General features: G+C 43.5%; 6 protein-coding genes across 10 annotated transcripts; 2 read left to right on the top strand and 4 right to left on the bottom strand.

Moving 5' to 3' along the window:
• Positions 1 to 15,610: 15,610 nt before the first annotated feature.
• On the bottom strand, positions 15,611 to 20,395 carry pvalb8 (parvalbumin 8). The gene is made up of 5 exons (XM_042319230.1): positions 20,108 to 20,395; positions 19,420 to 19,487; positions 18,010 to 18,142; positions 16,487 to 16,596; positions 15,611 to 15,895 (listed from the first exon to the last, which is right to left on the bottom strand). Exons 2-5 carry the CDS (start codon positions 19,478 to 19,480, stop codon positions 15,870 to 15,872), a joined length of 330 nt encoding a protein of 109 aa, XP_042175164.1. The 5' UTR covers positions 19,481 to 19,487; positions 20,108 to 20,395; the 3' UTR covers positions 15,611 to 15,869.
• Positions 20,396 to 25,480: 5,085 nt separating this feature from the next.
• LOC112226255 (parvalbumin beta 1) lies at positions 25,481 to 28,059 on the bottom strand. The gene is made up of 5 exons (XM_042319202.1): positions 27,950 to 28,059; positions 27,159 to 27,225; positions 26,846 to 26,978; positions 26,557 to 26,666; positions 25,481 to 25,776 (listed from the first exon to the last, which is right to left on the bottom strand). Exons 2-5 carry the CDS (start codon positions 27,217 to 27,219, stop codon positions 25,751 to 25,753), a joined length of 330 nt encoding a protein of 109 aa, XP_042175136.1. The 5' UTR covers positions 27,220 to 27,225; positions 27,950 to 28,059; the 3' UTR covers positions 25,481 to 25,750.
• A 15,730-nt stretch (positions 28,060 to 43,789) lies between these two features.
• pvalb5 (parvalbumin 5) lies at positions 43,790 to 51,707 on the bottom strand. Of its 3 annotated transcripts, none has more exons than XM_042319201.1 (6): positions 51,567 to 51,707; positions 47,922 to 48,069; positions 47,241 to 47,313; positions 46,266 to 46,398; positions 44,405 to 44,514; positions 43,790 to 44,076 (listed from the first exon to the last, which is right to left on the bottom strand). In XM_042319201.1, exons 3-6 carry the CDS (start codon positions 47,299 to 47,301, stop codon positions 44,054 to 44,056), a joined length of 327 nt encoding a protein of 108 aa, XP_042175135.1. In that variant the 5' UTR covers positions 47,302 to 47,313; positions 47,922 to 48,069; positions 51,567 to 51,707; the 3' UTR covers positions 43,790 to 44,053. The 3 variants fall into 3 exon arrangements, with proteins under 3 accessions (XP_042175135.1, XP_042175133.1, XP_042175134.1); XM_042319199.1 differs by having other exon boundaries at positions 47,241 to 47,327; positions 51,567 to 51,704; XM_042319200.1 differs by lacking the exon at positions 51,567 to 51,707 and having other exon boundaries at positions 47,241 to 47,327; positions 47,922 to 48,989.
• lmtk2 (lemur tyrosine kinase 2) lies at positions 50,642 to 97,686 on the top strand. Its single transcript, XM_042319195.1, is given in 15 exon segments — positions 50,642 to 51,160; positions 69,265 to 69,398; positions 71,290 to 71,443; positions 74,613 to 74,689; positions 75,185 to 75,303; positions 75,731 to 75,818; positions 81,305 to 81,435; positions 85,341 to 85,425; positions 86,199 to 86,320; positions 89,486 to 89,635; positions 89,876 to 90,300; positions 90,303 to 92,935; positions 94,627 to 94,762; positions 95,007 to 95,308; positions 95,401 to 97,686. Coding segments are annotated over 15 exon segments (4,731 nt in total). The 5' UTR covers positions 50,642 to 51,057; the 3' UTR covers positions 95,473 to 97,686.
• Positions 97,687 to 97,825: 139 nt separating this feature from the next.
• On the bottom strand, positions 97,826 to 118,701 carry tecpr1b (tectonin beta-propeller repeat containing 1b). Of its 3 annotated transcripts, XM_042319197.1 has the most exons (26): positions 118,562 to 118,701; positions 117,860 to 117,949; positions 116,797 to 117,029; positions 116,477 to 116,662; positions 116,062 to 116,184; positions 115,651 to 115,773; positions 113,216 to 113,390; positions 112,791 to 112,894; positions 112,553 to 112,657; positions 108,490 to 108,617; positions 107,633 to 108,108; positions 106,198 to 106,301; positions 105,916 to 106,068; positions 105,484 to 105,636; positions 104,874 to 105,031; positions 104,080 to 104,216; positions 103,390 to 103,483; positions 103,178 to 103,274; positions 102,951 to 103,030; positions 102,787 to 102,843; positions 102,315 to 102,489; positions 100,688 to 100,823; positions 99,895 to 99,987; positions 99,508 to 99,614; positions 99,306 to 99,431; positions 97,826 to 99,125 (listed from the first exon to the last, which is right to left on the bottom strand). In XM_042319197.1, exons 3-26 carry the CDS (start codon positions 117,019 to 117,021, stop codon positions 98,985 to 98,987), a joined length of 3,456 nt encoding a protein of 1,151 aa, XP_042175131.1. In that variant the 5' UTR covers positions 117,022 to 117,029; positions 117,860 to 117,949; positions 118,562 to 118,701; the 3' UTR covers positions 97,826 to 98,984. The 3 variants fall into 3 exon arrangements, with proteins under 3 accessions (XP_042175131.1, XP_042175132.1, XP_042175130.1); XM_042319198.1 differs by lacking the exon at positions 117,860 to 117,949; XM_042319196.1 differs by lacking the exons at positions 117,860 to 117,949; positions 118,562 to 118,701 and adding an exon at positions 117,714 to 117,794.
• Positions 118,702 to 121,736: 3,035 nt separating this feature from the next.
• bri3 (brain protein I3) lies at positions 121,737 to 127,356 on the top strand. Its single transcript, XM_024390504.2, has 3 exons — positions 121,737 to 122,327; positions 122,734 to 122,851; positions 126,840 to 127,356. The coding sequence occupies exons 1-3, from the start codon at positions 122,168 to 122,170 to the stop codon at positions 126,970 to 126,972; spliced, it is 411 nt and encodes a 136-aa protein (XP_024246272.1). The 5' UTR covers positions 121,737 to 122,167; the 3' UTR covers positions 126,973 to 127,356.
• The last annotated feature ends 4,046 nt before the right edge of the window (positions 127,357 to 131,402 follow it).

The following is a 131,402-nucleotide window of genomic DNA, read 5'->3' as shown; positions in this document are numbered from 1 at the left end:
CCTGTACTCCCTGTTCACCCATGACTGCATGGCAAAGCATGACTCCTACACCATCATTAAGTTTGCCAACAACACAATAGTGGTAGTCCTCACAGACAACGATGAGACAGCCAATAGGGAGGAGGTCAGGGACCTGGCATTGTGGTGCCAGGTAAACAACATCTCACTAAAGTGATCAAGACAAAGAAGATGATTGTGGACTACAGGAAAAGGAGGACCGAGCACGCCCCCATTCTCATCGACGGGCTATAGTGGAGCAGGTTGAGAGCTTCAAGTTCTTTGTGTCCACATAACCAACAAACTATCATGGACCAAACACACCAAGACAGTTGTGAAGAGGACACGACAACGCCATTTCTCCCCCGGTTGACTGAAAAAATGTGGTCCTCAGATTCTCAAAAAGTTCTACAGCTGCACCATAGAGAAAATCCTGACTGGTTGCATCACCGCCTGGTATGGCAACTGCTCGGCCTCTGACCGCAAGGCACTACAGAGGGTAGTGCGTACGGCCCAGTACATCACTGGGGCCAAGCTTCCTAACATTCGGGACCTCTATACCAGGCGGTGTCAGAGGAAGGCCCTAAACTCCAGCCACCCTTGTCATAGAACGTTCTTTCTGCTACCGCACGGCAAGCTGTTCCGGAGCACCAAGTCTACGTCCAAAAGGCTTCATATCAGCTTCTACCCCCAAGCCATGAGACTCCTGAACAGCTAATCAAATGGCTATCCGGACTATTTGCATTGCATGTTTTTTTTAAAGGCAGTAAATGAGGCTGAATGAACTGTTTCGCTGCCAGACAAGGCTCCGCTGATGTTGTGGTGGTAAGGATTCACTCCAGGGTGCTGAAAACAAAGCTCTGCTGTTGGAACAGCTTTATGTAGGCCCGAATAGTTTGTGTGCACCGTTTGTCACCGTTATAGTGCAATGAATGTATTGTTTAGTGTTGTGTCTTTGCTGGCATGCATAAAAAAATGTTTAGTTTGCCCCACCAAGATTTACATGCTAAAATCACCACTGATTCTCAGGAGGAATCCTGAAATACTGTTCTACTGCACTCCATCATGCCTCCATTAGAGGGCCTCCTACCACCAGGAAGACATCTGGAGAAGTAGGGAAAGGGAAAGGTGTCAGCATACCACATAGAGCTAGATAGAGGACTCATCTTTATATCTGTGCTATTATAGTGTCTGTGACAGCATGGGCAGTTTGATTGAGGCTACAACCCATAGGAAGCCCCACCCAGTTGACTACTTTGACTAATTTAAAATGGCGGAAGCATGGTGGAAGCACTCAATGGCAATGTCCATGCTAAAACGGTTTAAATCCATGATGAGTCCTCAATCTCTATGACACAGCAGCACATCTCTGATAGACTCCTAGACATCTCATCATTAGAGCCCACTAGCCCAGTCCCCCTGAATATGTGACCGGTCCAGGAAACACTCTAGGCCCCAGCTGAATATTTCAAATCAAATCAAATCAAATTTATTTATATAGCCCTTCGTACATCAGCTGATATCTCAAAGTGCTGTACAGAAACCCAGCCTAAAACCCCAAACAGCAAGCAATGCAGGTGTAGAAGCACGGTGGCTAGGAAAAACTCCCTAGAAAGGCCAAAACCTAGGAAGAAACCTAGAGAGGAACCAGGCTATGTGGGGTGGCCAGTCCTCTTCTGGCTGTGCCGGGTGGAGATTATAACAGAACAAGGCCAAGATGTTCAAATGTTCATAAATGACCAGCATGGTCGTATAATAATAAGGCAGAACAGTTGAAACTGGAGCAGCAGCACGGTCAGATGGACTGGGGACAGCAAGGAGTCATCATGTCAGGTAGTCCTGGGGCATGGTCCTAGGGCTCAGGTCCTAGGGCTCAGGTCCTCCGAGAGAGAGAGAAAAAAAGAGAGAATTAGAGAGAGCATATGTGGGGTGGCCAGTCCTCTTCTGGCTGTGCCGGGTGGAGATTATAACAGAACATGGCCAAGATGTTCAAATGTTCATAAATGATCAGCATGTTCGAATAATAAGAAGGCAGAACAGTTGAAACTGGAGCAGCAGCACGGCCAGGTGGACTGGGGACAGCAAGGAGTCATCATGTCAGGTAATCCTGGGGCATGGTCCTAGGGCTCAGGTCCTCCGAGAGAGAGAAGGAGAGAATTAGAGAACGCACACTTAGATTCACACAGGACACCGAATAGGACAGGAGAAGTACTTCAGATATAACAAACTGACCCTAGCCCCCGACACATAACCTACTGCAGCATAAATACTGGAGGCTGAGAATATTTCTGGACATGTGTTCAGCAGAGCCTGGAATCATCCATCCCATTGGTTATTTCATTTGGCATAATTTGTATCTCACAGTAGGCTAAACACAGAGGTAGAAAAATAAGAGGTGTGGGTGTAGGTGTGAGTGTGTGCGTGCGTGTGCATGTGTGTGTATTTGAGACCAAAGGACAGTATCACCTGTCTTCAATGACAAGGTAGTCTGCGTTTATTATTGTTGAGACTAGGTGCAGACAGAACAGGTGTACAGTGAGTTTCTAAGCATGTGTATGTGGTGTGTACACACAAAAGGATGAATGTGTGTCTGTCTGTCTTCCTTTTTCCAGTCAGTCTTCCTGTATACTGTATTTGCTCAGTCCAGCTGTCTACCATAGTAATAATAAGATAGGCATTTAGCAGTTTTTTATCCAATGTGACTTACAGAACTGTTGACATTGACAGTCATACAGCATTCACACAGACGGATGCACTCACACACACACACGGTGACTTGTATGGGTTTTTGTGTATGTGCACGTTCACAGTAAAGGTTGAATGTGTGACTTTCTTTTCTACTGTTTCTAGGCTGTGTGTGTGCGTTTACAGTATGTCACATTTATTCAGTATATGTGGCCCATGCGGGACTCAAACCCTGGTTTTGCCAGCAGCATGCTCTACCCACTGAGCCATTGGAACTACATGTTTAGGGCTATGGGATGGTTTCTAGTGGCAGAACCCAATATAAAAAAACAGAGTGGTTATATTTGAGTAGCTATGCAAATGTCAACGTACTAGAGTCTGGTCTTGTGGCTGCTGCCGGACCACACATACCTGCTGGCAGTGGGGTTACGAATCCTACCTCTGTCTCCCTCCGTTGAATTAGCTTTCTCTTACTTCCACAAACCATTCCAGGATGTATGCAACAAGCATTCCCCTTTCAAACAATGCATAGTTAAGGGCAGAGACAACCCTTGGTTCTCAGGTGAACTAGCTAAAATCATAAGGAAATGGAATACTGTGTGGGCTAAAGCAAGAAGGTCTGATTCGGCTGATGATTGGATGGCTTTTGTCCTACCTGTTTTGAAAGGAGGTGTTCCCATTCTATAGAGTAACTATTGGCCCATATCAAAATGGTCTGTTATGGCAAAAGTAACAGAGTTCCTAGTCAATAAGCAGCTTAAAGACTACCTGCAGGAAAACAATATTTTGAGTGGTTTGTAATCAGGTTTCAGGGCAAGCCACAGCACTGTTACAACAACATGTATGGTTTTGGATGATATTCACTGTGCTCTGCATAAGAAGTTGCATTATGCCATGTTAATAGATTCGTCAAAGGCATTTGACACTGTGGACCATGTGAACTACATGTCAAATAGAACCCAGTTTAATAAGGCAGGTGGTTGTAAGTCTGACATCATAGAGCTGCACTCAGGTGTTCATCAAGGATCAATTGTAAGTCCCCTGTTGTTCATTATCTAGATAAACAACATTGGGAGACATATTGAGACAGTTGATGTAAAATTTTAGTGCGGATGGCAGTGTTCTCAATTCAAGTGGAAGCAGTTTGACTTTGGATTTTGTAAAAGCTCAAACAGCTTTTAACATCATTCAACAGAATCTGTAGGATTGAAGCTTGTTCTGAATTCCTCTAAAACAAAATACAATGGTATTTTCCAATACTAAACTCTCTGAAAACCATGCCATTACTACATTGAAAGGAAATTCAATAGAGCAAGTCAAGACGTACAAATATCTGGGAGTTTGAGTGGGTGAGAAGCTGAGCTTCATTAATCATGTTGAGAACCTGGTAAAGAAGATCAAGTTGAGAATAGGTTTTTATTACCTGCATTAGGCTTGTTTTTCTTTGGAGGCCAAAAAAGAGCTGGTACGGTGTACATTCCTGCCTGTCTTGGACTACAGTGATGTCAGTTATATGCCGACCTCAAACACAACCCTGAAGGCACTTGATTCCGTGTATCATGCAGCTCTTAGGTTAATTACCAACCAAAAGCTTCTGACACACCACTGTGATCTCTATAGTGCTGTTGGCTGGTCTTCGTTGACTCTATGTAGGCTCAAACATTGGTCTACTATGATCTATAAGGCAATTTTGGGAAAACTGTCACTTTCTCTCTGTACTTCTTTGATAAGGTCAGAAAAGCAATACCAATTATGCTCTCACTCCTAGTTACTTTTAACCATTTCTAAAATCAGAATGGCTCATGGCAAAAAGTGTTTTAGCTACTCAGCTCTGTGGTCTTGTAATCCTCTCCAGACCAGCTTGAAATCCCAGGAGCTTGTTTCCCTGGAGGAGTTTAAAAGTTTGGTTGACTCACGTTACCGAGGAATGTGATTGTCATTCGGACTTGATGCGGTGATACATATGATAGATTTTTTAAATCTATGACGCTTGCATGATTTTGTCATTGAAAAAAAAAAGATGGTGTCTGTCAGTTGTTACATATTTGTCGAAAACATTGTTCACCCCTGCTGTTGTCTTGGTTGGACCAGGTATCTCTTGAAAAATAGATTTTTACCTCAATGAGACTAACCTGGATAAATGAAGGTTAAATAAAAATCTGTCTCCCTTTCTACTGTCTCTGTCCTTTGAACAAATAAAATACTTAAAAAGACATTAACAAAAAACAAGGTACTGTCCCGATTATTTAATGAATTAACTGTATGTACTGTAAGTTGCTTGAATAAAATATTTCAATAACAGGAGATAACTTGATTAAATTATTTGGAAACCCAATCGTTCCCCCACTCCAGGAATGACCTGAAAGCAAGCAGCAGAGACAAGAGAGCTGGCACAGCATTAGACCCAACAGCATCTCCTCTAACATGTTACACCTGTTTGGTTCACCTTCCTCCCCTCACTCCCCTGTCAAGGGACCTCTCTGTCTTAGTGGACTGAGTCCTGTTACACCGTACATCATGACACCATCACCCTACATACCATACCTCACGATATGCATGGAATTTCATTTTGTGAAGCCAGCATACAAATACACAAAACGATACAAAACACTATAATACATTCAAACTGGAAAACACTGGAAAGATAATAATTATTCAATTTCTGCAGTCTACTGTCCGACCATGTATTGTGCCTACATCTGTCCTATGTCCCACTGTTCAGCATCCTACATCTGTCCTATGTCCCACTGTTCAGCATCCTACATCTGTCCTATGTCCCACTGTTCAGCATCCTACATCTGTCTTATGTCCCACTGTTCAGCATCCTACATCTGTCCTATGTCCCACTGTTCAGCATCCTACATCTGTCTTATGTCCCACTGTTCAGCATCCTACATCTGTCCTATGTCCCACTGTTCAGCATCCTACATTTGTCTTATGTCCCACTGTTCAGCATTCTACATCTGTCCTATGTCCCACTGTTCAGCATCCTACATCTGTCCTATGTCTCACTGTTCAGCATCCTACATCTGTCCTATGTCCCACTATTCAGCAGCCTGATGGCCATCGGAATGAAACTTGCCTTGCTCCTATTCTTGCTGAACAGTGACAGGACAAAATCTCAAAACATTGGGCAAGATTGTGTGTAGGATCCTCTACGACGTGTTTGGCCTTGTCCCTTGTGGACCCCAGGAAGAGTAGCTGCTGCTTTTTCAACAGCTAATGGGAATCCTAATAAAATACCCCCCAAAAAGACCGTACCTGTCTATTATAGAGGCCCTGAAGCCCCTTGCATTGCAGCCCACAGAGCTTGGACCCCAGGTTCACAGTCCTCTTGAGGATGCCCTTGTTGGCTGCTGACAGCCCAGTCTACCAGCTCAGGAAACAGACAGTCTGCACACTCTCTATATGACAGCTGTGGTAGTTGGAGAGTATCTGGGTGTTGACATTCAGTTGTCTCAGTCTGTGCAGGTGGTGCAGCCATTGTTGAACATTTTTATAGATTTTTATTGAGTGTTGGTATTAACACTTCTTCCTCAAAGCAAAGAACAAGAGAGAGATTTAATTAAAATTAACAATTGAGTTTGGTGTTCCCACAGCTTGTTAGGCTTGAATAATTGACGTGGCTGCTGAGTTCCTGGAGGAGAGAGAGAGAAATGGAGAGAGAGAGAGACTGAGACCAGGGAGCCCATGTGCTTTGGTAATGGTGGGATCTAGTTATACTGGGGCTAGAACCTGAGACTAGCAGTGTGAAACCTGACAGGGTGCTGTAAATCATGTAGGAACAAGGGCGGAGAGGGAAACAGAGCCCAGGAGGTGGCCAGTAGAACTAGAGGCTAATGTGTCAGTTAGCTATCTGCTAGAAGGCCAGTAGAACTAGAGGCTAATGTGTCAGTTAGCTATCTGCTAGAAGGCCAGTAGAACTAGAGGCTAATGTGTCAGTTAGCTATCTGCTAGAAGGCCAGTAGAACTAGAGGCTAATGTGTCAGCTATCTACTAGAAGGCCAGTAGAACTAGAGGCTAATGTGTCAGTTAGCTATCTGCTAGAAGGCCAGTAGAACTAGAGGCTAATGTGTCAGTTAGCTATCTGCTAGAAGGCCAGTAGAACTGGAGGCTAATGTATCAGTTAGCTATCTGCTAGAAGGCCAGTAGAACTAGAGGCTAATGTGTCAGTTAGCTATCTGCTAGAAGGCCAGTAAAACTAGAAGCTAATGTGTCAGTTAGCTATCTGCTACTCACACTTACCGGCACTGGCTCCTCGCTGCCTAGCCAGCACAGCAGGTACTAACACTACTGTATCATTCACTTACTGGGTCACACAGACTTGAAGAAATTATTTGAAAAACTAGAGAAAAAAATAGGCCAAATAGAGTGGACAATGGATACATCTTTGCTTGATATTTTCTAGGCTAGACTAGAGCTAGTTGCGCTGTCAGAGGGACCAGGGGTTGAATTGGGTAAAAATGAGTTAGAAATGGACTTTCACGGTCTCATAGGGAGATAGAGGTTTAGTCATGGAACTCTCATTCAAAAATCATCCTGTAGAGTATGGTACCCATATTAGGGCAGCCTCAGTCTCAGTGGGTTGTCCTACAATGGATACTGTAATGGCCTAGAGCTACATTTTGAGGGAATTTGCAACACTTATAATCAATGTAATCTCTTAATTGTAATAGAGCACTTAAGTCCCAGTCCTTCATCGAACATATAGTAAAAGGAAATGGTTTAATCAGACATATATTGTTGTTGATCGTCAATGTTGGACAACTGCTGCAATTTTGCCTTCTGCAACCAACAAACAGTTAAATGCTGTGGGTGTTCGCCCTATTGCCTCTGACGAGAACATCGGCCATCATTTTCTGTTCATTCATTAACGATTCTACGTGTTGAGTGACACCCAGCATGTGGACACTTTACAAAGAGTCATCCTGCCACTTGTAATCGGACCCTCTAACTTAACTGTTACACTCAAATTGTTACCTATACACACATAATGATTAGGTGCACGTTAGGACACGTCTGCCAACACCTCTTGTAGTTAAACCCAGACAGCACGGGCCTCCTAAAATGGCCTCCATTAACTAACAACTAACCAGTCAAATAGTGGACTGTCTCTCAGTATCTGATGCTGCTCCCTCATTTGGAAAAGTCCACAAAGTGCCAGTCTTCCTGTACACAGCAATACCATTAACTCATTGTCAGGTTGGACCTTTACAGCACCTTTCAGATTGAGGCGTAGTCTCGTCTACAGTACAACCATGCATTATCACTAATGCAATTTGGCTTTAGTCTACTTACTGTAGTCTAGCCTTCTATTACAACCAATCACCTGTTCTCACTATTCTTGATGACTGATCAAGTTTTCTAGCACTGGCCAGTGGAGGCTGGTGGAGGGAGAAATTGGGAGGAGGTGCTCCCTAATGTTCCCCTCCCCCAGCCTCTACTGGAGTAGGAATGGTACAACACTTTTTAAATTTTATTTATTAAAGGTGCAACATGCAGAAATCGCTCCGCCATTTCCTGGTTGCTAAAATTGTAATAGTTTGCTTAATTTGACCATTGAGATCACAAGAGGCTTTTTTTGAAACTTTTATGGCGTTCATCCCTGTATAGACAAGTATCGGGTGACTTCCACAGACTAGATTCGTTCCCAATAGAGACAAAGAGGAACAGCATGAGAACAAGAGAGAACAAAGAAAATCTGTGTTTTTCTGAAAGTTGCACAGCACTGACTGAGTAAACAGCGACTAGGGAATTTGCACAGTGCAGGGGGACTTGAACATCCACCTCCATGGGTATCCATGGGTATTGCCTGTTTTGTTCCCACCAGCCACTGCATCAATTTGTTATCAGCGGTGGAGGATGGGTTGCACATTAAAGTTTCAGATAGACTTAATCAGTAAGGTGAGGTATGACCTTTTTGGTGACAATGAAGCGAAGGCATAAATTATTGAACCATTGCCTGTGAGGCAAGCAAGGACTGTATAGGTTGTGTCAGAGTCAGACCAAGTCTCTTCAGACCTACGTCCAGGCCTAATGCATTGTGTCAAGTCCAGGGCCTGTGTGTGCTCGGTAGACCAACTTATCCCATCTCGTAAATGTATTTTGGTCAACATTAGCCTACACTTACAAGCATCATTGGAGAAGCCAGTCAAATCTCCCTGAAGGGCAGGCTTGAGATTCAACCTACTAACCCTAGACAAGGAATCAGGCACATGAATCGTAGGGGTCAGGACAGATAAAATGCTGTTTGGTTGTGTTGGGTTTTCAGATTCAGAACTTTCAGGTAGAAATAATATAATTTGATATTGTGCCTCATAACCCTACAATAATATAGATTGCGTCACAATATGGGGTGGCAGGTAGGCTAGTGGTTAGAGCGTTGGCCTTGTAACCGAAAGGTTGCTAGATCGAATCCCCTAGCTGACAAGGTAAAAATCTGTCGTTCTGCCCCTGAACAAGGCTGTTAAACTACTGTTCCTAGGCCATCATTGTAAATAAGAATTTGTTCTTAACTGACTTGCCTAGTTAACTAAATGATCCATTTTTGTTAAAGTTCCCCTTTAACTTGAAGCACATAGAAAACTTAAAATCAACTTTTCAGCTGCAAAAGATGCATGTGCAGCAGGCACAATTCAAACTTGGCTGTTTTCAAAAGTTTCAGTCTCTGTTTTATGGGGGAATTGACAGCATCTTTCAGCCTATAAATACACATACAACTCAAGACTTCATTCCCCTTTATAAACCATATTTCTTGGATCTTCACAGAAATTCCCTCAGTACTGCTATGTGATCCAAGGGCCTACAAAAGCGGGGCTGCCGCCAGTTGCCCATCCCTGGCTTAGTTTTAGCCAAAATAACCTTATCTAAGAAACCAATAATAATCTAGTTGCTGTTTTAATACTGTACAACTGAACACATGTAGGATATATGTAGATTACCGTTTCCTTTAATTTGTCTCTGCAAAATATTGTAGGAAAAGCCCAGTGTAAACTGAATACACTGAAGTCCAAATAACATTTCATGTCGTGCTTTTGAATCTAAAGTCAAACAAACATCGTTCAGTGAGCCACATCCATCCACCTTTGTATCAGCAAAGGATTGTGTTTGCTGACTGACATTTTCTCCACATTTGCACTGTCTGTGTCTACGTAGCCCTGGGCATTATCTCACCATCACAGTTGCCTCTCTCTCTCCCTCCCGCTGCCCTTGAGCCATGATAATCGGCAGAGGATGGGGTGCACATTAAAGTTTCAGACAGACTTAATCAGTAAGGTGAGCCTGACACTCTTTTCTTGGTATGAAATTTTGGTGACAATGAAGCGAAGGCATCAATTATTGAACTGTTGCCCGTGAGGCAAGCAAGGACTGTATAGGCTGAGTCAGACACGGACCAGGCCTCTTCATGGTGTCGAGTCCCCGGGACTATATATGCCCTCCCAGTAGACCCACTTATCTCATATCCTAAATGTCTTTTGGTCAACAACGTTAGCCTACATTTCCAAGCATCATTGGAGGAGACAGTCACATCTCCCTGGAGGGCAGACTTTGAGTTTCAACCTACTAACACATGACAGGGGGCTTGTTCAACATTGTAGCTGACAGTGCAGATGACTGCCGACTGACTGATCTACAAATCCCCCATTGCATCATAAATAACTAGTCATTATTATTTGTAGATCAATCAGTTACCATTTACCCACAATGCATTATGGATTTGATGCTCTCGAACATGGCCACTGTCTTTTGGTCAACATTAACCTACATTTCACAGCATCATTGAAGAAGCCAGTCAAATCTCCCTGCAGGGCAGGCTCTAGTTTCAATCTACTAACCCTAGACAGGGAATCAGTCACATAGATCATAGGGGTCAGGACAGATAAAATGCTGTTTGGTTGTGTTGGGTTTTCAGATTCAGAACTTTCAGGTAGAAATGACAGAAGAAGCTGCATGTGCAGCAGACACAATTCAAATTTGGCCTTTTTCAAGCGATTCAGTTCATCTGTGCTTTTATGCAGGAATTGATAGCATCTTTCACAGCCTATAAAGATGAATAAAACTCAAGGGTTCATACCCTTTTGTTAACCATATTGCTTGGACCTTCACAGAAATCCCCTCAGTGATGCTATAAGTGGCTTTAACCTATTGGCCTTTTGGTGCGTTGTATTGAATACTTAAAGGGATACTTCAGGATTTTGGCAATGAGGCCCTTTGTCTACTTCCACAGAGTCAGATACCATGCCAAAATCCAGGAGTATACCTTTAAATCTGTCCTTACAGTGTGTGCACACATACAGACACAAAACCCCCTCTTTAGCCTGTCATAATCACAGGCTACTGACCAAAATGTGTACCTGGAGCAAAAACATGAATGAATCCTAGCTCAGTGTTCAACATAGAGTAACAACAACATTGTTGGCCTCGGACAGTGAGAGAGTCTACAGTCTCCTATAATGTAGGACAGAGGGCTATACTTTTATTGAAGATATTTAAGAATGATTAGCCTAGATTTAGCCACAATTACATTATCTGAGAACAAACAGTAATCTAATTGCTGTGTTAATACAACTAAAGGTGTGTAGGACATGCTCCAACTACATGTGTGGATTAGCCGTTTTTGTCATTTGTCTCCGCAATATATTGTAGAAAATATATTTATTGTCATGCTTTTGAATCTAAAGTCAAACAAACATCGTTCAGTGAGCCACATCCATCCACCTTTGTATCAGCAAAGGATCTTGTTTGCTGACTGACATTTCCCCCACATTTGCACTGTCTGTGTCTACTGGGCATTATCTCACCATCACAGTTGCCTCTCTCTCTCTCTCTCTCTCTCCGCTGCCCTTGAGCCATGATAATCTGCCTGTCACATGATCTTCTTCCCCTGTCCCCATGCAGCAGGCAGAGCGGTTTTAGGTCCTGTTCATTGGGGCATGCAAAGGAAAACATTTTTGCAACGGAAAAGGGAACTAAGCATTTACCATTGGACAGGTTCAGTCTGTTTTCTTCTGTTTGGTGATTAATGACCATGACCCTGTTGTGTTCTATTTCCTTTCTGTTTATCAGTCATGGCTGCTGACCCAACAGGGGTCACCGCTCGGTTCCATTGTGTTCCCCACCCGGCAGCTTGTGTTACCCACTGGCTTCCCCAACCTTGTCCCCCTCCCCCCGACCTGCACTTCCCCAAGCACTTACAGTATAGGGTCGCAGATTGAAAGGCAAGTCACAGAAGATGACTCTAATGCTGTCTCTCTTTCTTTCTTTCACACTGCACGCATGTATGCACACACACACACACACACCATTCTTTTCTTCTCTGTGTGCGTCTCCTGTGGTCCTGGAGAGCAGATTCTGATCAGGTGGTGTGATCCTTTGAAATAAAGAGTACAGCTCACTGTCCTACTGTAAGTGATGTACTGTATGTCATAGACTGTTCTCTCTGTTACTGCACGGCAAGCAGTACCGGAGAGCGCCAAGTCTAGGACCAAAAGGCTTCTTAACAGCTTCTATCCCCAAGCCATAAGACTCATGGACAGCTAATCAAAGCCCCCCTCCTCTCTTTTATGCTGCTGCTACTCTCTGTTTATTATCTATGCATAGTCACTTTAACTCTACCTACTGGTACATATTACCTCAATTACCTCCACTAACCGGTACCCTCACACCTTAACTCTGTACCCCTGTATAAAGCCTCATTATTGTTGTTTTACTGCTGCCGTTTAATCATTTGTTACTTGTTTCTATTTTTCTTCAAACTTCTTAAATCGTTGTTGGTTAAGGGCTTGTAAATAAGTCCCTTTCACTGTAAGGTCTACACCTGTTGTATTCGCCGCATGTGACAAATGAAATGTTATTTGATTCGATTTTTTATTTGATTTTATGTTTGGACTGATTGACATGTATCCAGCTTATATACTGTAGTTATAGTAGTAACTTCCTGGTCAAAACTAGCCTACAACTAGAAACATCTGGCTTGATCCCAATGCTGCACTCTAATTACAGTACAGTGTAGTGGCATGCCCATAATTTCATTAGAGATTAAATACAGTTTGAGAGGGCAGCAGCTGGCGAATGAGTAGCCAGGTGTGGGTTTGTAGGGCTTGGTGTTATGGTGCTCCCGTGTCCTTAGAAGCCAATCTAAACAGACTGCTGGGAACAGATCAGGAATGGGAGGGGCAGAGAACACAGATACTGGCTGTTGGGAACAGGTCAGGAATGGGATGGGTAGAGAACACAGAGACAGACTGTTGGGAACAGGTCAGGAATGGGATGGGTGGAGAACACAGAGACAGACTGTTGGGAACAGGTCAGGAATGGGATGGGCAGAGAACACAGAGACAGACTGTTGGGAACAGGTCAGGAATGGGACGGGTAGAGAACACAGAGACAGACTGTTGGGAACAGGTCAGGAATGGGATGGGCAGAGAATACAGAGACAGACTGTTGGGAACAGGTCAGGAATGGGATGGGCAGAGAACACAGAGACAAACTGTTGGGAACAGGTCAGGAATGGGATGGGCAGAGAACACAGAGACAGACTGTTGGGAACAGGTCAGGAATGGGATGGGCAGAGAACACAGAGACAAACTGTTGGGAACAGGTCAGGAATGGGATGGGCAGAGAACACAGAGACAAACTGTTGGGAACAGGTCAGGAATGGGATGGGCAGAGAACACGTGTGTTATAACATGATATGGGAGTACTCTCTTTTCCTGATGGTGCTTCATTATTTTACTGTACAAGTTATTGTTATTATTATTTTATGCCATTCTACAGTCTGCCAGAACATGATCAGTTATTTTAATATTACTGTATTTGAGATAAGAACCAGAAATGATCCATTATTACCAAATACTGTACTTTTGTATATATCAGGCAAATTACAGGACTGAAAAAGCATTAACTGTGTTTCCTTGACATCTTGTGTCTGCGAATTAGTTATATGTACAGTCACAGGATCTAACAGATACTCCCCGTATAAAGCAGGTCCCCAGCAGGTAATGGGAGCATGGTTGAAATGCCACGGCAAATTGCCAGCAGGAATGAAGTCTGATGAAGCATGGTGCCCAAGCCAGTGTCTATTGTAGCCCACATGCAGAATACCACGGTGTGTCTGGCACTGGGTCTCCAATGGTCTGGTACTCTGGTTGTCTCAATACAAGGGTGTGAACTATGTTCTGTCAATGGCTGCTCTCTATAATGGCTAGGTTCTCTCCTCAATGTTTAGGTTTCTGAGCAAAAACGTGTCATTTAATGGCGAGGCTCTAGTATTTGGGTGTCTACTTTACTGTAATACAGGGTGTTGTTTCTTTGTGGTTACTAGTTCTAATCCAATGTGCCTCTTAAATGTGGAGATTAAGTTAAATGCATGCAGGTGCACAGAGCAGTGACAAGTTCTCACAAGTAATAATTTATCTTTGAGTGTCAACACTGCTTGTAGGTACAAACCTAATCAAAGAGCGTCTCACGCCTACTGTATCTGTTAAGCAAATGATACACAATGACATAGAATTGAACTGTCTCACACCATGTCAATACAATTTTGGGCCAAATCCTAACAATTCAACTCAAATCATGTATTGAGGTCAGGGGGAGATTGACGTGAATCCTGTGCACATAGAGTATCTTCATGGATTCGGTCCTGTGTACATTCCCTCCTATCTGTGGCCCTATAAATCAAATCATATCAAATCACATTTTATTGGTCACATACACCTGTTTAGTAGATGTTATTGCGAGTGTAGCGAAATGCTTGTGCTTCTAGTTCCAACTGTGCAGCAATATCTAACAAGTAATCTAACAATTCCACAACTACCTAATACACACAATCTAAGTAAAGGGATGGAGTAAGAATATATACATGTCAATATATTGATGAGCAATGACCAGCATAGACAAGAAGCGGTAGATGGTATAAAATACAGTATATACATATGAGATGAGTAATACATATATACCATTCTATTACACTAAGTATGTCAGACAGCTTTATTACAAAGCTTAGGTCAGGTGTCACACGATCCTGCCATGGTGACCCTCAGGTGTCTATCAAGGTCACCTCCTCTCCTCAGGTTCCCCCTAATCACACACACACACACTGTCCCACTTCTCCTCACATCTGATACCAACTTGTCTGTCAATCAACGCACTGCTGATTATTTCTGAATTAGATAAGGCAAAGAGAAGCCTAAATGAAATGTTTTAGACAGGTGCCATGACGTTTCCCTGTTGGGTGAGGTTTATGACCCGTCAGACACGACACAGGTGAGGATGTTACTCAGATGGCTTACCGAGAGGAACGATTTGCTGTGTGCAAGAATAAAATCAGTATGTGAATGTACATCTCAAAATGTTCCCACTGAGATTTTAACTTGGGAACACCCATCCTAAGGATTCCTCCCAATTCTAGCGCCAGTCTGTTTGTGCTATCATACCAGCTCCGTGTCACTTACTGTGATGCCAAACCGTTTGGCTTGACAAGGACAGAAATGGAGTAGGCAACAGCACAAACAGATCTGGGACCAGGCTACCATAATTCCACCTGTGATTATACTGTCATTGGCTATTGTTACACTTTCTCACTGAGACCCAATTCAATCTTATCTTTCAAGAGCTTCTGTTAGGCAGGAATTATGTTTTGTATAGATATAATGAAATGCTTTGACTGTGAACTTAAATAAAATAATAAATAATCATTATATTTTATATAAGTTCACAGTCTCGAGGCATTTCATTACATCTGTACAGAACAAGAGACACTGAGGCTGAAACAACTCCTGCTGAGACTGTCCTAATATGGACACTGTACTGTACAATACTGTGCACACTGTCCAATGGGGTTATCACTTTGTACGGCATTTTATAGCAACACTGTGTGGCATTATTTCAGGACAATTCATATTTGAGTAAAAAGTCAATAACCAAGGAGGAGATTTTAGAATGCATTTTATTATTTTATTTTCTCAGTAATTTGGTAAGTGATACATTTTGGGCAATAATATAATGACCTGTCTAAAACGTATGCAAAAAGCAAAAATAAAAATCAGTGAGTTGTAGGTAGTCTGAACCGGAGGCTTGCAAAAAAAGAATAAATGTTTCCAAATAGATTGACAGATGGAAAAGTAAAGTAAATCCTAGCGCTGGAGTGGGGTGAGGAGAAAGAGGTATGGAGGGTGTTGTACAGGTATTCAGGATAGGACCATGGCCTGGAACTCTGTGGGGAGAAAGGAAAGAAAGGAAGATAAATTAGCCAGAATATGAGAGAGAAAAGACACGTTAGGTTTGGCTCTTTGGTTTGGGACATAGTGACATCTCAACTAACTCAATGAATGAATTTGGGACATAGTGACATCTCAACTAACTCAATAAATGAATTTGGGACATAGTGACATCTCAACTAACTCAATGAATGCATTTGGGACATAGTGACATCTCAACCAACTCAAGGAATCATTGCAAGGATGCACATTTGAGAATATTTTACCAAGACACTACACTACATATTGTAATTTAGACTGCAATTGACAGAGGAGGTTCAATGTAGAACTGTAAAAAGTATTTATATTACCCATTGGTTATTACCATTCTGTAATCTGCTTACGATCATAATGCAACCAGATTCAGACCTGTACAATCTCATGGTATCGAATGAGATCACTCCTTCAAACTTCCATCGACATAATCAAACATCACTCTCATCCACCTCTTCATCGCCGTCATCATCAACAACAACAACATCATTGTGATCATCATCATCTTTAAAATTTTCATCATCATCATCACCAAACTAGTGTAAGATACACACCATCTGCTCCAATCATGCCGTCGCTGTCATCATCAGCAGCAGACATGAAGGCCTTGGTCTCTTTTTCAGTCAGGACACGGGCCCCGGGGTTGAACCTCTGGAGGAAGAATCTGAGACGGACACACACACACACCGAGACCACTAACATACCGTGCTTACTTTGATGTGGCTATTCTACACAGTTGTCATGACCGGCAACTCTGCAGCAGAACCCTTCAGATATTGAGGAAGTAGTATTGTCTGGGTAACAAAGAAAAACCAATCAGACATTAATGATGAATGGATATTGTTTAATCCATATATCTTAGACAGACTATGGTGGTCACCCTTTTAAAAGATGATTTTAACCTCAAGGATCTGTCCTGGAAAGAGGAACAAATAAAACAACTTTTGGAGTTGTAGAGGACATGCTTACTGAAAGCAGGCATAACATGCCATCATTACAGTGAAAAGGCACCTATGACCCCCAGGACTTTTGAATGAACAAAATAATGATAATTGACCATCTCTTGATGGGGGCGCACTAGTAAAGATGTGCTAGTTTACAAAGCCTATCTTCAAGAAGTAGCCTACTTTCAAGCAAAGTTAGGTTGACGTTGATTGGGATAAGTCCTTGAGGCAGAACTGAGCAATTTCCGCTAGATGGGCCAGCTGCAAAGTCAAAATGGTTTATATTGTAAAAATGCATAAAAACAAATATTTGCTTTTAGTTTAGGGCCTCCCGAGTGGCGCAGCGGTCTAAGGCCCTGCATCGCAGTGCTAGCTTCATTACTACAGATCCTGGATCGATACCGGGCTGTATCGCAACCGGGAGACCCATGAGGGCAACGCACAATTGGCCCAGCGTCGTCCGGTTAGGGGAAGGTTTGGCCGGCCGGGAGGTCCTTGTCCCATCTCGCTCTAGCGACTCCTGTGGCTCCTGTGGTGGGCCGGGTGCATGCACGCTGACACGGTCGCCAGGTGTACAGTGTTTCCTCCGACACATTGGTGAGGCTGGCTTCTGGGTTAAGCGTGCATTGTGTCAAGAAACAGTGCGGCTTGACAGGGTTGTGTTTCGGATGACGCACAGCTCTTGACCTTTGCCTCTCCCGAGTCCGTATGGGAGTTGCAGCGATCGGACAAGACTTTAACTGCCAATTGAATATGTCGAAATTGGGGAGAAAAAGGGGCAAAAAAAATAATAAATACAAATGATTTAAGGTTAGGGTTAGGTTAGCAGTGTGTTAGGGTAAAGGTTAGAGTTAGGTTTCAAATCCGATTTTATGACTTTGTGGCTGTGCAAGCTAGTGACCACTGCAGAGCTGTCTCCAGAACAAGATTTGTGACAAAAAACACTAACCTGTGCAAAATGACAGGTAGCCTAACACGTTTAGGGCCAACAGAGGATACATTTTGATATAGGCCTATGCGGCATCAATAACAATATATAGGCTATTTTCTTTAGGCCTAAATATTGTAGTAGAAAAAACACAAAGATTGTAGTTTATCACAAACTAAAAGTGCAACAATTGTAGCCGACTCACTTGAGTTCCTCCTCCTCAATGAAGCCGCTGGCGTCGTTGTCCAGGATCCCGAAGACTTTCTTCACCTCCGCGGGACTCTTTTTGGTCAAGCCACACTGCTGGAAGAACTTCTTGCAGTTGAAGGAGTCCGGTGCTGAATGGGGTCAGGATGACATGAGAAAAAATTAACAGGCGTGTTCGGCCTTAGATCTGGTACAGGTCGTTAACGAGGAAGTGGAGGTAGGGCTTGTGGAAGAACGCGAACACGAACCCTAACCTTTACCCTTTTAGCCACCTATCCACCTAGCTAGAATTCATGACATGTCATATGTTTTGCGAATTCCTAACATATTGTACATTTTGCAAGTTCGTAACATACTGCACGTTTTGCAAATTCGTAACATATAACACGAATTGCAATTAATAACATATCATATGAAATAGTTGATGGACATCCGCAAATGAATGCATACAAAACGAAACGTAACACATCACTCTAAATGGAGTCTCAGATTTACACACAGAATAATATGAAATGCTCTGAGACCATGTTGCAGCTGATTCAAATAACCAACTAATCTGTTTAGTCTAGTCTTGTTCACTCATAGTCATATCACATTTTGATTTATTCAAAAACTCCATTTAAATTAAGACAATTGTTTGCATTATAATTCTTCCTGATACATTTAGGGACAAAAACTGACAGAGACAACTGCTATCTATTCTGTCCTAAATGCTTTGAGGGTTTTTATTTTTATTTTTATTTCACCTTTATTTAACCAGGTAGGCTAGTTGAGAACAAGTTCTCATTTGCAACTGCGACCTGGCCAAGATAAAGCATAGCAGTGTGAACAGACAACAACACAGAGTTACACATGGAGTAAACAATTAACAAGTCAATAACACAGTAGAAAAAAAGAAAAAGAGTCTATATACATTGTGTGCAAAAGGCATGAGGAGGTAGGCGAATAATTACAATTTAGCAGATTAACACTGGAGTGATAAATGATCAGATGGTCATGTACAGGTAGAGATACTGGTGTGCAAAAGAGCAGAAAAGTAAATAAATATAAACAGAATGGGGATGAGGTAGGTAATTTGGGTGGGCTATTTACCGTTAGACTATGTACAGCTGCAGCGATCGGTGAGCTGCTCAAATAGCAGATGATTGAAGTTGGTGAGGGAGATAAAAGTCTCCAACTTCAGCGTTTCGTGTGAGTCTACGTAGCCTACATGTGTTCTCTCTAAAATAGGCCTCATTTTGATCCACCTAAGTAGGCCTATACTTCTGTTTTTTGTTTGACAAAAAACAATGGACTACCTTATTTGACTTTATTTAGTATATTGAATCTGCCCATAGCCTAGGCTACCACTAATGCGGTGAAGGAATCTAATGAAGAAAGCAATAATGATATGAGTGGAAGATGATACCTTGGCAGTCCTTCATAGCAGCGTCTATGGCATCAGCGGAAAGGATAGATGAGAGCGACATTTTAATCCTGTCGAATGAACAAAAGTGGTGAATTATTAACACATTTAGTCAGGTAGGCTAAACAGCAATGCATACTTCTTTGAAGACAAGGCGTTGGTTTGACTGGTGCAGAATATTATAATTATTTGGATAGCATCTTTTAAGCACAGTTTCAGAGGCCTATAAAACATAGGCTATATGCGTGTCATAATTATTGGCTAAGGTCTATTGATTCAGCTCATGCACATAACAGTTGTGTTGACATATTTTCTCAGTAATTCCCCAGAGCCTATTGCTTGATCTGAGCTAGGTAGGCCTACTCCAAATACCACTACTGGCAAATTATCTTTAGTCTGCCCTCAGACTCATCTTGGTCGGAATCAATATACTGAAACCCTGTAAAAGTATTTGCTAAAACGGATAGCAAATAATGAATTAGATACTTTCTTAAAAGAAATGTGGCACAATATGGCACAACTTTGTCTAATACGCTGTTACCGCATCCTTTGTCTAAACATTAAAGCCAAGTAAAATTCTAATTATAAACACAAACGAAGCGAATGATAAAAAAAAGACAACAGTCTATATCTCTCAAAGTGGCAGAGAATGACTGCTCTGAGTTAAGTTCAGAGCGCAAAGTCAACTTACCGCGTTGAGATTCTTGCCCGGTCGTTGATCCAAAAGAGACGAGTAAGGCTATGCGGTGACTGGTGTCCGTCAGAGACGATTTATATAGGTCTGATTGAGGTGACAATAGGGAATGCTTGAATTACCTGTCTGAGTATCAAATTTTAACTGCCCGCCCCTGATCAAATTTCTTCCCTAACTAATTAACCTTTACCCTTTATAACGCCCATGGGCAGGAGACTGACTACTGTGGACATCAGTAACGCCCTTGTAAATGGCAAATTAAGTCATCAGTGCATTATTCTATATCCCCTCCTCCCACCCACACCTAACCCAGTCCTCCTCCCCCTCTCCTTCCCTTCTCGAAGTATAATACACTACTATGGTACAATAATGTGCAGTCTCTCTAGCCCTGTTTATACCTGGTGCTAACATGCACCCTTTGTCCTGATCTTGTCCACATTCCGATTTTGCCCACATTTTTACACAGGATGATTAAAAGACAGGCACGCATTGGGTCTGGATATCAATCAAGTATTAACAGATCTGCATGGTCAAATAATTTAATTCAGCATTGTACTGGCCTCTAAAATCATTGACAGGTAGCACCATTGACTTATTGCATCAGTAAATAAATCCATATTATTTTGAAAGAATATCTGTCAAATAATTTGCAAACAGGGAGGCACCAGCTAGTCTGTTCACAATGCAAACACAGTGGAGGGTACACTGGGTAAGGAAGAAGGGATAAGAGACACATTTTATTAAAATGTGTTGACGCAACAAACTTTGATCAGATAGTTATTGGATCATATTGATCAGATCACTAAACTAACATAGCGCAAGGTGTAAACAAGGCTAATCTCTGTCTGTCGTCTCCCCCTCTCTCTCTCTCTCTCTCTCTCTCTCTCTCTCTCTCTCTCTATATATATATATATATATATATATATATATATCTTTCTCTCTCTCTCTCACTCTCGCTCTCTCTCTCTATATATATATCCCCTCTCTCCCTCTCCCCCCCTCTCTCTCTCTCTCTCTCTCTACAAGCAGTCACAGAGCTGGTATTTGTGTCACACATACAGCATATTGTCCTCAGTGAAAAGGGTCATTCAGAGAGAAGTCAAGTTCCAATAAACCAGATTCAATTATAAAGTGTATAACTGGGTATGTGAATATTGGATGTTGAAATCGTTGTGGAGGGATACAGTGTGGCCATTGTGTGGTATAGTAGCCCACATCCCCCTGAGAATGAACCCTCTGGTCCAAATCCCCTGCAAATCTGTCAAAAAATGTGCCCTCATTTGGACTTAAACAGACCAAATTTTTCATTCCCTGCTATTCTGTTGGACCCACCAGATGGGGTTAGATTATCCCCTCCAAATCTAATAATACTCAACTCAACAGATACACACACACAACAGGGGTTGTCTATCACGAAATGTCATCATGACAATTTATTTAACCTTCTCTCACACTATAGGCTGGACAGGGGTAAATATTGAACTATCATGGAACTGTCCAGCGTTCTGATTAAAGGGCACAAGGTCACCCTGTTTTTCAATGTCCCACTTGATTCTGCATGATGATTTACTGTCAATTAGGGTCCATACACACATGCACGCACGCACACATAAACTCACATACACACACATTTGCCTATGGCATCTGTGTTGGAATAGAGTTTTGGGAAATGGAGAGAGAGAGAGAGATTGCATCTTTTCTATTGAGGTCACCCAGGCCATCCCTCAGATATAAATGGTCACACTTCTTCAGTATCATCACTGTAGCTGCTGGCGACCCATAGCGATAGGAGATCTAACAGAGTGATCCATTTAGAACAATGCTTATCTTTGCAATTCTTCACAGTATTATTGAAGCAGTGAAATGAAATACTGCATTTGGGCAGCCTGTAAAATGTGACCAATGGCAGAATGCCTATACCTTCAGAGGACAACCCTGAAACAATGTCACTGTATGTGGAAGTAAACGGAGAGGTCTGCAGAGAGTGCATTAACCCTATCCCTTAGAGGATACCCTGCTTCTGGACTGTGGAGAACAGCTATTATTCATCATTGGACAAGGGGAAAGTTGAAGGTGTGCAACCTGCATGTGGGCTCACTTCTCACTGTAAAGGCGTGCATACATGTGGTAGCGTTAGGGAGAGAGTGCACTGCATAGGATGTCATCAGTGATACAGATGGCATCTGATTTGTGTCCTTTTAAATACAAAATCTGCAGAAAACGAATTATTTATCAAAATCATATTCTGTTATGATTCTCATCGTTAACGTTTTGAAACAAAGTCTGACATTTAGTTTTGACAATTTCCTCTGCTTGTTTAATAACAAGTGGTACCACTCAAGCAGAAATATGACACCTTTTGAGGTAGGGATATCGCTAAATATCCCCTATAGCCGGAGGCAGACAACAATCATAGACCAACTCCAGCTTGCAAGCAGTTCAATTCGGTGAAGAACCGCGGCGCGCGCGCGTGGGGATTTATAGACTACAGCACTTGGCACCTGCCCACCACAGCTTCAGCAGCGGAAGCAGGCAGCGGTCGAGCGCATCAGCTAGCGACCGCGCGAGTCCTACCCAGACCGCAGGCGTTAGTGTGTTGTGCAAAGTAGGTGGGTAAAGGTCGCTCAAGGACAGGTCAAGTGAACCTTATTTAAACGTACCATGCATATATAGCCTGAATATTCCAAGTAAAAGGCACCTTTAGACTGAGTGTTCTAGCCCCACGGTTATTACATTAGTATGTATTGTACTTTTTGTGCACAAATTAATTGCATGACTGCTGAAATGATCGAGTGGGCACGTGCGCTTAAACAGTAGGAGTAGTAGTAGTAGGCTGGGTCACTGATCGTTTAGGACATGTTAGGCTTATATTTTCACTGTTTAATATTGCTGCATATTTGGTGGGAGAGTTGGTGTGGATAGTGTGTAGACTATATTCTGCGCTTCCACTAACGCATGAGGAGAAAACATTTCCCTTGGGACCACTTTATGGCCATTTTAATATAAATGTAGTTAATTGATTCAAGGTTTGTAATTAAAATCATTAGAACTAATCGTGCAGGTCGCTCACTCACAGTCTGACCTTTCAAATCATTTTGTGACTTGGCGCACGAACGAGAAATCGTGCGTCTAACGTCTCCATGTCCAATGTCCGAAACCTCTTTCTAGGATTTGGGGCTCCAGCGGCAGATGCATGAGGGGAAACTCAATAGGTTCTCCCTGTCCCTGGTCGTATGTGAAAGAGAGACTGATGAGGACACCGGATCGAGCGGTGCGCTTTACCGACAGGCGGTGATGTCATGCGCCATTCTGATACCTCATCGCCTATACGGTTACTGGCCAGTAATTTATTCATTTACATTTGCTAATTTTCCTTACAAGCCTACGTACCGACATGGGTTGGCTGCAGGGACAAGCCTTCTCATTGTCCCAGGGCGGGAAAGACGTAATTTGATTTGGCTAATCCGGTGCTAATCCGTTGCCACGGAAGAAACGGTTGTGTGTTGCTTGTTGGGTTTAATCATATAGAAAATTGTGTAGACATATCATATGCAGTTCCAGATAATAGGCTAACTGCATTAATTCTCTGAATTCAGTGTATTATGATTACATTAAATTTTGAACATGGTCCTGCAATTTCTGATCGCAGGGGGTTCCGATAGCCGCTGTCCGTGGTGCTAAGTCATATTTCAACGTTATTAGCGCTATTTTATGTTTGTTTGCACTGGCTTTTCCCTCGTGACAGTGTAACTATATTGCCAAATGCCCAATACCAAAAGTCAAATACTAAATCAGACAGCTCTGCCTGACATGGTTATAGTAGCCTAAATCAATGGCAGTTCGTTTTCCCGTTTTGTGGGTGTATGGTTTAAAAAGCTGCACGAGATGTTGTTTCATGGTTCGTTCTCCGTTTTAATGTGACTCTTCAAACATACATCAGGGGCCTGTGTTATATAATATGCCTACTGATGGTTTCTCGGGACTGATGGTTTCTACGGTTGTGGCTAGATGGAGTACAGCTTCATCTAGTTGTAGCGTCGGGATCACAGTTGTTGACAAGTAGCATTTTAGCTAAGCCTAACCCACACCCTTTAATGACGTTCATTCTCCTATCCTGATGCGTTAGTTATCTTAACCTGCTGCGTTGGTTCTCCTAAACTGCTACGCGAAGTAACTTCTTTCCGTAGTTGGGTTAGGTTTAGCTAAAATGTTACAGTTGTCAATGAATCATCAGTCCCGACAAACCATCAGTATCACAGTACCTGTTCAGGAGAGTGTGACATTACAGATAACGTTCAGATAAAAATGTAATCTATTGAGGGAATCGTATCAGCTTTCATGATGATTATATTCATTATATTATATTTCACTACCCTGAATACACCTCAGTACGCACCTCTGGCTATATTTAGGGGAAACGCTGCCTTGGGAAGATTACTCACTGTCTTTGTGTTTGCCACCATCTAGTGGACTCCTAACGCCAACGCATGGACTATACTCCCATGTGGGGCTGCTAAATTCTGTCAGTAGGTCAACTGTAATACCGCACATCAAGCCATAGAGACGCATTTGATGAGGGCTTTATACATACATTGATTGACTAAAAACATTATAAAACATATTGAAGCATGTGTATGCAGACTCTAAGGCAATGGTTCCTAACCTTTTTCGGTTAATGTACCACCAACCGAATTTAGCTCTGCGGTAGTACCCCTGGAGTACCCCCTCATGTGCATTTTACCAGTAGGTCTATGGTCTCATGAGTCTTCTCAAGTACCCCCTGTAGATAGGCCAAGTACCCCCAGGGTTCCTAGTACCCCCGGTTGGGAACCAATGTTCTACGGTACTGTATCGAACATAATTGGAATCACTTGAACCCCCAATCATTGTCTCTAGTCTAGTATAGAATGTAAATTATGGATGAATATATTGTTTAAGTAGAACATTTATGTTACCTATTTTCATATGAGGGCGGAAAAACTAAATTGGTGCTTGGCCATGCTGTCATTTGTTTTATTGTCTTTTATTGTCCTTCTCTCTCTCTCTTGTCTCTCTCTCTGTATCTCTCTCTCTGTATCTCTCTCTCTGTCTCTCTCTCTCTGTCTCTCTCTCTTTACACCTCGGTTTGTGTGTGCCTGTGCGCCTTTGTGTGTAAACTTGTACTTGCACAATGATCGTCGTGTTTTTTTTAATCAGCAATACATGACAAATAGACTATGTGTCATGAATTATTATGTATAATTATTAGCGAATAAAATGGCAGGCGTTTTCTCAATTACAGTTCATATAAACCGGTTCCATTTATGGGTGTGAAGTTAAACTTATGGTATCTGAACTCAGATAAACACATTTGATTAATTAAATAGGAAATAATACAAAGACCTTTTATTCCAAAAGAATATTGATTATTTTTTTATCTATCGTCCTTTCCTGAAAAGTGCATCATAGATTTTACAGTAAGCAAAATTCATATAAGACATGAACACATCCGCGCTACATTCACAATCATCATTTTGGACAGTGTGCCGCACAGGAGGAAACTTCTTGCAAGCAAATGTATAAAAAGTATGTATATTCAGATGAAATGGGGAGGTCTTGGACAATATTGTTCCTTCAGGTGAGTTCTTGGTCAGTTGTTCTTTATTGCTTAACCAATACAGCGAACTCTGCAAAAGAAAAATACAACCATTAACCCTTTCCAGTGTCTTATAACATTAATTTACTTTCTTAGGCCTTAATATAGATTGACACCAGATCATAAACATCGTTATTAATATTCAAGCAGCGGTGAAAAAAGTACCCAATTGTCATACTTGAGTGAAAGTAAAGATACCTTAATAGAAAGTTACTCAAGTAAAAGTGAAAGTCACCCAGTAAAATACTACTTGAGTGAAAGTCTAAAAGTATTTGGTTCTAAATATACTTAAGTATCAAAAGTAAATGGAATTTGTCAAATATACTTAAGTACCAAAAGTATAAATAATTTCAAATTACTTATATTAAGCAAAGCAGATGGTACCATGTTCTTGTATTTAAAATGTACAGATAGCCAGGGGTACACTCCAACACTCAGACATCAATTTTACAGAATATGAATTTGTGTGTAGTGAGTCAGCCAGATAAGAGGCAGTAGTGATGAACAGGGATGTTCTCTTGATAAGTGCATGAATTGGACCATTTACCTGTCCTGCTAAGCATTCAACATGTAACGAGTACTTTTGGGTGAAGGAAAACGTATGGAGTAAAAAGTACATAATTTTCTTTAGGAATGTAGTGAAGTAAAAGTGAAAGTAGTCTAAAATATTAATAGTAAAGTAAAGTACAGATACCCCCAAAAAACTACTTAAGTAGTACTTTAAAGTAGTTTTACTTAAGTACATTACACCACTGTATGCAAGTGACATTGGTTAACGCATTGATTATCCCATGTATGCTATGTTTCGTACCATCAATTCCAATCATGCCATCACCATCGGCATCACCAGCCTTGAGGAAAGCCTTTGTCTCTGCATCGGTAAGTACCCTGGCATTGGGGCAAAAGTTCTGAAGGAACAGCCTAGAGAAAGAGACACAAATATTAGTTTAGTTTCATTTGAATGTATGCAGACCAATGCACCAATGCACCCTGACTTTTACAATGCATGCGCACGGATACAATTGGATAAAGTGGACAGTCTCCTGCATTGGTTTAATCAATTGTCTGTTATTTGTACTGTAATGGTGCATGGCTCTTACTTCAGCTCCTCCACCTCAATAAAGCCACTTGCATCCTGGTCAATGACCTTGAAAGCCTTCTTGACGTCGTCGGCGGACTTCGAGGCAAAGCCAATCGTATGGAAGAAGGTCTTGAAGTTGAAGGTGTCGGCGGCTGTAACGCAAATATGAAGGATATATGCCTATTGTGTAACCTGCAGGTAAACACACAATGCAACTACAGCCTAGAGAGGTAATCGTGTGTTCATATTGCTAATTTCACATTTATTATACAACATACTTGTGTTGAAAGGGCTTTTTAGGTGGAGGGGGAAGTAAACAAACTAGGGCCTACCTTTGCACGCTTCTAGTGCGGCTTTGATGTCAGCCTCCTTGCACAGATGGGCACAGGCCATTTTGAGCTGAATGTTGAAAAAAGGGAGAAATTGTTACTTTAATACAACTTTGATTTAGCATTTCAACGTTTGGTATTGAGCATTGCATTTAATCTACAACATGTTTGAGAGGTTATTACCAGGAAAGTACTAAACTATTATTATATTGTGCAATACCAGGGCACAACTAATAATGATAAAAAATAGGAACAAATCAACAAACACTCAGACTTTCTACCAAACAAAATTTCCACTGTTTACCAACATTTGGCTGGTGGTCTTTTGATAAAAGCAGAGCCCCTTTCACCATCCGTGTGATTATAACGCAATGAGACAGATCAAATCAAATGTGTCAAGCTGCCCTCAAATGTGTCTGTCTCAACCAATGGGTGTAATTTGGGAATTCATATCAAATCCAATTGAAACGTTTTTAGTGGTTCCCAAAAGGAAAGCCCTGATAGTTAAGGCAGCCCACTGCACATGTTGGTCTTTGATAAAGATGTTGATGTGCATTCCAAACGTTCCATCTGAGAAACTGATTTGCAATTGTCCAAATCCGTCCTGCTCCGGGGTGCGTCCAAATACAGAAACAAAATCTCAGCCTTTGGGTGTTTTGGATGACGCAACGGCTTGCAGTCCCACGTAAATGTAAAGAGCGCATATGATAAAATGTACAGCAAAAGCCTGGATGCTGTTGCAATTTTCTGGATCCTGGGTTCCTGTACTTCCTTCGCACCGCACTGAAACTCACCTCTGACGTCTTTGGTGAACGGTTGATAGAGAAGACTTCAGGCGACTGCAGCGAGTGGTGTTCCCATCGATACTGCTGACCTTATATACTTTCACTCAACCGAAACCCGAGGCATAATGTAACCGACACCGGAGGGGTGGGGGGATTGTCCACTGGCAAGAGATCCGATCTATTTTAAGTTTCATAAATTAAGATGCTTAAAAGGTGCGTTTGAAAAAAGTCCACAATATCCCCCATTGCTAAGAATATGTTCTGCTGAGTGATAGGGATGGAATCGACGGTTGCTAAAAAGATTCTGACCGTTTATATTGAGAGGTTATTGTAGCCTATGGATATCAACGCGGTCATTGGTGAAGTTTCTAAGGAGGGTTGTAGTGTTCATGTAATATGCATGCATATGCTGGACTTGAGAGGTCTGTTTAAAACTATTTTGTGTTACTCTGAATGTCTTTGTAAGAGTTTCCAGTCATTCATTGCATTAAGGTGAAGTATTGGATGTGCGTAAACCGTGTTGGTTTAGAGAAAATATGGTGCTTTTATGATTTAATATTTTCATATTATAAGAAATGAGGCTACACTAAACTTTTAATATTTTACGTGAGAGCAATTTACTTGCAACATTCTTATGATTGCCTAAGATTTTATCATGCAATGTCTCGTGAAAACAAATTTACGCATGATCTTCCACATTCATTGGTGTATCCCGGACTAAACGTGCATAGCCAAAAAGTGTCTGCCGCTTCTGTAAGCCTATAAATGTAATACGATCATGTGGAGTAGCCTACAGTAAGTTGTACTATACTTCATGTCTAGCCTATACCGCACGGTCAAGTCCTTTGCGTTTGTATATTTTTGTTACCCTTTACATCGCTCAGAGTACTTGGAAAATAAAGGAAAATATGTCCCAAAACAAACGTTTATTACACATGGTTTGGCTACTGGATAGAAAACAATGCACAATTCCACCATAATGTTTAACTGTTCATTACGCAGTTTTACAGCAAATGTATGTTAAAGTTTATAGCGAACATTATATTTTTTTCTGCAGGTGGCATCACTGTCCTATCTTTGACTGGAGGTGGGGGCGGGGATAAACTATCACGACACCTATTTTTCTGTCTGGAAAATGAATTGATTGCGGCACGCTTATGTCGCAAAAGTGTTGCGTGTTGTATTACCGGATACATTACTTAGTTGGGTAGTTACTATGTTGCACCAATGGGGTCAGTGATACACTGATTGGCTGAACACAGTCTGTGTACATGTTTTGACTGTTAAATGAGAGGATATGGAATTAATTATCTTAGATAAGCTATAATAGGACAATTGTTAGTTAGCTACTGTAAATTATTTACTGTAAGTAACTTTTAATTATATGTCAAATAAACAACCTACAAATACATTGCAAGATGTGCCACAAGTTTTCAAAATGTATGCAGATAAACACAATCTGACATGACTGAAAATACCACCATCTCCTTAAGTATTCATAAAGGAACCCCACACACTGGTTACACTGTATTTAACATGTATTTAAAATGTCCCGCTGACTCAACATAATGACACAAGGCTATTCTTGGCCATTCTGTTGCAGTGTCAGTTTTCTCCAGCACTTTGTCCCGTTCACCAAAGAGGAAGTGCCATCCGGAGAGGGAGGATCCATGAGGGGGCAGCAGGCGGGCAGACCTGCAAGGCTCTATCAGAGTAATATGAAATATATCCTCTGCAAATCCCTTAGGAAGTATACCAGTGATGCCCAAGGACTTCCCCCACACTAGAAGCATGCCAGGAACTGGTCCAAATCCTACAGGACTCCCCTCTCCGATCTGGGCGTTATTAAAACAGGTGCACGTCTCTCTCTCTCCCCTCGTAACCCCTCACACTAGCAATGACCTCATAGATAAACACACAGGATACATTTGAAAACTCCTCAAATGTTCCCCAAAAGCCTGAGTTCCAGATCTGTTTGTGCTGTCTTGGTGTGATAGTGACATAGGAGTTCACAAGACAGCACATACATTATAAATCTGGAACTCAGCCTTATTTCTCACCACATTGGTTTCGAAAGCATCGAGGGGCAAAGCTGGAAAGACAATGTTTACACCAAAATAGTATTTATTACTGGGTTTTTACTATTCCTCGAAAGTGTAGATACGATTGTACAATTTTCACAAGCCATTTTCAGATCATTATAACACATCCAAATACCATTAACAATACACTATAAGGACATTGTGCTCCATGTTGAGAAATATAGTCCGCATAAATAAATAAAAATATGAATTTAGCTGAAAGTTAGTGATTCTGGTTCTGTGAAAAGCGGTGGATCTTGGTCAATGGACAATTATGCCTTTACAAGGGCAAGAAACTCTGTGAAATGTGGATAGAGTAAAATGATCATTAGTATTGTGCTAAATATGCTCAATCAAGACTATTGACCTTATAGTTCATGTTTGAATAATACGATGCAGTCAACAAATCAGAAAATCAGTGTCCGCCTGCTGCAGTAGTACTGAAAAAAATACAAAAACCTCTTGCTCTTATACACACAAGGCAGTCAATGTAGCAAATCTCCTCTAGTGCTGTTTTTCCTTGTTAACGTCATGTGGTCAGGAAAAACTCTGGGTCCCAGCTATATGTCCAATTTCTTTGTTACCAGTACACCAACATATCATCCCTGCAGTGTCCCTCAACCATGATGAGCTGGGTTAAAGTTCCCTTACTGTCAACTCCAATCTTGCCGTCACCATCCTCATCCTCAGCCACCAGGAAAACCTTGGTCACTTTGTCTGTGAGTACTCTGTCGCCGGCAGAGAAGTTCTGCAGGAACAGCTAGAGAGAGAGAGATGATGGAGGGAGGGATGTTGGTTTAGTGTAGCTTATGAAACTTTGTCTACTCAGACCAGTATTACTGTTCCAGCTGGCTGATTGTTACTTAGTGTAATGCATTTTGCACAGAGAATTTTCAACCAACATTTTCTTGGTGATACTTCCTCAATTCCCGACTGTGACGACCCTCCCACTCTGTCTGCCGTATTCTCTCTCTGTTGTTTCCTTATTAGGATGCTGGTGGGCGGAGTTGGGAGGGTCGTCAGCTGCATGGGAAACACCTGGGCCCGGTGTCTCCCAGGATAAATACACCACTTCCCCATTCATGGAGGAGACTCTCCATGCAGACACCTTTATGGATTTTGTTGTGTTTCTTGGTGGTTTTTGGGTTGTTTGCGACAACATCTTTCAACACCCTGTATTATCACATTCATGCATGCAAAACACTCACTTACACTACTGATTACTGATTACACACACCATTGTATATTTTCCTTAGTTGCTTTAGTTAATAAATATATCTTTTGTTACGCCTTATCTCCACGTTGTCTCCCTTTTGTTACGGGCTTTGAGCCGGTTCGTGACACCGACCATGAAGACAACGCATGTCTTTTAAACTTCCATGTCTAGTTGCAGGTGGTTCGTTTGAATTTATTATTAAACAAAATCCTTTTTTTGCTCCATAAAGTAATCCAGCAATGTGTAAGACGCCACCTTTTTCAAATCTTCTCTCAGGAGCCGCATGTCATGAGCGCAACTCAGAAATTAAGTGTTGCGCTGAATGACACTCACCTGTCTTGATCAATGAGAAGATTTGAAATAAACAAGATGGCGGCACACACATTGTTGAATAACTTCATGCAGAAAAACGTGAAACGTTTTATTTAAAAACATATCCAAACATCTGGGATGCGTACAGAGTCATTCCCCACCCCCACTTCGCCCAATCAGATCATGTCTCCCTGATTCGACTCCCTGCATACAAAAACCTACTGAAGAGGGAGCCACCAACAGAGAGAATGGTGAGACAAAGGATGGACGGAGCAGACTCAATTCTCCAGGAGTGTTTTAAAAACACAAACTGGAATTACAATGTGACACACAATGCAAGCAGCAAGGACTACAGGCTATTACAGACTACAAAGGCAAAGCCAGCTGTGTGATTCCCACCAATGCCTCTCTCCCCGATGAGCTCAACAAATTCTATGCTCGCTTTGAGGCCACCAACACTGAGCCATCCAAGAGGACCCCTGCTGCTCCGGACGACCAGGTGCTTATGCTCTCCGAGGCTGACATGAGGGAAACTCTGCAGAGAGGGAATACTCAAAAAGCTGCAGGACCAGACAGCATCCCCGGCCACGTCCTCAGAGCATGCTCTGACCAGCTGGCAGGCATCTTCACAGACATCTTCAACATGTTCCTATCCCAGGCTGTAGTCACCACATGCTTCAAGTCAACCACCATCATTCCAGTGCCCAAGAAAACCAAGGTGACATGCCTAAATGACTACCGTCCTGTTGCACTCACCCCATCATGATGAAGTGCATCAAGAGGTTGGTCATGGCCCACATAAAGGCCAGCAGGCCAGGCCCACTGGACCCACTCCAATTTGCCTACTGATCCAATAGATCCACGGAAGATGCCATTGCTATCCATATGGCCCTCTCCCATCTGGACAAAAGGAACACCAACAACAGTATGTGAGAATGCTTTTCATTGACTACAATTCAGCATTCAACACAATTGTTCCCTCCAAGCTCATCACCAAACTCAGGGCCCTGGGTCAGGAAACCACCCTCAGCAACTGGATCCTGGAAGGTCTGTTATGGAAACTGCTCCGCTCTCGACTGCAATGCCCTTCAGCAGTTGTTGAAGACTGCCCAGTACATATCAGGTACTGTACTCCCACCCATACAGGACATCTACTCCAAGCGATGCCTGAGGAAGGCCCTCAACATCATCAAGGACCCCTCACAACATCATGTACCCCTACTATTCTATTTTATTGTTTTAAAGTTTTGTAAATATTTGTATTACTGTTTCTTTAGACATTTACTTTCTGCTATGTTTGCTGCAGTGTTGAGAGGTGAACCTGCAGGTCAGCATTTAATTCACTGTGGACTCCATGTATATCAGTTGTACAGTATGATGATGAATAAACCAACTATAACGCCTCAAATGTGTACCAAATATACAAATGTGTTATCGGAAATTGTAAATAGTCCGGTGGCCATTTGATGAATTGTTCAGCAGTCTTATGGCTTGGGGCTAGAAGCTGTTAAGGAGCCTTTTGGTCCTAGACTTTGGTCCTGCTCCGGTACCGCTTGCCGTGCGGTAGCAGGAAAACTGTCTATGACTAGGGTGGCTGGAGTCTTTGACAATTTTTAGGGCCTTTCTCAGACACCGCCTGGTATAGAGGCCCTGGATGGCATGAAGCTTGGCCCCAGGGATGTACCGGGCCGTACACACTACCCTCTGTAACACCTTATGGTCAGATGCGGAGCACTTGTCATACCTGGCGGTGATGCAACCGGTCAGGATGCTCTCAATGGTGTAGCTGTAGAACTTTTTGATGATCTGGGGACCCATGCCAAATCTTTTCAGTCTCCTGAGGGAGCCCTCTTCACGACTGTCTTGGTGTGTTTGGATCATGATAGTTTGTTGGTGATGTGGACAAGGAATTTGAAACTCTCGACCCGCTCCACTACACTACAGCCCTGTTGATGTTAATGGGGGCCTGTTCGGCCCTCCTTTTCCTGTAGTCCACGATCAGCTCCTTTGTCTTGCTCACATTGAGGAAGAGGTTGTTGTACTGGCACCACACTGCCAATTATCTGACCTCCCTATAGGTTGTCTTATCGTTCTTGGTGATCAGGCCTACCACTGTTGTGTCGTCAGCAAACTTAATGATGGTGTTGGAGTCGTGTTTGGCCCCGCAGTCGTGGGTGAACAGGGAGTACAGGAGGGGACTAAGTACACACCCCTGAGGGGCCCCAGTGTTGGGGATCAGCATGGCAGACGTGTTGTTGCCTACCCTTACCACCTGGGGGCACCTGTCAGGAAGTCCAGGATCCAGTTGCAGAGGGAGGTGTTTAGTCCCAGGGTCCTTAGCTTAGTGATGAGCTTCATGGGCACTATGGTGTTATCTGTCTATGCTGGTGATATATTGAGCATCTTTTCTGGCTCTATTATGCACTGTAGAAAGTATACTATACAACGAGTACTTTGTGAAACACACAAGTGAAACACAATCTGACATAGTAGGTTTGAAGTGAAGAAAAATTGGACCTGCTGATTTTTGTTGACAAACTGGTATAATTCGTACCTGAGCATGTAGCCAGAGCTGCGGTCACATCAGCTGCAGTGAGAAGTGCGGCCATAGTCTGGGAAATTATAATGTTCTTACATTTAACTGTTAACACTGTCAACACTATAGGGGTCACATTTAGACGTTGTTTTCAAGAGTGAATAACCCACGAGGTTACATTAAGGTTAAAATTAAGATGAATAGAAAGACAAGATATATATTTTTAACGTTTTTAAATGAGTCTTATTATATTTTATTTGCCACTGTGGGAAGAAATAGGTGCCAACTCTGTAAATCGATTCAAACGTGTGCGTCATGCGCACAACTCCAACTTGGCGCAAAACATGCAGTGCTTGTTAAACAGGCTTCACAGTCGGTTCGGCCACAGATTTGGTTTGACTAATTACCAATTTCTCAATCTTTTCAGTGTGTAGAAACATTTATAATGTAATCTTTTTTTTTTCATCACGTTGACAAATGAGTGACGTGGGGAAATAATGTTTTTAAAGCTACATTACATTGTAGCCCTTTACATTCACACCTATATGTATTGAACATGGCAAATTTGGGCACTGATAAACTCTGTATGATTTTATTTTACTTTGACTGACAGCTGTTCTGAACTTGTGTTGGAACTTGAGCACCTCATACAACAGTTGCAGCCTGGCCCCATCACTCCCGCTAATTGGGAAACTTTTGCAAATGTTTTGTTGTCTGAGTGAGGAAAATGCTGTAAATTATGAAGACTCTATGTATTTTTGAAAGATGAGACGTTGAAGATTATAATAAATACCACTTTGATGTCATATAAGCAAGCCAAACACCCATGAGTCCAAATGTGCACTTCACATTTTCATATCCTAAAACCCATGTCACATACAGTGTCAATGTTTCTGATCACTTTGTTTGATGTACAGTTAGAATATGAGATTTCGTCTTACCCTGCGTTGTTCTGAACATAATGAGCCTATGTTTGTCTTTTGTGAAGAAAATTAGCCGCGGAACATGCACCAGAATGCACTAATGACTCCTTTCAAAGCGCACCAAAATTATGATATTTTTTCCCTGAATTGCGTTGTGAAAGCCTAAAACTGTAATATCGTGTTGGCAACAGAACATGCTTTTAAATCATGCCCGCCTGACCTAGATTGCAATTTATAATGGACTGTTTTTGTATTTCGTAAACAACTGTCACGCCCTGGTCTTAGTATTTTGTGTTTTCTTTCTTTATTTGGTCAGGCCAGGGTGTGACATGGGTTTATTTTGTGTTGTGTTTTTGTATGGGGGTTTTTCGTAGGTTTTGGGATTGTGGCTTAGTGGGGTTTTCTAGCATAGTCTAAATCAAATCAAATCAAATTGATTTATATAGCCCTTCGTACATCAGCTGATATCTCAAAGTGCTGTACAGAAACCCAGCCTAAAACCCCAAACAGCACGCAATGCAGGTGTAGAAGCACGGTGGCTAGGAAAAACTCCCTAGAAAGGCCAAAACCTAGGAAGAAACCTAGAGAGGAACCAGGCTATGTGGGGTGGCCAGTCCTCTTCTGGCTGTGCCGGGTGGAGATTATAACAGAACATGGCCAAGATGTTCAAATGTTCATAAATGACCAGCATGGTCGTATAATAATAAGGCCGCACGGCCAGGTGGACTGGGGACAGCAAGGAGTCATCATGTCAGGTAGTCCTGGGGCATGGTCCTAGGGCTCAGGTCCTCCGAGAGAGAGAGAAAGAGAGAATTAGAGAACGCACACTTAGATTCACACAGGACACAGAATAGGACAGGAGAGGTACTCCAGATATAACAAACAGACCCTAGCCCCCCGACACATTAACTACTGCAGCATAAATACTGGAGGCTGAGACAGGAGGGGTCAGGAGACACTGTGGCCCCATCCGAGGACACCCCCAGACAGGGCTAAACAGGAAGGATATAACCCCACCCACTTTGCCAAAGCACAGCCCCCACACCACTAGAGGGATATCTTCAACCACCAACTTACCATCCTGAGACAAGGCTGAGTATAGCCCACAAAGAACTCCGCCATGGCACAACCCAAGGGGGTGCCATCCCAGACAGGATGACCACATCAGTGAATCAACCCACTCAGGTGACGCACCCCTTCCAGGGACGGCAAGAGAGAGCCCCAGTAAGCCAGTGACTCAGCCCCTGTAATAGGGTTAGAGGCAGAGAATCCCAGTGGGAAGAGGGGAACCGGCCAGGCAGAGACAGCAAGGGCGGTTCGTTGCTCCAGAGCCTTCGTTCACCTTCCCACTCCTGGGCCAGACTACACTCAATCATATGACCCACTGAAGAGATAAGTCTTCAGTAAGGACTTAAAGGTTGAGACCGAGTTTGCGTCTCTGACATGGGTAGGCAGACCATTCCATAAAAATGGAGCTCTATAGGAGAAAGCCCTGCCTCCAGCTGTTTGCTTAGAAATTCTAGGGACAATTAGGAGGCCTGCGTCTTGTGACCGTAGCGTACGTGTAGGTATGTACAGCAGGACCAAATCAGAGAGATAGGTAGGAGCAAGCCCATGTAATGCTTTGTAGGTTAGCAGTAAAACCTTGAAATCAGCCCTTGCTTTGACAGGAAGCCAGTGTAGAGAGGCTAGCACTGGAGTAATATGATCAAATTTTTTGGTTCTAGTCAGAATTCGAGCAGCCGTATTTAGTACTAACTGAAGTTTATTTAGTGCTTTATCCGGGTAGCCGGAAAGTAGAGCATTGCAGTAGTCTAACCTAGAAGTGACAAAGCATGGATTAATTTTTCTGCATCATTTTTGGACAGAAAGTTTCTGATTTTTGCAATGTTACGTAGATGGAAAAAAGCTGTCCTTGAAATGGTCTTGATATGTTCTTCAAAAGAGAGATCAGGGTCCAGAGTAACGCCGAGGTCCTTCACAGTTTTATTTGAGACGACTGTACAACCATTAAGATTAATTGTCAGATTCAACAGAAGATCTCTTTGTTTCTTGGGACCTAGAACAAGCATCTCTGTTTTGTCCGAGTTTAAAAGTAGAAAGTTTGCAGCCATCCACTTATGTCTGAAACACATGCTTCTAGCAAGGGCAATTTTGGGGCTTCACCATGTTTCATTGAAATGTACAGCTGTGTGTCATCCGCATAGCAGTGAAAGTTAACATTATGTTTTCGAATAACATCCCCAAGAGGTAAAATTATATAGTGAAAACAATAGTGGTCCCAAAACGGAACCTTGAGGAACACCGAAATTTACAGTTGATTTGTCAGAGGACAAACCATTCACAGAGACAAACTGATATCTTTCCGACAGGTAAGATCTAAACCAGGCCAGAACTTGTCCGTGTAGACCAATTTGGGTTTCCAATCTCTCCAAAAGAATGTGGTGATCGAAGGTATCAAAAGCAGCACTAAGGTCTAGGAGCACGAGGACAGATGCAGAGCCTCGGTCTGATGCCATTAAAAGGTCATTTACCACCTTCACAAGTGCAGTCTCAGTGCTATGATGGGGTCTAAAACCAGACTGAAGCATTTCGTATACATTGTTTGTCTTCAGGAAGGCAGTAAGTTGCTGCGCAACAGCCTTTTCTAAAATTTTTGAGAGGAATGGAAGATTCGATATAGGCCTATAGTTTTTTATATTTTCTGGGTCAAGGTTTGGCTTTTTCAAGAGAGGCTTTATTACTGCCACTTTTAGTGAGTTTGGTACACACCCGGTGGAAAGAGAGCCGTTTATTATGTTCAACATAGGAGGGCCAAGCACAGGAAGCAGCTCTTTCAGTAGTTTAGTTGGAATAGGGTCCAATATGCAGCTTGAAGGTTTAGAAGCCATGATTATTTTCATCATTGTGTCAAGAGATATAGTACTAAAACACTTGAGCGTCTCTCGATCCTAGGTCCTGGGAGAGTTGTGCAGACTCAGGACAACTGAGCTTTGAAGGAATACGCAGATTTAAAGAGGAGTCCGTAATTTGCTTTCTAATAATCATAATCTTTTCCTCAAAGAAGTTCATGAATTTATCACTGCTAAAGTGAAAGTCATCCTCTCTTGGGGAATGCTGCTTTTTAGTTAGCTTTGCGACAGTATCAAAAAGGAATTTCGGATTGTTCTTATTTTCCTCAATTAAGTTCGAAAAATAGGATGATCGAGCAGCAGAAAGGGCTCTTCGGTACTGCACGGTACTGTCTTTCCAAGCTCGTCGGAAGACTTCCAGTTTGGTGTGGCGCCATTTCCGTTCCAATTTTCTGGAAGCTTGCTTCAGAGCTTGGGTATTTTCTGTGTACCAGGGAGCTAGTTTCTTATGAGAAATGTTTTTAGTTTTTAGGGGTGCAACTGCATCTAGGGTATTGCGCAAGGTTAAATTGAGTTCCTCCGTTAGGTGGTTAACTGATTTTTGTCCTCTGGTGTCCTTGGGTAGACAGAGGGAATCTGGAAGGACATCAAGGAATCTTTGTGTTGTCTGTGAATTTATAGCACGACTTTTGATGTTCCTTGGTTGGGGTCTGAGCAGATTATTTGTTGCAATTGCAAACGTAATAAAATAGTGGTCCGATAGTCCAGGATTATGAGGAAAAACATTAAGATCCACAACATTTATTCCATGGGACAAAACTAGGTCCAGCGTATGACTGTGACAGTGAGTGGGTCCAGAGACATGTTGGACAAAACCCACTGAGTCGATGATGGCTCCGAAAGCCTTTTGGAGTGGGTCTATGGACTTTTCCATGTGAATATTAAAGTCACCAAAGATTAGAATATTATCTGCTATGACTACAAGGTCCGATAGGAATTCAGGGAACTCAGTGAGGAACGCTGTATATGGCCCAGGAGGCCTGTAAACAGTAGCTATAAAGTCCGGCGCCTGTAGTGGGCATCTCGGAAGTGGTCTGGGAGGGAGTGCAGGCGCGGGGTCTGGACAACAGGCTCAAGGACCTGAATTGGTTGAGCCTCCATATGTGCTTGCCGGTACGTTCCCTCATGTACCGGTATAGTTTGGTGCAATCCCCCACCTGTCCAAGATCCTCTTGTGGCAGGGAGGAGACTGTGCGCCATGTCTTTTGGGACTGTGCCTTTGCCGGAGTAGTATGGGCTAGGGCACGGGTGTTGTTAGGTTTGGTAAGGGGGGATTTTGTATTGACGTGGGCCAGGTTAGAGAGAGGTGTAGGGAGAGCGAGAGGGACGGATAGGGACAGGTTTCTGCTCTGGCTTCTCATGAGCCTCTTTAAACGGGGGCTGTGGGAAGCCAGGCAGAACATGGTGAAGACAGGGAGAGATTGGGGGGTGGAAGGGATAGTGAGGAGGGTGGAAGGAGATTTGAGGGGGAGGATGAAGAGGGAGGAGAGGAAGTGGGGGCAGCATGCTGCTGGGGAGAGGTGGAAGGGGGGTTTAGGGCTGGGTGTCATTTAGATTTGTAAGGGAATAGATTAGGGACGGGAGATAGGGAAAGGTATTTTGTAGGGTGACGGGGAGGGAAGATGCTCCCCTGAGGTTTTGTTTGGGGTTTATGTTTAGTTAAATTAGTTAAATTAAAATACCATTATTTGAGTATGTATGAAAATTATGAGTTGTAAAGAATGAATGGTATTGAAGATAATAAATTATTTTTTATAAAAAATATAAAAAAATAGGCTGTATAGGTTTTCACATTCCGTTTGTTGTTTTTGTATTGTTCGCTTTTCTTCTTTATTAAACATGTATGTAAATTACCACGCTGCATTTTGGTCCGACTCTCCTTCGACGGAAGAAAACCGTAACAACAGTAATTGTGTGATGGCAGGGATGCAGGGTTGTGTTCCTCACAAAATAACTATGTGTACTTGCTCTCCTACTAAAGAAAAAAGCACTTTATAGTTGAAGACTCTTCTTTGAGTAAAATGACTTAGGAACTGTGCACAATTTGGAGAGGTGTGTGTCCACCTGGAGACACCAGGTTGTCCTCTCACTCAAACCTTGTCATTTATTTGTCTTATTTTGCACCTAACCCGCATTTTCCAGGAGTGTTCGTGTCATGTTACTGAATGTATCCATAGTATTTTCAGATTTCGTTCAACAAATCAACAAATGCCGCGAGAAGTACAGTACATGTAAAATGCACATAAAATCAACAACGTAATGTTTGGATTCAGTCTTGTGTCAGTCAGGTGAACCGTTGTGTCTAATAATTTTCCCATAATTTTCAAACTGTTCCCTTTCAATTGCTACCATTGTTATGCATATGGTTTTCATATTTCTTCTGCAAGAAACATTTCAATTTATCCCTATCCATATAAGCCAATTTCCACGAGTGTAAAAGGTTAAATAGACCATTTTAAATATTTATAGGCATACTGTTTATGTGGTAAATATAGGCTACTATTTTTGGGGTTTGCTTGTATTACGAGTGTGTGATATGAGTCAGTAAATGGAATTACATTCACGACATCTGTAACAGAATCACCCTCTATTTCACGCCTATCAGAGGCCGCTAGACAATGACCCCCATCTCAGGAAACCCAACTTTTCGAGGCATAGCTTTTGGTGATTGTCTCTTTTGAGTAAACATCTGGCATTTGTAAAACATAAAACTATTAGTTATTCCATTCCATTACTCTTTATTTTTCTCTATTTGAAATGAGGTGCTTTACAAGCCCCGTTTTTGTTTTTGTTTTACCTCTCCATACACGCTGCACGTGTACTTCTCTTTTGTCTTCTAATTATCATAATCTTATTGTTTTGCAAATAAATAAAATAAAGAGGAGAACAAATCAGTGACTAATGATTATAACGGATGGTAAGAAGCTCAAAGTGTTATCCACCTTTACAACTGCCCTCCTTTCTCAATGCGACACTGCACTAACGGGAATAGCATGTCACCTGTGTGGTGTTGGATATAGACTATCCGTCAGTCAGTTGGGAGACGAAGACAGATGGAGAGGGTATGAATGGAATTCGACGTGAGTGTCCTCCATCACCTTTTACTGCCTGTCAAAGAAAAGCCTTCGATCAATACAACTATTCAAATCAAAAATCTAATTTTATTTGTCACATACACATGGTTAGCAGATGTTAATGCGAGTGTAGCGAAATGCTTGTGCTTCTAGTTCCAACAATGCAGTAATAACCAACAAGTAATCTAACTAACAATTCCAAAACTACTGTCTTATACACAGTGTAAGGGGATAAAGAATATGTACATAAGGATATATGAATGAGTGATGGTACAGAGCAGCATAGGCAAGATACAGTAGCTGATATCGAGTACAGTATATACATATGAGATGAGTATGTAAACAAAGTGGCATAGTTAAAGTGGCTAGTGATACATGTATTACATAAGGATGCAGTCCATAATATAGAGTACAGTATATACGTATGCATATGAGATGAATAATGTAGGGTAAGTAACATTATATAAGGTAGCATTGTTTATATATTTACATCATTTCCCATCAATTCCCATTATTAAAGTGGCTGGAGTTGAGTCAGTGTCATTGTCAGTGTGTTGGCAGCAGCCACTCAATGTTAGTGGTGGCTGTTTAACAGTCTGATGGCCTTGAGATAGAAGCTGTTTTTCAGTCTCTCGGTCCCAGCTTTGATGCACCTGTACTGACCTCGCCTTCTGGATGATAGCGGGGTGAACAGGCAGTGGCTCGGGTGGTTGATGTCCTTGATGATCTTTATGGCCTTCCTGTAACATCGGGTGGTGTAGGTGTCCTGGAGGGCAGGTAGTTTGCCCCCGGTGATGCGTTGTGCAGACCTCACTACCCTCTGGAGAGCCTTACGGTTGAGGGCGGAGCAGTTGCCGTACCAGGCGGTGATACAGCCCGCCAGGATGCTCTCGATTGTGCATCTGTAGAAGTTTGTGAGTGCTTTTGGTGACAAGCCGAATTTCTTCAGCCTCCTGAGGTTGAAGAGGCGCTGCTGCGCCTTCTTCACGATGCTGTCTGTGTGAGTGGACCAATTCAGTTTGTCTGTCATGTGTATGCCGAGGAACTTAAAACTTGCTACCCTCTCCACTACTGTTCAATCGATGTGGATAGGGGGGTGTTCCCGAAACTGGGATGCCATGCAGAGCCGTCCCACAGGACACAGACATCAGTTAAACAGCTAGTTTTGATTTACATTTGGTTGAGTTGTCAACTAACGTGGAAATCTGTCCTTTAGTCTGATGAGTCCAAATTCGAGATTTTTGGTTCCAACCGCCAGGTGAGACACAGAGAATGTGAACGGATTATCTCCACATGTGTGGTTCCCACCGTGAAACATGGAGGAGGAGGTGTGATGGTGTTGAGGTGCTTTGCTGGTGACACTGATGGTGATTTATTTATAATAAAAGGCATACTTAACCAGCAGGCTACCACAGCATTATGCAGTGATACGCCATCCCATCTGGTTTGTGCTTAGTGGTACTATCATTTGTTTTTCAACAGGACAATGACCCAACACACCAGGCTGTGTAAGGGCTATTTGACCAATAAAGAGAGTGATGGAGTGCTGCATCAGATGACCTGGCCTCCACAATCACCCAACCTCAACCCAATTGAGATGGTTTGGGATGAGTTGGACCGCAGAGTGAAGGAAAAGCAGCCAACAAGTGCCCAGCATATGTGGGAACTCCTTCAAGACTGTTGGAAAATAATTCCAGGTGAAGCTGGTTGGGAGAATGCCAAGAGTGTGCAAAGCATAGATGAAGACAAAGGGTGGCTACTTTGTTTAACACTTTTTTTGGTTACTACATGATTCCATATGTGTTATTTCATAGTTTTGATGTCTTCACTATTATTCTACAATGCAGAAAATAGTAAAAATAAAGAAAAACCCTTGAATGAGTAGGTGTGTCCAAACTTTTGACTGTTACTGTATATCTCTCTATTATGTATGGGAATACTTTGGAACAGATTTCGGCCTGCGGGATGTCAGTTGTGGCACACTGCTATAGGCTCCAGCCTACTCAAATGACTTTATGTAGACTATAAGTGTAGCCTATAGGCTATAGCCTACCCAAACATTACGCATAATTGTATGCATATATCAAAATGAATGCTGTCGGCTTTTTCGTTTACAATAGAGAATACAATGTTATATTTTATTCACATGATTCTTCATGGGCAAAGGCAGATGTTAACACATCTATCGAAATAGGCATTTTTAGGTCTGACAAGTTTTAATTTAAATTATCTCCAGCAGAAGGCGGTGTTAGTCCTGATATGGACACGCCATACGGGGAACACAACATTGCATGAGTTTATCAAATGTTTTTTTAATCATTTTTCCGACATATTTTGTTTTGCCTACATCTAACCATATTTAACCTGTCTGGCCTCATTGCAGACTGGCGTATCGCTGTCAGTACAGTATAAGTCAATTAATAAGATGGATTTAATTGATGCTTACAATAGGCTACTCATCTCATTGTCTTGATGAATGATCTCTCTCGTTGCCATCTACTCAAGAGGTTACCGTCACTCTGTGATGTACTGTAGTTGGCATCGTCCGGGCTCCGGGTCTTGTCCATGCACGCAGCCTCTCGCTTGCTTTATACTGCATCGGAAATGCAGCCTGCACAGGCCGTGGGCACTTTGCTTATATCATCACATTTAGAGCAGCGTTGTCTCTTGTAGGCCCATGCAGAACACACATTTAAAATGCACTGGGGTAATCAGGCTAATAGCTTAGACCCAAATACGCACTGAAACGCTAACATAACCTTCGGGACTGTAGTAAGACACACAGACATCATATCTACGTTTTACATCCTTTATTAAACCATACCAGTTACCCAATGGATAGACTGACACTGACTTATACACCTAATATCCACAGCTACGAACTTATGTGCCAAGATGCACCATCAACCGGGGAGAGGACCAGCAGGCATGTGAATAGAGTCGCTGAGGTGGACATTTCCCTCCAGACTTGCTGAATCTGGCCGTTTTGGGTTCCAGACGTTGTAAAAAGTACCAAAAGAAAGAAAAAAAAGAGACAGCCCTGATGAGGAGTGAAAGCTTCATTTCAGCAAAGCGCAGAACTCTGCAAGGGAACAGAGAAACAGAGCGATGACAAAGAGATATAGTGATCACCTGACGTGTGACCTCACAGCCAAATCACAGTGAATATTACATACGTTGAAAAAGCTTGCATTTATTTACAGTTTCTTCCACTATGCCTTTGCAGCATTCCAACCTTCCTTCAGATGCAATATCCCCTATCATCTGGAATAATATCAAATATAATGATATAAAACTGATGAAGATTAAACTATTATCAAGATGATATTTTGTGTCAGCATTGGACAGTCCCTCTGTTGCTCCCCTGTCAGTCCTGTGTAGTGCTTAGGTGAGTGTACTGTAACCTGTACCTTCCATCCCTATCTTTCCATCCCCGTCTCTGTCTCCTGCTGCTAGGAGAGTTCTGGTCTCAGCATCAGTCAGCTCCCTGGCCCCTGAGGAGAAGTTCTGCAGGAATAATCTGGGGATCGACAAACAAAGAGAGGAGAAGGAGTGAAGAACTACACCTACATCTCATGTGCCAATGCTGCTTCATTGCATTGATATATAATGTATAGATCAAAGATCTTACTGAGTTACAGTTCAGATTAGGAAATCAGTAAACTGAAATTAATTCATTAAGCCCTAAACTATGTATTTCACATGACTGGGAATACAGATATGCATCTGTTGGTCACATATACTGTAGCTTAAAAATAAAGGTAGGGTCGTGGATCAGAAAACCAGTCAGTATCTGGTGGGACCACCATTTGCCTCATGCAGCACGACACATCGCTTTCACATAAAGTTGATCAGGTTGTTGATTGTAGCTTGTGAAATATTGTCCCACTCCTCTTCAATGGCTGTGCGAAGTTGCTGGATATTGGCGAGAACTGGAAGACAATCAGTCTATCCAGAGCATCCCAAACATGCTCAATGGGTGACATATCTGGTGAATATGTAGGCTATTGAAGAACTGGGACATTTTCAGCTTCCAGGAATTTTCAACAGATCCTTGCGACATGGGGCCATGCATTATCATGCTGAAATATGATGTGATGGAGGCGGATGAATGGCATGACAATGGGCCTCAGGATCTCGTCAAGGTCTCTCTGTGCATTCAAATTTATGCAGGCCATGGAAGAACAGGGACATTTTCAGCTCCAGGAATTGTGTATTATTGTGCATTATCATGCTGAAACATAAGATAATGGTGGCAGATGAATAGCACGACAATAGGCCTCAGGATCTTGTCACGGGATCTCTGTGCATTCAGATTGCCGTCGATAAAATGCAATTGTGTCCATTGTCCGTAGCTTATGCCTGCCCATAACATAACCCCACCATGGTCACTCTGTTCACAACGTTGATATCATCAAACCACGTGCCCACATGACACCATACACGCTGTCTGCCATCTGCCCAGTATAGCTGAAACCGGGTTTCATCCGTGAAGAGCCTCTTCTCCAGCGTGCCAGTAGCCATCGAAGATGAGCATTTGCCCACTGAAGTCGGTTTTGACGTCAGGTCAAGACCCTGGTGAGGACGACAAGCAGGCAAATAAGCCTCCCTGAGAAGGTTTCTGACAGGTTTTGTAGAAATTCTTCAGTTGTGCAAACCCACAGTTTCATCAGCTGTCCAGGTGGCTGTTCTCAGACAATCCCGCAGGTGAAGAAGCTGGATGTGGAGGTCCGGGGCTGGCGTGGTTACACGTAGTCTGCTGTTGTGAGGCCGGTTGGACGTACTGACAAATGTTCTAAAACAACGTTGAAGGTGGCTTATGGTAGATAAGGGAACATTAAATTCTCTGGCAAAAGCTCTGGTGGACATTCCTGCAGTCACCAGGCCAATTGCACACTCCCTCAAAACTTGAGACATCTGTGGCATTGGGTTGTGTGACAAAACTGCACATTTTAGAGTGGCCTTTTATTGTTTAAAACTAACAGGGATGTAAAGAAATTTGTGCACAAAATCTGAGCTAAATAAGCTTTTTGTGCGAATGGAACATTTCTGGGACAAACCCCTTTATGTGCACCTCCCTCCCTCCCTCCCTCCCTCCCTCCCTCCCTCCCTCCCTCCCTCCCTCCCTCCCTCCCTCCCTCCCTCCCTCCCTCCCTCCCTCCCCCTCCACACCCACCCTCCCACCCTCCCTCCCACCCTCCCTCCCACCCTCCCTCCACACACAGCCACCCTCCTTCCACACACAGCCACCCTCCCCAACTCATATCATACTTCAGCTCCTCTTCCTCTATGTATCCACTCTGGTCTTGGTCCAGAACTCTGAACACCCGTTGGCCCTCTGCTTCTGACTTGCCGGTCAGTCCCACTTGTGCAAAGAACAACTTGAAGTTGAATGTGCCTGGAGCTAATGGAGAGATGGGGAAAGCGATCAAGAGAAATGCGGAGAGATGTCGAGAGGAAGTGAAAGAGTGTGAGGAAAGAGAGATCCGACAGCATGACAAGAAGAGAGAACAGAGAGGGGGATGAATAGAGAGATGTAACATTCTCTCATGTGCTCAAATTACTTTCATTTGACTACTACAGACATTCACGATCACAAACACAAACCCTTTAGCATTTTAATGCCACTGAGCCCTGCCAATAATACAGTAGTCAAGGACATTATTATACAATCTAAACACACAGATTCACAGAACACCTCAGGGAACCCATTCTAATGTGAACGTGTGACATTATGCTACAGATCAAATGTTTAAATCAATACATTTTTAATCACAGTTTATGCAGTTACAGAGAGTCACTCAGGTCATTATGAAAACCAAATGACTCATAAAGAACAGAGAAAGAGAATGATGGATCAAGTCTGTTTTGAATAATATATTATACACCACAAACAGTTATGCTGATGATATACTGGAACGTGAGTATACAAGCATTTCCATGTGGGTGTATTCTGGATGGTGTGCTTTAGTCTGCCCTCTGAAGCAGATGTAATGTGTAGCTAAATAATTAAATGCTGGTGGGCTGCAAATGAAGCCTGCCTGACTGGCTTTATTTAGTCTTCTCTTCAATGCTCAGCATAAACACTGGTATCTGGGTGGTAACTGCTCTGCTGCTCCCCAGCCCCCTGGCTGCCTGGTTACCTGGATCCACCCTCCAACCTTCCCCCAATATAGGACCGCCCCTGGGAGTGGGACTCTTGGGTGTGTGTGTGTATGTAATGGTGTGTTCACGTGTTTGACTCACCTTGACAAGCCTTGACGGCAGCCCTGATGTCCTCCTCTCTCAGCAACCCTGTAAACGCCATGGTTCTCTGTGCCTGAGGGACACGTGCTTACAAGAGGGAAACACATCACAATAAATGAAAGTGACACAGTGTGTTTTCCTGACACAAACAGTCAAGGTATGTTTTTTGTAAAGTATCAGACAAATCCCTCATCAGCCTATCCTCCTTTAGCTTCGAGGTACTATATAGCTACTGTTTCTATGGAATTTATTCAATGACAATTGCTTGACTTTTCAAGCTGTGGCACTATGAATAAAACACTAAATACATTTTGCAAAACAATTACAAATTTGTCCAAAGTCTTGACGATGCAACTTTAAGGACAATTTTTTGTCTCCAAGCGAGACCGTGAGAGGTCTGCGTCTGCACATGTCCTATTTTTTGTCTCCAAGCGAGACCGTGAGAGGTCTGCGTCTGCACGTCCTATTTTTTGTCTCCAAGCGAGACCGTGAGAGGTCTGTGTCTACACATGTCCTATTTTTTGTTGCATTAGACCAAATTACATTAGATCACCTTTAAAAACCCTGAGATGCACAAAAACACTCATGAATACACAGAAAGATACATCAATCCCTACAGAACTGCAAAAAAAAAAAAAAAATCAACGCATAATATATCTCTAAAGCCTGGCTGGTACTGACCGTTATCTGGGTGAGGTGGTGTCCGCTCTGTAAGCCAGTGATGTGCAGATCTCTGCCTCTCTTGATTTTTGCCTATTACCCAACAGCACTCTCCTCCTGCAGCTTTGTGATCCAGAAAGCAAACATGACGTTTCTCTGTCCTCAAACCCTAGGAGATAACATCGCAATTGGAACTCCTCCTCCCCTTTCATTAGCTAATCAGAGCAGAACATCTTTCACAACTATTGTCAACTAACTTGCTGGGGGTAGAGCTTACAACCCAGCCTGTCAATTGGCTTGATAGGAATAAACAATGCCAAACTATCCCATGGTGCATTATTGCATAATGTGGGTTTTCCATGTAGAAATATTAAGGGTTGACTATGATCCACAATGATGAGCAAAGATGCTAGGTTATATTTGTCTCTTTGGAGAGATAAAAGTCCCAGTCACAATTTCACATTTTCTACAGATGTGAATGGAAAGAACCTGGGTGCGTCTACAGAGTACAGTCCACTTCAGAGTCAACATCTACTCCATGTTATGCATTTTGTATGGATTATTAATAACCACAAATGATACATCTGAGTGAGTGTAAAGTAACAAACATGACATGGAATGAAAACACAGCGGTACAATTAGGGTCTTCAAATACTTACTTAATGTGTTCAGTCCATAAACCAACAAGTACACTGAATACTGTCAACACAGGATGTGTCATTAATAACAGATTTTAAAACTCCCATCACACCTTCTTACTATAGGCTATAGAAGCAGAGTTTTTAAGGTTCAGTCAAAAGTAATCAATGTTATCCCTTTGCTTGGATATGAAGGATGTGTCTAACTCCTTACCTGGCTCCCCTGCCATATTCGACATAGATGCAAAACAAATTGATGTGAAAACATAATGTAGGCCAATAGGTCTACTTAGCTATATTGTGGCTTATCTTATCTTATCTCATGTCAACTGGTTTCAGTTCAAATTGTTGCTATTGACCCCTTTATTATTTATTTCTTTATTGCAGTTTTTTTTGTACTGGTTGCACACCCATTTGACTCCACCCACAAGCTCACACATACTACACTGACACTCCAGCACACACATACTACACTGACACTCCAGCACACACATACTACACTGACACTCCAACACACACATACTACACTGACACTCCAGCACACACATACTACCCTGACACTCCAGCACACACATACTACACTGACACTCCAGCACACACACACACTACACTCCAGCACACACATACTACACTGACACTCCAACACACACATACTACACTGACACTCCAGACACACATACTACACTGACACACACACACATACTACACTGACACTCCAACACACACATACTACACTGACACTCCAGCACACACATACTACACTGACACTCCAGCACACACATACTACACTGACACTCCAGCACACACATACTACACTGACACTCCAACACACACATACTACACTGACACTCCAACACACACATACTACACTGACACTCCAGCACACACATACTACACTGACACTCCAACACACACATACTACACTGACACTCCAACACACACATACTACACTGACACTCCAACACACACATACTACACTGACACTCCAACACACATACTACACTGACACAGCACACACATACTACACTGACACTCCAGCACACACATACTACACTGACACTCCAACACACACACACTACTACACTGACACTCCAGCACACACATACTACACTGACACTCCACACATACTACACTGACACTCCAACACACACATACTACACTGACACTCCAACACACACATACTACACTGACACTCCAACACACACATACTACACTGACACTCCAGCACACACATACTACACTGACACTCCAACACACACATACTACACTGACACTCCAACACACACATACTACACTGACACTCCAGCACACACATACTACACTGACACTCCAGCACACACATACTACACTGACACTCCAGCACACACATACTACACTGACACTCCAGCACACACATACTACACTGACACTCCAGCACACACATACTACGTAAACTCACACACATGCATAATGATGACATACACACACACACATAGGCACACTCACACACACACTGCTGCTACGCAGTTATATATCCTGATTGCCTAGTCACTTTTATCAATAGCTACCTACCAGTACATACTCAATTACCTAAACTACCTCGTACCCCTGCACATTGACTCGGTACAGGTACTCCTTGTATATACCCTCGTTATTGTTTTTATTGTGTTACTATCTACTTTTTTATTTAGCAAATATTGTTCTTACTTTTTAAATCTGCATTGTCGGGTATAGGCTAGTAAGTTATCATTTCACTCTAAAGTCTACACCTGTTGTATTCGGCGCATGTGACCAATAAAATGTTATATGATAGGCATACCTTTCCAAGACCTGTGCACCCCACTAAGACATAACAATTATAGGGGAAACACTGGATGTATAGCCTACAAGTCCATTAAATCAGGCAGGTAGAGTAGTTCATCTTTCATAAAGCACTGGAACATTGCTTGCATACCTCACATGTCAAGTGACTGGTCTAAAAACGTATCTCGCTTTACGTTTGACACAAAGCAATGGATGTGGACAGGGAATTCGAAGAATGATAGTGATTGGTCATATCGGTACATTAATACAGATGAATGGGTTGTGATTCGCTATTGTATATGTCTCAATATGCACGCCCCCATGCTATGACGTTGTAGGAACATGGCGCCTCTGAGGAGAGGTGGTGCCTGACAGTTTGGACTATTGATAAAATATTACGTGTGAATAAATGTAGAGCACTGCCGGCAAAGCGTATTTTTCTAAATATTATTGTTCTAGAAAGGTAATAGACCTTTTCTATTTTTCATGGATAATGAAACGGCATTGTTTGAGGCATTGATAGCTCATGTTAGCTTGTCGTTGCTATTGACGCTAGCCAACGCGTTTAGTCATAATACAATGTTTGCGGTGCGGGCATTTTCATTTAGCCTGTAGATATAGCTATGTATTTAACTTATTATCAATGAAATTTACATTTTATTTCGTTTATTAGTATTAAGTTATAATTTGACGATTTTGGATTCTCATTAGCTAGTTAGCTAGCTAAGCTAAAAAGGATGGGGAACCGTCATGGATTTGTGTTGTTGCTGGCGACTGGAATTTTTCTGTCGGCGTTATTTCTGGCCGAAGGTGCTCCGCTTCCGTATTCTGACACAACAGGTAAGATGACTCTAAATATATTTTGTTTACCATGTCACTGAAGGAACTGTTACCACCAGTTATTTCCAATTAGTTTCAGGCCAATGCCATCATGCTAGTTAGATCATTAGTAAGAGGAATAGTGTAACAAGCTAGTTAACTAGTAAGCCATATCGCGCTAGCGACTCGCTCAACAAGTTAGCGCCAGGAAGATGGGCAGCTATTTAGATAGTTAGCATTGGCAAGATAACAGGCTAGTTAACGTTCAACATAGCCAGACAGCAACCGCCGAGGGACACGAAGGGGGTATTTTGTTGCTTGTTATAGATTTGAGAGGCGTTGAGCTAACGGTAGTATGTCAATGCAATGTAGATTAGCTATTTTAACTGACTTGCTAGATTTGAAGGGTAGTAAACTCAGTACTCACCATACACCTGGCCAGTCCATTTACAACAGTAAGTTTTATCCAGTGCAGTTGTGCTTAGTAGTAGTAGTATCAGTTCATAACACAATTTGCCTTCAACAGTTCGCTCCTTGCTTTGATAGTTTGACAACTGTAACACTGGTTCTGATGAAGTGATTCACCTAATGGCAATGTGTGTTGACAACCATAACATCTGAAGTATAACTGGAACACCATTTAAAGTTATGTCTGATGAACCAAACTAGACTTATCAAAGAAATACAGTGCATTCGGAAAGTATTCAGACCCCTTGACTTATTCCATATTTTGTTACATTACAGCTGTATTCTAAAATAAAGCAAAAAACGGTTTTTAGAAATGGTTGCAAATTTATAAAACATTCAAAACGAATACCTTATTTACATAAGTATTCAGAGCTTTTGCTATGAGACTCAAAATTGAACTTCGATGCATCCTTTTTCCATTGATCATCCATGATGTGTTTCTACAACTTGATTGGAGTCCACCTGTGGTAAATTCAATTGATTGGACATGATTTGGAAAGACACACGCCTGTCTATATAAGGTCCCACAGTTGACAGTGCATGTCAGAGCAAAAACCAAGCCACGAGGTTGAAGGAATTGTCCATAGAGCTCCGAGACAGGATTGTGTTGAGGCACAGATCTGGGGAAGGTTACCAAAAAATGTCTGCAGCATTGAAGGTCCCCAAGAACAGTGGTCTCCTTCATTGTTAAATGGAAAAAGTTTGGAACCATCAAGAGTCTTCCTAGAGCTGGCCGCCTGGCCAAACAGCAATTGGGGGAGAAGGCCTTTGGTCAGGGAGGTGACCAAGAACCTGATGGTCACTCTGAAAGAGCTCCAGAGTTCCTCTGTGGAGATGGGAGAACCTTCCAGAAGGACAACCATCTCTGCAGCACCATCAATCAGGCCTTTATGGTAGAGTGGCCAGACGGAAGCCACAGTAAAAGGCACAAAACATCCCACTTGGACTTTGCCAAAAGGCACCTGAAGAACTTTCAGACCATGAGAAACAAGATTGAACTCTTTGACCTGAATGCCAAGCATCACGTCTGGAGGAAACCTGGCACCATCCCTATGGTGAAACATGGTGATGGCAACATCATACTGTGGGGATGTTTTTCAGTGGCAGGGACTGGGAGTCAGGATCGAGGCAAAGATGAACAGAGAAAAGTACAGAGATCCTTAATGAAAACCAGCTCACGACCTCAGACTGGGGCGAACGTTCACCTTCCAACAGGACAACGACCCTAAGCACACAGCCAAGACAACGCAGGAGTGGATTTGGCACAAGTCTCTAAATGTCCTTGAGTGGCCCAGCCAGAGCCCAGACTTGAACCTGATATCTCTGGAGAGACCAGAAAATAGCTGTGCAGCAATGCTCCCCATCCAAGTTGACAGCGCTTGAGAGGATTTGCAGCAAAGAATGGGAGAAACTCCCCAAATTTAAATCTTGTTAGTCACATGCGTTGAGTACACCTTGAAGGAGAGTTTGTTGTCCTGGCATGACATGGCCAGGTCTCTGACCTCCTCCCTATAGGCTGTCTCGTCAGTGATCATACCTACCGCTCATCGCCAAACTTAATTATGTTGTTGGAGTCGTTCCTGGCCGTGCAGTCATGAGTGAACAGGGAGTACAGGAGGGGACTGAGCATGCACCCTTGAGGGGTACATGTGTTGAGGATCAGCATGGCGGACGTTGTTACCTACCCTTACCACCTGGGGGCGGCCCGTCAGGAAGTCCAGGATCCAGTTGCAGAGGTAGGTGTTTTTGTCCTTAGCTTATTGATGAGCTTTGGGGGCACTATGGTGTTGAACGAATTCTCACATGGGTGTTGCTTTTGTCCAGGTGGGAGAGGGCTGTGTGGAGTGCAACAGTCATCTGTGGTTCTGTTAGGGCGGTATGCAAATTGGAGTGGGTCTAGAGTTTCTGGGATAATGGTGTTGATGTGAGCCATGACCAGCCTTTCAAAGCACTTCATGGCTACTGACATGAAGTGCGTGTAATGGGTCAGTAGTCATTTAAGCAGGTTACCTTAGTGTTTTTGGGCACAGAGACTATGATGGTCTGCTTAAAACATGTTGGTATTACAGACTCGGACAAGGACGGGTTGAAAATATCAGTGAAGACACTGGTCACTGCATGCTCGCAGTACACATCCTGGTCGTCCGTCTGGCCCTGCGGCCTTGTGAATGTTAACCTGTTTAAAGGTCTTACTAACATTGGCTGTGCAGATTGTGATCACACCAGTTTAGCTTGTCTGGTATGCTCGTGTCACTGGGCAGCTCTCGGCTGTGCTTCCCTTTTGTAGTTTGTAATGGTTTGCAAGCCTTGTCACATCCGATGAGCCTTCGGGCGCTGGTGGAGTGCGATTCGATCTTAGTCATGTATTGACATTTTGCCTGTTTGATGGTTCTTCTGAGGTGAAAGTGGGATTTCTTATCGTACGGGTTAGAGTCCCGCTTCTTGAAAGCGGCAGCTCTACCCTTGAGCTCAGTGCTGATGTAGCCTGTAGTTCATGGCTTCTGGTTGGGGTATGTACGTGCGGTCACTGTGGGGATGACGTCATCGATGCACTTATTGATTAAGCCAGTGACTGCTGTGGTGTTCTCCTCAATGCCATCGGAAGAATCCCAGAACATATTCCAGTCTGTGCTAGCAAAACAGTCCTGTAGTTTAGCATCTGCCTCATCTGATTGTTGTTTAAAATTGACCGAGTCACTGGTGCTTCCTGTTTTAATTTTTGCTTGTAAGCAGGAATCAGGAGGATATAATTATCGTCTAGAGTTTTATTTAAAACATCCCCCCCTCTGGTTGCACAATTAACATGCTGATAGAAATTTTGTGAAACGGATTTGTTTCCCTGCATTAAATTCCACGGCCACTAGGAGCGGCGCCTCTGGATGAACGTTTTTCTGTTTGCTTTTGGCGGAAGACAGCTCATTGAGTGCGGTCTTAGTGTCAGCATTGGTCTGTGGTGGTATGTAAACGGCTACGAAAAATACAGAAACTCTCTAGGTAAGTAGTGTTGTCTACAGCTTATGAGATATTCTACCTCAGGTGAGCAAAACCTTGAGACTTCCTTAGATATCGTGCACCAGCTGGTTTACAAATATGCATGGTCCCCCCCCGCTGTTCTATTCTGGCAATACAGTGTATAACCAGCCAGCTGTATGTTGATAATGTTGTCGTTCGGCCATGACTCCGTGAAGCATAAGATATTAGTTTTTAATGTCCCTTTGGTAGTTTAATCTTCCATGTAGGTCGGTCGATTTTTATTTTCCAATGATTGCACGTTAGCTAGTAGAATTGAAGGCAGGGGGCGTTTATTAGATCGCCTACGAATTCTCAGGAGACGATTTTTCTCCATCGTCTCTTCATGCAAATGACGGGGCTTTGGGCCTGTTCCTGGGAAAGCAGTATGTCCTTCACGTCGGACTCTTTAATGGAAAATAAAAATAAATCTTCTGCCAGTTCGGGGTGAGTAATCGCTGTTCTGATGTCCATATGTTCTTTTCGCTCATAAGTGACGGTAGCAGCATTATTATGTATAAAATAAGTTAAAAAAAAAAGTTATGAACAAGAAACACAATTGGTTGCTGACGTTTTACTTGTTCCTAATCTTCTCCGGCGCCGAAATAGTGTACAATACAGGTGTGCCAAGCTTGTAGTGTCATACCCAGACTCAAGGCTGTTATCGCTGCCAAAGGTGCTTAAACAAAGTACTGAGTATATAAATGTGATATTAAAGTTTATTTTTAATGCATTTGCAAGCATTTCTATAAACCTGTTTTTGCTTTGTCATTATGGGTTATTGTGTGTAGATTTATTTAAGGAAAAAAATAATGTAATTAATTTTAGAGTAAGGCTGTAAGGTAACAAAAGGTGGAAAAAGTCAAGGTGTCTGAATACTTTCCGAATGCACTGTAAACGCTGGGGTCATTGTTATGGGATCTATTGACTGATGGACGAGCAGACTCCGTGTCATTACCAGTGTTTGACTTGGGCAGGACCTCAGCGGAGCAGAGTACCAGCACCGCAAATGTACAGTTGAAGTCAGAAGTTTACATACACCTTAGCCAAATACATTTAAACTCAGTTTTTCATAATTCCTGACATTTAATCCTCGTAAAAATTCCGTCTTAGGTCAGTTTGAATCATCACATTATTTTAAGAATGTGAAATGTCAGAATAATAGTCGTGATTTATTTCAGCTTTTATTTCTTTCATCACATTCCCAGTGGGTCTTTAGTTTACATACACTCAGTTAGTATTTGGTAGCATTGCCTTTAAATTGTTTAATTTGGGTCAAAATTTTCAGGTAGCCTTCCACAAGCTTCCCACAATAAGTTGGGTGAATTTTGGTCCATTCCTCCCGACAGCTGGTGTAACTGAGTCTGGTTTGTAGGCCTCCTTATTTTCTATGGGATTGAGGTCAGGGCTTTGTGATGGCCACTCCAATACCTTGACTTTGTTGTCCTTTAGCCATTTTGCCACAACTTTGGAAGTTTGCTTGGGGTCATTGTCCATTTTGAAGACTCATTTGCGACCCAGCAGTTGCTTCAAACCCAGGAATGCCTTAAACCATGGTTAGAGTGTTGGGCCAGTAACCGAAATGTTGCTAGATCGAATCCCCAAGCTGACAAAGTAAAAATCTGTTGTTCTACCCAGTTAACCCACTGTTCCCCGAAAGGCTGTCATTATAAATTAGAAGTTGTTCTTAACTGACTTGCCTAGTTAAATAAAGGTTAAATTTGATTTATTATGTTAGTTACATATAAAATTATACTTGAAGGAAAATTGTTCCATGTTTGCGGCCAGGGAGCACGTACCTGAGGTCAATTAAATTGATAAGCCCCTTGAAACGTTCCTTTTCGACTGTGCTAATGTCCTTAGCAATGCAATGCATAATAGCATTTGTGATGTCTTTGTCTTTTCAATGTTTGCTTGTAGGGCGTAAACGCTGTCTGTGTTGACTGCTTCGGGCAAACATCCCTAGATTGGCTGGGTCTTGAGGGGCATTTATCAATACCGTCCTGCAAACTCAAACTTCCTGCATGTTCCAAACAGTGATTTTGCTTCAGATGTTGAAAAAGGTTTGTTGTATTACTAGACTTTGTAGCCACCTCTCTACTGCACAATTTGCACCGAACATTGCTCTGCTCTTTGTCGGACTTCAAAAAGCCAAACCACTTCCAAATTACTGAAACAGTTTAACCCTTTTTATCAATAATTTCTTTGTTTGGAAGCTTCTCCTTCTCCATGGCTATCACTGCCACTGTTTTCGACTACATCACTCATTTTTCGTGCTTAATAGTGGCTACTCCATCACTCGAGGTGCTAAGTGGTTTTTAGTGGGCGTATTATCTCTCCACGTGCATATTGTCACTTCTCCGCACCTTCCTGCTGCATCACAGAGGTGAAATGGACTGCTGGACCTAATTATTCTATATCGACATTATCGAAAGTGAATAAACGTTTTTATATCGTTATTGAGGGAAGTAATTAGCTCTTATTGATTCATCGCCCAGCCCTATGTTGGAGATATGTTTCATTTGGTTTTGTATTCAGTTAGCACAGTATGTATTCATTGTTTCATATGACCTCATTTTTACAAGTGATGTCCTCTACCTTGACACTTGTTTTCACAATGCTTGGTGACATTACCAAGTTTTCACCGAAGCGTTTGACAGTAGTGATTCATAAATGCAAAATCTGGCCCCCAAAAAAATCACAATTAGAGATTTTGTCCAAAGCGTGCAGCTCTAATAAATATTGTCATTTCAACAACCATTAGGCCTCACAATGTAGTAACAAATGATTGATCACTTGTGTTGTGATGACATATTGGTAATTTCCATTGTTGTAAAGAATTCACACAATTCACTTGGTGATGTAAGAATTCAACAGTACAGTGCTTGCTATGTAGCAGCACAATATGCATTAGCACTGCTTGCGCATTTATGACATAACTGAGTGAGAGTCGTATGGACGTGATAAACAACCACACAGAGGAGAGCAGAAGAATGGCCTCCCTTTTAAACCTTGCATTGTGCTTTCCTAGAGCACTGGACTCACTGACAATGACTAGGCTATGAGTAGCCATATGTGAAAAAGGTAAACGGTGTGTGCATTGCATTCTAGTGATGCCCTTGTAGGCTAATATGTAACCTCAAACATTCCATTATCAGCACAGGTGAATCATTTACCTTGGCGTTGTTTTAGTTTTATTACAGTTCACCACACAACATACAGTAAGATGTGGAGCAATATTGGGCGCAGCGTTGGTTTTACTGATGGAGACTAGGAAACTGCTAAAATGAACTCCTGTGGTTTGCACAAAACCATTTAAGCAACAGAGATCTTGTTCCAGGCGGGTGTTGAATGTGTCTTCTGTAACCAAGAAGCTTGATCTAGACACTGAGCTAGCCAATTAGCAAACCAAATGCATAGCTGGAGCCCTGAGCTAGAGGTCTTCACAGCGCCAAAAAGTTGGACCCATTCCGAAATGGACCTGGGGCTTTCCCACCCAGACCTGATATGCATAAATATATTTTAAATATAGAGACACGTTCCGAATAAACCCAAGGACAACTAGACCTGTTCCTTATAGACCTGGTCAGATCCAGACCCGGTTCGATCAGTTCTGAGTGAGGGACGCAGCAGAAAAACCTTTAGAAAAATGAAAGCTACTTTATTATCTGGAGTTGATAAAGTGCGAGGGGGGACGGGGGGAGGTGCTCCTCCAGCAGGCGGGGGGAGGGGCCGTACTGTTAGGGAGTGAAGCAGGTACAGGTGGATCCGTGAAGATCTCTTCCCTGAGCTGGATGTAATTTATTTGACACATCTTTCATGAAACCACACTTGCAAGATACAAACTTAAAGCTACACTTGTTGTGAATCTAGCCAACGTGTCAGATTTCAAAAAGGCTTTTCGGCGAAAGCAAACAATGCTATTATCTGAGGATAGCACCCCAGTAAACAAAGAGAGAAAAGCATATTTCAACCCTGCAGGTGTGACACAAAACGCAGAAATGAAGATATATTTCATGCCTTACCTATGATGAGCTTCTTCTGTTGGCACTCCAATATGTCCCATAAACATCTCAAATGGTCCTTTTGTTCAATTAATTCCGTCGATATATATCCAAAATGTCCATTTATTTGGCGCGTTTGATCCAGAAAAACACCGGTTCCAAGTCGCGCAACATGACTACTACCTGTAAGCTTTAGGTATTTTTAAAAATAATTGATCAAATTGAAGAATTGATGATCTGTGTTCAATACCGGAGGAAAACAAAGTGGAGCGTGCATTTCAGGTCACGCGCCTCTAACAAAGAGTACACTAGACTGGAGCCTCATTCTGAACAGTGTCACGTCTTCATTTCTCAAAGGAATAACCTCAACCAATTTCTAAAGACTGTTGACATCCAGTGGAAGCGATAGGAACGGCAGGAAAGTCGATTAGAAATCTGGATTCCCAATGAAAACCCATTGAAGAGTGACCGAAAAATAAATAAATCTGAACCGTTTGTCCTCAGGGTTTTGCCTGCCAAATAACTTCTGTTATACTCAGACATGATTCAAACAGTTTTAGAAACTTCAGAGTGTTTTCTATCCACATCTACTGATAATATGCATATCTTAGCTTCTGGGTCTGAGTAGCAGGCCGTTTACTTTGGACACGCATTTCATCTGGACGTGAAAATACTGCCCCCTGTCCCAAAGAAGTTAAAGGGTATATCGCCCAAGCCTATACCGTTCATGGCTTTTCAACAGTCCGGAGTACCCAGCACACCATGCCACATTCAGCATCTGAACAGTTCCTTTATCATAGGGATGAGTGAGGGGGCCACAAAGAATCTGACCCCCCCCCTTTTTAAAAATTGATTTAACCTTTAACTAGGCAGTTAAGAACAAATTCAACAAAAGGCCTACGGGGGCTGGGATTAAAATAAAAATGAAGGACAATACACACATCACAACAAGAGACACAACACTACATAGAGACCTAAGACAACACTTCCGAGCAAAACATTTCAACTGCCCCCTCTTGACAGCAGAGAGAGAAACTAACATTTCAGTTTCTTGGCAATTTTTTGCATGGAATAGCCTTCATTTCTCAGAACAAGAATAGACTGACGAGTTTCAGAAGAAAGTTCTTTGTTTTTGGCCATTTTGAGCATGTAATCGAACCCACAAATGCTGATGCTCCAGATACTCAGCTAGTCTAAAGAAGGCCAGTTTATTGCTTCTTTAATCAGGACAACAGTTTTCAGCTGTGCTAACATAATTGCAAAAGGGTTTTCTAATGATCAATTAGCCTTTTTTTAAATGATAAACTTGGATTAGGTAAAACAACGTGCCATTGGAACACAGGAGTGATGGTTGCTGATAATGGGCCTCTGTACGCTTATGTAGATATTCCATTAAAAAGCAGCTGTTTCCAGCCACAATAGTCATTTACAACATTAACAATGTCTACACTGTATTTCCGATCAACTTGAGGTTATTTTAATGGACAAAAATTTGCTTTTCTTTCAAAAACAAGGACATTTCTAAGTGACCCCAAACTTTTGAATGGATGTATGAGACACACAGTTTTTTTTGGGGGGGTGGGCTTCCCACGCTCTGCCTTTTGCCCCTCCCTGCTCTGTCACAATCAGAAAGGGTCTCCCTGTAGGCCTAGTACTGTGGCCGTACTGGCCATGGCCTTCCACCCGACTGAGCACTGATTTACTGCCCATAGATGACCTGGGGCACTAGGGGGATCCTACAGCTGCCTTTACAATATCCTCTACTATGTTTCTGGAGATACGCCTGGGGTTTTAGTCAGGCTTTGCTCAACTGCTACTCTGTCACATGTATTTAAAATCGAGAGATGCTTAAATTTCACTTCAGTTTACAACCAATTACATGGGGTGACCAGAGTAGGCTACATTTAAGAGCTACTGTTATGGTCCCTGCACAACACTGAACAGCTTTACAAAGCTACATGTTTAAAGTGGTGTATTAATTTGTTATAGATTGACATTGACACAATAACCTGCCAGCCAAGCTAAAAACATTATGTGCTGTAGCCAACCATGTGATTGCAATCGTTGTCATGCCATAGCCTACATGCATGTTTATTTGGCTTAATGCCATTGATGATTTTAACTGTGCCGGAGCAGAGTACCACACAGACATGGCAAATGTTTTCTTTCTTTAATGGGAGTTGGCTAGTCCTATTTTTGCACCAGTGAAATTGTACATAGAGCCCCACCTACACGGAATCATGCTTCTGTGTATCTAGTTGGGAGAGGGTCACCCCACCAATCTCTATGTGGAACACACTGGTTTCTCATTGATGGCCAATAGGGTTGGGCGATATCAATTTTATTAATGCATTTGACATGATTTTATTCTTTTTGAAAAATAAAAGTTCTACATTTGCTTTGAGTTGTGAGACCCTAGGGTGACAACACATACATTCCATGAGGCTTTCTCCATTCTGATTGATTGTTATATACTGTTCAATGAAACTTCAACCCAAAATATTTTTCATACATTTCTGCATTTCCTGCACTCATTTGCGATCATTTCCACATTGTTATGTAGGGCTGCACGATATGGGCAACAAATCTAGGCCAAATTTGTAACCAAATATTGCAGTTGTGATTTGATTTAGGATTTAGATCAAAACATTTGGCTGAACTCTTGGAAATATAAGGATTATTCTAATTCTGTAGTTAGAATATAATAGTGAGCACTTTGAATAAAGTATAGTTTGACATGACAACTAATGAAAAAGCCAGGGAAGAGTTATTATGACAGGGCAGGAACCAAAGTGTTGATTAGTGTTTCCTAAAGGACACTATAACCTTTGGCAGACTGAATGCAAGTGGTCTCGTGATCAAGCAACAACTGCGCTCCTTGAGTGACGGGGCGGGTCTAGGTCTCTGTAGAAAGCGGCATATAGAGAGATGGGGAGCGGAGAGAAACTACTCAAGTAGACGTTACACAAGGGAGAGTAGTGTGTCACATTTAACAAACCATTTAACAAACCAAACATTGAAACACTTTTATAGAAGATAAAGTGAAAACCCAAATACAGGATACCACCCAGCCCTAATAGGACATATGGCAACAGGTGTCAGTCTTCGTTTCACTAGTCTTTTGTAATTATTTAGGCATAGCTTTCCATATTGTCTATGCAGTCCTTATAGTATGCATACAGGACAATTAGATTGAGATTGAGCCTAAAACATGAATGTGCATAATGTATGGTCCTATTTAGTCTTGATGTTATAATGGAGGTTATTAGGATGTGGTGCACTCCTTCCAAACAAATGATCATACTTGTTCCATGATGACATCGGGAGAGCAGGGGACCTGCCATCAAGGGAGATGTCATTTGTTGTGAAGCAAGTCTGGTCTAAATGGGAAATGACCTAGGTTAACATCATGCATGGTCTGGTGGTCACACTAACCTAAGTAAGTGGTTTGATGCATTGCCTTGTAGTGCAGTACGTCACATGATAATAGTTGGGTTGGGCTACTTCACCATAGACAGTTTGCAATCTAGGCCTAAAGCAGACAAAACCATCCTCTTTAGTGCAGGAACCCAAATCATGTTGTGTCATCAGCTGTAGGGACTGAGTGCATTGGAGAGTTATACCCCCTGTGAAAATGGTTCAGCCCCCTGAGCGAACAAAGATCACTAAAATATGCAGGGAACCGAAACAAGATCTGTCAGCTCCCTGCGTACGGGACTATGGGCCCTACTGAGAAGCAGTTGGATAATTTGGTGGTGGTGCCAAGTCATAATATAAACCCATGACTCTAAGGCTAACGGAGGGAGAGCTGATCCCTACGCTGCCGCCAGTGTAGCGCTGCCTGGCTCTCTCTGCTCCTCTGTCATCACACGTGTAAAGCAGGCCAGGGAGACATACACGGCCTGGAACCCCCTAAAGCGTACGTGGTTGGTGGGTGGTTGCACTGACTGCCCACTGGCTGTAGTTTGTGGGTGACACACCAAACATGCTCGCCATAAGGAATTTGCAATAGTGGATTAGACATGGGGGAAGACATTTTATGGGCTAATAGTAAACAAGCCGTGCTTGAGCTTCCAATAACGTAATCACACTTTGTACCTTGAGTCAAGGTGTAGGCTCCTGACTCTGATTGGTTAGACTGTAAACCAGGAAGGAGAAAATAGTTTGAAACATTCCTTGACATATTAAACAACAACTGTTTTTGTTCTGGTTTATCATTAGCCAACGTTGTGTTTTAAAGGGGAAAGGTACAGTGCATTCGGAAAGAATTCAGACCCCTTGACTCTCCCCACATTTTTTAAAATGTTACAGCCTTATTCTAAAATTGATTAAATTGTCCTGCCCCCCCCCCAATCTACACACAATACCCCATAATGACAAAGCAAACACAGATTTTTAGGAATGTTGGCATATATATCACACACACACACCTAAGTATTCAGATCCTTTACTTTGTTGAAGCACCTTTGGCAGTGATTACAGCCTCGAGTTGTGTGTGTGTGATGCTACAAGCTTGGCACACCTGTATCTGTGGAGTTTATCCCATTTACTCTCTGCAGATACTCTCTGCAGATCCTCTCAAGCTCTGTCAGGTTGGATGAGAATGGTCACTGCACAGCTATTTTCAGGTCTCTCCAGAGATGTTAGATCGGGTTCAAGTCCGGGCTCTGGCTGGGCCAATCAAGGACATTCAGAGATTTGTCTTGAAACCACTCCTGCGTTGTCTTGGCAAAGTACTAATATTCCTTGTCCTGTTAGGTGAACCTTCGCCCTAGTCTGAGAACCTAATCCAGAGTGTTCAGGACTTCATCAAGGATCTCTGTACTTTGCTTTGTTTGTCTTTTCAGTCCCTGCCGCTGAAAACATCCCTACAGCATGATGCTGCCACCACCATGCTTCACCGTAGGGATGTTTCTGGGTGTTCTCCAGATGTGACGCTTGTCATACAAGCCAAAGAGTTCAATCTTGGTTTCATCAGACCAGATAATCTTGTTTTATGGTCTGAGTCCTTTAGGTGCCTTGTGGCAAACTCCAAGCGGGCTCTCATGTGCCTTTTAGTGAGGAGTGGCTTCCATCAGGCTAGAAAACGGACTATGGTTACTTTCAGATAAACTTTGACATTCTTGAGTGAGGCAGCCAAGTTCTGGTGTTTCCAAAGACAAAGGCCTATGACTCAAATTAAATAGCAAGAAACAGTCTAAAAGCTAGATCAACCAAACAAAGCTGAACTTCGTCACTATTCATTCATCAATTCTAGTCACTCTGATTTTGCACACGCAATGCGTAGCCTGGTCCCAGATCTGTTTGTGCTATCATGCCACTGGAGTTGACATGATAACACAAACAGATCTGGGACAAGGCTAAGAAAAGGTCAGCATCTCCTTTTACAGATTCCCCAGTACAAACCTCTCTTCTGCAGCACCCTTCTCCTCCAGCCCTGGCAGCTAGGCTACACCATTTCCTCTCACTTCACTGCACTGACTAGCCAACAAACTGTATTTGTCAGGTGGGGGAAACACTTGTGTTGTTGACCTATACTCAGGATGTATGTAGATGTAGAGCAACATCACCAGGGCCACTGTTTGGATGGCAGGCCCCTGAATATTTTATTCACCATTCATAAATGTTTCACTGCTTCCTCGTGGCTGTCTTTTAGCACTGTACCACAAACGTGTCTCTCTCTCTGTGGATTATATAAGACACTAAGACATATTCAATTGTTTAGTGCAGTGTGGAAAATCACTGTCACTGACCGACAGAGTGGTGTTCTTCTGTTAGCTATTTTGTATGTAGCTACAACTCTCAACTCCGGTGGGACCACTGGGGTTCGGACCGGAGTGTCACCTCTTGTTTCTGTGACCTATAAAAGTGAGGTTAGATAGGAAGAGGCTGTGTTCGTTGATAGGCTTACGTGCAGTCGTGCACTGCTAGCGCTACTAGCTTCCTGTGCCAGGCTCATGCCATGCTAGATCTGAGAGGAAATTATCAATAGACACTGACCAGGAGGTTTATGATGAGGTGGCATCAATAGTCTGTGGCTCATTCAATGTCCTTGTCACATGCAGAAGGAAAGGAAGCCACTCAAGACAGCATCTGTAGATCGGATTGGTACCTTACCACTGTCTCTGCCTCTGTCATTCAACACTACAGTGGTTCTCCAACTGGCGTGCCGGCAAAACACAACAAGATGAATCTGAAGCTTAAACCAATCTATTGTCAATGGCTTTGTAACTGAGATGCATTTTCATGTGCTTTCAGTTGTAAATGAAAGTGTAGTAAACAAGGTTACACATGTACTAGGGAAGTTCTGTCATTTGTATTAGCAATGTATACTTAACAAAAATATAAAGGCAACATTCAACAATTTCAAAGATTTTACTGAGGTAAAGTTCAGTCAAGGAAATCGGTCAAATGAAATCAATTCATTAGGCCCTAATCTATGGATTTCACATACTGGGAATACAGATCGGCAACTGTTGGTCACAAAAATCTTAGTGGGTGTGTATCAGAGAACCAGTCAGTATCTGTTGTGACCACCATTTGCCTCATGCAGCGCGACTTATCTCCTTTGCATAGTTAGTTGATCAGGTTGTTGATTGTGGCCTTTGAAATGTTGGCCCACTCCTCTTCAATGGCTGTGCAAATTTGCTGGATATTGTCAGGAACTGGAACACGCTGTCATACACATCGAACCAGAGCAACCCGAACATGCTCAATGGGTGACATGTCTGATTTATGCAGGCCATGGAAGAACAGGGACATTTTCAGCTCCAGGAATTGTGTATTATTGTGCATTATCATGCTGAAACATAAGATAATGGTGGCAGATGAATAGCACGACAATGGGCCTCAGGATCTTGTCACGGGATCTCTGTGCATTCAGATTGCCGTCGATAAAATGCAATTGTGTTCATTGTCCGTAGCTTATGCCTGCCCATAACATAACCCCACCATGGTCACTCTGTTCACAACGTTGATATCATCAAACCATGTGCCCACATGACACCATACACGCTGTCTGCCATCTGCCCAGTATAGCTGAAACCGGGTTTCATCCGTGAAGAGCACCCTTCTCCAGCGGCCATTGAAGGTGAGCATTTTCCCACTGAAGTTGTTTAATGACGCTGAACTGCAGTGAAGTGAACACCATGGTGAGAACAACGAGCACGCAGATGAGCTTCCTTGAGACGGTTTCTGACCATTTGTGCTGAAGTTCTTCGGTTGTGCAAACTCAGTTTCATCAGCTGTCCGGGTGGCTGGTTTCAGACGATCCTGCAGTTAAAGAAGCTGGGTGTGGAGGTCCTGTGCTGGTGTGGGGTTATATGTGGCCTGCTGTTGTGAGAAAGGTTGGACATACTGCCAAATTCCCTAAAACAACATTGAAAGTGGCTTATGGTAGAAATTCATATTCAATTCTCGGGAAGTAGGACATTCCTGCAGTCACCATGCCAATTGCAAGCTCCCTCAACTTGAGCCATCTGTGGCATTGTGTTGTGACAACTGCAAATTTTAGTGGCCTTTTACCACATCCAGCACAAGGTGAACCTGTGTAATGATCCTGCTGTTTAATCAGTTTCTTGATATGCCAAACCTGTTGGATGGATTATCTTCGCAAAGAAGAAATGCTTACTAACGGATATAAACACATTTTTTCAGAAATAAGCTTTTTGTGCCCTTTAAACATTTCTGGGCTGTTATTTCAGCTCATTAAACATGGGACCAAATCTCCACATGTTGCATTTTAACTTCTGTTCATTATAAAATGTTTCACATCCTGACTGTTTGGCAAATACGCTTACACAGTCGCTTCAGAGTGGAAGGACACAGTAAGCAAACACTGATTTACGTAGAACTCACGCCCAGTGTTTGCATGTTTCTGTTTTGCTTGTGGTTTAGTCTACTTGCATTGATACACGGTGCCCTTAACACATACCTGTAGGCCTACTGGGCAATTACATGGTAACTGAATTATGCGTTGACTCAGATTTTCCAAAGTTTAATAAACCATACAACTCTTTGCACAATAACTACTTTGACCAATTTACACAGCATTTTAAAAATACACTGCAAAAGCTGTGCAGATGCAAAGTTTGGTAACAATTACGGTAAAAAGTTTTTTTTATGCGACCACGTTCTCCAAAACCCTGTTAAATATCTGCTCAGAATTTAGATTCAAAGACTTCTGCAGAAAGGCTGGGGTGTCAGCTATGACATGACACCTTGAGTTTGAAAACATGCATATTGGTTTTTGAAGAACTAGGTTTACATAATTGAATTACAGTATAGGAATTACATCACGGGCCCCTGATCTGTAGTATACAGAAATGCATAATTATGGATATGAATTTCATTCTCTTCATGGTTGAATAGGTACACAAAGGTAGAAAAATATATTTGGGTGTTATTCTACACATTTGCTATTGTAATGAGCTCCGTCCCCAAACACCGCCACATTTGGTTGATCCAGACCAAATCTGAAACAATCAGACATCTGTTTCACAAGTTTGGACATCACAGTAGAGATCAGTAGAGTGTTTAGCTCGGTGCAGTTCTGTACTGTTCTGTACTGTGCTGTCCAAACTTGTGAAACAGATGTCTGATTGGTTCAGATTTGGTCCAGTCAGAGCGAACTGACTAAATTTCAACTACTTTTCAATGTCCATATTACTTCTGCAAACTTTTATTATCCTCATGAGCGAGAGAAACTCAAAAATATCTTAAAGATATGTAGGTTTTTGGAACAAAATTACAAGGCAATGTTTCTTAAACTTACAGAAGGAAACTAATTTGTCCAAAACTAAATATGTGTTAATATTAGTTGGCAGGGGTCTTTAATGATTGTTATGTTGTATTTCTGTTACCTTTTTAAGACTTCTGGTAGATGTTGTCGAAGACCCATTTTCAATCTGCTTGACCAGAAATCAAAGCCTTTGCTTATTCCAAATCTTTAGGATGGTAAATGGTTCAAACATTTATATATGCCTTAATATCTCTGTTGGTGTTGATAGATGGAGAGGGTATGTATTGGTTTCCACGGAGACTGGCTGCTGCTAATGGTAGTAGCCTATGGCTAAGGCTACTGTAGTATCAGTTGTAGCGTGGTGAAGTGAACCTAAAATTATGGCTGACACATTGAATCATATCTACTGGTCCCCAAGGCGCTGCACTGATGAGTATGACTGGCCTGATTGAGTTCTCTGTGTACGGCAACACCAGTTGTTTCACCACAGTGATGCTACTAGGGTTTCTGTTGGCCAGCTCTCCCAGGCTATTTCCTCCGGCTTATTAAAGCTCTAGGGCGCACTTTATTTAAAATAGTAGTGTGTAGTTAAACACGGAACCATGACAATCCTAACTAAACTAAGTGCATAGGCTATCCATGGTCAAAAGTGGACTCTTATGTTCCCTTCCTCATCTAATTTCCTCAATCTACTGATGTAAAATAACAGGAGAGGTGAAGGCAAAATACCCAGTAGGCATCCTCCATATTTCTTTCACCTGTCCTGTATGTATGTAGTGCTATATCATCATGACAGGTAGGTGATGAGGAGATGATGAAGCCACTTCAGGATATTGACATACAGTGAGACCGGAGTATCTGACACAGAGCTGGGGCTGCAGTCAGAGGGTAGCCTGTGTTCCAGATAGAATGTGTGGAGAATCAGATTACTGACATAGAATCATTAGCCTATATCTAGGCCTGTATCTGGGCTCTCGAGTGGTGCAGCTGTCCAAGGCACTGCATCTCAGTGCTAGAGGCGTCACTACAGTCCCTGGTTCAAATCCAGTCGGTATCACATCCCACTGTGATTGGGAGTCCCATAGGGCGGCGCACAATTGGCCCAGCGTCATCCGGGTTTGTCCAGGGTAGAATTAGTTCTTAATTGACTTGCCTAGTTAAATAAAGGTTACATTTAAAAGCTTTACATTTAAATTATTTTTTAAATATAACCTTTAACTATCATGCTGGTGTGGTACTGGTTACTGAGATTGTAAACACTTCTCCATCTTATATGATAGTGCAGGTCTGTATCAGGCCTAGATGAAGTGTATCAGGGATGAATGAGTTGGTGTCCGTAGTTGTGTGAGTGGTTTGTTGTGTAAACATGTATTTTTGGGAGGAGGATGGTGTTGGTGATAGGGGTCAGTCAGTCCAGCCTCTGTTGATAGGGCTGTAGTGACAGAGTGGTGAGGGGGTGGAGAGAGGATCTTGTCAGCACACTTGACATCTGAACTGCTGGCCCAGCATCTCCAGCAACCAACACGTTTTAGGAGGGTGAGTGGGGAAGGGTTCGAGATGGCATTGAAATGGACCTCTCAAGCCTCAGCTTGTTCTGGCCTCTGAGTTATTGTAGAACGTGACACCGGAAACAGGATGTGATCGTCATAAGGAAACACCTAGGCCTATATGAATACCAGGCATCACAATTGAATGTACATTTAGCTTTTTTTGTTAATGTCCATTACTGGCGAGGAACACGAGCCTATCAAATAGAGGCATATCTGTGCTTGCAGCGCTGCATAACACCATTAACTGTCCCAGTGGCATGTACAATACTTATTCTTGATACAGCTTGAACTTTTGAGCTGCTCAGCACAACGCTGTATGGCAGAACTAATATTATTTGACCTGTCTGTTTTCAGGGGAGACTGCAGGTGGCCAGCCGTCTGTCTCTCTACACCTCTCTGTGGTTGTGTCACTGAGTGCCCTGCTTGTCCTGGTGGCCCTGCTGGTGAACTGTGTGACCTGCTGCAAGGAGCGTGAAGTCAATTTCAAGGTGAGATTCTCAGGCACCTGACAACACGTAAGTAGGCTTAACCTCTCTGGGATATGTGGACGCTAGCGTCCCACCTGGCCAAAAGCCAGAGAAAATGCAGAGCGCCAAATTCAAATAAATGACTATAAAAATCAAACTTTCATGAAATCACACATGCAAGATACCAAATTAGAGCTACACGTGTTGTGAATCCAGCCAACATGTCAGATTTCAAAAAAGCTTTTTGGCGAATGCAAACGATGCTATTATCTGAGGATAGCACCCCTGTAAACAAAGAGAAGCATATTTCAACCCTGCAGGCGCGACACAAAACGCTGAAATAAAAATATAAATCATGCCTTACCTTTGACGAGCTTCTTCTGTTGGCACTCCAATATGTCCCATAAACATCACACATCACAAATGGTCCTTTTGTTCGATTAATTCCGTCGATATATATCCACTTTAGTGCATTTGACAGCAGCTCTTCGTAATACTTCAAGCATTGAGCTGTTTATGACTTCAAGTCTATCAACTCCCGGGATTAGGCTGGTGTAACCAATGTGAAATGGCTAGCTAGTTAGCTGGTTGCTCGCTAATAGCGTTTCAAATGTCACTCGCTCTGAAACTTGGAGTAGTTATTCCTCTTGCTCTGCATGGGTAACGCTGCTTCGAGGGTGGCTGTTGTCGATGTGTTCCTGGTTCGAGCCTAGGTAGGGGTGAGGAGAGGGACGGAAGCTATACTGTTACACTGGCAATACTAAAGTGCCTATAAGAACATCCAATAGTCAAAGGTATATGAAATACAAATGGTATAGAGAGAAATAGTCCTATAATTCCTATAATAACTACAACCTAAAACTTCCTGGGAATATTGAAGACTCATGTTAAAAGGAACCACCAGCTTTCATATGTTCTCATGTTCTGAGCAAGGAACTTAAACATTAGCTTTTTTACATGGCACATATTGCACTTTTACTTTGTTCTCCAACACTTTGTTTTTGCATTATTTAAACCAAATTGAACATTTTTCATTTTATTTGAGGCTAAATGTATTTTATTTATGTATTATATTAAGTTAAATTAAGTGTTCATTCAGTATGGTTGTAATTGTCATTATTACAAATAAATTTAAAAAATTGTCCGATTTAATCGGCATCAGTGTTGAAAAATCATAATTGGTCGACTTCTACTCTGTAGGCCATTCATTTTAAATTGTTTACATTTTTTAAATTATACCTTTTTTTAAAACTAGGCAAGTCAGTTAAAAACAATTTCTTATTTACAATAATGGCCTACCGGGGAAGAGTGGGTTAACTGCCTTGTTTGGTTCACAGGCAGAACAACAGATTTTTACCTTGTCAGCTCGGGGATTCAATCCAGCAACCTTTCGGTTACTGGTCCAATGCTCTAAGCACTAGGCTACCTGCCGTGACCCAGAATTTTAGAACCCTTGCTTTGAGATATTGGCTATGATTAATGTAACGAGTTAAAGGGATATTTCACAAAAATTAAAAAAGGACATTGGTTTCCTAAGCAGTCTATGGTCCAAGTTTGACAAAGTAAATCCATGCTTTGGTTTAGTTTCCCTGGCACTGTTTCCAAATGCTAACGTTTTAGCATTTGTGGCACAAATCCAAGTCCCATTCAAGTCATGGGACTGATATTAGCATTTTTCTCATGTCCAAGTAATACAAAAGTATCAACTAAATGTTAGTCACTTAGATGATTTGAACATAATGTGCAAAAAATGCTAATATGATAATTCTGTTTTGGTCCAGATCAAGGATTAAACATGTTAATCTCGCTCTGCCTCATCCATATGTAACACACATACAATTATACCATATACTGGTGTCAGAAGTAGGATCCCTGTGTTTGGTCAACACAGTTGTACTATTGTGTTTTTCAGGAGTTTGAGGACAATTTTGAGGATGAGATTGACTTCACCCCTCCAGCTGAAGACACCCCCTCCATGCAATCCCCTGCTGAGGTGTACACCCTGGCAGTGCCCCCTGTGGCCCTGCCTGGACCCCCCCATCTGGAGACACCCCCCCGTATCTCAGGTCAGGGGTCAGACACACTTACTTTTCTTAGATGCGTAGTCCTACCAGCACACTACACATAGGACCAAGATTTTTTAAATCCTGACCCTTTGCCATAACTTGGCATACAGTATCCAGGGTTGTGTTTATTAGGCACCAAACCGACTGAAACAGGAAGGGACTTCCTGTAAACGCACATAAGAAATACAACTTTTTTATTTCCTGTTGCGAAACATTTTCAAATTTTCAAATGAAATGAATGTGACCCAGCTGTCTTACTGTATCAGTCAGGTGGAGTTGATACCGTCATCATTCCCTTTGGACTTTCTCCTCTGCTTTTTACAGGTTGATTGGGATGAGTCTTGTCCTGGAGGCAGAGTAGAGCAGTTTCCGTTACATGAACCAGACACAAAGTAAAAATTTATAAAAACAAACATGCTTTTTTTTGGTTGTAATTTAAGGTTACGGTTGGGCATAAGGTTTGCTGTGTGGTTAGGGTTAATAACATTTTATGACTTTGTGGCTGTGCCAGCTAGTGACCACTCTGCGGCGCTGCCTCGAGTACATAAATCATCCCAATAAATGCCAACCTGCCTGCTTTTTTTTTTACACTTTAATTGGGACACTGTCATGCACTGCCTAGGGACAACAACACATCTAATGATCTGGCAGCCTATATCCCTGGGTTTACCACTCTCTCCTCACATGACAAGCCGTATATCAGCCCTGCTTCCAGCCAGTGACATTATAGTGAGTTTATAGTCTGTAAACGTCATCACATGCTCCTTTGAAGTAGACATAAAAGCTCAACTTTGTTATGGCCTCCATCAGCCGTTCAGTATTTATGGCATTCTCTTAGGAGGAGTGTTTTCTCTGCTTCTCGTATGCAGTATGATAGCCTTTGAGCTGTGCCAGTCAGTCATTGCATAACAGGACTGTGCTACATTCTCAGTAGCTCCCCCTTGGGTAGTGGACAGGTGCTAGTCTCCAAACACTCCCAGATGCTGTTGTATCAGGCACACACAATGTTGTGAGAGCGACTCATTCACTTTTGGTTCATTGCATATGGCCAGGGCTTATGTCTTTGTACTTATTATGGATTTGTGACTTAATTTGATGGCTAGATGGGATCACTCCATTTAAAGGAGTGATAGGGTGATTATCATAGGGGCCCTTTGAAAAAGATAATGTTCAGCCTGCGAAGATCAAGATTAGGTCCACAACTGATGCAAAACCATGACTGCATTATCGCACAAAGGCTGTTTGTCTGGGGAGTAGGTCAAATCCTTGTAATTTTATGTACTATTGTAAAGGATTTACTCAAACGCTTAGCCAGATTATTTTAGTCTCTAAGAGTACCCCCACTGATTCATATGAAGACAGGATGGGGCCAAATCTGTCTGAGGTGCATATAGGCCTAGAGTTTATATTCTACTTCCTGGTCCGTAATGCATTCGAGGCTCTAAATTAACATTTTTTTTATTGGTAGCAGTGGTCCTCTCAACTGAAAAATGTTAGGAAGCACCACATTAAATTTAGGAGCACCAGAAAATCAGATTTTTTAATTGATTGAGATACAGCCTACACTGTAAAGACATTAGTTTTTTATAAAAGCTAAAATGTTGATGAATAAGTCATTTGTGGGATATTAGTTTTTTCCTACATTGTGTAAAACCAGTACATTTAATTGTACACACTCTTTAAAAATGTCCCATTTGTGATGATGACATGCAAGGGATCTGTCATTCATTCATTGTTATGATCATTGATCTTCTGAAGTAGCTATCCCTTTTCCTTTCTTTCTGTGCCACAAAATGTTTGGATAAACTGGTACGGCTCCCGAGTGGCGCAGCGGTCTAAGGCACTGCATCTCAGTGCAAGAGGCATCACTACAGTCCCTGGTTCGATTCCAGGCTGTATCACATCCGGCCATGTTTGGGAGTCCCATAGGGTAGCGCACAATTGGCCGAGCGTCGTTTGGGTTTGGCTGGGGTAGGCCGTCATTGTAAATAAGAATTTGTTCATAACTGACTTGCCTAGTTAAATAAGACTTTAAAAAAAAAGTTACCAGGTTGTTAGCTAGCTCGCCAATGAGGTGACATGACTGAACAAATTATAAATGGTTAGTGAATAGTTTTACAATGGCATGGTTTGAATGTAAAATGTGGTTCCCGCTATAGGAAGATAGAAATGTTTAGGTGGTAATATTGGTCAGATCTTTTGACCTTGTTGGGCTACAAGCAAGCAGTTTTTTTCTGTAGTAATGGTGCAAACATGACGCTATCAAATCAGATTGTTTTCTCTAGGGCACTCGGAAACAACGGTACGGCGAAGCCTTATCGTTAGGCTACAACAGTTATTATCTGGAAGATCTTTTCCAAGTCGCACAATGCTCCCAAAATAACATCTCTGGCTGCACAAAAAATAGTTTGTCACATATGCGACCAAATGAGTTTCACTTTAGAGCTCTGAATACTTTTGATGTTAAGTCCCCTCAACAAGGTTTGTTGACCTGATTGTGTGGGCAACCCTAGCATAACGTCTGTGTTGGTTTAGTTAGCTGACTTGGCTCAGTGAAGCCACATCTGCCGGCTGTTTTCCTCATGTACTGTAAGACATTTCTAAGTAGATTCAGTGGCATGTGACAGAAATACTGACCCTTGGATATTTCCTTCTGTACTAGTTCCATATGGGCCCTGTGTAAGGTCAAAGGTTAGCCTCAGTTTACATGCTCAGGCTTCATATGGGAAGGAAGTAGATTAACATCTTAATGTATGAAGCTTTTGTTTAAACACTCCTGTACCATTTTCCTGGGAATCCATAATGTGTAACACTGCTGTTGTTTTGCAATGAGTAAATACAGTTAGAACATATCCTGGCCTGAGCATCTGATCTGAATAGAATCCTGCTACTGTGTATAGATAACTAACACAACTGCTCCAGTTTTCTGTATTGATTGAACTCATGCCCTGGCTGCATCTCTTCACAGAGGAAAAACCATACAGATGAACATTTGATATCATGCAACAGCCTATTTAAATAAAGGTTAAATAAATAAAAATAGAAAAAACAAACAGGTGCTATTGTGTCACCATGGTTTGGTCTGGGACCAGAATGCTGCGTACTACGACATACCTGCAGATCACACACACACTAACTCTGGGTTCTTTTTTTTTGTTGGCCACCGCAGTGGGATCCACTGGCCCTCAGGTGGTCCGTCACAGTCTCAGCTACATCCAGGAGATAGGGAACGGCTGGTTTGGCAAGGTAAGACATTTCTTCCTGACGAAGGTCGCAAAATTCTGTTACCTTTCCCAAAATTCCAACCCTACTCCAGACGCTTTAGTCAGTTGTCTCCAGTAGCCTGTACAGTGTGTTTGAGAGGGAGTGAGTATTTCACCCCGGGGTTGAGTTTTGGTGTACGTAATAACAAAAGGAGACAGCTGCTCACTTCGTCACAGTTGAAGCTCATTCTTAATGAATCAACATGGTAAATATGACTAGAGTAGCCCTTCAGCCTATGGTCCTACACCACCTGGCAGTGTGTTCTATGTTGTGATTAATGCTGTCTCTCCATGGCTACCCTGCCTTTCACCCATCCCGTAGCTACACCCCCATCATCCCCTAGCTATATCCCCACCATCCTTCCCTTGTTTTCAGGAAGACCTGCCTTCCTGCAGACTACCAGTGTTTTGGCTCGACCCTTAACATGCTTCCTGTGTGTTTCCTTCCCTGCACTCTAACCTGTGTGTGTGTGTCCAGGTCCTCCTCAGTGAGATCTACACAGACCCGGGTGGGGCCAAGGCGGTGGTCAAGGAGCTGAAGGCTAACGCAAGTGCCATGGAGCAGAATGACTTCTTGCAGCACGGAGACCCTTACAGGTGAGCTACTGGCATGTCTGCTGGGAGAGGCTGAAAAGAAGGGGCATTTTGGACATTTATTTTATTGTCATGGCAATTTCAGGGTCATTTTCAGATTTTCATAAAGATTTTGCCAAAGGCCCAGTTCCAACAATTGGCTAAATGGAACACACTAGAAAATGCATTATAGCAAGAATCGAAATAACAGAGTAACGGATCTGTCAGTACTTGAATAAAGTAACTAAGGTATTATAATGACCGCTACGCCAGACTTCTCCTAGTGGAGCAGCACCCTCTGCCTTCTAACTTGGACACTGCAGAGTGTTCTTATTTCACTAGTCTTTAGTAACAGAATGGGACTGGAAGAGATGCCAGCTGTAGTCCTCCAGTATTCACATCAGTGATATAGACTACAGTAGATTGTCTTAACCGGTGTTTCTCTTCATAGAGTTCTGGTGCACCCTAACATCCTGCAGTGTTTGGGCCAGTGTGTGGAGGCTATCCCCTTCTTGCTGGTCTTTGAGTACTGCGAGCTGGTGAGTGTCCTCAATTACTATCATTTATGATTGTACGAGTCAATATACAGTACCTATTATAGTTTCAGTGAACACTTTTAAAAGTCAAAACATCAGAACATGTTTTGGATGAATCCCACAGCTGCCACCAAATGATATGTCAACATGCCAGGCATTTTTCCTAACTCATGATCAGTGGAAGGGAGTAATTAGACCATCCTGTCGGTCTGACTGTGGTAAGCTCCGCTTGTGGGTAGCTCAGATTCCAGTTCCAACGCCATCCAATAAGTAGACATCGTCTCCAAGCACCCCCCCCCCCCTTCCCGGTTTAGCCGTGCATCTTAAATGAGCTTGCCTATCCGTCTTGGGTTATTGGGGAGCTGGACTCCGTCAATGCTGTCCATCATGGCCTGATTTATCTAGTGTTTTTCTTGATCTATTCTGGGCCCCTCTTGCCCCTCTGCCCAGGACCACAGAGCTGCATAGCAGCAGGTTTCATCAGGGACCTGTCTCAGCTCACATTCCCTCCGTCCCTCCCTCAACCAGCAAACAGGCTCCATTTACCCCCCATCTGCCCACTGAGCCCAGTCCCACATCCTGCTGTGTTTGTGTTTTCTCTCCACACCGGCAATATGTTGGTCCTCATAGTGCTTTTTTTGTCAGCTCGTGCTGTGTGCGCGCGTCAGAATGTTCAGTCTTGGTAGAATATACATTACCCTGTTGATTAGGTCCTGCCTGTCTTTAGGATTAGCTGGGAGTTTGAGAGTATTTATTTCTATGTGTTTCCGTTCCCCCTCTTGGGGTTAGTGTTTCGGCTGAGTCTGTTTCGGGATGACAGGCTGTAAGTCATGGCATGTGAATGGTATGTTCTGATTCAGTTCGGCCAGAGCTCATTTTTCAGTGCATCTGAAAGGCTGTTACCCGCAGTGGCATCAGCCCTCGGTTTAGTGTGTGTACGCGTGTGCTTGTGTGTAAGTTGGGCGTGTTTGATATAGTGTGTGTTTGATATAGTGTGTGTTTGATATAGTGTGTGTTTGATATAGTGTGTGTTTGTCTTGAATGTGTTTACTGTTGGGCTTCGTGTTTGTTTGCATAGATGGAATTTTACTTTGTGTGTGTGTGTGTCAGACTTTGTGTGTGTGCACATGTGGGAGCCCTCAAGTGACCCTAACCCAGATTTAGACTCTATGAATCAGACCCTAACCCAGATCTAGCCTCCTATAGATCAGACCCTAACCCAGATCTAGACTCTATGAATCAGACCCTAACCCAGATCTAGCCTCTATAGATCAGACCCCAACCCAGATCTAGCCTCTATAAATTAGACCCCAACCCAGATCTAGCCTCTCTAAATTAGACCCCAACCCAGATCTAGCCTCTATAAATTAGACGCCAACCCAGATCTAGCCTCTATAAATTAGACCCCAACCCAGATCTAGCCTCTAAAGGGAGGAGGGATGCCCCCCATCTCTCTGACAGAGCTCTCTCTCTCTCTGCCTGGTACTGTCCCTTGTGACTGACTGGCCGCTACTATAGCAGAGGCCTCTGGTTGTAGGAAGGGGCTGCCTTAATCGACATCCTGAGGACGGAGATGGGGTTTGGCTTATGACTTAATGTTATTGTGGTCGTTAAACAACTTCAGGCTGGAGAGGAGGGTGTGAGTGGACCTTGTAACTGAGCGGGTCATCTTGGCCGGAGGTATTAACTTGATGAGGTAGCTCAGCTCTGATGTCTCTGCAACAGTTTTTGCATCTGGTCTATGGAGGAGCTTTGAGGACTTGTTATTTTGTCAGGTATGGGTGGGGTGTTTTGCACCTTTTTTATTGTTAAATTGTTTAGGTGTCATGATATTTGTATGGATAAAGTAAATTAAATAAAAACGTCATATCAAACATTGGGGTCAAAATGATTTACACTCCTGTTTTCAATACTTTTCATTACCTCACCTTGCTAGCATAATGGCACTGAGCATTTTTCTAAAATGTTTTATGAGTTGGAGAAGACATTGGCAGGGATCTTAGACCATTCCTCCCTACAGAATCTTTCCAGATCCTTGATATCCTTTATCCAACCACAGGTTTTATAGTAGTTTCAAGTCTGGAGACTGAGATGGCCATTGTAAAATGTCAGTTTTGTAGCCAATTAACCATTTCTTTGTTGATTTTAATGTGTGCTTGGGTTATTGTGTTGCTGGAAGATCCACTTGCAGCTGAGTTTCAGCCTCCTGACAGAGGCAACCAGATTTTGGGCTGAAATATCCTGGTACTGGGTATAGTTCATGAAGCCGTTGACCTTAACAAGGGCCCCAGTGGAAGCAAAATAACCCCATAACATCAAAGATCCACCACCATATTTTACAGTAGGTATGGGGTTATTTTCTGCTCATACATTCTCATTTCAACACCAAACCCACCACTGGTCTGCGTGGCCAAAGTGCTCTATTTTCATGTCATCTGACCAAAGTACCAACCAATCCAAATACCAATGCCGTTTAGCAAACGTTTACATTTGTTGGATGACATGAAAAGGGAGCTCTGGGGGAGAAGTTGCGGAGGGGGTCCCCCCAGAGAATTTTTATATTGAAAGATTGAGAAGCTCTGTTCTGGGGACTTTTTACTCCAAAGTGAATGAAAAATAAAATAATGCTCACGCCGTCTAAAATATAATGAGCCTAATAACATACTGGTAAAATTATTTGTTTAACATTTTTATTTATTTATTTTTATACATATTGGACCATTGTGAATATAGCCTATGCATGGTCCATACTTGTATTTATTTATTTTTATACATATTGGAACATTGTGAATATAGCCTTTGCATTGTCCATATTTTTAGGAATGCTATTAGCAATAAGCATCATCGCCTGTAGGCCAGCTGAAAACTGCATAGTGGCTGTAAATAGTCTGAATCTTGTGTTTGCTTATCTGCATTTATCCTATTGATCTAATCATTAGTTAGATCCCAAATGTGATCTTTTAATTAGTTAGTATCTTATTGATGAATTTGATGTTCCAAAAATGTGCATAAACACAGCGAACATTATGTAGGCCTGCCTACCTCTTAGGGTAACTTGAGGTCATACGCCCCCTGCCTGCACTTACAGAAACCACGTCATGTCACCATTTACCCCCCCCAACACTATCCCTGGTGGCCACTAGTCTTGCTCAGCAACAAATGTAATCGGTCTCATCACACTTTTGAGTCACTCCAAAAAAAATATATTCCGGTGGGGCTGTGTTTTACCCCAAGTTTCCTTACCATTGACCTGTGTTACATTCTGCCCCACACTCCCCTATGCACTCACAGTGAATTGTGGCGTGCTAATGTTCTTAATAACCATGCCACTACTAAAACTCTGGGTTTACAATGGTGCAGTTTACACACATTTTGAAGATAAGAAAAAAGTAAGAATGGAAAGCTCTTTTAAACAAATGCCATTAAAACTGCTGTTGCATTAAGAATTGGCCGCTTGTCCCTTCCTATAACACTGTCAACTTGAATGCACCTTGAGAGGAACATTTATCTTGCAAAAAACACAACAACAAACAGACTAGGTAAATATATCAAATATTCTACTGTGGTGCTGTCTGGATTTTCTAGTCATTAGTCATTGTTTTTGCAGAGGAAAAGTAAATGTGGACTGTTATAGCATCTTCAAAGCGCGCCTTGGCAGAAAGATGCTACATATTTTTAGTGTAACGGCAATGACTTTGCAGTGCCACAGCTAAATGGTTGCAGCGGAAACACTGCCTACTGTAAATTATGATGGTGGATGTTAATGTTTTGGGGAAATTTTTTTCCACTGTTCCTGGGGGACCTTGTTAAGGTCAACACTCAACGGCATCATGAACTTTACCCAGTACCAGGATATATTTGTCAAAAACCTGGTTGCCTCTGCCAGGAGGCTGAAACTTGGCCGCAAGTGGATCTTCCAGCAAGACAATAATGAGTTATGGTGGTTCCGTCAGTAGTCTGGTCTAAGCTGCTTGTAGTCAGTCAGGGCACAGAGAGCTCTGAGTAAACACGGCTGATCCAATACCTTGAGTCGTGTGGATTGACAGTTTTACCGAAAGCTGTCTGTATATTGTATGACCCCGCAGAGTGACTGTGTTTTCACTACCACATTCCACAGGAGTCCTCTTAGCTCCGGGTGAGACAGCAGTCACCTTCTCCAGAGCTCCCCCACCGTGGTGGACCTGATCCCCATACATACCTGGGCCTGCAGCCCTTTTCACTGACTGGCTGTGTATAGAAGGACCTTATTGGAGTAGATCCTATCCTTGTCAAGGACCCAGTTGATCTGACTGGCTTTGTATTAGGGACCGATCAGAATGGATCCTGGTGAAGGACTGCCTGGGGGCTAGAGGGATATCATGTGGTGTTCCACAGGGCTCCATATTGGGGCCTCTACTGTTCCTCGTGTTTGTAGGATAAATGACAAAGTAGCAGAGGGTGTGTGCAGCTAAAGTCCTTTGAAATGATACATTATAATGCCCCCTTCAGTGAAATTCCATCCTGGATTAGTGGCGCAGCGTCAAAATAAGGGTGTGGCTTTGTCCATTGTGGTCTTTGCTCAATGTTCTTTCCGTCGTTTGTTTTTCACAACACTTTTTTATTTTAATGGTAAAAGTCTTACCAATGTGTTGTGAAGGTTTTGTCCTTTAAAAGGAGGCTGCACTATGTTGAGAGATGTAGGTGAGAATGCAAGCCTTTCATGGCAGTTCTCAGAGCTTTGAGTTGCCTGCAGGGTGTGAACCACAGCCACTGTTGACACAATAGTACGAGGCAAGCCCCTATTACCCCAGGAGGAGCCTTGTCAGTGAATCCATCAACTCACTCATTATCCCAACATTACTGATCTAAACTGACAGATGAATGCCTTGCACTCATGCCACCTCGGCCTAACCCACATAGTGACGGTTTGTACCACTACAATCAGAGGTCTCTGGTGGGTTGGTGGTTAGTTACATTCTGGCATCAGCCTCAGCTGCCCTCCCCAACATCTGAGGGGTGGGAATTAAATTTGCCACCCTCGACCTATTTCCCCAGACTGTGGGACTCGTTGTTCTCGCACACCCCTGGCCTGCCCCGTTCACCTCCTCTCCCAAACGGAGCTTTTGACTGTGTGCCCAGAAACGTGACCTGGCCATTCGGCAAGAGTCAATCCACCCCACTGGCCGGATTTTGTATTTTAAAATTGCCGTGACACAGCATATAGACCTAGGTGTATTAAACAGCTGGGCCCTTATTTGGTTCTACTCCCCCATCAGCAGTAAAACCCTGCTGGGCTGGAGAGAGCTATGCAGTTGGAGGGAGTCTACTGCCCCTGTGTGGATGACCGTTACAATGCACCTTCAGATAGTCACTCAAGTCCATATTACAGGAGCTTCAAGTTGTGATGTTTCTGTGTGCCATTTTATATTAAAATAAGGACTAAGCAAATGCTGTTTTTGGCATTGAAACTAGTACACAGGTGTTATCCTGTGCATTTGTCTCCATTTCAGGGGGACCTCCGGAGCTACCTGTCTCAGCAGGATTGGATGTTCCGAAATGCTGAGCTGCTGCAGCTGCAGAAGATGGCCTGTGAAATCGCTGCTGGTGTCACCCACCTCCACAAACACAACTTCCTGCACAGGTAGCACTTCTGCTCTGGCTCCGTTTACACCAGTCAGTCACAACTAGACACGGCTTTAGCTAAGGGCACAGCCTTCAGATGTCAAACGACAGTCGTGTTTCAAGGAATTAAGACTTCATCAAACATTTTGAGTAGTACTGTCTGTTTTTACATCTTCCAACTTAAAAATGTTGAGTTACGATAGTATCAGACAAGTGATATTAATGTGTCTGTCTCTATCAAATGAAATATGTGGTTTTGGCCTCCCTCATGGCAACTTTCTCTTATGGATACGTACTCCTACTCCCAAGCCAACACTGATCCTAAACAGGGACACTGGGCCTGTCCAAAAAGGAGAGTGCTGCAAGGGCCTGGTTGAACGTTTTACCCGGCAGTGCAGGACATGTAGGCTCCGCTCAGCACATCCACATGCTCTGTTTTGCATGCTCAGAATAAACCCAAAGGGCTCCAATTACCCAGCTCCCACGCATTGCCACAGTGTCAACTATCAGCCTGTCAGAGGGATATGATGATTCTGCTGTTTGTGTGTAAATGGATAGCCTCATGTTGGCCATTTATTATCCTGTGTTACAACTCAAAAGGAGCCCAAGTACGAGATTCCACCGTTAACAGGGTCGTAATGACAGTCGTAATAAAAAATAGTGCACCGCTTTTCTTTTGGTTGGGTTGCAAAGTTGATTTACTACCAAGGTGTGATGCCCCGCCCACAAAGTACCCGACACGGGGCTGTGGCTAGCACGGTCCCACAAAGCCTTCTGGGACGGTGGCGGTGGTGTGAACTGAAACTATAGCCAAGGCTTAGGGTCTGTGGTCTGAGCCCGGCATGTTATTGTGTTGGGGTGGACACAGCAATAAGACAGCGAGCTGTCATGGCGGTCCAGGAGAACCACTCTGACTGACATTACATAACAACCCTGGGGAGAAATAGCAGATGGGGCAGTAGAAGAGAGGGAACTGTGTTCCCCAGTTTTTCGACCAGTGTGACAACCATAGCATCCAGCACATATTTGAATTAATTTGGTAATTTTACGCAAATGATAGTTTCACTTGACTTGAAAAAAATGAGCAAAATCAGTTGAACTCCTTTTTTGTTGTTGTAAGATCTTTGTTTTTAACTCGCTAGGTCTCTGAACTGTATGGATTTTCTGTCAGAGGTTAAGAATCTGCTGATGTGTCTGCACCAAACTGCCCCCATGCCATTTGCCTTGTAGGGATACGACTTTGAATCTGATTCTCTCTCCCTGATCTTCCAGTAGTACTGTAATGCACTGTGTTCGCCAACAGCAGGGAACATCCAGGACAGAAGAGGTTTAAAATATCTCTCAATTTATCTTGCCGATGTTTCAGTGGGCCTGACAGTAGCTCTCGGGGTGTACGAGCACAGACCACTAGTGTCAGCGATGTCCACGGATAGACGGGGTAAAAGAGACGCGCTTGGAACGGGTTGGTGGTGAAATGTTTCTTGGGCCTGGGTGAAACCAGAGCCTCTCTCTCCATGAGGGTCCCAGTCTGAATGAGATACCATCTGTCCACTCAGACAGCCCTGTCCCCCATTATCGCCCTCCCCTGTCCACCCCGCCCCACTGCCACTCTGCCCACCTGTGAGTGTTCTTCCCTGGGAACAATATCCTGGTGCTGTATGAGTGAGTGGGGAAAAGCTCCAGCATCAGTGATTTTGTTACTAGGGGTGGAACAGAAGCAACTGGATGAGGTTTCCTCTGATGTGATGCAAGTGATAAGTCCAAATGTGTTTGGGTCTAAAGCCACTGAAGAGTCCAGTCTTTGTCTGGCCCTGCCCTGACCTGGGTCTGTGGTGGTTGGATTTAGAGTCAGGTTGAAGGGGTCCTTAATCACCTGAGACATGGCATTTAATCATATTAGGGTGAGGAAAATGTAATTATTCAAAATTTGTCACTGGGATATTATGTCATCCTGTCATAGGCCTGTACAGTATTTAAGGCAGGAAAATATACTGCGGACCGTTTATTAGGTACACCACCCCAAAAATACTGGCCGCGGCTTGCTATATAAAGCAGGCAGACCGGCATCAAGGCATTCAGTTACTGTTCAATTAAATGTTAGAATAGGCGAAACTAGTGACCTAAGTGACTTTGAGCATGGTAAGATTGTCGGTGCCAGCCGTGTCGGTTTCAGTACCTCAGAAACAGCTGGCCTCCTGGGCTTTTCATGCACGACAGTGTCTACGGTTTACGAGAAAGGTGTGACCAAAACAACCATGCAGTCCTGTGGGTGAAACCGCTAGTTGATGAGAGGGGTCGAAGGAGAATGGCAAGAGTCGTGCAAGCTAACAGGCGGACCACAAACAGGCAAATAACGGCGCAGTACAACAGTGATGTGCAGAGCGGCATCTTGGAACGTACCACTCGTCAGTCCTTGTCATGGATGGGCTATTGCAGCAGATGACCACACCAAGTTCCACTCCTATCAGCTAAAAACAAGAAGAGTCTTGTAAACACTAAACCACCAAGACTGGACAATTTGAGGAATGGAAAAACAATGCCTGGTCTGACGAATCCTGGATTTGGCATAAGCAGCATGAGTCCTTGGCCCCATCCTGGCACAGGCTGGTGGTGTAATGGTGTGGGGAATGTTTTCCTGACACACATTAGGTCCCTGAATACCAATTGAGCAACATTTGAATACCACAGCGTATCTCAACATTGTTGCTGACCAGGTACATCCCTTCATGGCTACAGGGAGGTCCGACCCGGTACTCGATGGGTGTACCTAATAAACTGGCAACTGACTGTATATTCCACCCTTTCAATGATTTATTTCCATTGCATGATCACATGAGAGCAGCACAGAGCCAATCTAAATGTCTCCTGCAGCAGCACGGAGTTCCATCTTCTTCCCAAATGATTGATGAACAAGATGAGGTTCAGAGTATTGTTTTCTCTTCAGAGACTACAGTTGTGTGAACTGCAGTGTTTATCCTAAACCGCTTACTTGTGTTCAAACTTGGGTTGGGCCGATATATGATGACATTGATGATATATTGTGATACGCAAGACTATATTTAATTTGAACTTTACAAATCTAAACTGTGCAGTTTAATCAGTTAGTCTGTGCAATATGTTGAAAAGAAAGTCTAAATTAATTAAGTCTTATTTCTTCGCCACACAAATATTATTTAATGAGAATGCGACTAATATTGTAAATAAGCACATTGCACAGTCTGGAGTGATTTTAGTCATTAACGACGCAAAACGATTATATCAGATATCGCGATATTTGGTGTAGTGTGTCATAGAAGAGTTCTCCCCAAGTATCGCCCAACCCTAGTTCAGAGGGAACAAATGAGAGCTATTTGTTGGATGTAGTGCTGGTAGACTCAACTGGACCTGTGGGTTGGCACCAGAACAACTGGACCAACTGCCTATTATTTGCAGCCCTGTGATCCATTCACCGTTCTATGACCACACCACACCAGATTGAACTCAACCGGTCTATGACCACACCACACCAGACCATATTGAACTCAACCGTTCTATGACCACACCAGATTGAACTCAACCAGTCTATGACCACACCACACCAGACCATATTGAACTCAACCGTTCTATGACCACACCAGATTGAACTCAACCGGTCTATGACCACACCAGACCATATTGAACTCAACCGTTCTATGACCACACCAGATTGAACTCAACCGGTCTATGACCACACCAGATTGAACTCAACCGGTCTATGACCACACCAGACCAGATTGAACTCAACCGGTCTATGACCACACCATATTGAACTCAACCGTTCTATGACCACACCAGATTGAACTCAACCGGTCTATGACCACACCAGACCATATTGAACACACAATAAACTCTGTAAATCCTCATGTTTTTTAATCTTCTTTAATCGGTTTCCCTCTCTTTTCTCAGTGACTTAGCCCTGAGGAACTGCTATCTGACTGCAGACCTGACGGTCAAAGTGGGAGACTATAGCATCGGCCCCTACAGATACAAGGTACCAGGGAACTTTCCATCCTGTTTTCCTTCAAATGGAATCAGGGGGATTTTGTTTTACTTTCAGGTGACAGAAGGAAGTGGCATCTGTATGTGTGCTGTTACAATAGTTTCAATTTAGGTTAATTAACCTATAACCCTTTTCACAATGCTGAGCCCAGCTGAACAGAGAGCTTACACATCCACCAAAGTTTCAAAGGATGTCAAAGCCAATACTGTACAGTAGTATAAGGCCTAGTCCGTGTAGTCAACACAATAGTGTAAAAGTGGTTTATTAAGGGGAGGATAAGTGCTTTCCAGTAGGGGGTTTATATACAGCCTTTGACCCCAGTCTGGCAGAACTCTGTTATACCAAAGTGTAACTCCCTACTGCGTTTGTCCCTGGCCTGACTGTCGATAAGGCTAGCTCTGCCCGCTGCATTCCTCAAATAATGTTGAGCTCTCTATTTAGCACGGTCAACAAGTGTGGCCAGAGGTGTTTTGGCTGTGTTTCTGAGCTTGATTAAGTACTTACTAGGAACTCTGAAAACAACTCAAAGTACAGTAATGTGGGTTAGAACTGAAGGAAAGGCTACCAAACATCCAAATGCTTCTTCTAAAGAAGCCTTGGCAAAACACATCACTGAATTGAATGGGGAAAAAAGGTGAATGTGAGCCTACTGGTTGTTTGTAGAACTATTCTGAGATAGACATCCTATTAAATTACACTTATGTGTTCTGCATGTAATTACATGGATGCCCCATGCTTGACTCTGTCCCTCTCTCATGTCACAGGAGGATTACATCATCACAGAGGACGACGAGTCGGCGCCCCTGCGCTGGATGGCCCCGGAGCTGGTGGGGGAGCGCCATGGGGGCGTGATCACTCTGGACCAGACCAAGCCTGGCAATGTGTGGTAGGTACCTCCACCTGGTCACTGTGCAATTTACAGGCGGTAGGCGACACCTTCAATGGGGAGGACAGGCTCATAGTAATGGCTGGAACAGAATACATTTAATGGCCTCAAACACATGGTGTCTGTGTAGTTGATTCCATTCCAGACATTATTATGAGCCATCCTCCCCTCAGCAGCCTCCTGGGCATTGTGCTTCACTGTGTTGAATAAAATAAACTCATTAACACAGTGAGTCAACCTGTGTCCTGTTGTGCTGTTGCTGAGCAGTAGGTCAGGGTCTCCTTTGAAGATGATAGACTATCTCTTGATTCTTCTGTCCAGATAGCCTCTCTCTGAGAGTGTAAATCTTAGCAGGCACTCAGTCTAGCTGACTTCTAAAGGGAAGAAGACGCTGACCCTGCACTCCCACTCGGCAGCACGGCAACACTGGAACCTATCCCTCCTGGCCCCTCCCTTATGACCTCATGGCTCCGTGCCAGTCTGTGTCACAGCTGTAAATCACAATGTTGCATAAGGAGGCTCTCGTTGCAGCACCACATATACCCCTAAATAAGGATATGTTTAGTTCGCAGAATATGGGTCATTCCACCAATAGAGTGCATTTTGGGTAGTGTAGGGTAAGTGTACATATTAAGCCCATCAACATCTAAGTTTAGACATTTCTAACATGTACTGCCCTAATCTCCGTAGGAAAAGTGGAGATACAATGAAATATACATTCCTCATTTTTAAGTTTGGACTGGGCTTAATGGCTACTGAATGTCCCATTAAGCCCACCTCTTAAATGATCCATTTTAATTAATTTCCAAATATTCAAAACTGACATTTATGTAAAATTGTATTATATTAATCCCCCCTAAAGTTATTAAAATAAACTGATCATTACTATTCATCAGGAGGGTGTCCAATTGTATCAATAGAGCTCAATGTGGACTAAGATTTTGTTCTTGCCAACCACCCGTACACAGCTGATTCAACTAATAAACCAATCATAGAGTTGAATCAGGAGTTAATACTCTGTTAGAACAAAAACCTGCACACACACTGGTCCTCTGTGGATAAGAATCCATGCACAAAGACCATAACACACACAACTTGCAATGGTTTATCTGAAAACTGATTCACATTTCCTGAACTGCTATTCTTGTTAATTAGTTCAACTTGTTTTCCTAAAGTCTGTCTGAAGACGGCTTCAAATCTACCTCTCTACTGTTGTATTACAAAGGGACAGCTGGTGGACCAAAACACGGAATCACCTGGATGAATGAAGGTCAACAATATGCCCCCACCCAAAAGTCATCATCTTGTCCCTCTTATGTTGGCCTTTTTGTCCACTACTTGTAGGCCTGATTTCCCTCAACCCTGATCTTATTCTTCTCTCTCTGCATCAATGACTACCTGTCCACTCCAAATGTATTGGAGAGAGTACAGAGGTTTAATTGTTTCTAATCTTGATAAAGGCACCATGGCTAGATGCTGTGATCTGAACAAAAACCATATGTTAATTGAATATTAGGAATGTAAGCTCACTATCCCCATGTGTTTCAATGCAAACCGGCTTAATAGGAACCACAGTGATTTATGATGAAACAGAATAGTAACATCTACTCTTAATATATCTGGAAACCAATGGTTTGGGTTATAAATATACACTATAGACTACAATATTATGCAAAGTTAGTATTGATCATATTGAACAATATGTAATTATTTCCATTGTATAGAGGGAGTGATTTTTCTGCCATTGTACTCATTAAGCCCACCTGAGAGGAAAATAAAATGCATCTGTAATATTTATTTAACAGGAAAATAGGACAAAATACATTTAAAAATGGAAGCTGTGAATGCCTGGTCTATTATAGAGGTTAAACAAAAACATCATAGTAACTGACAAATGAAGTAGCCGGGTGGACTGTTTGATCTTTAATTGACCATAAATCCCCTTGTGACCGGGGGGATGGAAGCTTGTGTGCAACACGGAGTGGGAATTGAATGCAAGCTTCACAAAAATATTGAAATTGTCTAGCCTATCTATGGGTGACAGGGTTGATGCTGTTTTCCACCACAAAACACCAGATAATGGCCAAAAAGAGTAGCACCTGCTCACTTGCTTTTACGCTATGATTTGACTATTTTTTTAGAAATTATTTTCAAAGGAATAGTTTCACCATATTAAAACGAGAGTTCAGTTCACATAACAGGGTTCACCTTAAAATGAATGACAAACGTAAATGAATCATGTAAAATAAATATGAATCCTCAGAAAACAAGTAACTAGGGCTTTAAAATGGTAAAAACTTGGACATTTTTGAATAGACGCAAAAGGAACTCTAGTCGTGGATTGACCCATGCACTGACTATACAAAACATTAAGATCACCTGCTCTTTCTATGAGACTGACCAGGTGAAAGCTATGATCCCTTATTGATGTCACCTGTTAAGTCCACTTCAATCAGTGTAGATGAAGGGAAGACAGGTTAAATAATAATCTTGAGACAAATTAGACATTGTGTGTGCCATTCAGAGGGTGAATGGGCAAGGCAAAAGATTTAAGTGCCTTTGAACAGGGTATGGTAGTAGGTGACAGGCGCACTGGTTTGTTTCAAGAACGGCAATACTGCTGGGTTTTTCACAAACAGTTTCCTGTGTGTATCAAGAATGGTCTAGAGGCGAAAGAAACGCACCTGGCTAGCGGAGTGGAACACCAAAACAATAAAGGAGAGCCGCACACTCTAGGAGCTCAGATGTAAAGATGTAATGTCCAACTTTGACAGACAAGCGGTAGAATCAGGGTATAATGAATGGTCTACCACCCAAAGGACATGCAGCCAACATGGGCCAGCATTACTGTGGAACGCTTTTGATAACTTGTCGAATCCATGCCCCGACAAATTGAGGCTGTTATGAGTATAAAACGTGGGGGGGCAACTCGGTGTAATCTTTCACTTCGAGGAATATTTGTGTTTTGGGACCTGTTTTTGATTATTTTTATTGAGAACATGGTTATTACGCTGCAATATGAAAATAGCCCCCCCCTCCCCCCATATCTCATTGAGCATTTAATCACAGACCCATGTTGCCACCATGCACATGGGTACAGTAGGTTGTGAGTTGTAATTATCCCTCCACCAGTCATAAGTGTTTCTCTGATCCCTGTGTTTGCAGGGCCTTGGGGGTGACTCTGTGGGAGCTGTTTGAGAACGCTGCCCAGCCCTACCCTCACCTGTCTGACCGTGAGGTCCTGAACCACGTCATCAGGGAACAGCAGATCAAACTGTTGAAACCACAGCTGGAGCTGCCCTACTCTGACAGATGGTCAGTCCCGATCTCTCCAACCATACTACACATGACACCAACTGAATCTAGCTGGACTACATGTTATTTATGGAGTGTCTCCTGAATTGTTAAAAAACTTAAATACATTACCATAAAGAGAAGTGTATGAATTGCATACTTGACATTGAAACGATATATTCTGCTATGAAGTCAAACTGTAATTAAAAAGCCTCTGCTCATGCCATAAAGGGTAATACCTCAACTCTCTCCCCTGTGCAGGTATGAGGTGCTACAGTTCTGCTGGCTGACTCCAGACAAGCGGGCCACGGCCGAGGAGATCCACCGGCTGCTCACCTACCTGCGTATGCAGGGCCAGAAGGATGTGGAGGACGACTTCCAGCAGCGCTGGGACTCCCTCAAGCCCAACCCTGTCACACGCCAGACCACCGTCAGCCACTCCTCCTACCCCATTCTGGAGCAGTTCGCAGATGACGCCCTGCGGGCCGAGGTGGACGAGGTGCTCACCGTCACTGAGACCAGCCGTGGCCTGAGCTTCGAGTACGTGTGGGAAGCGGCCAAGCACGACCATTACGATAGCAGCAGTGGCCATGGACGCTCGGCCATGGACACCACGCTCAACTATCACAGCATGTTCTTCCCCGTGCCCAGCGAGGACATTCAGGCCCACTTTCCAGACCCCGCAGCCCCCAGGACGGGGGGCTCCGACAGCAGGAACACCCATTCGGCAATCCCGGGATCCTTCCCGTGTTTGACGCTCACAAACCAGCCAATGGAAATGAGTACTACATCCAGTTGGAGGAGCAGGGGGAGAGCACCGTGGAGGAGAACAGAGGTCCGGAGGTAGACACAGTTTCAGACAGGCAGAAATTTGTCACCCTCCAAGACGTCCGCTTGGATGAGTCCAGCACCGATGCAGACTTCTTCCACCACAGCATAGACTCTAAGGACTCGTACCTCCAGGACAGCCACATTTGGTCGTCCAGTGAGCATGACAGCCCCTACCACACCAACATCTTCAGCGAAGGAGACTCCAGACAGGACTCTCATTCCTGGAACAGGGGCTTCATGGAGCTTCCAGAACTCAACGGAAATGGTTTCCAGAGAGTGGAGTCTGTAGAGGGGCAGGCCCAGGGAACAGAAAAGTGCTTTCGGAATTCTTTTTTAGGGGAGCGCCATTCAGAGGTCATCCTCCAGGACTCTTTAGAGGAGGCAGAGGGGGAGGGAACCCCGGATGTGATGAGGCTACTGAACACTGAGAAACTAGCAGACAACTTCATGTTCCTCAAAGAGAAGAGCCTGATGAAGGAGGGCTCTGGTATATCAGGGAAAAGTAGTGGGAGTCAACAACTGGACTTCCTCCAACCTGGTCTAACCCACATCCCCGAGCACAGTTTCAGAATGAACTCTTGGGATGATGATGATGAGACCATAGATGGCATAAACGTAGCAGAGATCCCCATAAAACCTGTGGAGAGCAACATGTCCCCAGCAGAGGAGGAACTTTTTGACTTTATGAGTCCCAGTTTTGTGGATTTCCTGCAACCTCTAGCAGACCCTAAAACACTGGTGCCTTCAAATACACTGGTAACAGAGGACATCTGTAGCAACCAGCTGCCAATTAGAGAACTGCTGCAGCAGTCCTCTAATATGATGGACTCTGCTTTTGACTCTACCTCTGAGAGGGCTGAGGTCCCTGTTATTAGTTCAGCAAATATCCACCAGTCTCCCACACTCCTCTCTGAAAGTGCCACTACAGACCCCCTGTGCATGGATGCCAAAAACCCCAGCCTTGAAGACCGCCTCAGAGCCTCAGAGGATGACTGTGTTGAATCAATAGGAATCAAAGAGCCAACAGACGACCCGCTAAGCTCTCCCCCAGTCTATGTCAGTGAGATTGCTGTTGACAATGGCCTGACCAGTGAAAGCTTTACCAGTGATGATCTGCTGAGCGACCTGGTTGAAGATGATACAGAGGCCGAAATGGACACCGTCCTCTCTGAGCATGAACATGACAACGAGCACGACAGGTCCTCTCTGCTGGTCTCTGGTCCTTCCATGGACCAGATCAGCCAGGACAGCCTACTGGAGGACAGTGTTTCCACCACTCTGCCCACTGTGGAGAACTCAGCCGAGACACCAGACTCCCTGGACAACAGCCACATGCTGGAGGAGTCTGTCGAAGAGCTAAACACCCCGGCAGCCCCTCACAAGCTCCAGCCCCCGTACAAAACAGCCGACAGCGGCTACGAGACAGAGAACCTGGAGTCTCCAGAGTGGAACTCTCAGCCCATCATCAAAGACCACTTCTCAGAGGAAAACGGTCTGAGTTTGGCCGAGGAGGAGGAGGAGCCAGCAGCGGCTACCATGCTGGTTCCCCCTGAAATCATCGTCTCGGAGGTGGAGACTCAGGACGGTGAGGACCAGCAGGCAGAGTCCATCGCCCCTGGAGAGGAATCTTTCATGGGAGGCAACTACAGAGACTCTGCTTACTTCTCTGACAACGAGTCCGAGCCCGAGAAGAAGTTTGAAGAAGCCATCTCGCCAACTGTGGACATCAGTGGCTGTGTTTCTGGAGGTCCATCTGTTCTTCCTGAAGTCACAGAGGAGGAGCATCTAGAGTCTTCTGCTGGGTCACAGTCTCCCATTGCTCGAGAAGCTCTGGTTGATATCAGAGTGGAGAAGGCCGAGCCTCAGCCCCTGGAAGGGACCAGTCTCCCTGTGCTGATCCTCACCACAGAGGAGGACTGGGAGAAGACTTCACCTGTGTCCATCGACGGCAGTGTGGACGAAACCGGGACACTGGAGTTCTTCCCTGACTTCAGGACTCACAGTCACTCAGAGTCCAGCGGAACTTCCACCGAGGACCTGGAAAAGCCTCCATTGCCTGCTGTTGCTACCTCAACAAAACCTTTTCCTGAGAACATACCGGTACACGCTAAGCTAACCAGGACCTACGCCAGTGAGATCACCCCCAAGTTGAAGGAGCCCGACATGGAGGGGAGGTACCTGGGCAGGCGGGACGGCTCTGATGGGCAGGAGGACGGAGGGGAGGCAGACGAAGAGGACGATAACAGCGATGACTCAGATGATGACATGCGGGCGTACCGGCTGCACAGCTCCAGCGAGGACAGCGAGGACGACACAGTGCACCCGGTTCCCGTTATAGTCTCGGATGACAGTAGAGCGCGGAACCTCAAGAGCCTGCTGAAGGTCACCCGCAGTGCCAAACCCTCCATGCCATCAGGGGGCAGTGATTCAGACAGTGCCAGTAGAGCTGTATCGTTCTTCGACGATGTCACTGTTTTCCTTTTCGACCAGGTAGAGTACCCACTTGTCACCTTTTGCATGCACACAGACATTGTTTCACTTGTATCTAACATGTACAGTGGGGAGAACAAGTATTTGATACACTGCCGATTTTGCAGGTTTTCCTACTTAGGTCTGTCATTTTTATCATAGGTACACTTCAACTGTGAGAGATGGAATCTAAAACAAAAATCCAGAAAATCACATTGTATGATTAAGTGATTAATTTGCATTTTATTGCATGACATAAGTATTTGATCACCTACCAACCAGTAAGAATTCCGGCTCTCACAGACCTGTTAGTTTTTCTTTAAGAAGCCCTCCTGTTCTCCACTCATTACCTGTATTAACTGCACCTGTTTGAACTCGACACCTGTCCACACACTCAATCAAACAGACTCCAACCTCTCCACAATGGCCAAGACCAGAGAGCTGTGTAAGGACATCAGGGCTAAAATTGTAGACCTGCACAAGGCAGGGATGGGCTACAGGACAATAGGCAAGCAGCTTGGTGAGAAGGCAACAAGTGTTGGTGCAATTATTAGAAAATGGAAGAAGTTCAAGATGACGGTCAATCACCCTCGGTCTGGGGCTCCATGCAAGATCTCACCTCATGGGGCATCAATGATCATGAGGAAGGTGAGGGATCAGCACCGCAGGACCTGGTCAATGACCTGAAGAGAGCTGGGACCACAGTCTCAAAGAAAACCATTAGTAACACACTACGCCGTCATGGATTAAAATCCTGCAGCGCACGCAAGGTCCCCCTACTCAAACCAGCGCATGTCCAGGCCGATCTGAAGTTTGCCAATGACCATCTGGATGATCCAGAGGAGGAATGTGGTCTGATGATACAAAAATAGAGCTTTTTAAACTCCACTCGCCGTGTTTGGAGGAATAAGGATGAGTACAACCCCAAGAACACCATCCCAACCGTGAAGCATGGAGGTGGAAACATCATTCTTTGGGGAGGCTTTTCTGCAAAGGGTACAGGACGACTGCACCGTATTGAGGGGAGGATGGATGGGGCCATGTATCGCGAGATCTTGGCCAACAACCTCCTTCCCTCAGTAAAAGCATTGAATATGGGTTGTGGCTGGGTCTTCCAGTATGACAACGACCCTGAAACACACAGCCAGGGCAACTAAGGAGTGGCTCCGTAAGAAGCATCTCAAGGTCCTGGAGTGGCCTAGCCAGTCTCCAGACCTGAACCCAATAGAAGATCTTTAGAGGGAGCTGAAAGTCCCTATTGCCCAGCGACAGCCCCAAAACCTGAAGGATCTGGAGAAGGTCTATATGGAGGAGTGGGCCAAAATCCCTGCTGCAGTGTGTGCAAACTTGGTCAAGAACTACAGGAAACGTATGATCTCTGTAATTGCAAACAAAGGTTGCTGTACCAAATATTAAGTTCTGCTTTTCTGATGTACTTATGTCATGCAAATTAATTACTTAAAAATCATACAATGTGATTTTCAGGATGTTTTTTTTCTGCAAAATCGGCAGTATATCAAATACTTGTTCTCCCCACTCTACATCAAAACAACAAGGATAGAAATATTATGGCTATGCATTAGAAATGGTTTGAATGTCATGTGATATTCAAGTTTTTTTTTGTACAGGTTCTCTCTGTGCAATCTAGACCTAGTCTAAATGTTATGAGACTGTACTTTAACCATTGCACTTATTGGTCTCCCCATCTGTAGGAGACCCCCACCAAGGAGCTGGGAGACCATTCGTCAGGTTCCAACAGCCAGGTGTCAGAGTTCAGCAGCCCTGTGCCCACGGCCAGCTACCTGAATAGGTTCACCAACTCCACAGAGAGCTCCACAGATGAAGAAGGTAAGTCATCACGATACAGCCAACGTCCATCAGCATTATCAAGGAAGAACCTAAAGGGCTCCATGACAATACCTGACAATGTAATACAAATGCAGATGTTTATAGTTTGAACATTTGCTAAAAAAAAATGTACATTTTGGTAATTTAGGGGGAGACTTTTGGCTCATGAGTACCTCCAGTGGCAAATGTTCCATATTGCCTCTTGTACCAAATCAAGGTTATAAACAGGTCTCTCCCCCCTCAGGCGGTGGGTTTGAATGGGATGACGACTTCTCGTCCCCGGAGCCTTCGGTGTTCCTCTCCAAGGCAGCTTCGGACCTGGCCGTTTCTAAGACAATGTCCCCTTCGTCTACGGCCTCGCACTACTTTTCCCCTCCCCCTCCCGGGGGCTGCACCCCGGAGCCCAGCTGGAGCAGCTCCAACTACTCCCGCTTCTCCATCTCCCCGGCCAGCATCGCCAGCTTCTCCCTTACACACCTCACTGACTCAGACACCGAACAAGGAGGCAAGTGGGAGTGCACCAACACAAACAAACAGAAAAGACAGGCATGTGCTTTATCTACCTCGTACATAGTAATTGAATAGGATCTGTATGATCTACCCTCTCTAACTCTGTATTTATGCCCCCCCTCCCTCAGGAAGCAGTGAAGAAGGAGATAAAGACTAAGGTGCATGTGGAAGGGACTGTTTCCCCCCACAACGTCAGGTGAATGTAGGAGAGCTCAACATGCAGGCTAAAGACGGATGATGACACGGTGTTATGAAGGCCGTGGATGCTTCTCTTCTCAGGCAGAACTACACCCCCGCCCCAAGAGGTGGCCATGAAGAGAACTTGAAACAGACTGAGCCAGAGGCTCCAACAGCCAACAACACCCTCAACAAAATCCCCTTCCTTCCACCAAAAGCCTCTTAGCCTTGTTCTCTTCTCTCCCCTCCTCCCCCCATCAGTGCAATGCAGCAGGAAGAACTGACCTAACTTTGTTTGCTTTGAGACTTGTCGAGCGCATTCCAAGTGTTTGGTTAATGTCCTCCTCTCCTGAGGGGATTCTGTTTCACCCCAAAAATACTTTTATTTTGAAGCCCTGATTGAACCACAGTCCCTGTGTCTGCAATCAAATAGGAATAATGAGCTCTTTGGATCAGGCGAACTAAAACAGCAAGGCCCTTGGGTGTAACACTGCACGATTATTACAGGAGTTGCCTTTTGGAAATGTATTTGTCAGGTCTACTCATCAAGTGTGTGTATGCTTCAACTGGAGATGATTAAGACTGGAAGAGGTATATTAGGAACTTAAGGAACCAAGTTTTGGTGATTGACTCATTCACTGTCCATGAGCCCCTGCTTGGTTGCTATAGGAACAGTCAGTGTTCTAGTGAGAACCTTAGAATGTTAGTGTTATGGAACAGGAGGTCTGACAGCATTAGTTCATTCAGTTAAACACCATCAGTAGAAGAATTGGATAAGGGAACATTGTCACGGTTTGAATTAACAGTATGGGACTTCAAGGTTTGTCCAGTTTCTTCACCAATCAATGGGTCTTATCGTAGTGCCTATTTCATACTGATTACGCTGTATACAAAAATATCCTCTCACTCCAGGAATCACATGATTAAGGCAATATATTTTGTCCTGACACAAGCCTAGTGACTGAGTTTGAATTGTCCATGTTTTGTGAAACAAATGTGCAATGAGTACCTTTTTGATTCATTTTGTGGGTCTGAGTTTAATAGGAGCAGCCGGTAGGGATGTGGCAGTGTCCCAAACGGGGCTTTTTGGGATGCAGATAATTTCTCTGGTACTGTACAGGGGTCTTACATTAACTCAACCAAGACAGACATGCCTGTTCTGTTTGGTTTACTATGTCAAACCAATTCTACACGGGTTATTCACTAACTACTGCATGTGACACAGCCAAGGTAAAGAATACCTTAAGGATTGTTGCCATAGCGCCACTCAACGGACTGTCTCCGGTATGATGTATATAAACTATTATTTAGCTGGATCAGTAAGGTGAGCTTTTCATGGTCTCTGTTCCTGTAGGTCAAACCCTTCTTCCAGACTCAATGGGTTCTACACAGATGGAACAATGTATAGCTATTGGTTTAGTGACTTGTCAAGGTTTCCCCTGATTTAAGTCTTCAGATACATAAACCTTTTCCTCGCCTCCAGTGTTCTAGACAAGGTTAACCTCTTCACTACCAGCAGCCTGTGTTCTTTCAGTTATTTTATTTAAGGAAATCCTGTTTTATTCTACAGTATATACATTTGCTTAATCTTGCACATTTGAGAAGGCTAACTTAATGTTGAACTGTACTGATGTATATAAGTGTTTAATTTTGTCTGTACATGGGGAATGATGTAATCAAGTCCTAGGTATGAGGTTATTTTGTCGTTTAAAGAGTAACATATCACGGTAAGTGACAACGGTTCAATTAAAAGGTGCTACACAAGAATTAATTGTAATTTCAGAAAATGTCCGTATCTGCTTTAACAGTGGAATAATATGTAACGGCGACTACCCTGCTAGCGTTTTGATTGCTGTGGAGTCCTGACTACCATCTACTGGAAATCGCTCAGTTTGAAATATTTGGGCCAGCTTTAAAAAGATATCAGAATTTAGATGGTACACAGTGGTTTTTGAAGTGTAGAAATGTAAACACATCCAGTCAGAACAGCTTTCCCATTATGACAAGCTGCCACTCCGTCAGGTAAGTAATACTATTCCACTATTAGCGCCAGACACTTCCGAAAATTACGTCACAAAAATCCTATTGTGAAGCACCTTAAGACAAACAGGAAAATCCATTCTGTCCATAACTGTAAATTTTACAAATTGTAATATTTTTACTTCATATTGATGATCATGCTTAGTGTATTTGAATGAAATGTTTAATATGGAAATAAATGCACATTTACTTCTATAGCTTGTCTGATATGATTGGTTGAGAAACACTGCTCAACTAACCAATCTTGGTAGAACAATGTTAAATAGATCTTTCCATAACATTTAATGTTTGTACAGGTATAGTGAAACTCCAGGCCCATACAAAGAACACCCAAGGTTGCAGAGCTGTTTTGGAATTTATTTCAGTTGTCGGTCCTTGTAAGAACATTCACAGCTTCAACAGTCGAGGCCACAGCAAACTCAGACAGGAATTCAAACAAAAAAGTGAGCAGACATTAAGCTACACTTCTAAAAAGGTAGCCTAGGTCGCCTAACAGCCAGGAAATTGTCATGAGCGTAATGCAATGTAGGCACAGTGCTGTTTGAATCCTGCCCTCAGTATCTGCATGGAATACTGAAATAATCCACCACGGACACGTCATAACTAGAGCCTGGAGCATAACTCCTGGTCCTATTCATAACATTCTGGATGTTAATACATAACACAGCAAATAGATGCTATTCAAGTCTGTATTTTTAACCATCTGAGGAAAAAAATCTAGTTGTAAATTGATTAAATAATCCTTGTCGCCCAGAGTTTATATTTTTAGTTCTGAAGAAAAAGCTACTTCAACCTCTACATTGCAAACATCATGCAGGCCAAACCAAGATGACAGTAAACAAATAGATTCCAAAGCATACATAGACCTTGATGAAAAGGTGTGTCAACCATGCAAATGAGAAAGCAAACAAAATCATACAAAGCAAGACTACACGGAGGTCCAAGGGAGTGGCGTGTGTTGGTATGGGACACAGGCTCGGTTCCATTTCTCACCCTAACCACTTCTCCTAGCACCTGCCACTAAAGTTCAGACCGTGGAATGGATAAACTGACAAACACTAATACTTCCAGTGCTGGGTCAAAGGTGGCCAACATGTTTCAGCCCAGCACTAAGTGATTTAAATATCCAACCAATTCATGCCCTTTACATTTAGACCAACATTACCATGTTTGTGCTGGGTTGTATTGGAAATGGAATCAGGCACACAGGGCTGTGGGTAGAGATGGAGGGGCGGGTTAGTAGAGACCCACAGAGTTCCCGTTCTCCGGTGACAAAGGTATCCTGGCGTCAGTAAGGACTGGCCTGGCAGGGAGTGGGCTACGGGGGGTGGTGTCAGTAAGGACTGGCCTGGCAGGGAGTGGGCTACGGGGGTGGTGTCAGTAAGGACTGGCCTGGCAGGGAGTGGGCTACGGGGGTGGTGTCAGTAAGGACTGGCCTGGCAGGGAGTGGGTTACGGGGGTGGTGTCAGTAAGGACTGGCCTGGCAGGAAGTGGGCTACGGGGGGCTACGGGGGGTGGTGTCAGTAAGGACTGGCCTGGCAGGAAGTGGGCTACGGGGGGTGGATCCAGTAAGGGCCGGGGTGGCACGTAGAGCCTCTGTGGAGTTCCCTCTCACACTGATGTGCTGCCATCCTCCCTGAAAGACAGTGTTCCTCACATTAACGTGACATCTCGTGCATTACCATCTTAACGGAGGTATTTCAGATACTGCACAATGTCTGGCCCATAGGCCTGATAAAAAGTTATGATTTATTTAGGGAATACGGTGCCATTTGGAGCAGACATCAAAATCAACACCAAGTTGGTAATGACTCACCCCGATGCCGTAGTCCCAGGACTGGCCCTTGGGCTGCATAGGTCCCACCCCCAGCCTGTGACAGACAGCTCCAGGAACAGACAGCTCACTGGGGCAGCCTGGGACCCAGTCTGCTATCACCCACACCTAGACAACACAACAGGACCAGGTATTGAAGTAGAAAATAAGTTAACTTACACAAAAAAAAAAGCATTGTACTGACCTGATCTAGAGGTCCTACTGAGACTTTGGTCACATTGTTGGAGAGGAGCTCCCAGGCTGAGCCCTGGGGGTAGCTGGGAGTCAGGCCCTGTCTGTACCACAGGTTACCTACACACACACACACACACACACACACTGGTCAGGAGAGAGTTTCCTAAATATTCCGTTAGTTAGGAAACTTTCATCCATCTCGGGATTACGGCTGAAAATGCAGATGGAAATATAAGTTTTCCTTATCCAGGCATTTACATTGATGTGGACAAATGTTGATTAATGTGCACTGTCCCTGTCAATTAAATCAACATTTGTCCATCATTGACTTACAAGAGAGCAGCTCTCCTGCAAAGCAAGCATTGAAAGAGCTGACCCACAGGTTGTGGCTACTCACTGTTTTCATCAACGGCGTAGACAGAGGTTCTCCCTACAGACAGCTGTCTGAGGCTCTGTTTGGGTGGGGAAGGGATGTGGTACCAACACTCTCCTGCAGGACAATGACAAAGAACAAGAAACTAGTTGACTAACTACAATTAGGTTCAGTACGGGCCAGGAAATGGGAAACACATTACACCTAGTCCTGGACTGAAATATACTTTCAATTGAAAATCACATTTTATTTGTCAAATACAAGTGTAGATCTGATTTACAACCCCTTCACCAACAATGCAGCAACAAAAAAAACAAGGTTATATACGGGGTTACCCGTACCGAGGCAATGTGCAGGGGTACAGGTTAGTGGAGGTAATATGTACATGTAGGTAGGTGTAAAGTGACTATGCATAAATAATAAACAGCGAGTAGCAGCAGTATAAAAAAAGGAGACATTTGGTTAGCTGTTTAGCAGTCTTATGGCTTGGGGGTAGAAGCTGTTAAGAAGCCTTTTGGACCTAGAGCTCCAGTACCACTTGCCATGCGGTAGCAGAAAGAACAGTTTATGACTGGGGTGGCTGGAGTCTTTGGCAATTTTTAGGGCCTTCCTCTGACACCGCCTGGAATGGAGTATAATGAGTGGTATGCTTTTAAGTCCAGTACTAGCCTTACAGTGATCTGTGTCTAAGAAACAGGCCATTATGTGCCTTCAAAAATAAATGTATTTGTAGTTGTCTATTTCAGTCATAGAGCACTGTAGGCCATCCGTATCTATCCAGCATCTCAGAAGGACCTCCCCAGCATTTGGGTCTCACCTGCAGGGTTTCTGGCAGACACTGAGCCCCTGTAGAACACAGCTCTGTCCCTGGCAATGGCCCACACCTGGTGACCTCCCCCGATGGAGATGGACTTGAAGGGCTGGTCAGTACCCACGTGGAGCCACGAGGAACCCTGGGATGGTATGGTCAGAGATAGCATGAACAATCAACAGGACAGCACCACAGAACATTACATGTTTGTTTTTAGTATTAGCAACAAAAAGTAGTCAATATGGTCAAAAGTACATGGACATGCATTTAAATTAGTGCGGTCAGCTATTTAAGCCACAACGGTTGCTGACCTGTGTATAAAATTGAGTACACAGCCATGCAATCTCCATAGACAAAGACAGTAGAATGGCCCATACTGAAGAGCTCAGTGGCTTTCAATGTGGCACTATTATAGGATGCCACCTTTCCAACAAGTCAATTAATAACATTTCTGCCCTGCTAGAGCTGCCCCGGTCAACTTTAAGTGATGTTATCGTGAAGTGGAAAAGTCCAGGAGCAACAACGGCTCAGCCGCGAAGTGGTAGGCCACACAAGCTCACAGAACGGGACTTTGAGTGATGAAGCACGTAAAAATCGTCTGTCCTCGGTTGCAACACTCCCTCCCGAGTTCCAAACTGCCTCTGGAAGCAACATCAGCACAAGAACTGTTAGTCTGGAGCGTCATGGAATGAGTTTCCATGGCCGAGCAGCCACACACAAGCCTAAGATCACCATGCACAATGCCAAGCGGCAGCTGGAGTGTTGTAAAGTTTGCCACCATTAGACTCTGGAGCAGTGGAAACACGTTCTCTGGAGTGACAAATCATGATTCACCATCTGGCAATCCGATGGATGAATTTGGGTTTGGCAGAAGCCAGGAGAACATTGCCTGCACAAAGGCATAGTAGTGCCAACTATAAAAAGTTTGGTGGAGGAGGTATAATGGTCTGGGGCTGTTTTTCATGGTTAGGGCTAGGTCCCTTTGCTCCAGTGATGGGAAATCTTAATGCTACAGAATACAATTACATTCTGTGCTTCCAACTTTGTGGAAGGCCTTTTCCTGTTTCAGCATGTCAATGCCTCAGTGCACAAAGCAAGGTCCATACAGAAATGGTTTGTAAAAATTGGTGTGGAAGAACTTGAATGGCCTGTACAGAGCCCAACACCATCGAACACCTTTGGGATGAATTGAAATGCAGATTGCGAGCCAGGCCTGACACCCGACCTCACTAATGCTCCCGTGGCTGAATGGAAGCAAGTCCATGCAGCAATATTCCATCATCTAGTGGAAAGCCTTCCCAGAAGAGTGGAGGCTGTTATAGCAGCAAAGGGTGGGACCAACTGCATATTAATGCCCATGATTTTGGAATGAGATGTTTGATGAGCATGTGTCCACATACTTTTGTAGTGTACGTCCTAGACTCGTAACGTATTCAATTGGGAATGTGAGAAAGCTGGATGCTGAGGTTGTCAGAATGCATTGTAAAAACAGACTGAAGAGGGTGCTGAATTCTGTTATATAGAAGAATAACAGTGAGCATATTTGTTCAAGCAAAGAGGATGTTATTCTGTGATGTAGTAATGAGTGTCTTTAACTAAAGTTCCAGGTTGTAAGTTTGGGGGTGTTCCTCACCGCAGGGTTTTGGGGGGTGACTCCCAGGCGACACAGGACATCCCCCTTGTCACTGAGGCCCCAGACTGAGACCTGCTCCATACTGCTCTGAGCCAGGCACGGCAACACTGTGATGTCACTTAGGGGGATGGGCGGGACTTCCTGCCATGGGGCAGTCAGGGTGATTTTACACTTCCTGTGTGGAAACGAGAAACATCATCATCCTCTTCCTAATGAAATGTTTGAGTGAGTGAGACTATACCTGACCCAGCGCAGACTATACCTGACCCAGCGCAGACTATACCTGACCCAGCGCAGACTATACCTGACCCAGCGCAGACTATACCTGACCCAGCGCAGACTATACCTGACCCAGCGCAGACTATACCTGACCCAGCGCAGACTATACCTGACCCAGCGCAGACTATACCTGACCCAGCGCAGACTATACCTGACCCAGCGCAGACTATACCTGACCCAGCGCAGACTATACCTGACCCAGCGCCGACGTCTGACAAAGTCCTTCAGGCTCTTGTTGCCATGAAACGTCCTACATGACAGAGACACAGAACAGTCAATCAACACACTACTTTTTCTAAGATAAGTGTTGGCCATTATATAAGGTTGATGAAATATGAATGGACATGTGTATCTTACACAGGGAAGTCTGCTGCATACTGCCACCCCTCTCTGTCTGTCCCTCCTGAGAAAGCCAAGTCCACGGCCCACTCCGTCACCTGGCAAAGCAGAGGCATGTTGATGGAGCGGGAGAGTACAACATTAACAACTCAACATACAGTTACATTAAATACAACATTGGACTGTGTGTTAACTGTAATAAGAGGTTTGAGGGTGTAGGGGGTTCAGGGACTAGGACGACCTACCCAGCTCCACTGAGGCGAGGGAGGGTGGGTGGTGGACTTGGTGCACTCTGTAAAGCCGTTGTCATCACTCCACGGGAACCGGTCTGTGGGGAGAAGCCTGCAAGGGTGGCAAAGTGTATATTACACACACACACACGTAGAGGAGCAGTCGGAAGTGTCTAGGACATATTATTACAACCCAGCCAACAGTCACGTGAGACAGATAGTTGTACTTGTCTGTGTATCCAGTCACGGGGTTCCATCGCTGGTTCTCATAGATGTACACAGTCCTTCCATCTGTCTGTGTGTGCAGGATACACCTGTCTCCTACAAACACAGGAAAGGCACAACTCTGCTATAATAAGTCTGATGTTGTAAGTTATTCATCAGTAATAATTGACTATCTAGTTCTAATACAGTACTTTGAATTGTTACTTTATCCCTGCAGTTAGTTCTATTTTAATACACATTAGCTATAACTGTAGAAGCAGGTTGAAGATGACAAAGGTTAAAACAAGAGGACTCTAATATCCCAGAACAGTTTCTTTTCTAAAAGCTTCCACATGGATTCCAAACGTGTCGTAATCTTTGTTACCGTCAACCTACTGTAGGTCGAAGATAAAGAAGCTTACAGGGTGGACTAGCAAAGGCCCGGTCTAAGGCAGAGGTGAACAACTGGAGTCCTCAAGAACCGCACTCAGTGTTGGCTACATTTCATCTTTAAGGTCAATCAATGACTTAAGCTACATGGAAGAAATGATTGAAAACCATCACAGGCATGTTCATTAAGGGAAAATGGGGTTTTTCCAAAGTAAATTGAAAATAAGTGTTTCTTATTGGACAAGTCTGGGTAGTCCGTTTGGTGCCTAATGAACACAACCCAAGACTGTGGTGGCCTGAGAGACTGAGGGGTCATTTATTACCCTGAGGGGGCTCTTCCTCAGCAGCGCTGCCCGAACCAGAGTAGACCCAGGCGGTGCCGTCATACCCGATCCCCCACACCACACCCAGACTGTTAGACTCTACACAGCGCAGGTGGCCCGGGACCTGCAGCCAAAACCTGTACCAGGACCAGACAGTACAGCTAGCGGTTAGCGCCCAGACAGCGTTAGCGTCACAGGAGGCTGACGAGGGGAGGATGGTTCATAATAATAATATTGAGGATGGGGTGGTGTCAGACACATGGAAACCATGTGCTTGATAACATTCCACTTATTACGTTCCAGCCATTAGTATGAGGCCATCATCCTCAATTAAGGTGCCACCACCTACCTGTGGTTAGCATCCAGCAAAAGACAGACACTAGCACCAATTGTTAGCCATAAGACAGAAGTTAGAACTTAGCACTATGCTTAAGATTACCAGAGATAAGATAATTGTTTTAGCAGGTTAGTAGTAGCTAATAGATCTACGTCAGGTGAGTTATGTTAGCCAAACAACAGGGGACATCCCAAGTGTTAACTATATGAGTGCAAGAACAGAGAAAAGAACAGAGGTACATGGTTGGTTGGCTTCAAAGCAGTGAAGGAACATGCTACAGTGTGTAAGTGGCTGTCATTGTTGAAAAGAGCAAGGATGAAAAAAGGAGGGAGAACTGAGTGAGGAGGAGACACAGAAACATAAGTGTGTGGCATGTCGGTAGAGGTAAAGCTCAGTGCGTGGCATGTCGGTAGAGGTAAAGCTCAGTGCGTGGCATGTCGGTAGAGGTAAAGCTCACATCATGTCACAGGGCAAGGTGTGTGCCGGGGCCTCCAGACAGGGAGAGGGCTCGTGGACCATCACGTCCCCCTTGGAGGTGACTGACCACAGGGCCTGTCGGGAGGGGGTTCCCCTGATCCCTCTGGCCTCGCAGCAGCACCCAGCCAACAGGGACAGCTGCACAGGAAAGACAAAGACACCCCTTCAGAGATATGGCCAATGGTACAGTCCAGATGGAGAAAAGTAATATTACTGGACTACATTTACAAAGTGGTTTTAGGTAAAGGCTTTACATTACATGTAGACAACAGTGAAACTTCCTAGAGTATCTGGTATCCTCTCTTATGATAAGTACTGTGGCTGTGCCCCACATGGCACCCTATTCCCTATGTAGTGCATTACTTCTGACCAGGGCCCATAGCGCCATTTGGGACGCAGGCCTAATCTCTTATCTCTGGCAAGGCTACTGCAATTGAGAAGTTACCTTGAAGGCTGTTGTAAAATGTATTGAATTTGGATTTTAAAAAAAAAAAAATCTATGTAAAAAATTAAAATGGCATTAGAATATCTGTCCTTTCAAAACATTATATGTGCTGTTTATATCTGAATGGAAGCCTTTCCAGACCTACCCAGTCAGCCATGTCCTTCTCAGTCTGTGCAGCCAGGATCAGCGGCCATCTTTGTTTTGTGCTATCTGATGTGTACACCGCAAAGGCATGATGGGAGTTTTCCTTGAGCACAGGAACCAGCACCGTCACATCACTTATAAACACATGGAGGTACTGAGAAAGATGGCGAAACAGCGGGAGAGAGAAGATACTTTGACCACTGACATCCAATCTACAAATTAAAATGATTCAACAATTCAAAGCAGTACAGTAGCATAGCGGTATATTCTGAGTAGTAGGCATCTACTCTTTAGATACTGTAGGTGAGAAAGGCCTTGGCTCCACAACATGGCTTTCACCTCTCCAGTCATTTCTATTCAGTGATTACTTCAATGAAGAGAGGAAGGATGGATGAATGTCTAAGGAATTTGAGTGTCATTGAGTCTCCCTCACCTTCTTCTCGTCATACTGGGTGAAGTAGATGAAGAAGATGGCATCCCTCTTGCCATTGACGGTGGACTGCTCCAGGGCCACGCCCACATCCACCCAGCGATAGGGCTTCCAGTCCCTCCACCAGCGCATGCTGCCCTTCCTCACCCACACAGACTGACCCGTACACAGTGTTCATTAGACAACTCCATTTAAAAAGTCACTGTCCCTACTTCTAGCACCACCTCAGCAAAATCATGACTCCTAAAAAAATGAGCAGTAACATTAATAGTTTAACAGTCTTACCGCGCTTCTCTCCACTGGTTCCTTACTGCTGGTGGTCTCGGCCTTCCTAGCCGTCGAGGCTTCTGGTTCAACAGGGGCGATGGACAGGGCAGTGGAGCATGGGTCTGGTGCACACAGATAACAGACAGGATAGAATAACACAGTGGAGCATGGGTCTGGTGCACACAGATAACAGACAGGATAGAATAACACAGTGGAGCATGGGTCTGGTGCACACAGATAACAGACAGGATAGAATAACACAGTGGAGCATGGGTCTGGTGCACACAGATAACAGACAGGATAGAATAACACAGTGGAGCATGGGTCTGGTACACACAGATAACAGACAGGATAGAATAACACAGTGGAGCATGGGTCTGGTACACACAGATAACAGACAGGATAGAATAACACAGTGGAGCATGGGTCTGGTGCACACAGATAACAGACAGGATAGAATAACACAGTGGAGCATGGGTCTGGTGCACACAGATAACAGACAGGATAACAGACAGGAGAATAACACAGTGGAGCATGGGTCTGGTGCACACAGATAACAGACAGGATAGAATAACACAGTGGAGCATGGGTCTGGTACACACAGATAACAGACAGGATAGAATAACACAGTGGAGCATGGGTCTGGTGCACACAGATAACAGACAGGATAGAATAACACAGTGGAGCATGGGTCTGGTACACACAGATAACAGACAGGATAAACAAGTGATTTAAGAGTTTGATAGAGATACCAGGACAAGGATTTCCTTAACCATGTGACTTCACCTGGAAAAAGTCCTAGAATTAGCCTATTTAATTAGTTCAGTAAAGTTAGGCAGAGCGCAGACACACCGGTACCATTGTCAAACGTTTACCTGCCTGAACAGTGTCGCCCGTCAATCTCTTTAAGTGTTCACAGACACTACCTAGCAAGATGACGAAGAAACTATTTAATTCACTCTCCATAATCCCATACTGCCAGTGCCAGCCCATAGCCAAATGTTTTGCTAGCTAGCGTTAGAATATTCGCTAGCACAACATAGGCACAACATAGGCTAAGATTGCGCCGACGGATGACGTCTCACCTCGAGCTCCTACAAAACATTGCAGGTTTGACTTTTTTGGGACATTTATCCTGCTGAATAGCCTCCATTAGTCAGCTAGCGGCTCATCTGTGGACATTTTTTTGATGGCTCCCATACATGAGGGTTTGTGCTCCCTGATTGGCTCAAAGTCAAGTTGTTGACCACTGACGATCATTGTGATTCTACAAGTAGAATTGGTAGGTTCGTCGGTACCGGGTCAGCACGCAGCAGGTATCGCTTTTGTTCTAGCAAGAGAAGGAATGGCCTCCCATTGTGATAAGTACCGATCAGCAGTGAGATTCTCGGTGCGTTTCATACTTTAGGTAGTGGTCTGAAATTCTGATTGGCTGGTGAGTGTTCCGCCGTACCTGCAGGCCTAAGCCAGGTCATCTGAGCTGTATGGTCCACATCACAGCCTCCGCCAGAGATCCAGGCCCATACAGGCCCGTCCTCCTCCCCCAAACCCAGAGAGGGCTCCAGACCCAGGGGGTAGGTGGCCACTGAGGTGGGGGGTCCCACATCCCTTGCCCTGCCAAGAGAAGATGCCTCTCCCTGGGGGCTCTGAGCTGTGTCCAGGTCCACATTGCACATCGGGGCTGGGGTGGCCTCGCTGTCCTTCCCCTGGGGTGGCTTTTTGGGGGAGGGTGTGGGGGTCCTCAGGGGCTCACGGTCAGCCACCAGGCTGGAGATGAAGCTGTCACTGGTGGGGATGAAGGCTTTGGGGGTGTCCTGTGGCCTTGCGGGGATGGTGGTGAGGAGGAGCTCTGTGTCCCCTGAGTCCTCGCAGGTCAGAACAGAGCCATGGGAAGCATTGGTCACCTGTCCCCCGAACTCACAGCCAGCACTGGACAACAGAGACAGAAGGGGGGGGGTAACACTCATATGAGTATAAATGCACCACTCACAAAGACACACATACAGTATGTTTGTGACAGTAAATCATTTGGTAACATGACAGACAACTATCAAAATAAAACTGCATCTCCGTGTACAGTAATGTGTACAGTAATTGTTAAGCATAAATGTAGTCTTAAGAACATATACACCAGCGTTCCAACTGGCGGCCTGCGGGTGGTTTTATAATAAATAAAACACCTGTGGCTGAATCTAATTACCATTTACATGGATATTTATTTTGAGATGTCAGCATACAAAATATGAAATCTAATACAATGCAAAAACACTGGAAAGTGAGCATTCTGTGTGTACTCCGTATGCAACTGACCTGGGTTGGACCATCTCTTTGCTGTGACCCCATTGGGCAGAAACAGGTATCCAGCCCCTACCACTGGGCTCCGATGGGGTGACACCCTTCCTGAAATACAGACCACGGTCCTCTCCAACTCCCCACACCTTTAAATGATAAAACATTTATAGTGGCTTATTCATAAACAAAGTGTTATCCTCAACATCACACCCCCCACTGTGGCTGGACTACTTATTCATTGTTAGAAGTCTATTTGTTGGCACAAAACTACCTCCATCCTTACATTCATTTGTATGAGTTACCTTTAGAGGAGTCCCCTGACACCATGCTCATGAGTCTCCCCTTTCTACAGTGGGATCATAGTTTGTAGCCCAAACGGTTTGGCCGCTACAGACAAACGTTGTCACATCAGCGTTGAGTCCCGTGACACTTGTAAGAACCCCATCGTGTTCGTGAGAGTCTCCTCTTTCTATAGAGTGGTCATACTCGTTTATAGGCCAAACCGTTTTGATGCTAGAGGTTTTGGCGAGAAGACAGATTTTCAGGATGTCTCCTGGTCTGACAGAGCTGTGGCTCTACCACTTTCCACCGCAAATGCAGAAGGACGACAGCAGGAATGAGACGCAGCCCATGCAGATATTTCTTTCATAAACTGACAGAATTTGATGGGACTTTTATTTTATTGTGTTACTTAGATTGATGCACCAACACATCAATAGTCTCTAGGGGATTGAGTGTCAAGTTGGTTATATGCCAGAGAACAGTTGAACATAATACAGTAAAAATACAATATGGATACAGTAAAAACCAATATAGATTGACCCAAAGGCCTGCTGTCAAGTGCTACTTTAAACAGCCATTTAACCCTAGTGCCATCTAATACAAGTGGCATCCATAACTCTGGGACAGGACTGAAATATGGGCTGTGATGTATTGCCCTACTCAAATTAGCTTGTGTCAAATATGGCACTTAGAATATAGGCCAAGGATATATAAGGCTGGGATGGGACCGCTGGTTAGAGTAGTGGAGAGAGGCTCCTGTTTCAGAGAGGAGGGGGAAGTGAGAGAGGAGGGGGAGACAGGAGTGGAGGGGGTAGGAGAGGGGGACAGGTGAGTCATTGGGGAAGGGGGGGAACAAACGAGACAGGAGAGTGGGGAGGAGAAATTAGGCTTTGGCAGTATACCGTATATACTCCGGGATGGTTTTTCAATACAGTTATTATTCAATAACTATTTAAAATTTCTCAATATATTTGAATATTTGTAGCTATTTTTAAGTAAATACCTGAGTTATTCAGTACTGTGTAGCACAAACCAGGTGATCTAGTTACAGTATGTATGAAATTCCCAACTGACAGTTTGTCAGCAATATATCTTAGAACTATTAAGTGAACCATCTAAATTGTGCTAAATCAGTGGTCACCAACCTTTGAGTCAAGACCACCTTATTTTTTAAAACATGACTTAACGTAAGCCGTTGCAACATTAACCAATTAAAAACAGTTCTGTAGCAATGAGGTTTGTTCAGTAAGCTATAGGCCCAATACATTATCACTGATTATTGGCTTGAATTGTCCTGCCAATGTTGTAATTAGGGAGGCAGGTAGCCTAGTGGTAAGAGTGTTGGACTAATAAGCGAAAGGTTGCTAGATCGAATCCCTGGGCTGACAAGGTTAAAATCTGTCCCACTGTTCCTAGGCCGTCATTGTAAATAAGAATTTGTTCTTAACTGACTTGCCAAGTTAAATATAAATAATTTCAAAATGTTAGGTACTGTATATGATCACACTGGTAATAGATGACATTTGTTGCATTACTCTACTTTTTTACTAGACTGATGGCCTGCATTTGACAGTCAGTCAAGTGAGAGGCAACGGTGAGGCTGCCTCTCACCTGACTCACTGTCCCTCCCCCCTCTGCTGAGAAAAGGGGACAGTCTTCCAGCTGATAGCGAAACTAAAGTCACATTGCATTATTTCTGTTTCATGCACCAAATGTGTTACTCCTGACCAGAGAAAGTGAAATATTTATTGATATTAAAAGAGACAAGCCGCTAATAATAACAAGGCAAGCTTATAGAAACACTTAGCTGTACTCCCTCATTACAGCTGCAGTGCTGGTTGTAGCGTGAGTGGAAGTAGGGAGAAAGCACATTTTATGGCTTATAGAAAAGTGTTGAACAACTTAAACTTCCTCATAAAAACAGCAGTTCTTTGCTGTATTCGTTGACTCTCTCGCTAGTCATGGTTTTAACATCTGACAATAGCAACTTTGCTGAGCGTTTCAAGGCTTCTTTTCCACCGTCCATGGTGAAAGGAAACTGCAGAAACGGTCATGTGCCATCTGATTGGCTAGAGGTGGGTCAACAGGTGCACTTTATTTGCCCTCTGGGCCTGTCGGATTTACACCTTCAGACACATAAAATGGTTCAAAATGGGAACACTGCCTTCCTGGCACTAGGGCTGCTGAATCAGGCACACCTACCGCCCGCCAACAGCATGAAAACTAATGAAAAATAGGAAAGCAAGGCTTTATCGTTGGCTTTTTTACAGAGAAGTTTGGTGATGGACTAGGAACGCTTTGGAGGTCGACCAGTCCAATGTTATCAACCGGTTGGTGACCACTGTGCTAAATGCTCTGCAGTTGTGAATTTGGTTTTCTAATTTAGTAGTAAGTAAGCTTCTTTCAAAATCAAGCGTTGCTTGGTAACAGGAGAGAATCTCCTCCTGGATCAAGAGCCTTGCTGTCTAATCTTTGTTTTGAGTGTACAGCAAACTGTGAGTAGCATTTTTTTGTTACTTGTATAACTTTGAGCTGGGATGTCTGTTCTGCAAATTCTTTAGGTCAGAGACTATAAAAACACTCGTTAGCATTTTTATTTTATTTTACCTTTATTTAACCAGGCAAGTCAGTTAAGAACAAATTCTTATTTTCAATGACGGCCTAGGAACAGTGGGTTAACTGCCTGTTCAGGGGCAGAACGACAAATTTGTACCTAGTCAGCTCGGGGATTTGAACTTGCAACCTTCCAGTTACTAGTCCAACGCTCTAACCACTAGGCTACCCTGCCGCCCCAGCATACCACCCAAGCCTAGGAGACGGGGGAGAGGAGAGGTGGAGACGGGGGAGAGGAGAGGTGGAGACGTGGGAGAGGAGGAGACGGGGGAGGGCAGAGGGGCAAGTTTGCTGTACTAGAAACTCCTCTCTTAGACTCAGGGGGATACAGAGCCAGCAGCCCCTTCAACCTCCACCCTGACAGCAACTCCAGCCCTGTACAGAAATACAACACCAGGGAAATGTGAATCGGTCAAGGCTGGGAACGCCAGGACCTGAGCTAGGGAAGAAGGGGGAGGAGGTGAAGGGGCAGACGAGGACTTGAATGGTATGTGAGCAGGATCTAATTATGCTTAATCAAACAGACATGAGAGAATGGCACTTTAATCACAACTCGGTTGTCACAGAGGATGAGAGCCCCACACCAAACATCTAAGGTTCTAACCAGCACTCTCCATTAAGAGAGGAGAACAAGCAAGTCTTAGAAAATAGGACAACAAGATACTGATCATTACAAGTGTACCTATGTAAATATAACCATTTTTTGTTGTTGTCCTGATGTGTGTTGTGCAATGATGTATATAAACCCTGGATTGCTGATGCTATGTATTGGCTATTGAGACACATTGAAGCCACCGGTCGGTCATATTGGTACTCCCCAGTAGGAACAGTGCCTCATGGGAATTAATGAAATTCTACAGTATTTCAATTAAAAAGGTTAAGGACAAAATTACATGCATTATTTTGTTTTAGTGGGGACAGTAACCTCAAAATAAATTTACTTTAAGGGAATTTAAAAATATATATTTTTATGTTTAGCTTGCATAATTTCATTTTAAAGTATGCATTAAGGTGTCTTTAATAGAATAACGAAGCAAAAACAAATGTAAACATTAATAAAAACATTTCTATACCTTCCAAAATATTTTTTACAATGTGGGGGATTGGCAAAATGGAGGAACGGTGGCTTCAACACAGCACTCCCCATTAGTCATCTAGTGCATTTAAATCCCCTGTGTTGTCTCACCTGGTCATTGAGTCCCACATCCACCATCATCATCATCTCCCCACCGATGCTGATCCATCCTGAGCCACAGGGGTTATGGGAGTTCACCCCCCGCCGAAACCACACCTGGACACACACACACACACTTTATAGATCTGCTCTGTAGGGTAGGCTACGGTACTGCTCTACAGACTACAACGGGGCCCAGAGTCCTTCCTGGTTAGGAGACAAGTTCAGGAAGGGGTGGATGTTGTCTCACTTTGTAGTCCTTAGTGACGGCCCACACCACGCTGACCCCCACAGCAACATGGATGGTTCCGCCCTCGTTTACTGGGGGAGAATCCACCACCACCCAGGAGGAACCTGATAGGGTAGTAAAGAAACTATTTGTACTATCATTGTGTAAAATCAATAAAAAGACAAAAAATAAAGTTGACCTAACAGGGTTCTCTGGAACTCCGAGTCAAACGCTTGTGAAGCAAAGTTAGCCAATCTCTCTAGTACTACCAATGGTTTTAGCGGAAACCTGCCGTATAGGACAAAAGCCTAAAACATGCCAAAAGAGCACACATTTTACCTGGCTTCACATCCAACAAGTCGTTGTCTACATGATCCCTTCCACATGGCCAGATACATCATCAGTATACTATAAGATGGTTGTGTGGACCTAATATCACCCCATACCTGTAGGGCTGTCCAGGCAGATGCCTGTACGGACCAGTAGCTGTCCGTCCCAGAGTACAGCCCAGAGCAAGTCCCCTGGTCCGGCAGAGATCTGGGCCACCTCCCTGGGGGCCTCCACCTGCTCCCAGCACTGGCCCTCGGGGACCTGTGGCAGGATGCCACTCCTGAACCACACCTGAGAGAGGAAGCAGCTCCGCCATGGTTAGTCTGAACTGTTCCGGACTCAGCTTTCCCTGGGCCTTAGTCGTTATCACACTATCATGAGTGTGTGTCCACATCACCACTCAAGACTTGCGTTAAACTCAACACTTGAGGGTGGCAAGAGTTCAGACATTCTGGTTGAAATGCAAATTAAGTTCAGTTACTGTGTGCAGATTCTCACTATAATTTGATGAAACAACATTTAGTGAAGGTAGGAACGCAAAGCATTTGCATATACAGTGCCTTGCGAAAGTATTCGGCCCCCTTGAACTTTGCGACCTTTTGCCACATTTCAGGCTTCAAACAAAGATATAAAACTATTTTTTTGTGAAGAATCAAAAACAAGTGGGACACAATCATGAAGTGGAACGACATTTATTGGATATTTCAAACTTTTTTTAACAAATCAAAAACTGAAAAATTGGGCGTGCAAAATTATTCAGCCCCTTTACTTTCAGTGCAGCAAACTCTCTCCAGAAGTTCAGTGAGGATCTCTGAATGATCCAATGTTGACCTAAATGACTAATGATGATAGATACAATCCACCTGTGTGTAATCAAGTCTCCGTATAAATGCACCTGCACTGTGATAGTCTCAGAGGTCCGTTAAAAGCGCAGAGAGCATCATGAAGAACAAGGAACACACCAGGCAGTTCCAAGATACTGTTGTGAAGAAGTTTAATGCCGGATTTGGATACAAAAAGATTTCCCAAGCTTTATGTGCAAGCGATAATATTGAAATGGAAGGAGTATCAGACCACTGCAAATCTACCAAGACCTGGCCGTCCCTCTAAACTTTCAGCTCATACAAGGAGAAGACTGATCAGAGATGCAGCCAAGAGGCCCATGATCACTCTGGATGAACTGCAGAGATCTACAGCTGAGGTGGGAGACTCTGTCCATAGGACAACAATCAGTCGTATATTGCACAAATCTGGCCTTTATGGAAGAGTGGCAAGAAAGCCATTTCTTAAAGATATCCATAAAAAGTGTCGTTTAAAGTTTGCCACAAGCCACCTGGGAGACACACCAAACATGTGGAAGAAGGTGCTCTGGTCAGATGAAACCAAAATTGAACTTTTTGGCAACAATGCAAAACGTTATGTTTGGCGTAAAAGCAACACAGCTCATCACCCTGAACACACCATCCCCACTGTCAAACATGGTGGTGGCAGCATCATGGTTTGGGCCTGCTTTTCTTCAGCAGGGACAGGGAAGATGGTTAAAATTGATGGGAAGATGGATGGAGCCAAATACAGGACCATTCTGGAAGAAAACCTGATGGAGTCTGCAAAAGACCTGAGACTGGGACGGAGATTTGTCTTCCAACAAGACAATGATCCAAAACATAAAGCAAAATCTACAATGGAATGGTTCAAAAATAAACATATCCAGGTGTTAGAATGGCCAAGTCAAAGTCAGACCTGAATCCAATCGAGAATCTGTGGAAAGAACTGAAAACTGCTGTTCACAAATGCTCTCCATCCAACCTCACTGAGCTCCAGCTGTTTTGCAAGGAGCAATGGGAAACAATGTCAGTCTCTCGATGTGCAAAACTGATAGAGACATACCCCAAGTGACTTACAGCTGTAATCGCAGCAAGTCCCACTTGTTTTTGATTCTTCACAAAAAAAATAGTTTTATATCTTTATGTTTGAAGCCTGAAATGTGGCAAAAGGTCGCAAAGTTCAAGGGGGCCGAATACTTTCGCAAGGCACTGTAGGCACCTCATATGACTAACTTAGAAAACCGCTGCTTTGAAAGTCTCACATTCACTGATGTAAGTGACGTTGACCTCAGTCCATTATATTTATAGTGGTGTAAATGGAAGATCTGTTCACATATTATCCCTATAGAGGATAGTATGCTGACATTCCTGGAATAGCAGATCAAGACTGGACGTAAAAGAGGAAGAACAGTCTAAGACCAAGTTAAGCAATGCATTGACAATGGGTGGAGTAATGATGCCCTCTAGTGGCCAAATGTTTGAACTGCACAATGGTCTTATGTGCTGTATTTGACACCTCACCAAGTTGCCAACACTGAGACTATGTTATGTTGTCATCATTAAGATATGCAGGCCTGAGTGTGCGAGTTCGTACAAAACATGAAGGTGAACAACATTCCATTTGAAAGGTATTGTTAATGTGTGTGAAGAATCGGTTTGTTTGCAGGTGTATTAAGGCACAGGAAACATCATAGCAGAAGAACCTGTGATGGATCAGCCACACTGACCTGTCCTTGTTGGGACACACCCCACAGGAAGTGATATCGCCCGGGTTGGTCGCTCATCTCCCAGCCTCCACAGCTAACGTCACTGAGGGGGAGAGGGGGCTGCTTGGGGTGGTCCAAGGGGATCTGAGGGGGTTCAGTCAGGAGAGGAACTGTTAAAACGAGAGTATATTTACTAGAGGTATTGTAATACCTACAGGAGTGCATGTAGCCTTCAGTGGGGATCTCCTAGCCTGGTCCTAGAACGGTTTGTGCTGTCTTCTCAAATTCTATGGTCATTGTCACATGAGTTGGCAAGACAAATAGACCAGGCTCGGGAAAAGATCTCGCACAGAAACTAATGGTGGACGACATATGCTCACAATTAGGTGAAGAGGACCAAATCAAGTCATGTTGTGGGCCAACATACTGTACCTTGGTCCAAGAGCCTCTGGCTTTGTATATCCTGTCTCTAATCCATCGCCTTCGACAAACACACGAGTTCCACTTCTTCTCTCTGGAGAAGTTAGCAGGAAAGTCCACGGCATACTCCCAGCCCTAAACACACAGATGCACACACACACACAAAACGCACACAATTAAGCTGACAAGTAAAAGAGTTCAGAGGTCAGCAGTTGGTCCGACTCAATCAACAGCAGTGTGTTTTAATGAATCCAAGGCTTTCGAGTGCACTACTTTTCAGTAGGACCTATAGGGCTCTGGTCAAAAGTAGTGCACTAGGGAATAGGGTACCATTTGAGATGCACTCCATAGCTTTATTGAGCACCTCAAAGTCTGCTACCCCAGACTTGTTGTGCAATTGTTGGCATTCCAACTTCCAGTCTCTCACCCCAGTTTCAACGGGGTCTCCTCCAGCGCAGACCTGGTCCACGTACCAGTCCCCCTCCCACTCCCAGCTGTTTGAGGGCAACAGGAAGCTGTGCAGCGGCTGGGCGGTCCCCCCTGTGAGGTCACTCCAGGCCCAACGGTCAGTGGGCAGCAGCACGTCAGTGAAGCCGTCCACTGGGTTCCACCTCTGAAACCAAACAAACAGTTTTGTAAGGTAGAATTGAACATGCAGACATAAGCAAGCATGTGCATATGCAGGCACACACACACATGTTTAAATAAGTAAATGTTGACAGAGGTGACATGGCATTATCACAATACCTGGTTCTCATATGTCTCCTCTCGATAGCGAATTGGCACCTCCCCAGGGTCGATATTGAGGTAAACATGGTGGTCACAGCCAATTCCCCAGCTGCACCTCTGTCCAGCCGTAACACGCTTTAGCTCCAGGAGGGTGTCCTCGTCACGCTCCCAGCGCCCTCTGGTGGTGGATAGGCTGTACACCTTCCCGTATACGTCCACTGCCCATAGGAGCGAGCTGGACATGATGGGGCCTGATGATAAACACGGAGGCAGTTTATAATCCTCTCACCACACTGGCCCAGCCATTACCGTAACACAACATTGCTCTGTGCTGAGCGTTGTCTAGACTCTTAATGGACTGATTAGATTAGCCACAGTTAGAATAATGAGCCAGATATTTCACCGGTTGTATAAATCTGAAGCATGAGGGTAGCGTTTCCACTCCACCAAAATGTGGTGTTGTGAGGAAGCCAAGGCAGTGGGAGAAGATGGAGGGAGACGGATTTTGGCCAGCATTCTGCTAACTCTCTCATTGATTAAACATTTGATCGGAATACAGTTCTGAACACAAAACTAAAATCTGTTAAGAACAGAGTGGACTAAGTTTTGTAGAGTTATTGCACACTTGCACTTCACATAGTAGGCGTTCCCTAACGGAAAAATGCAAATACACGCTAGAAAACGCCAATAGGATCTCGCTAGCTCGTGTTGGCTCTGCCCACCACCTTGTTTGTTCTTCCCACTATGATTCATTTGCTCCCATTGGAAATGACAGTCTGGTCTATCTTGGGTTAGTTATACAGATCTTTGGCTTAGCGGTCAGCAGATCTGTTTTCTACACAGTCAGTTTTTTATTTCCAGTAGCCTACCTACTAGCCCAAGAATGTGCTCTTAAGTGTTGGCGAGCCTAACGTTACTCCTTAAGGTCCAAGTACCTTGTTTATTATCAGGAGGTAGACTGGCTCTGGCAGCCGAAACAGCCATGTGAATCGATTCTCAATTGTGATACGGTTCTAGAAACATAAAGCCATTTACTTTCATATCAAAAATACATTTTTAAAAATGCAAAATATACACTTACTGTACACTTGTTTTAAACGGCTTTATCACAGTTGAAGCCTCTAGTATTTTTCAGTTGTAACACGTTTCTCGCAGCCTTCTTCCGTTGGGCCTACACACAAGTGTTTGGAGCACGACACACAGTTAATTACCACAGGTGGTCGCCTTCATCTCCGGTAAACACGTGCTGCAACGTGGAGATACGGCCGTGTGGGAACACTAAACACTATAAATACTGGGAATGGGAAAATTGGATGTGTCATCGGTCCCAATGATATGCTGTCAACGGTGTGGGCAGGCTGCTTAAACATTTAGAGTAGCCTGGTTGTGTGGATTTCATAGCCTATGGCACCGAGGAATAACAGAGTAAGGAGCAGCTTGCACCTGAATAACGAAAACCGATCATCGGTTGTCAATGGACACTGATAAAACGCGTCATGATATCAGACACCCAGGTGCGTTAAAACCGGACACCTGCCATGCATGTTGATGCGCCCCAGCCTGGAATGAAATTCAATATCAATAGGAAAATTGAAATAGGAATATTTCGGGCAACCGACTGTGGTTTGAGGTGATGACAAACAGCAAAACATAACTTCAATGCATCTAGTCCTGTCCTGCAAAGTGTCACTGACTTGATAGACGCCACTTTCGTCCTGTCCCCGAACACATCATCCAATATTCCGTTACAACAGCAATATAGAGGTTCAAATGCCCTACTTACGCTCTTTGCCCGTTTTCGTAGGTTTAGCTGCATTTAGTGGGCCAAATCATCCACCCAATTATTCTACTCTATCCGCTTTTTATTCCCATTCTGAAGGTATAACGTCTCGTTCCAAATCCACAACAGGAAATGGAGGAACTGTTACTCGGATTGGCTGACATTCTGCAGGTGTCCCGAATCTCGTCTTTTGATTGGACAAACTGCGTGGGCTTGTATATTTTTCCGACGGCTACAGCTGTTTGACGGAGAAGTGGAGAGACGCGCACATAACGCCTACTACCGGAATCTTAATTATTGATTCCGCACAAGTTAGGTGTAAATAATTAAACAGTAGGTAGGTTTTAGTTGACTCAATAATTATGTATCATAATCACGATATTTGCATGCCCAATGTCTTCAAATAGACCATGGGGCAATATATGTTATTGTTAGTGAGCTACTACAGTGACATGATAGTTATTATGTTTTAGGCTACACTCTTTATCAAATTGGGAGGCTATATTAATATCTTAATAGGAATTGTGACAACACAAGAACAAGGCAGTGGAACTGGCGTCGAGGTCCAGAGTTGAGTTTGAAGGCCATATAGCCTTGATATAGGCCTGGTGTTGCCACTCTGCATGCAATTAATTGAATAGGGCATGCCTATTATGTAGAAATATAATACGCATTATATTATGAGCTGTATGCCTAACGTTACATTTGGTCCTACAGCATGTAATCATTGTTGTGCAGAAGATGATTTAGGTGAGATAAACCAATACTGTTGTGTGGGTCTAATTTAGTCCAACGTTTGAATAATAGCCTAATATGCATACATTTTCCAATACAATTAGAGAGAAGTTCTTGCTACAGCACAGCGCTGGACGTTTATATGTTGATGGGTTGCCACTTTAAGAAGCGCTGGGTGCGTTTGAGTGGTAAGGCTAAGGCAGTGGTCAACCTTTTCTAAGTCAAGATCACTTTCTGAGTCAAAATGCCGAGATCTACCGCTCTGATTTTTTTATTTACATGACTTAAAACATGTAAGCCCATGCAACATTAACCAATTAATAGCAGTACTGTAGCGATGAGGCTGTGCGGTAAGCTATAGGACCAATACATTATCACCACATACTGGCTTTGCTTGAATTTGCCTGTGTTGTTCTGGACATTTAAAAAAATATATATTTCAAAATGTGAGGTAGTGTATATGATCACACCGGTAATAGCTCCATTGTTGTATTACTTGTGAGGCACAGCTGAGTGAGCATGCATTTAAACAATTAGCTTTTTATTTTACTGGGCTGATGGTGCCTGCATCTGATGGTCAGTCTCAGCGGAGGGAGAGAGCAGCAGACTGAGGGTCAGTCTCAGCGGAGGGAGAGAGCAGCAGACTGAGGGTCAGTCTCAGCGGAGGGAGAGAGCAGCAGACTGAGGGTCCGTTTCTCAACATCCCTCCGCTCTCCCTTTCCTCCACTGACACTGACCAAAAATAGACTGTTTTCCAGCTGATGGCGAAACTGGAGTCGCACCACAATATTTCTGCCTCATGCACAAATTCATGTTGTTACTCCTATGAACAGAGAACGTGAAATATTCCTTGATATTAAAAAAGACCCAAGCCACTAATAATAATAAAAAACGACCCAAGCCACTAATAATAATAAAAAACGACCCAAGCCTATAGATACACTTCCCTACTCATTCATTACTGCTGCACTGCTTGTTGTAGCGCTGAGTGGAAATAGGAAGAACGCGCATTTTATGGGTTATAAAAGTGTTGAATACAATGTGCTGACAGTGCTGAGTAAGAACTTAAACTCACTCATAAAAACAGCAGCTTTTTGCTGTGTTCGTTGACAGTCTCTCTATAGTCCTTGTTTTAAACGTTTTGACATCTCACAGTATCAATTTTGCCGTAGCTTTCTATAATGCGTCCTAAAATGCTGTGCAGACTCGGTCATCTGAGCAATCTGATTGGCCAGCGATGTATAGTGCACTTGATTTCCTCTCCAGGCCCACAAGGAAGGTAGAGTTTGTACCTTCAGACACATGAAATGACAACAGTTTGCCAACCCGGCGCGCAGGGCAGCTGAATTGTCTGCACCTACCACCAACAGCCCGAGACTAATAAAAGAAAATAGGATCACACGGCTTTATTGTTTTGTTTTTTTACAGAAATGTTTGGCGATCGACTAGAAATGCCTTGGAGATCGAGAAGTCGATCGCGATCGACTGGTTGGTGACCACTGGGATAAGGCAACCGACTGTAGACGAAATTCGAGGAGTGAAGTCTGGGGAATTGCATCTGCGAAAGCCTAAAGTTGGACACTAATGTGGTTTTCCAACAGCAAGGCTCAGATCAACATGGCAGTGTAGCCATTATTTAAAAAAGGTTTTCTTTATAATGTTGAAATAAACATGTATCTAACCCCCATAGCACACACTCATCAACTGAAATCATAATATAATATTATGTGTGTATATTGTACAGTCAATTAGTGAGATAGAACCTCAAATATCCCATTTATTTGTATACTGTAAAACTTAAATTACACACAGCCTCAAATAGCCACCTGTCCCTTTTAATAGCCAGCAGGACAACTTAACACATTAGAGCAAAGGTCTAAATTAATTGCTTACTAGTTCACCATAAATGTTTTGAGGTGTAATGTTTGATTTGTTACATTATCTAAATTAATTACATTAACTAAATCAGTAAGGACTTTCGCCCTCTTGTGGCGAAAGTAGGAACTGCCGAAAATGCAGAGTCAAAGATGATAATTATTCTGTCAAGGACATTTTATTTTTTTATAAAAAAAAGAGGCAATTTAAGACAAAAGAAACGTGACAAATTGTGTCAATTATAACACATTAGTGCAGGATATTAAGATTGATTAAAATGCTGGAAGTGAACGCTGGATTTAAACAATTAACTATGCAAATATGCAAATGCAGTGTGCCTGGTTCAAATAAGCACCTGTTGTGTTCAGTAATTTAAGCAAATAAACACCCGGGCTATTAATTGAAGTTTTATGGTATATCACCTGTACGCACAACTTGTTAAATAGGTTCCTGTTTCAGTCATGTCTTTGAACACGTTTGCATGGGTAAAAAACGCAACAGACTTTGGTCACCGACTTGACAAATGTGATCTGCTCGAACGCGCCCCCTTTCTCCGCACATAGGCGTTCCGGAGCGCATCACATGATTTGAGTCTTGTGACAATCCAGACAGAAAGGGAAAACGAGTTCCGAGTTTACAACTGTTTTTTTGTGTGCTCTAGAATGATTGGAGAGGTTCTTTTGACAAAAAATGACATAATGAGGTGATAAGATGGCGATATTTTAGACATTTCCCTCTTTTTTAAATAAGCATCCTCCCTTTAGACTGAATAGTCCGCGAGTGTTTCGGGTGGTGCAGTCAGGGACAAAGTTGGCACATGGAGAGAGGCGATAACTTAAATTTTTGCGCGTCGTGTTTTCTTCGGGTTTTTTTACCCATCCGTGCCTGCAAAAGTCGTATGACTCGAGGCAACACCGACTAAGTAAATCCAATTTGTGTGGGAAGAAGAGGGCCAGCCAAGGCAAAGAAAGAGAAAGATAACTTGAGGACGCAACAGATATGGACAGCAAACCTCTTCTCCAAGACCGTCCTCCTGCTTATGCTAACGTCGTCCCGGGGGCGTATGAATATGGTCAGCAGCACAATTATGGAGCTATCCCAACCCCTGCACCCCCGGGCTTTCAACAGCCACCGCCATATCAGTACCCCACTGGCCCAGGCAAGTAGATCACATTGTAGGGTTGTTACCTAACGTTCAAAGCCAGCTCCTGAACTATGACGTCGTTACGCGCCGATGTGCTGGAACCGCCATAACGTAACTTTTTTATTTTAAGTTGCATGAACTTGCTGACATTTATAGAGTAGCTTCCACACTGTAGACTGTAATACCAATACAAATTTGTGTGGATGCTTATATTTATCATATTTCACACATGTACAAGTGTGTATTAGAGTTGTCTATGCTCTGTACAGGGTACTGGGTTCGTTATTTTACTAGTGGCAAATGCTGTATAATCCCTTGCCTCTCTTGGCTGACTGAAACGGAAACTGACTCATGACTTCCCCTTGTAGTTCAGATCTAGCCTAATTCAACCTCAAACTCCTCGCCCCTTGTCCTACCACAGGGTTCCAAGAAGGCCCCAGTGCACAGATGGGCCCAGCCATAGCCCAGCAGCCCTACCCTGGCACATACACCATCATCCAGCCCTCCGTGGTGGTGGTGGGGGGCTGCCCAGCCTGCAGGTGAGACACCAGCCCCAAACAACACACACATAGTGGGGAAGCAAACTGTATGTTGGGAGGGGGCACCGAATTCAGTACAACAGTATTGTATCTATGGAGGGGGCACAGGATTCAGTACAACAGTATTGTATCTATGGAGGGGGCACCGAATTCAGTACAACAGTATTGTATCTATGGAGGGGGCACCGAATTCAGTACAACAGTATTGTGTCTATGGAGGGGGCACAGAATTCAGTACAACAGTATTGTATCTATGGAGGGGGCACAGAATTCAGTACAACAGTATTGTGTCTATGGAGGGGCACAGAATTCAGTACAACAGTATTGTGTCTATGGAGGGGGCACAGAATTCAGTACAACAGTATTGTGTCTATGGAGGGGGCACAGAATTCAGTACAACAGTATTGTGTCTATGGAGGGGGCACAGAATTCAGTACAACAGTATTGTGTCTATGGAGGGGGCACAGAATTCAGTACAACAGTATTGTATCTATGGAGGGGGCACAGAATTCAGTACAACAGTATTGTATCTATGGAGGGGGCACAGAATTCAGTACAACAGTATTGTATCTATGGAGGGGGCACAGAATTCAGTACAACAGTATTGTATCTATGGAGGGGGCACTGAATTCAGTACAACAGTATTGTATCTATGGAGGGGGCACAGAATTCAGTACAACAGTATTGTATCTATGGAGGGGGCACAGAATTCAGTACAACAGTATTGTATCTATGGAGGGGGGGACTGTCTGCATTTCTGGCAGCCTTCAATTCAGTCTTATTGTTTTATTATATTTTAGTAAAGTAGCCTTTGACTGCTCAGTTCAAATCACATTTTATAGGTCACATACACATTTAACAGATGTTATTGTGGGTGTAATGAAATGCTGGTCTTCCTAGCTACAACAGTAGCTAACAATTCACAACAATACACACATCTCAAAGTAAAATAATGGAATGAAGAAATCTATCAATATTAAGAGGAGTTGGTTGACATCACAGGATGCACAACATATGATGTCACCAAGTTATGTTATGGTCTATCTTTTTGAGAGAGAAAACACACAGAAACCTGCTGTTTTCACATATGTTGATGTTGGGGTGATGCTGGAGATGACGAATGAGTTTGGAAAGTGTTGGAATGTTCCATTAAGCTGTTGTCACAGAGCTGAACTCTCTGAAAGCCACAGGGGGGAGTAATGCTATAACAAGCGTGTAACTAAGGTGATTTAGAAGGAAGAACCTTGTTTGAAACCTTGAGATGAACCACAGTTGAAGGGGGAACCAGATTTGTAGTCGGTGCATGTTACAAATACAATTTGATCTGATTTAGGAGAAGGTGTAGGGGTCTGTCAAACCCAGACCAATCAGTAGGCTAATCTGCCATCAAGGAAAGCCTTTTCACTGTCAATCAATAGTGTTCCTGTGGTGACCACGTGGTTTCCATGTGTTAAATGACTGTCTTCTGTGTCCAAAGGGTGTTCCACAGCATAGCTACATGTGAGTGTCATGGTAACAGTATTACACTGCACTGTAGGCAGGCAGGCAGGCAGGCAGGCCTAGCACACGCTAAAGCTGCTGCTGTAGGGTAAAGCTTCATTTCGAGAGTGACCGCAGTGGTTTCAATTTGTCTGATACAACATCCTCTCAGTATCCGCTGCTTGGAACACAGACATGTGACAGGAGAGAGGAAGTTGATTGACTGTATGATGCTCTTGAAGGTCAAACGTTATCATGAGTCAACGTGGTCTTGTATGAAAAATGGTCAGGGTCGTGTTCTTTAGGTCATACAATGGAAAACGTTTGTCCTAATAAACATTTAAATGTTTTGCAACGGAAAAGGAGTGTTTCTTATTGGACAAGTCAAGGTGGTCCGTTCCTGTTTGTCTGTTTTATTCCGTTTGGTGCCTAATGAACATGACCCGGCAGCTGTAGTGTCCGTGTTGATATAGTAAAAATAAATCACATTTAGTGTTTTTAAAATTAACATAATAGTCTAATTGATGATAGAATACACTAATGGCACGTTTACATTGAGACTTTAAACCAGTGTTTGGTGTAAATACAGACTTGTTTTCACTTCTGAGGCCTGGACCACAAAGTCAAATAATAGAGCCTGATTTCTAGGAGTGTTAGATTGACAGTAGAGGGAGACGGCTTGTTTTAGTTTGTCACCACTAGATTGACGGTAGAGGGAGACGGCTTGTTTTAGTTTGTCACCACTAGATTGACGGTAGAGGGAGATGGCTTGTTTTAGTTTGTCACCACTAGATTGACGGTAGAGGGAGATGGCTTGTTTTAGTTTGTCACCACTAGATTGACGGTAGAGGGAGATGGCTTGTTTTAGTTTGTCACCACTAGATTGACGGTAGAGGGAGATGGCTTGTTTTAGTTTGTCACCACTAGATTGACGGTAGAGGGAGATGGCTTGTTTTAGTTTGTCACCACTAGATTGACGGTAGAGGGAGATGGCTTGTTTTAGTTTGTCACCACTAGATTGACAGTAGAGGGAGATGGCTTGTTTTAGTTTGTCACCACTAGATTGACAGTAGAGGGAGATGGCTTGTTTTAGTTTGTCACCACTAGATTGACAGTAGAGGGAGATGGCTTGTTTTAGTTTGTCACCACTAGATTGACAGTAGAGGGAGATGGCTTGTTTTAGTTTGTCACCACTAGATTGACAGTAGAGGGAGATGGCTTGTTTTAGTTTGTTCAGGTTCACTAAAGGGTTCTAAGTCCAGGTTGTGGCCTTGGCACACTGATACTCAGCTGATAAGCAGTGGCAGTGGCAGGTGCAGGCAACACACACACACACACACACACACACACACACACACACACACACACACACACACACACACACACAGCAGGCAAAACGTCAAAGTCCACACTACATTTGTGCTCCACCTGTTGTTGCTCACATATTTTTTCTGTCCACCATTTCTTCTAGAAACGGTTCTAACTAGAGGAAGTACAGCTACAACTGGAAGTGACCTTTTTTCGTAGCAGGTTAGGAGACTTAGGTTAAGGTTAGGGAAAGGGTTGGGGCTGGCTAAAATGCTCTCCTAACCTGCTGTAAAAAGTAACTTCTGGTAGCTGCACTTCCTCTAGTCACAAGACTTATTGAAATACAGTGTTTGTCTGATTGGAACACACCATGATGTGATTGTGATGGGCCAGTAGGTGTATAGTGTGATCACTACAGTTCAACATCTAGACATATTTGGGTCTATACAATGTAGATTTCCTCTAAGGGGAGTTGACAGATGCATTGGACGTGATGCTAGTCAGCCAACACGTGGAGTCATAAGACCAGACGGTAGTTCCTGCTAGCTGTTAACCCCTGCAGCTCTGTTCCTTCTAGTAGCCACTCTGTTCAGGGGAACCCACAGTTAACTCTCAATGTGATTCCCCAGGTCACACAGTGAGAACACAATGTGCCTTTAGACCACATAACAGTGTTATGATTATGTTCACGGCTCCTACATCTTATAGCACTGCATCTCCAACACGATTACCATGGGAACCTGGAAAGCCCAGAGTCACAATGACTGCTAGAAAGTATAGACTACTTATTTTTCTCTCTCATTATTAGTTATTTGTCCTGTGGTGACTTGACACACAACAACAACAGGATGGTTCAATCTCTACACCAATAGGTGCTCCTTTTCCGGCTCGTGGTTTTTGGGAGGTGGGTGCATTGACCAGAGTTTTCTCAGTCCTAAAAAATGCTTTCTGGGGTGGATGGGAATTTAGTTGCTAATTGATGAGTTACATTTTTTTTTTGCTTGAATGTTACGTATATAATCATTTTTAAATAACTTATCTCATAAAACCACACACATCCTTACTTATTGGCAAACATGTTTTTGCTCAGGTGGCCCCTTTTTTTGCTGGAGAGCATCACCAGAGGAGAGCATCACCAGAGGAGAGCATCACCAGAGGCCAACATTCTATCTCTTTAATGTGCGCCTTCATCTTTTTTCAGAGTGGGCGTGCTGGAGGATGACTTCACCTGCCTGGGGATCATGTGTGCTGTCTTCTTCTTCCCCCTGGGGATCCTCTTCTGCCTGGCACTGCGCCAGAGGAGATGCCCCAACTGTGGCGCCACCTTCGGGTAGAAGGACCAACCTGTAGCTCGTCCTCTCAGCCCAGCTGGATCTTATAACTTTGTTGTTTATAATTATTACACACTGAGAATGCCAGGTATTTTCTATACAACAATTAAGTAGTCGCCACAATGAATTCTAGCCAGCCATTAATTCTGATATGATAGAGGTGCATGTGAAAACCTACATTTGTACATGGTAGAATATACTTTGGTAGTATTTTCTAGTGAAGAAGCCTGATCTTTGTCCATCTACTGCTGGTGCCTTTATTACGCTATAGAGCAGAAAACAGACAGGGGCCATATTCCACAAAGCGTATCAGAAAATATCCTGGATCCTGTTTTAAGACAAAAAAAAAGCTCCCAGCTCAGAGTAGGTTTTATGAGGATAAGTTACTGCTCAGACAGACTCTGAGCCAGGAGAAAAATCAACTCAAAAGTTTCTCCGTTGGTAATCACCACAGTTTGAGGTACCGCAAAAGAAGGATAGTGATGATGCTCATTGACATTGTTGCAAATGATGAGGAATAACCAATCAGGACGAGGCACTGAGAGCTGTACAACACGCTTCAGACAACTACAGGAAATGTTTCAGTGGTAAAACGTGTGATATCATCTGCCTGACACCATCACTTTGTCTACTTCTAATTTAGCCTAATATGTTGCTTTGCATATGTTTAGAATAATGTGATGGGAATATTGCACTGAATCAGTTTGACAGTTACTATATGAACGTTATGTCAGCACTCTTCTGTTCAACACATCTAAGGCATCAAGTCACTTGCCGATAATGTTGCATAAAGCTTTTCAAAAAGGTCTAGTTTTACCCAACACAAAGTTAATATAGGCTGTAGATGTCCATCCCATAGACACGGCTAGTTTTACCCAACACAAAGTTTATAGGCTGTAGATGTCCATCCCATAGACACGGCTAGTTTTACCCAACACATAGACACGGCTAGTTTTACCCAACACATAGACACGGCTAGTTTTACCCAACACATAGACACGGCTAGTTTTACCCAACACATAGACACGGCTAGTTTTACCCAACACATAGACACGGCTAGTTTTACCCAACACATAGACACGGCTAGTTTTACCCAACACATAGACACGGCTAGTTTTACCCAACACATAGACACGGCTAGTTTTACAACACATAGACACGGCTAGTTTTACCCAACACATAGACACGGCTAGTTTTACCCAACACATAGACACGGCTAGTTTTACACGGCTAGTTTTACCCAACACATAGACACGGCTAGTTTTACCCAACACATAGACACGGCTAGTTTTACCCAACACATAGACACGGCTAGTTTTAGACACGGCTAGTTTTACCCAACACTTAGACACGGCTAGTTTTACCCAACACATAGACACGGCTAGTTTTACCCAACACTTAGACACGGCTAGTTTTACCCAACACATAGACACGGCTAGTTTTACCCAACACTTAGACACGGCTAGTTTTACCCAACACATAGACACGGCTAGTTTTACCCAACACATAGACACGGCTAGTTTTAACGTGATATTGCGCTCCAAAGGGATAACTTTAAATGACATGTAGGTTCATGAAATAATTGAAAGAGAACTGTGTGATGGTTTATTAGCCTAGTGCTTGTAAGTATTAAGGAAATCATTCTCCAAAGTACAAGGTGTACATTATTATGGGTTGATCGTATAGAAATATCAAACATTCTTTCAACTCCAAAGCAACAGCCTGTCTATGGTGCAGGAAGCACTGCCCTTTTCTACGACCAAGACATCTGTTGGTAACTCTAAGCTTGTTAGGACAGCTCATGGGGTCTCCTAAATATCTCTTGACTAGGTGGGGGACTGTTATGACTAAATAAGCTTCCTGCATAGCTTTTATTGTTACCCATAAGAGTAGGAGTGAAATGTCTCTTAGCACCTACGACCAAATGTTTTACTCTGAGATGCTTTGTGGATACAGCCCCAAGGCGCATATTCAACAAGTGCATCCGAGTAGGAGATCTAGGATCAGGTCCTCCCTGTCCATATAAACCTTGTGCATTATGATTTAAAAGCCAAACTGATCCTAGAGGCTCTTTGTGATATAGGCCCAGAAAGGGATTGTGATCATTATGTGGCTCAAGATGTGGATCAATAACAAATCATTTACTTGATAGAATTCCTTTGTTTTGTTCAATCAAACGGAGGCACAAGTAGATTTGGTTTAAACGTAACACTGAGACATCAGCTGTCCCGAACTGAGACATGGAAAATGTGTCATTGAGCTGTTGTCTGTTCTGGTTTCTTTTTATTCTGGGGTCATGTCATATTTTCACAGGTATGATTCTGATTGATGGCTTTTATATAGGTCTGCAGACCTCAGCGTTTCTTATTGGACAAGACCAGGTAGTCCCTCCCTGTTTCAGTCCATTTTCTACCATTTGCTGCCTAATGAATAGGGGTCTCTGTTCCAGTATCCTTTAATGTCACTATAGCATACCACTTAGAATGTATGCCCAATAAAAATGTACGTTCTAAGTAGTGTGTAAATTTGGACATCGGTTGAAGCGTCCTACACAGGCTCTGCAGGAGTTCACCCAGGTCCTACACAGGTCCTGCAGGAGTTCACCCAGGTCCTACACAGGCTCTGCAGGAGTTCACCCAGGTCCTACACAGGCTCTGCAGGAGTTCACCCAGGTCCTACACAGGCTCTGCAGGAGTTCACCCAGGTCCTACACAGGCTGCAGGAGTTCACCCAGGTCCTAGTCCTGCAGGAGTTCACCCAGGTCCTACACAGGCTCTGCAGGTCCTCACCCAGGTCCTCCTGCACACCCAGGTCCTACTCCTGCAGGAGTTCACCCAGGTCCTACACAGGTCCTGCAGGAGTTCACCCAGGTCCTACACAGGTCCTGCAGGAGTTCACCCAGGTCCTACACAGGTCCTGCAGGAGTTCACCCAGGTCCTACACAGGTCCTGCAGGGTTCACCCAGGTCCTACACAGGTCCTGCAGGAGTTCACCCAGGTCCTACACAGGTCCTGCAGGAGTTCACCCAGGTCCTGCAGGAGTTCACCCAGGTCCTACACAGGTCCTGCAGGAGTTCACCCAGGTCCTAGGTCCTGCAGGAGTTCACCCAGGTCCTACACAGGTCCTGCAGGAGTTCACCCAGGTCCTACAGGCTCTGCAGGAGTTCACCCAGGTCCTACAGGAGTTCACCCAGGTCCTACAGGAGTTCACCCAGGTCCTACACAGGCTCTGCAGGAGTTCACCCAGGTCCTACACAGGCTCTGCAGGAGTTCAGCCAGGTCAAGTCGGGCACCACGTCTTTGACCTACAACCAAGCAGACTCAGCCAAGGGAGGAAAAGCATGCAGACAGTTTTTTTGCATAATACAAGCAGGTTGATGTGTGTAATCTCTGGATAATCTGTAGCCATTTTAGTATTCTTCTCAGTGACAACTCAGCCTCCTGCAATCCTCCCAACAATAGACAATCAACCGAGAATGTCTCTATGTACCCATATGTCTCTCTACCACCAGTAGTGTATTGTCCATGTCATGTAATAAAATGGGGTCATATATTGGGGGGTGTATTTTACATGGATCTGCTTTGAAACACTACGCACGCCATCATGATTGAGGTCCTTATTTTTTCTAAAAGAGTTATTGTAAATAAAGAACCATGAGTGCGGTACATGTCTCAGCTGATCTTTTAAAACTTGTCCTGTATTCATAAACCGTCGAAGTGGGAGTGCTGATCTAGGATCAGGTCCCTCTTTCCATATAATCATATGGTCTAAACAGCTCAACTGACTAGATCAGTGCCCAATCACTTTGTAGAAGACAACCCTGTTCCTGTTCAATTCAACCCCAGTTGTAACTAACCGGATTCAGTTTTTCAACCAGTTATTAGAATCAGAGCTGACATCCAGAGTTGATCATGAATGTGATCTCTGCGAACATCAGGGAAATTGCCTTTAAAAGGTGTATTAACAGTGTGCCTTGGATTGAAACCCGGCCTTTCTAGTTATGAAGTAACTGTTATATTATTGGTCATAACATTTATAATTCACCAATTTTTTTAACCTTTATTTAACTAGGCAAGTCAGTTAAGAACAAATTCTTATTTTCAATGACAGCCTAGGAACAGTGGGTTAACTGCCTGTTCTGGGGCAGAACGACAGATTTGTACCTTGTCAGCTCAGGGGTTTGAACTTGCAACCTTCCGGTTACTAGTCCAACGCTCTAACCACTAGGCTACCCAATAACAATTTATCACGACAAAGAGTTGAAATAACGAGAAGACAAACAGTAAAATATACTGAACAAAAATATAAATGCAACAATTTCAAAGATTTTACTGAATTCAAGTACAACATCTCCTTCACATAGAGTTGATCAGGCTGTTGATTGTAGCTTGTGAAATATTGTCCCACTTCTTTTCAATGGCTGTAGAAAGTTG

The sequence above is a fragment of the Oncorhynchus tshawytscha genome, unplaced genomic scaffold (genome assembly GCF_018296145.1).
Source record: "Oncorhynchus tshawytscha isolate Ot180627B unplaced genomic scaffold, Otsh_v2.0 Un_scaffold_1341_pilon_pilon, whole genome shotgun sequence".
In the NCBI taxonomy this organism is placed as follows: domain Eukaryota; kingdom Metazoa; phylum Chordata; class Actinopteri; order Salmoniformes; family Salmonidae; genus Oncorhynchus; species Oncorhynchus tshawytscha.
Note: the sequence above shows the minus strand (reverse complement) of the source record. Positions and strands in the feature narration are given on the sequence as shown.

Excerpts from the sequence above, each read along its gene's own strand:
- pvalb8 (XM_042319230.1), bottom strand. The coding sequence starts at position 19,480 with ATGTCGCTCTCATCTATCCTTTCCGCTGATGCCATAGACGCTGCTATG. Across the intron at positions 18,143-19,419 it reads TGCTATGAAGGACTGCCAAG|CACCGGACTCCTTCAACTGC; the intron begins GTATCATCTTCC and ends GACCCCATTCAG. Across the intron at positions 15,896-16,486 it reads CGGCATGATTGGAGCAGATG|AGTTCCAGGCCATGGTCCTA; the intron begins GTGTGTATCTTA and ends TTCTCCCCACAG.
- LOC112226255 (XM_042319202.1), bottom strand. The coding sequence starts at position 27,219 with ATGGCCTGTGCCCATCTGTGCAAGGAGGCTGACATCAAAGCCGCACTA. Across the intron at positions 26,979-27,158 it reads CGCACTAGAAGCGTGCAAAG|CCGCCGACACCTTCAACTTC; the intron begins GTAGGCCCTAGT and ends TTTGCGTTACAG. Across the intron at positions 26,667-26,845 it reads ATTGAGGTGGAGGAGCTGAA|GCTGTTCCTTCAGAACTTTT; the intron begins GTAAGAGCCATG and ends CTCTTTCTCTAG.
- pvalb5 (XM_042319199.1), bottom strand. Across the intron at positions 47,328-47,921 it reads ACCACCTCACCCAGATAACG|CACGTGTCCCTCAGGCACAG; the intron begins GTCAGTACCAGC and ends CCCTCTTGTAAG. Across the intron at positions 44,515-46,265 it reads ATAGAGGAAGAGGAGCTGAA|ATTATTCCTGCAGAACTTCT; the intron begins GTATGATATGAG and ends GTCGATCCCCAG.
- tecpr1b (XM_042319196.1), bottom strand. The coding sequence starts at position 117,762 with ATGGCTGTTTCGGCTGCCAGAGCCAGTCTACCTCCTGATAATAAACAA. Across the intron at positions 103,275-103,389 it reads GTGACTGGATACACAGACAA|GCTTCTCCCCACAGACCGGT; the intron begins GTACAACTATCT and ends CCACCCTTGCAG. Across the intron at positions 102,490-102,786 it reads AGACGTCGGCGCTGGGTCAG|GAAGTGTAAAATCACCCTGA; the intron begins GTATAGTCTGCG and ends GTTTCCACACAG.
- bri3 (XM_024390504.2), top strand. The coding sequence starts at position 122,168 with ATGGACAGCAAACCTCTTCTCCAAGACCGTCCTCCTGCTTATGCTAAC. Across the intron at positions 122,328-122,733 it reads TCAGTACCCCACTGGCCCAG|GGTTCCAAGAAGGCCCCAGT; the intron begins GCAAGTAGATCA and ends GTCCTACCACAG. Across the intron at positions 122,852-126,839 it reads GGGGGCTGCCCAGCCTGCAG|AGTGGGCGTGCTGGAGGATG; the intron begins GTGAGACACCAG and ends ATCTTTTTTCAG.